General features: G+C 36.1%; 1 protein-coding gene across 1 annotated transcript; it reads left to right on the forward strand.

Annotated features, from left to right (window-relative positions):
- Positions 1 to 18528: 18528 nt before the first annotated feature.
- On the forward strand, positions 18529 to 106642 carry ANO5 (anoctamin 5). Its single transcript, XM_030828715.1, has 22 exons — positions 18529 to 19063; positions 19183 to 19401; positions 29665 to 29708; positions 37132 to 37182; positions 46953 to 47066; positions 51830 to 51898; positions 53164 to 53448; positions 58983 to 59096; positions 62228 to 62343; positions 74017 to 74151; positions 74521 to 74626; positions 74731 to 74791; positions 79056 to 79207; positions 81332 to 81406; positions 83155 to 83377; positions 85770 to 85939; positions 86587 to 86684; positions 93649 to 93779; positions 96112 to 96317; positions 97915 to 98093; positions 99410 to 99515; positions 102836 to 106642. Exons 1-22 carry the CDS (start codon positions 18529 to 18531, stop codon positions 103055 to 103057), a joined length of 3411 nt encoding a protein of 1136 aa, XP_030684575.1. The 3' UTR covers positions 103058 to 106642.
- The last annotated feature ends 37537 nt before the right edge of the window (positions 106643 to 144179 follow it).

Raw genomic sequence — 144179 nt, forward strand, 5'->3', positions numbered from 1 at the left:
TTAAAATGTCAATAATAGGGGAAATTCTCAGGAGGTTGAGGGGGGAGAATCCCTAGAGTTTAAGGGTTCAAGTCTAGGCTAAGCAAAATAGTGAGACACTAAAATAAATAAATAGTAATAGGAGAAATTAGTTGTTGGTTATAAAGGAACTCTAATATTTTTGCAATTTTTCTGTAACTCTACAACTATTCTAAAATAAAAATTTTATTTTAAAAATCAATGTGAAATATTCAAAAGATGGAAAATGAATGGAGGGAAAAGAAATAATCTTTTCCACCATTCCTACATTAATACTTATTTTATAAAGTTTTAATAACATTTTTGGCATATTTCTCTCTCTTCAAACCTATTGACACAAAGAAGTAATCATAGGACCATTAATGAGATTAAAATGTGTATCCTGCATCTGAGAAATGCCGAGGACCACTAACTGATTTTTGCCTGAGAATGCCAATGTAGTGTATGGCAACAAAGTAAAAGGGGGTGCATTGGGATAGACCTGAACTCTCAGACTTCACTGGAGCAAGAGGATGACACAGATTTTTCATTAAACGGACATAAAACATGCAGGAGCAAAAGGCAGTATTGAGTCATCCGTGGTCCTGGCCAATAAAGCTCTCTAGAAGGGCAGACGGTTCTGACCTGCAAGGAGATGGATAAGGGCTAGGGAAATAAGCCATAAGTAACTAATCAGAATAAGGGTACATCCACTCAGGTTAAGGATATTGCTGGAGAGAAGTATTCATCAATGGTGATCACTAGGGTTCCATGTGCATTTGCTGAAGACGGAGAACAAAAAGATATCCGGCCTAGTTATAACATATGTTGCCTTTCCTCACCTCTACTTTCATTCTTCTTTCCTTTGCCTCTAGAAACCAGAAACATTAGGTAGTATGTGGGTTAGGAGTAGGACAGAGATGAAGAGTTCAACATTCCCTTCCCTGAAGGCAGGCAGCTGCCATCTACAAGAAGGTGGAGAAAAATCTTAACTTTCAATAAATATTGAATTACTTGATTAATATCTAAAAATGGGTGCATCCTAATTACTGAATTGAAACAATGTTTTGTAAATTTAAATGATCTTTTAACGCTCTGAAAGTTCGAAAATTTTTGGACTCTTTCCAAATATTATTCAGGATCAGGAAATTTTTACCTCCACTAAATAGATGTTTAAGAGATAGTGGAAGACTAACATGAATTAGTGTTTATATTGTGCTAAAAACCATGTTTGTTCATTTTACTGAATATGTAACTGCTATGGGCCAACTTGTGCTCCCCTTTCCCCAGATTCGTATGTTGAAGACTTCACTCCCAAGTGCCTCAGGATGTTTGGAGATAGGGCTTTTATGCAGGTAATTAAGTTTAAATAAGGTCATAAGGATTAGATTCTAATCACATAGGCCCGGTGTCCTTATAAGAAGAGGAAATTTGGACACACAAGGAGACACCAGGGATGCATGCACACAGAGGAAAGAACATGTGAAAACAGCAAAGAGGTGGTCATCTGCTAGCAAAGGAGAGAGGCCTTAGGAAAAACAAATGTGCTAAGCTTTTGATCTTGGACTTCTATCTCCAGAACTATGAGACATTGTGAGACAATAAATTGCTGTTGTTCGAGCCACACAGTCAGCGGCACTTTGTTATAGTAGCCCTAGCAAATTAATAAATAGCACCTATGTATATTTTATGTATGTCTTAGGCCATTTGTACCGCTATAACAAAATACATGAGACTGAGTAATTTATAAAGAACAAAAATTTATTTTTCACAATTCTGGAGGCTAGGAAAGTCAACATTAAATTGGTGGTAAATTCAGCGTCTAGTGAGGGCCCATTTCTCATAGATGGCACTGTCTAGATGTCCTTACATGGAAGAAATGCAAAACAGACCAAACTCCCTTCCCCAAGCCTTTTGATAAAGACACTAATCCATTCATGAGGGCAGAACCCTCCTAAAGACCTCATCTCTTAAAACTGTTGCACAGAGGGTTAAGTTTCAACATGAGCTTTGGGAGGGACACATTTAAACCACAGCAACATATCACACTTAATTCCACAACATGCTCCTGTTCTCTGTTTCTGACCTTGAATTCATTCCTTAAACTTAATTCACTGTACTTTTTCCTCTGCCATTGTTCTTGGTTTCTTTCCTTAGCTACAGTTGGCATCCCTTCTCTTTCAGCAGGCCTGCTTTTATCCTCTACAGGTACAAAAGACTAAATCCAAGAGGGTGTTAGGAACTCTCCTGATACCTGTTTCATGGGGATAATGCAATCACCAGATTCCATTCTTTTCCTTCTCAACCCAAATCCTGTGGCTAAAGCCCAGCAGCTACACCTTATAAACTTCTAATCAACTAATATCCCTCCCAAGACAAAGAAATGGACTTCCCCTAGGCATAAGAAATAGTAACAAGTCACATGAAAGCTGGAGTACAAGTTCAAAGACCATTGAGCACAATAGGACTAGGCTTGGGGAGGAGGCATTTATCTCTGACAATTTTATATTTGCTCTATGCCCACAATCCTGTCTTCATAATTGAGCGGTGCTATAACAAATTACCTGAGGCTAGGTAATTTATTTTTTTTAAGAAATTTATTTGGCTCACAATTCTGGTGGCTAGAAAGTCCAAGAGCATGGCACAGGCATCTGCTCAGTTTCTGGTGAGGGTCTCGTGCTGCTTCAACTCATGGCAGAAAAGCAGAAAGGAAAGTGGATGTGTACAAAGAGGGACCAAACAGTGGAGAAATTGTGCTTTACAATGCACTCTGGTGAGAATTAATCTATTCTCAAGAAAGCAAGAACTCACTCACTCCTGAGAGACAGAGACATCATTAATCTATTCATGAGGGATCTACTACCACCAACCAAAAGCCTCGCACTAGGCCCTACCTTCCAACACTGCTACACTGGCAATTCGACTTCAACGTGAATTTTGGCAGGGACAAAACACATCCATACCACAGCAAATTATTTTCTTCTTTTTTTTTTTCAGTTTTTCCTTATGCGGTGAATACATTTCCTGGAGGGGAGCTATTTGTGGGTAGATAATATTTCTCCCGCTTTCCACGAGTTCGCTTTATATAAATTACTGTACATAGGGCTTTTGCTTTGGCTGGAGAAACAATGATTTTATTTTATTTTTTTTGTAAGAGGTGCCAAGGCAGGCGATGGAAGAGATGAAGAGAGTACAGGCAATGGGACCATGTTTGCTGCCACAAAGCCCATTAGATTATGTGAGAGATACTAAGGGAGAGAGGAGTTAGGACCAGAGCATGACAGACCCTCTCACATGAGGGACTTTGTGAAAGTCTAAGAACTGGCACTGCTGCTTTGAGCCACAGTTGCCAGAAAGCTGAGGGGAGAATCATTCTTCTCCCTTCCTTTCAATACCCTGCTTTGGCCTCCAGGGACATCAGCAGCTTCAGCTTGACTGGATGTGTACATCATCACAAGTATACGGAGGTTCATTCCCTTCCAGCTGTTGGGTCATGACAAGGGAGAGATGAGCAAGTTGCAGCAGGCCCTAGATGCTGGCTGAAGCTGAAATAACAGAATACATTTTGATCATGTTTTACAGACAATCTTTGAGGCATCAAATGATAAGAGGAGACACTTTCCTGGAAGAAGGGATGTGGGGGTACATAGGAAAGACTGAGTGAAAACAGTGTTAAGGGGGAACTTATTTTTTGGCCATGTACAGGGACCTCCAACTCCAGGATGAGGTCATCCCAAGATCCTTAACTTAGTTATATATGATAAAGATCCTATTTTCAAATTAGGTCACATTCACAGGTCCTAGGGACTAGGACTTGGACATATGTTTTTGAGGAGACACTGTTCAATCCACTAAATCCCCCTGTGGAAATGTTACTTCCATTGAGAATCACTATATTTTTCTGTAGCGTGTACTATCTAAACTTTAGTATTATTCTAGAAAAAAATATATTTACTTGAATTTCATTTTTCAAAATGCATTCTCTCTTTACCCACTCTCCATTCCTATGGGGTGGGAAGCCTCAAAATGCCTGCCTACTGCTCTGTGTTCCACTGCCTACCTACCAAGTTAGGCAGCTCCATGCAATTCATTATCCAGGCCACGACTGAGTGAACCATTTATCTTTCTTCCTGGATATTATCTAGACATTTTCCGGTTTCCTGGGCAGTTTGGTGTGGCCATGAGACTGAACTACCCAAAGGGATGTGAGAAGTGGTGCTTATCACCTCCAGTTAGCCCATCAAACCCTTCCTTAAGATCATACACTCTCCTCTCTCCCCACAGTCCCCAACCCACCTGATATAGTTTGGCTGTATCCCCACTCCCAAACCTCATTTTGAATTGTAGTTCTACAACCCTCACCTGTCCTGGGAGACCCAGTGGGAGGTAATTGAATCACGGAGGTGATTACCTCCAGGCTGTTCTCCTGATAGTGAGTGAGTTCCCATGAGACCTGGTGGTTTTATAAAAGACTTTCCTCCACCTTCACTCTGTACTTCTTGCTGCTGCCATGTTAAGAAGGATGTCTTTGCTTCCCCTTCTGCCTTGATTGTAAGTTTCCTGAGGCCTCCCAAGCCATGCTGAACTGTGAGTCAATTAAACCTCTTTCCTTTATAAATTACCCTGTCTCGCGTATGTCTTTATTAGCAGTGTGAGAACAGACTTAATACACCACCCTGGCCTAAATTTCTACCTTCAAGGCAAACATGAAAGCCTTGTGTTGATGATGGTAAATTTTTCATCAGTCTGGGTCCCCAAAAGATTGAGTAAAATAGAGCTCCCCAACACTGATCAGGAATACCATTTGGGAATTTAGTGGAGTAAGAAATACACTTTTCTTCCACTCAGTATTAAATGACCAAGATTTTGAGGATTATCTGTCAAGGAAGTCAGCATTCTCTTAATTAACACAAGCAACTAAGGTGGTACACAATCTACTCAGTTAGATCTTTACCAATTAGGAAAGTTGAAATCCAGAGATACAGAATGGGAGTAGAGTGTTCTATGAAAAATTAGAGTAAAATTTAACTTTTCAAAGGAACCCATTAGACTCTGTGTAAAAGGGCCCTTTCCCCTCTTCCTCTCCTGCCATTTACACCTTACTATGTTCTTCACACTGGTCCCTTTCCTGGACTTAAACATATCATGCTCATTCCTACCTCAGGACTTTTGCATGCACTACATTCTCTACCCAGATTACTCTTCTTTAATTCTTTGTAAGATTGGTTTTTTATCATCCAAGCTTCAGCTTAAACATAATCCTCCCAGAGAAGTCTTCCTAAATCCCTGTGTAAGCTCTAGGTAAAGTAATCACACTCATGTACCCAACCCAATAATTTTCCATATTACTCTGATATATTGTTTCTATAAATTTTTGAAATGATAATTTTTTTTTTACTGTTTATTTTCTCTCCCTAGGCACTAAAAAAGAAGTTACATTAGAATAAAGACTTTGTTTGCCTTGTTCATTGTTATATCCCCAGAGCCAAGAACAATGCCAAGCAACAATGAATACGCTCAGTGATATTTAGTGAATGAATTAGTGAGGAGAAAAAAAAGGGAAAGAAAGAGAAAAGTGGCAGACACCCAAGAAGATCACTTGTTAAATACTTACAATAAATTTTCATCAGTTAAGTGCAGAGTATATCTTTTCCTTGTACTATAAAAAGATTTTTTACTATACTATACCGTACTAAACTCTTAGAGAATAATATTCTTTCAAATCGTTTATCTGCATTTTAATGTACTTTCCATAGTAACTAGCACATTTCGCAAAGAAAAGTAGTCAATTCTGAATGAGGATACCAGAAGATGCTTGAGAAAAAGAAGGTTTCACAGTCTGAAAACAGAGAATAGACAATTAGCTATTTTTGGTTGCAGCAACACACGGGGACTGAGGAAAAGACAATCGGGGCTCAAAGATTCAATGTTTAATAAGAGGGCCAGGCCTGAGAGAGAGACGGGAATCAAAGCAGTGACAATGGGCCCAGAAACAGGAAGCAGAATAACTATCTCTTGGCAGAAATAGTCTAGCCAGGACCCCCTACTATCCTCAATATTTCTGCTGGCATTGTGACATGATTGAGCATGGCTCCTGTTCGATCCCATCTACCACCATGATGAATTAATTCTGATCTTTTATTTCTGTATCATTTGCTCAATTTCAAAGAGCTAAATGAGAACATTTAATTTGCAAACTCTAGGTCATATGACTGATTCCCCTCAGCTGCTGGCCCATTAGCTTCTGTGTTAGATGGTAGGGGAGCACCCTCAACTGAAAAAAAAAAAAAAAATCCGAAAAACTCTGCTTACTGAAACACCAAGGCATAAGTAGGCAGCGGGATGTTCCCAGACAATTGTCAGATGAGGTCAAGGTGAGGAGGAGAGAGTTTTGAGGGTAACAAGAAGGCTGTGATTCAATTTGGAATAGCCTTGCATGCCAGGTTCAAAAATTTAGTCTGTGTCCAGGAAAACATGTACAGATTATTTCTCTAACCAGATCGTAATTTCCTTGAACGATTAGAAGGATAAAGTGTTTATACCTCTGCCCCTACCCATCTTAAACTGAAACTGCAGACATAAACAGCAAAAAGTACAATGCTTTATGCATCACAGCCAATCAATAAAATATGTTCAAGTAAAGCAGAATACAGAGGACTACAACTTGTCATCAATTTATAATAAAATAATATAAATAAAAAGTCAAAAGCAAGGCAACCTAAGAAAATTAGAAATAATTTTTTTCTCTATACTCTCCTATTTTCCTTTTTAAGATTCTAGATATACCTCTTCACTAACTTCTCCCCTTCCCTAGAAGATAATCAGAGTAATGGAGGAAATGGCACTTACCTATGGAGTCTGACACCCATATTTCCAATCCATACTCTGCTGCTTAGCAGCTATGTGACCATGGGAAAATCGTTAACCTTCCTGATCTTCGGCTTCAGCATTCAAAACTAGAACTCATACAAACTATCTCATTGTTGTGACTATCTAACCTGACAGGAAAGTCTGTATTTTCCCCCTCTATCTTCCCCTTAAGAAGTCATTAAATCCAGTCTTAACTGCCCAGCAATTAGCCAATGTTCCAGGATTTATTTTCCTCCTCTCCAATCCTAGCATTCTTACCTAGCCTTATATTCTCACACACCATATGCATCTTAAAGAAGGTAACTTGTGTTTCAAAAGAAAAAAAATTTAATCGTGCAATTAGTGGCAGTTAGGGAAGTATCTTTGTTGGGGCACCCTCAGGGGTATTTCTATAACATTAACTGTAATCATTTATTCATAAGAACGCATCTGCCAGGTAGTAAGAGTTTTCAGCTAATAATATACAAAATTAATAAATCATTAGAAGGCAGAATAGCACAGAGAGAAATGGCATGATCTCTGGAGCCTATCTACCTCTGTGAAAACCTTAGCTCTAGAACATACCAACTATGTGACCTTCAGCAACTTACTAAAACCCTTGTGCCTCAGTTTCCTTATCTGAAAAGGCAAGGGAATAGTATCTATTGTAAGAGGTTGTTATAAGAATTAAATGAGGGCCGGGCGCGGTGGCTCACGCCTGTAATCCCAGCACTTTGGGAGGCCGAGGCGGGTGGATCACGAGGTCAGGAGATTGAGACCATCCTGGCTAGCACGGTGAAACCCTGTCGCTACTAACAATACAAAAAATTAGCCGGGCGTGGTGGCGGGCGCCTGTATTCCCATCTACTCGGCAGGCTGAGGCAGGAGAATGGCGTGAACCCGGGAGGCGGAGCTTGCAGTCAGCCGAGATGGCGCCACTGCACTCCAGCCTGGGCGACAGTGTGAGACTCCGTCTCAAGAAAAAAAAAAAAGAATTAAATGAGCTAATACATTAAAGCTCTTAGGACGGTATCAGAGTCAGAACTGATATCAGTTTGTTAAAATGATTAAGCAGAATTTCCTTAAATGGAAAAAAAAGATACAAACTCTTGTACTATTACCCTTCTTTTATTCAAAATGGTCAAACTTACAGTGTGAATAGATCTGCAAACTGATTGAGAGATAAACACCTCATGCTCCTACCAAATGAAGGTCAGTTATGCAAAGATTTGTGAAGTATGACACATACTAGTTTTTTGTTCCTGCATTGAAAAGAAAAATGGATGACGCAAGTCAGACACATTTAGACCCTCCCTCAGTCTCTCTCTCTCCCTCTGCCACACGCGCGCACACACACACACACACACACCATGCTTTTTTCTATCTCCTATACTAGCTCCATATCTTGTCGTCTGAATCAGTATAAATTTTTATACAAATTGAATTTTTAACCACTATAAAAACTATAGTATAATACAGTATAGTGGAATATAATAGCTATGAGCATTAGCTATGAGCCACACTTATGTTTCCTTGTTGGTAAAACGGGAACAATAACTACCTCATAGCATTATTGAGGGGATCAAATAATATAGCAAAATGCTTTCAATTGTATTTTTTATAACAACCTATTGTATTTATTTTGCCAATTTTGTTGAGCAGATTGAGACAAGGAAATGTTAAGATACTTGAACAAGATAATTGGGAAGTGAAACATCTGTAATGGGTTAGAGAATTTCAGAGCTCTCAGCTCATCCAATCTACACAACCACCCTCCAAAATGGTCTTATGCCTATTTCTAAACTGAAGCCCAGTAAGTACTGGAAGCTTATACAGGATTCTAAAGCTAGCAAGTGGCAGAGCTATGATGTAAACTCCAGTTTGCCCACCCTAATTGCCATGTGTTTTTGTTTTATTTGGTTTGGTTTCTCCCGTAGTTAGATGGAATCAAATGAAATTGAGATGAAATATGCCAAAAATAGTCACATTTGGCAATTCCATATGGTTCAATGTATATTTAGAAATATACTGTGGAAAAATCATCACAACTCTTCACTAACACTCTTCTTTCTCTATCTTTTCCTTTACTTTTTTTTTTCCAAATTCATAACCTAACATCCTACATATATCAACACTGATTTGAACAGAAGACCACTAGAAAGGATTTTAGAGGAATATAAGATATGATTTCTGCTCTCACATAACTACTATCGAGTTGGGTAGATATGCTAACCATGCAAGAAACTATCAAAGGGCAAAACAATGAAGGAGAAATTCAACTGGCCATCAATCATTGAATATATATGTGTCATGCCCTATGCTTGTCTCTGGTGGATGCAGTGATAAGTAGAAGATACATGGTTCTTGTCCTCACAGAACAATAGCAGAGATAGTAGAAAACAAATAATTACATAATTACAGATGTAATATGTTTTCAGAGTACCCATCACTTCTTTTCTCTGCCGACTAAACACCCCATCTACATACATCCTATCATTCTGAACTTGCCTTAATATCCATCTGCAGATCTTCCTTGACTTCAGTGAAATGGGAGGTGGCTAGTTAATTTTAGAAGCAGCCTGTATTTATGTTACAGACTCCCTCTTTTTTATCTGTAGATGACTTTTCTGGCAATCCCAGATTAGAACCATCCCTTCAATGGAAAGCAAATATATAATTAAGTAGGGTGGGCTCATTCTCTCTGGGAGAGACTACTTGCTTAAAAAAAAAAATCTAACCTGGGGAAGCTAAATAAAAAATGTAATTAACAACTTTCTCCTTAAAACATAAAATTACAAACCACAGAAGACTCTGTTACAAGCATGCTCATCATTTGGGGGATGTCAAATATGGTCTTGATGCTTCTGATGCTTCCGGTGAAAATCATGTAGCCACTGGGTGGAGAACACAAAAGATGATTTAATTCACAGGATAAAACCCCAGATGTAACCACTCAGTCAATGAAACTCTTTAATTTCACTCTCTTTGTACTTATGGTTGAAACTGCATATGAATTAGATACTTTGAAAATAGACTTTGCTTTCTTAAACATATTTTATAAAAGGTCTGGCCAATTTTAGTGCGCATGAATAGTATACTTTCCCTAACTTGAAGTTCCTGTATTTCAATCAAGTTTGGTTTGGTTTTCTATTTAACCTGTTTTAAGGACCCTTTTAGAATTTTAGTGGTGAATGTATTTCAGGGAATGTGAATTGGCCAACAGCATATTGAATCCAAGTATTAAATCATCTTTTAATGGGAACATCCTATTTCTCAGAAGCTTTTATTTCATTGCCACAGCAGTAATAATCATCTGAATACTGCTTAATGGAGTACTTTAATCAATATGTGAGTCCATTGGCTCTTAAGAGTTCCTTTCACTGTTTCAAGCAATATTTGTACTGGCATTCTTATGCATCATGTACTTCATTTTAAAATTCAGAAATCTTTGGGTTTGTGCTATAGGTTACTATAAATATTATAGACTAATAAAAACAAATATTTTCATGAAAATTAGAGGAATAAATCTGAATTTAACAACAAAAGTCTCCATCTTCTCCAAATCTCTACTGCTTAAAGTGAACCTAACAACAAAAATAACAACAAATACAACAAAATTAAAGTGGGATCCCGGGGGTTCCTATTTGAACAAACAAAGACAATAATTATTACATTTAATCCACCAAAAAGTATAAATTATTTTCTCCAGTGTACAGATAAGAAAACTAGGGCTCAGGGAGGCTAAAAACCCAATATTATCCAAGTTAAAAAACTGAGAGAGTTAGGATTTGAAATCAATTCCATCAAGCCAACACACTTTCCACTAAACAATATTGTCTGGTTGGAAGAAATAAAAATCAACTGATGGCTATTGTAGGAATCAAAGAGGGTGGAGGTAAAGTGATAGCAGTAGGAAAGCAGAAGCAGCAATGGATTTTGGATGTTTCCCCAAAATTACCCACTGTGGCTTTCAGCTAGATGAAGTCATTTCCAATAACTGGTAAGGGAGACAATTTAAAAGAAGAAATGACAATAAAAACTGGTAGTACAATTTATTAAAATATTGGACAAAAATCAAAGCTCACTTTTTTTTGCCTTGAAAAGCAATATGGTAGTTAAGTACATGAACTTTGTTCCTGAAACTAAGCTGTTACTCTTTTAACAGTGATGCAATTCTAGACAGTTATTTAACCTCTTTTAGCCTCAGTTTCCTTAATGAATTATTTAAGGGATAATATAATAATGCTGTTTTAGTATGGATTCCCCCTAATAGCAGAGCCTGATATAAGACTTATATACATGCAGATTATTTTTGGAAATGATCCCTAGTAAGAGAAATGGGGGGCTTGGAAGACTCAAATATGAAAAGAGAGCCAATCAGAGGACATGCTATTGAGCTGGCTACCATTATGGGCAAATAAGTGTTGGTCTCTGCAGAACACCTAAAGAGCTATGAAAAATGCATCTCAGAATTGCCCCTTGAAAGAATGGAAAAAGAAAATATTTACCCATCATCACCTATTGTTCAGAGTTGCCCTGTGTTGCCCTAACTTCCTCCTACTTACAGTTTTGCACATATGTCAGGGTGGAATTGTGGACATGAATAGGCAACCCACATTATGGTGGTAGAGAGGCCCTGGGACAGAATGCACAAGGTATACAATAGAGCTAAGGCAAGGTCCTGTTAAGTTATGTGTTCACAGATATTTACTATAGTAAAGATTAGAGTAAAAAGGCAAGCCAAAAAGGTACAATTAGAGCAAGCATATCAGTGGATGCCAGGGGCCAGTGGATAGAATGAGGTGATTGACTACAAAGGTGAATGGGGTGGTTTTTGAAAATGTTCTATATAATGAATGTGTGATATTTACATAAGCGTGTACTGTAAATGTCAGAAATTTCTCTAATTGTACCCTTATAATTGGCAATTTAATTATTAATACAAATATAATTACCAATATTGCTATGGTTTGGATGTGGTTTTTCCCCACCAAATCTCATGTTGAAATCTGATCCTCAATTTAACAATGTTGGGACTGGAACCTAGTGGGAAGAGTTTGGGTTATATAGGCAGATCTCTCATGAATAGATTAATGCCCTCCTAAGGGAGGTAAGTTCTTTCTCTCACAGGAATGGATTAGTCCTCATAAAAGCAAATTGTTAAAGACAGTCTGGCTTCCTCAACTTTTCTCTCTGTTGATTCCTCTCTTGCCATGCGATCTCTTTGCACACGTCTGTTCTTCCACTTTCTTCCATGAGTTAAAGCAGCCTGAGGCCCTCACCAGATACAGCTGCTCAATCTTGAACCTTCCAGCTGCCAGAATCATGAGCCAAATAAACCTCTTTTCTTTGTCTTTGTAAGTTACCCAGCCTTGGGTATTCTGTAATGGCAACACAAAGTGGACTAAGACAAATATAAATTATACTTCAATAAAGTTGGTTGTTTTAAAAAAGGATGAGCCAAGACATGCAGTAAATACAAGAAATGTCTGAGAAGCACGTATTTCATATAATCTTGAGATTTAATGCAGTAGCATATGCAAAGCATATTAATTGACACATAGAAAGTATTTAAATACTAGTAGTTATTATAATTATTAAATACTAACTGGAGATAATCCTGGTGATTTTGAAAGAAGTAGAAGAGTTGGGAAGTTGAACTAATTTAAGGAAAAATTAATTTAGCCATATATTTTTCCAAATTAGGGTAATGTAAGAACATATCAGTGACTTACAAATTTTGTAAGTAATTAAGAAATTTTCAATGAGAAGTAAGTGTAGAGCTGAATATTTACATGAGTCCTTCAAAAAGTGATGGTTAATGGAATAAATGAAAATAACACGAAAGACTTTGCTGAAATAAGACAAATAGTCAAGGAAGTGATAGAGGATACAAAAGATGAAAACTTACATTCATTTAATGTCTACCATGTGCCAAAGACATTATTATTATTTAGTTTTCATAACAACAACATTTGATGGATATGATTACTTCCATTATATAGGTTAGGAAAGTAAAGCTTAGAGGTTTGTGAACCTGCTAGTTCAAAGTTGTGTAGCCAATAGGTGGTTGAGTGAGAATTCAAAACTAGAACAGATTTGCTTGATCCAGAATGGTATGACTTTATTGTCCACTCATTTCCTTCTACATTGTACTGCCTGTAAAGTGGGAGTCAGTTATGGGAGGAGACTCAGAATGTCACAGGTCTTGCAAGCTGTTGTGGAAAATTTGGAAAGAGGCATTGGATTTAATGACTGATACAGGTCAGTGAAGAATGATCTTGGAGAGAACAGTTTTCTTCAGTGGCGTGGTAGTGTTCAAAACAGGATTTGATGGTAAAGAAAATGTAGAACCAGTGGGTGTAGACTCCTTGATGGAAAAGTTTGTTGGTAAAAGATCAGAGGAAAATTGCAATATAGATTTGTCCATTCAAACCCCAAAGTCCAGATTCTTACTGCAATATTTGATGTAGCCAATATACAGCAGTTGAGTTCAATTTTGGCCCCTGTTTATGTGTATTCTAAAGAAAAATAACAATCCTAAGCATATGCCACTTAAATAAGAGGATGTGATTATACTGTGAAACACTTGTGACCATAGGAATATAGCAGTGCTAAGTCAAGATAGGTCTTAACTCGCCTCTTCCTGTCATTTGCTGCCATTGTTTGCCAGAGGTCTAGCACCTGTCTTCAGAGGAAAGTGAAAATGTTAGTGCTCAGATGGTGGGATGAATTCCTGAATTACTGTTGGCTCTAGTAGTTTCTTCTGATCAATTTTATAGTTTCTTTAGAACTAGAAAATTAGTTCTCAGAATGGCACTTGGCCACCCAATGTGTATAATACAATTACTCAACCAGCTGCCTGAAAGCAAGGGACAACAGAGAAGTCAGCTACTGGCTGACTCAGGCAACAGGAAATTTGATGATACTCCTTGGTCAAATCCCTCATTTAACATACATTTATATAGAACCTTTCTGTGTCAGGCACCATTCCAGGTACCACAGATACAACAATAAAGAGAATTGACAAAACCTCAGCCTTCATGGAGTTTATATGCTAACACATATGCATAAACAAACACATATAAAAATCCAGAAAGTCATTACTGCTGTGAAGACAACACAGAGTAAGCAGATACTGATGTTGGGTTGTTGCCTTAGGGTGGTCGGCAAAGTTGTTTCCAGGGAAGTGACATTTGGATGAAAAACTGAATAATGTAAGACAGTTAACCATCAAACATCTGTGTGAAGATCTTTAGGAGGAGTGGGGGAACAGCAAGTGCAAAAGCCCTGTGATGGGAAAGTGCTTGTTATGTCTGAAGGACAGCGGTATGACACCATGGCTGGAGTGTAGTGTGGGAGGGAGAGAGAGGTGAGAAATAATAATGGAGACTTAGTTAGGGCCACATCATGTAAATAGAGCTTTTGCAATCCTATAGACAAGAACTATGTTTTGATTTTTCCCAAGTCCACAAGATAGTTTGTGATAGAAAGCCATCGAAAGACTGAAAACGGGAGTATTATTTGTAACCTCAGTTGCTGTTCCATGCAGGCGTAGGAGAGAATAATGCTTCCTTGCTCCATATCTATTGCTGGAACAGTTCTCCATGATCTCTTTAGTCTGAGGACAAATGACAGTTTTCTGGTTACAAGACAGAGAGGATATGCCATCCTAGGCAATGAGATTGAGAAATATCAAGCATGCATGTGACTGCCAAGTATTAAACCCCATTTTCTGATGACCACTAGGGTTCCAGGTATCAGCCCATAAAGTGAGCTTTTTCTGAGAAGAATGAAAGATGGCAGGCAGAAATGAACAAGCTAGTAAAGAGTACTGAGGCTTATTGTTAAGGTCTGGGGCCTAAAGATGTCAGGATTCAAAGTGATCAATTTGGAAAATAAAGAGATTTGGACCCTCCTCTGAAACCAGGGAGTAGTGAATATGTGGAGTCAGAAAGTAACTGCAAATTCCAGAGAAACTGTGGAAGCAGCATTTTGTAGGAGTGTGGGGAAAACAACACCCTCCACTACTATTCCTACCTTCTGTTAAATCTATTACTTTAACTTTACCTCTGCCAGCCAATAAAACTTTTTCATGTTTTGGTACATTTTAATTGTTTCCAAAGTCCTTTCACGCATAGGATTTATTTGACTTTTACAACAACCTGAGAAATGGCTGGAACAAGTCAAGAAACTTCACATCCAGAGAAGGGAGCTGGGGATCAAAGAAGCCAAGTCATCTGTCCATAATCATTGTGCTGCCCACCTTATTAAGGGGTAAAGACAGGGATTTAATGCATGTCTTTTCACTCCTGCACAATGCTCCATGTATTAGAGTATGGCATTTTATGTGAACTGCAGAGATATTCAAAATACATGGAATAAATGAAATTTTTAGGTGTTAAGAAAACTATTGCATGATAAGAAGTCCAAAAGGAGGGAACTTCCAGGAGTCAAAGCTTTGACATGTGAAGAAATAAAAAAAAAGCAAACCAATCCAGGCCACAGATGGGAGGTACCACATCCTTGCTTTAAATACTAGAAGGAAAATATATTCATTAGGTGGCTTCCTAAGGCCTTTACTAGTCTTCGGAGTTTAGCTTGTAAACTTATGCTCTTTAATCTGATTAAGTTCAGTGATTCAATCACCCTGCTAGAATAATAAAAACTTCACACACAGGGGTTACTCAAGAGTGTACATTTAGCTTTCATACAGCTTAGGCTCTTTTTTCCACACGCTATACACTTACATTCCTGAGATGCCTTTCCTACAGGGAATTCACACTTTTACTGATCAGCAGGCATACAAATACTGTCAGGTGCTAGTTGATAGTTTAGTTTCCAAAATATCACCATTTATATCTTTATAACTATGCTTACATGATCGTTTAAAAACTTTGGCATACTACTCAGTATAAGATATAAAAGGCAAATAAGAAAAAGTGTTACAAGCATCTACTTGTAATAATTTAAACAAAGGCTGAGATCATTTGGACGGTTAAAAAAAGACAACTTTTGGGCTATATTCAATACTTAACTGAATGTTCAATTACATTAAAGGAACATGTATAAATTACTCAGAACATAATTCTGGAAATGTATGGTTAAAGATTGTATCTAACGAGGCAGAGTATAGTGATGAAGGAGAAAATGGGCATATCCTAAAAGAATAATTGGATAAGCAATATAAAATATGTCAATGATATGAATACAGAGAATATTTCTCTCAAGATCTAAAGAGTTATGGTCACAACCCAGACCTTTATTAGAAGAACATAGCTGGTTTTCAACTCTTGCTAACAAAGTTTAAAGCATGTTGATAAAAATCTAAGCAAATTCAGCCTCAAAATGTTTCATTTAATTTGGAGCAAAATCATCAACATATAATGTCTTCTCATACACATCATTTCAAATACAGAACAGAATAAAAAAACATGAAACAAGGAACTATATAAAATAATAGAAAAATAATTTTATTTTCTTTATTTTAACTTAATCTATATAAAGCAAAGACTCTCCCCAGCTCTTAACTCACAATGTCCACAGCATCTAGAAAAATACCTGATTTCAGGAAAAATATTAGAAAACATTCATATTGTGGAAATTTTCTTAGAAGCCCAAACAAGGATTAATAATCAAGAGATTATAACCAAACACTTCTATCACAATTCGTCATTATAATTTAATGTGTAAATCTATGCTTATGTATAGTCACCTTTCAAACACAATTTCAAATTACCTCAGGTAAGGAATTGCCTACATATAGTCTCAAATCACTTGACTAGAGCTCATGCATTCCTAGACATATAGGCAGAAAAGTAAGGTATGGGGCAAAACTGATTTCCTGTTCGGTGGTTAATCATAACCTTTACCAAAACACTTCTCTCTAGGCCTGTTTCCTCATCTGCAAAAGGTGATTCTCAGTTCTGAAATATCAATAGAATGGTGGGTGGGGAGGGGAATGCAGTAGCAGAAAAATGAAGAAAGGTCAAGACTTCTTTGGTCACCTCATCCTAACTTTCAAATCACCCCATCCTTGTCCTAAACTCAGAGTCACTGATATGGTTCGCTGCGTGGCATGCCCAGCGAATTGTAATAATTCTCACCCTGAATTGTAATAATCCCCACGTGTCAAGAGCAGGGCCAGGTGGAGATAATAATGGGGATGGTTTCCCCCATGCTATTCTAGTGGTAGTGAATAAGTCTCAGGAGATCTGATGGTTTTATAACTGGGAGTTCCCCTGCACAAGCTCTTGCCTTCCCCCCATGTAAGACGCGCCTTTGCTTTTCCTTTGCCTTCTGCCATGATTGTGAGGCCTCCCCAGCCATGTGGAACTGTGAGTCCATTAAACCTCTTTCATTTATAAATTACCCAGTCTCAGGTATGTCTTTATTAGCAGCATGAGAACAGACTAATACAGTCACTCCCTCCTCAGCACTCAAGGCTCTCAGCTGAGACCTCTACCTCGCTGTTAGTTCATCATAAGTTTTATTTCCCCCCCCATTAGACAGTGAATCTAGTATTTCAATTATTGTGTAGTTGGCAGTTGATCGGGTCTCAAAAACACAGAACCAATGCAGAGGAGCCTGTGAGGAGTGGAAGGACCCATTCTGCTTGAGGTTAAAGTTCTGGTTGGGGTGGGCAGTAAGTGGAGGGGGGGAAACAAAGTAACCCTTTGAAATGGAGTAGGGATCAATGTAATATGAGTTAATTTTCTTTTCTTTTTTTTCTCTCCTTCCTTCCTCCCTCTTCTTTTCTTTTTTCTTTTTTTTACTTTCTTTTGAGGCAGAGTCTTGCTCTCCATCACTTAGGCTGGAGTGCAGTGGGATGACTGTGGCTCCATGTACTCTCAATCTTCTGGGCTCAAGCAATCTTCCCACCTCAGCCTCCCAAGTAGCTGGGACCACAGGTGCCTGCCACTATGCTCGGCTAATTTTCCGATTTTTTGTAGAGACAGGGGTATCCCTGTGTTGCCCAGGCTAGTCTTGAACTCCTGAGCTTTCAAGCGATATCGTCCAGCTGAGATGATGACAGGCGTCATCCCAGCTGGACTATAATATGGCTTAATCTTAATAGCAGCTAAATGTTTAACACATTCTGTGCCAAGGACTGTGCACCGTGCTTCTCACAACACCCTAGGAGGTGGGTACTATTACCATTCTCCTTTAAATATGTGGAAACTGAAACTTAGAGAAACTTGCCCCACACTATCCAACTCTTAAGGGGCAGAGGCTGACTTGGAACTCAGGCCACAAGGGATGACCTTCTCCCCCCTGTAGAGGGCAGAGATCCTGCTGGGAGCCCAGGAAGCAGGCAGGGCCGGAAGAAAAGTTAATACTCCCGCTCCAGACACTATGAGGAAGGGGTTGCTGGCACCTTGGAGTCTCCAGCCATGCGCCGGCCTTAAATAGGGAGGGGTTCCTTTAAGTGAGAGGGACTTTTCCCCATGCGACAAAAAGTAACTCCCAACTGGGAGGGGGTTCTCTCCGAGTGGCATGCAGGGTGAGCTTAGAGCCAAGCGGATCGATGAGGACCCGGCCAACCGGCTGAGGGAGCATCAGGACCCCCTGTGGGGATCGAAGGAGGAGGATTCCGACAGGAGGGAGGCGGAAGCCCTGCGGAAGCAGGATTCCTGGTCGTGGGTGGACCCAGTGGAAAAGGACGTGCGAAGCCTGTAGAGAATGGAGCAGGCCGGCCAACCGGGCCGGGGGGCAGCGGGTCCTGAGGAGAGACTGGAGGTCGCGGGTCCCAAGGAGAGACCGGAGGCAACGGATCCCGAGGAGGGATGGGAGGCTGCGGGTCCGGAGGAGGTGCGGGAGGCGGCAGAGCAGGGACCTGGGGACGGCTTGAGCGGAGAGGAGGGGGCCCGCGTGGAGCCAGCCGGGCCAGGGGGCGGGGAGATGGCGGTCTCCGAGGGTGGGGCGCCGGCCGGTCTTGCGGTCTGGAGGCGGGGAAAGAGGCGTGGAAACAGGGACGGAGCGAAGGGGAAAGGAAAGCTGCCGGAGGGCAGGAGTGAAAAGGACCCTGGCGAGCACCGGGAGGAGTGGCGGCTGCGGGATCAGCTGCCGAGCAGGCACAGGGACAGGTGCCTGGAGAAGTGCTGGGAGAGCGCCCAGGAGCGCTACCGGGTGAGGGTGGGGAAGCGCAGGGCCAAGCGCGCGAAGCAGGTTGTCGGGGACCGGGTGGAGTGGAAGTACCCGCTGGAGAGGAAGGCCGGCTGGCTGAGGCTCCCAGAGACGGTGGAGTCCGAGGAGGAGGAGGAGGAGGAGGAGAAAGAGGAGGAGGAGGGGAAAGAGGAGGAGGAGGAGGAAGAGGAGGAGGAGGAGGAGGAGGAGGAGGAGGAGGAGGGGAGGAGGCGGCCTGCAGAAGGAAGAGCAGCCCCTTAGAAGTCCAGCAGCAGCAACTCCGGCGGCCCAGAGTCAGATTCAGCACCTGCCTCAGATCTCCACGCCTGTCTCAGCTGCGCCTCTCCTGCTGCCTCTCGGGCACTAGTGTCATTAACGAGCTGGTGAAGATGGGCGACGCGGATCTCCTCGAAGTGTTGGCGGAGGAAGGTAGGACCGCGCCAAGAGGCGTCAAGGGAGAGCCGGGCTGGCTGCCTGCACCCCGCCACCCGCGGCGCAGGGGCCCCGGGGGACGTTGGCGGTCCTGCGGCCTGAGTCCTAGGGAGGTTCGCTGCGTGGCGTGCCCAGCGCGAAACCGGGACTGCGGGGCAGAGTCCCCCGCCTAGGGTGAATGGGGTTGGTTTCGGCACCCCACAGATTTCTCTACTGCTCCTGCGCGCCAGGGACCTGCGACCTGTGACCCCTATGGTTCCGGAACACCCTCCTTGATCCCCTGCAGGGCTGGGAACCGCCGAGTAATTCAGGGCTGCTAGGCCAGCGCTGCTGTGCTTGGGCCTCCGAACCCAGCCAATGGAAATGAAGGCTTTCAAAGAAAGCAGCAGTATAGAGTGCAAGACAGCTATCCCACGTGTAAAGAGCTGGTCCTTGAGTCTTATTACCTGACTCTCTCTGCCCGTTACTTATGCTTTGAGATGCTTGTTAATTGTAGGAGTAGCAGATCCTAAAATCTATCAGTTTGAGATACTGACAGCCATATGCACTTGGAAAAGCTGCTGCTGCTGCTGCTGTTGCTTTTAAACAGCTTACATTAAGCCCTTTAGTTGAGAAATATTTATCCATTGTTTGCCAAAGCCTTTACACCACCTGTATTCCGTGGACCTATTTTAATACACGTATTTTCGTTAAAATGCACATACTATTTTGCTGCTATCTCCAGGACCCCAGTTCCTTCAATGATACTTTATTTTCATGTCTTGTTTAGTGTTGGATTTAAACATGGAAACAGTTTTCCAAAGTGACAAAAGATCTGATCATTACTATTCAGTCTTCAAAGGCACCGGGAAATACCGTGTGTTACTGCATCCTCCTCGTTCCCTTTTTTAAGCAGCTTTATTGAGATATAATCTATATACTGTAAAATTCACCTATTTGACGTGTAAAGTTGGATTTTTTAGTGTATTTACAGAGTTTTGTAACTATCATCATAATCTAATTTTAGAACACTTTCATCACCCCAAATAGAAACCTCTTAGGCAGTCACTTCCCATCCTCCCCACTTCCTACCAGTAATCTCTTTATTGTCTCTATAGATTTGCCTATTCAAGACCATTCATATAAATAGAATCATACAACATGTGGTCTGTTGGCTTCTTTCTCTTAGATTAATGTTTTTGAAGTTAATCCATACTGCAGCTTTTATCAGTGCATCATTGTTATTAATTGCCAAATACTATTCCGTTGTAGAGATATAGCATACCTATCCATTCATCAATTGGTAGGATTTGTGTTATTTCCACTTTTTTTTGCTTCTATGAATAATGCTGCTATGAACATTGATGTATCAGTTTTCTTATGAACATATGTTTTTATTTTCCTTGGGTATATATCTAGGAGTGGAATTGCTGGATTATGTGGTAGCTTTATATTGAACATTTTAAGAAACTGCCAAACTGTTTTCCAGGCATCTGCATGTTACCTTCCCATCAATAATGGATGAGGGTTCCAATTTCTGTATATCCTCACTAACACTTGTTATTGTCTTCTTTTATTATAGCCATCCTAGTGGTTGTAAAGTGGTATCTCAATGTGATTTTGATTGTATTTCCCTAGTGACTAATGTAGCAAGTATTTTCTTATACTTATTAGTTGTTCATGTTTTTGGAGAAGTGTCTATTCAGATCATTTGCCTGTTTACAAAAATTGAGTTGTCTTTTTCATTATTGAGTTGCAAGAATTCTTTATATATTCTGAATACAAGTCCCTTATTAGATATATGATTTACAAATATTTCCTCCCATTCTGAGTGTTATCATTCTATGTTCTTGATGGTGTCAGTTGAAGCATATCCCCCTTATTTTTTATTTTATTTTATTTTTTGAGACAGGGTCTGGCTCTGTTGCCCAGGCTGTAATGCAGGGGCATCATCTCTGCTTACTGAAACCTCTGACTCCCAGGCTCAAGCGATCCTGCCATCTCAGCCTCTGGAGTATCTTGGACTATATAGATGCTGCACCACGACCTCCCCAGCTAATTATTATTTTTTTTTTTTATGAAGATGGGGTTTCACCCTGTTGCCCAAGTTGGTCTTGAACTCCGCAGCTCAGCTGATCCACCTGACTTGGCCCCTCAAATTGTTGGGATGACAGATGTAAGCCACAATGCCCAGTCACAGTCCCCCATTTTAAAAAAAAAGGCCTTTGTAATCTATTTATGCTTGCATGTGATCCAAATTGTGCCTCTGATTGGGGTGGAGGTGAGAGAAAAAGATATTTATGAGGAATACCCTATATTTGATGGCTGGGACTAATTATTGCATTCTGCCCAAATTCCTGTATCTAGGTATATTCAAAGATCCAGAACCCAAGCAGCGGGGAAGTGTGGCATTGATGAGAGCAGGGCCTAAGGAGCAGCATAGTTCAGGCCACTCATATGACTCATATATTTTTAGATGTTTCTTAACATGTCAGTTCTTTTGCTGGTTTAGTTTTACTGCCCATTATTGAGACCTGTGTTCTTATTAGGTATCTTAGCCCACTTTTTTTTATTGCTACAACAGAATACCACAGCCTGGGTAATATATAAAGCAAATATTTCGCTTTTGGTTCTGGAGTCTGAAAAGTCCAAGAGCATGGTATTGGCATCTGACAAGGACCTTTGTGCTGCCTCTTAACATGTTGGAAGGTCAAGGGAGCACATTCAACCAGGAGATAAATGTGTCCAAACTTATCCTTTAATTAGGAACCCAATTCTAGTATAACTACCCCACTCCCAAGAGAATGGCATGAATTCATTCATGAGGATGGAGCCCTCATGACATAATCACCTCTTCAAAGCTCTACCTCCTAATACCATTACAATGACAGTTAAATTCCACCATGAGTTTTGGAGGGATATTTAAACCATAGCATTAGGGTGTATGAAAAGTTCATTGTTATGAGTTTTTTTTTTTTAAATGAACATTCCAGTGGATTTTTAGAACTCTACTTCCAGATATATTTTCTCTTGGAGTTAAATGACACTGTTGGCTGGGTGTGTTGGCTCACGCCTGTAATCCCAGCACTTTGGGAGGCCGAGGCGGGTGGATCACGAGGTCAAGAGATCGAGAACATCCTGGCCAACATGGTGAAACCCTGTCTCTACTAAAAATACAAAAATTAGCTGGGCGTGGTGACATGCACTTGTAGTCCTAGCTACTCGGGAGGCTGAAGTGGGAGAATTCCTTGAACCTGGGAGGTGTAAGTTGCAGTCAGCCAAGATTGCGCCACTGCACTCTAGCCTGGTGACAGAGCGAGACTCCATCTCAAATAAATAAATAAATAAAATAAATAAAAAATAAAATAAATGACACTGTTATGAAAACAAAAGTGTTGGCTGAAGAAGGCTGAAAAATTCAAGTTCCAGAGCATCAATTTTTAGTAGCTACTTTCATTTCTATGTTGTAAAATATAAGCAGACTTTTTAGACTAAATTTACCCATATAGGTAAGCCTTGATTTTGTATGTGCTTTCTAAATCACCTTTAAATACTGAATATGAGAGTCAATTTATAAAATTGATTGTAAGAGAGACAATGTAACATTTTGCCTTTTAGACGTAATAGATCTAAGATTTATTACATCTCTACTTTTTTCACAATTAAACACATACGGAATCAGTGATCTCCAGTTGACTAATTTCCTACTATCTTCTAATTTTAAGAATGAAATTCTAATGGCAGAAGTTAATAGAGCACTTAATTAGTGACATAAACAAACATTGCCAGTAAAATGTCATTGCTGGAATTTAACTGTTTTTTTTTTTTTCTTTTGAGGTCTTACTCTGTTGCCTGGGCTGGAGTGCAGTGGTGTGATCATAGCTCACCATAGCCTCAAGAAATGTTCATTCTTTAGCTGATTTATGGTGCAGTTAGTATTGTAAAAAACAGTTTGAGAGTTTAGCATTGGAAAAGGCAGATTAAAAGTTGAATGTTAGGTTGTTTGCATCTTTACAGCTACGTTAAGCATTGTGTTCAACTAAGCCGCCTGTCTTTAGTAATGTTAATATTTGATTAGAAATATTTTATTTTATACTGCTATTAAGAGTGTAAACTGAGAAGACCAGTTGGTAAATACAAGTGCTATTTTTGGGCTGTGGATTTGCTGGAGTGTGTATTCTTAGTAATGTGCTTTCAGTGAAAACTCAAGACTCAGTCTTTAGGCTGGCTTTACTTTTGACACGTATTTGATGATTCTCCACAGTGATTGGTACCAAATGTTTCATATCCCTGGAATCTAGCCCTCAGGGAGAGTATAGTGCTGTGCATTCATTTTAGAGGAAGTTGGAGGAATAGAAAGAAGCTGACAGAGTTGTTGGCTTCAAATCCCGCGTCTTCAGTCAGGCCTCGGTTTTGACAGAGGTTTGGTGATTATGCATAGTTACGGCATCTTTATGCTCCATGAGGGAGTGTGAAAGTGTCTGAGTCAATGGTCTGTGTGAACATCTAATTGTGAGGGTGCAGCATGTGAGAGAGCTAGTGAGCAGTAAGTGTGCAGGGGTGAGAGAGGGAGAATGGTGTGTGTGGAAATAAATCTATCCTCTTGAATGTCCCGGTGTTTCACAAAGGATGCAGTTGACAAAATGTGTCCCTGTTGGTTCTCCAGAGCTGACAGTCTTGTGGAGGGATGTGTAATTGAGCTAGGTGTCCAGAGAGGGCTGCATTCGAGGTGGTATGGGAGCAGGTGGGAGGCCAACCCAGGGGACAGTTGAGGTTTCAGGCAAGGCCTGAAAGGAGGAAGTCTAGGCTGATATAATGTGAAAAATAAGCAGGAGTTAGAAAGGGAAGAAAACAGGTGTTAGTTCTAGAGAAAGAAAGCTATAATTTTAAAGGTTAAAGTGTGAAAGGAGAGCTAGTAATAATGGGAGGTAATCTGGAGGATTCCTATTGTCCCTTTTCTACATTCTCAAATAAATGCATTGCATCAAATTTTAATAGCAGCTTGAAAATATTTTTTCACCTGCTTGTTTTATGTTAAATGGAACAAAAATAATTAGCAAAAAGAGGGGCTAGTGTTTGCAGTTTTTCAACTTTCTTTTTGTAAAAATAGAATTGTAAAACTCTTTAAACCTAGGTTAAGGTTTGCAGTTGCTTTATTGTTCTGTGATTGGAACTATATTTTGTTTGATGCATTGTTCTTTGCCATAATAGTGACTGTCTTTGTCCTTTTAAAAAAAAAAAAGCCTCTCTAAGTCAATGTTAACTATGATATCTTGAGAGACAAGGCTTGTATTTCTTAGAATCCTATTCTTTATCTATTCATTATAAAGCCATGCTAAATTGGTCTCCTTTTCATTCACAGATCTAATGAGAGATGATCAGGATCAGGATCAACTGAGTTTTGAGCTATATGTTTAGGCAGTAATAATGGGTAAAACCCATTGATGATAATACTGTATGATGTTTAGTATTTTTCAAAGCATTTCTCGTTAGATTTGTATCTTTTACATGAGAAAGGCTTCACTCAGAAAGTTAAGTGGTATAGCTATAGTTGGTTAGTTTTCATGTTTTGCTTAGAGTAAAACATTTTAAGAGCAGATCCTGCAACACAAAGATCTGAATACAAAAGGAGTTATTTCAATTTTATTCTGACATTCTGAAACTTAGCCCAAGGAATTTACAGCAGTTTTGAAGCTTAATAGTAGAATAGAATAATAACAACAATATCAACAAGAATAACATCCATTTACCTCCTATATGCCAAGTACATGCATTATCTATTTAGTGCTTACACAAACATTATGAGATAGACATACCGCTTATGACAGTTGAGAGCTTTGAATTTATGTCATACTCTTGCAGTGGAGGCTAGGAAATGTTTTGTTTGCTTGAGTACATTACTACACCATATAATTAGGGTTCTATTAGCAAAGAAGGAGGAGGAGGAAAGATATTTGTCAGTAGCCTGTAGCCTCTGCTATATTAGTCACCCACCATTAACAGTCTTTCCTATTATTAAATGACATCTTCTCAAATTTCTCATGCCTAGGAGTCTTCTATTTCATCTTAACATAACATATTTTTATAAAAATAGGTATATTTTCTCAAACAAAGTAAATTTAGTGATAAGAGCGCATTGTTCTACTTAAAAAAATCTCTTTAATCTCTGGCCTGATAAAATACAGGTATTCTCATATCTGCATTTAATTCACTCTGTTGTGATGTGTTGTGTTTTGGTTGAAGTGTCTGAAGAAAATCTGGCCTCTTAGAGATCTGTAGTTGAAAAGGGAGGATAATTTTAAAGAGTTTTTGAATAATTATGGATATTCTTCTCTGATTTGCCTCAAAATTCGATGAATAATATGTTCTTTAAAGTTAGATATAATGTAGAATTTGAAACCATTGAAATGAACTTTTATTTCACTGCTGCATTAAAATCTATTGGTCTGTCCTTCACTTTAAATGTATCTTTTTCTCATGCATCGTTTTGTGACATCATGTATTGCTTATTTGGAAAACAGTTATCTACTGAGTTATACAGATCTTCTAAATGTTGACATATTTCATTTTAAAATACCAAAACGTAATGCTAACATCATCACTGATCTCATCAGGAAAGCATTGGGAATCTGTTCAGCTCACAATGATGGTCACAAGTTTACAAAAATTATTTCATTTGCAGCTCAAATTTTATCATTGGCAATAAATACTGTCAGGTGTTTTCCGTGAAGTGATAGATTCATGTCATTAATGTTTGAGGTGATATCTGACAAATAGTCAGGTCTCTATGACCCTATATGTTTTCCCATCATACTTTCAACTAAAATGGTGTTTTATGAAAAATTTGGCTACTTTACCTTGCAATGTAAAGTACTTTTTCATGAGGCAACCATGGTACTTTGGAATGCAGCATCAGCGCTTCATGCATTCTTCCTGTTTCTTTATAGATTATTAAAAATTTGTGTGTTCAGGGTCAAGATTTTATAAGCTTCATAGCTATACTGTTTATCAAGGACATTTTTAAGTTAAACCACATTTTTGTTTCTTTTTGTACTGAGAGTGCATGATGGTGGAGAATATAATGACTACTAGTATAGTCTGGTGCCATAGCCTTGATTCATATGATGACACCAGCAGTTTTATCCCATTGTTTTTGCATCATCGATGCAAATGTCAACAGAATGAAAAAGACAAACGTAGTTTTAATATTATTATAAAACTTTAAATAAAAAATAAAATATATAAATTTGACACATACAAAAAGTAAAATAAATTGTATCTTGATGGGGGTTGGCAGACAGTACTTTAAAATTGCTGATATAGGATTTGAATTATCACCTAGAAGGAGAAGTTGTGTGGGTGTGTTATGTATGTGTGTGAGTACTGTTGTCTCTCAGTATCCACAGGCATTGGTTTCAGGATACCCCACTGGTACCAAAACCCAAGGATGCTCAAGTGCCTTATATAAAATGGCATAGTATTTGCATATAACCTATGCACATCCTTGTGCATGCTTTAAATCATTGCTAGATTACTTATAATATGTAACACAAAGGAAATGCCATGTAAATATTTGTTATACCTCTTTGCACAGTTCCTGGTGCATGGCAAGTTATCATTATATTTTGGCTTTTCATTTGCAGCCACAGTGAAAAACTTGGCTCCCTTGTCAACTTGCTCATTCAATTTTTCAATAAACGTTTATCAGCCATCTTTCATTTGCCAGTCAGTATGCTAAAAGAACAAAACCACAAATTGTGCTCCCTTTTCAGAAACTTATCTTCTTTTGGGGATAAAAAGATATTAATCAAAAAGCACATATATTCATGTAAAATTGAAACCCTGACAAGTGCCATCGAGTAGAGATATATCAGATGCTTTGAACTAGCCAGATATGTGAAAGAAGGCTTCCCTGGGGAGAAAGTGACTTTCAAGCTGATATCTGAAGGATGTGAAGAATTACGCAGGGCAAGGTAGGGAGTGAGAGAATGTGTTATTCCCTTCTGTGCTGTTATAACAGAATACTACAGACTGGGTAATTTATAAACAATAGAAGTTTATTTGGTCCATGTTCTGGAAGCTGGGAAGTCCAAGATTGGGGACCACATCTGGTGAGCCCCTTCTTGCTGTGTCATAACATGGTGGAAGGCATCACTTGGTGAGAGAGCATGCACACATGAGATGGCCTAACTTTCTTTCATAACAAATCCATTCTTGCAATTACAAATCTATTCCTGTGATAACAGCACTAATTCATTTATGAGGCCAGAGCACTGATGACCTAATCACCTCTTAAAGGTCCTACCTCTCAACATTATTGCACTGCAGATTGTTTCCAACACATAAACTTTGGGAGACACATTCAATCCATAGCAGAGAGCATTCCTTACAGAGGAATAATTGTGTGTTAAGGCCCCTCAAAGAGGGAGAATGGAACAGAAAGAAGGTGTAAGGATCTGAAAGGAGACTAGTGGGCCAGACTTAAGAGTGCAAAAGGGTGAGGTTGGAGAGGTTGGTTGGTTTTAGTTAATTTTAAAGAGTTTTACTGTTTGCCAAAAGCAAAAAACTTATATCAAGAATGACCCCATCTTATACTAGCAAAGCTATGAACCATAAATCTGCTTTTTAAAATAAAATAAAATTATAAATAAAATAAAGCTTTCTTACAAATCAGTGTTTATTTTCACATACAGCCTTGTTTTAACCAATGTACAGATCAAAACTCAAAATATTTCTCTGCAGAAAACTTTGGACCTTATTCCTTAGCCGAGCTATAATGGTTGAATTTCAGTCAAGTATAAATTTATGTATATAATGGGTTTAATTATTTAAGAGAAAAACTGAGTGATTTGTGTGATCTGTGAAAAGGAATTGGACTATCATACTTGGGTTGTGAAAAAGCTATACAAATGGTAGATTTATGTTTTTTAATATTTTTTGGATTTATACAATTGCTTTATTTTGTTATTTTTTACTTATAAGAACAAACATTTATTTCTCACAGTTCTGGGTGCTGTGAAGTCTAAGATCATGGTACTGAACTCAGTGTCTGGTAAGGGCTTGTTTCCTGGCTCATTAACAACATCTTACTGTGTCTTCACATGATAGAAGAGGGAAGGCAGCTCTCTGGAATCTCTTTAATAAGGGCTCTAATCCCATTCATAAGAGCTCTGTACCATGAGCACATTCAGACTATAGCACCTGAAATACTTGGTGTTTTTTGTCTTTGTAGACACATCATTCTGATTTCTGCTTTTATCTTCACACTGCCTTCTTCTGTGCCTCTGTTCCCTCTTCTTTTCTTAGGAGGACATCCATCATTGGATTTAGGGCCCACCTTAAATCCAGTATAACTACATCTCTCTAGATCTTTAACTAATTACATCTGTAAAGACTTCATTTCCAAATTAGGTTTCAGTCTGAGGTTTGAGATGGACATGAATTTGGGTGTAGGAGAGACATTAGTCAACCCCTGCAATGGTTCAGTATCAAGTTTCCATATAATAAAGTGTCTTGTTTTGGGCTCTCTGTTCAGTTTCATTTGCCAGTTTTTCTATCCTATTTCTAAAATTATAGTCACTAACTTGAACTTAAAGTGCTAACATTTTATGTGGTTCCCATTGTGATATTTTCTCCAAAAAAAAAAAAAAATACATAGGAAGTTTTTGACTTAAATGTATCTTAGGGCTTTTTCAAGTTGGAACCACTAGAAAATAAGAATTTCAGTTCTGTATTTAACTTTTTTAGTGTCATAAACTTATTTGAACATGTATTTTAGTGCAAACGACTAAATGCATAACCATTACGGAGCTATCTGTATGTCGGGAAAGTACTTCGGCCTATGTAGAAACTGGTAGTGTTCTATATACAAGCTGTCTGGTTTGATTTCAGGAAAACAAGCTGAGAGAATATTAAATCTCACATGTTGAGAACTAGGAGATATCAATGGACACCCTATTGGGTATTTTACTCTTAGCGGTTTTGTGGTTATAGATTGATAACTGCATTGATCAGAGTTAAGTTTATTTCTCAGTAATTGAGATTGTATTTTACACATCAGTATTTTATCCTTTTCCTATTATAGGCAGTTTTAGGTAAGACTTCTTTTGGAGTCTGTTTCAAACAATTTAGCTCCTGAATAGTCTTGTATCTTTTCTTCTAGTATTTTTTCTTTGAATTTTTTAATTCATTCAATTCCTGTTTTTTCCTTACACAGACTTTTGAACATATTCTGATCAGTTGGCTAATTTAACATGTTTTTCTCTTTCTTATTTAATTTAGGGGAAAAAGTCAATAAACTAGACTACTCTTTCCAAATGAGTGAGGTAAGTTAAATATATATGTATTAGCTTCCTTGTAAGTCAGAATAAAAAATCAAGATAAGGTTAACTAAGTATTTGTACTTATTTACTTATAATACATTCTATTTTGTCCTCTAATTTATTCATTTTTTAAGTAGCTAAATCAAGTTCTATGTTCCATGCAGATTTAATATTGGATCTTTTCCAGATGTTATACGGGAACAAATAGATGTTTGATTTGTTTTGAGGCTCCCTGTGAAATAAACTCAGATATGCTGATCATTGATATGCAAGATACTAGTATTTCACTTAACATTTTGCTATTATGTAATGTTAGTGTAGTCTGTGATAGGTTATTATTTTACAGTTATTAGTATGATTAGTGCTTATCTATGACTATACTGGAGTTCAACCTGAATTGTATAAACACATTAAATAGAACAATAAATAAATTAAATACTACTTGTAAAAATACAGAATTCTTTTACCCAAAGGCCTTCTTATATAAATTTTAAGAAAGATACAAACAATTTATATTGCTTATATGCTGAATATAAGCATGTTAAAGGCATTTCAATGAAATAATTTTTCTGATAGACTCTAGTTGATACAGAATCCCATGCGTAGCTCTCACAGAGGTAGACGTCCTTGAGTGGTTTCAGGATGTCCAGCCAGATATAAACAGGATTTAAAAAGAATTTTCAGGAATGACTGAAATTTCTGCTTGGAAAACATCCTTCTAGAATAGGTTGGCTATTTGCTAGTTGGCTGGATAAGCTCATTAAGATTCCTAGAAGTTACAGGGTTCCTTTAAAAAAGTTCAGTGACCCACTAGTCAGAATGGCTATTGTTAAAAAATCAAGAAATAACAGATGCTGGTGAGGCTGTGGAGAAGAAGGAATGCTTACACCCTGTTGGTGGGAGGGTACATTAGTTCAGGCATTGTGGAAGATGGTGTGGCAATTCCTCAAAGACCTAAAAATAGAAATACCATTCGACCCAGCAATCCCATTACTGGGTATATGCCCAAAGGAATACAAATCATTCTTTTATAAAGACACATGCATGTATATGTTCATTGCAGCACTATTCACAATGGCAAAGACATGGAATCAACCTAAATGCCCATCAATGATAGACTGGATAAAGAACATGTGATATGTATATATCATAAAATACTATGGAGCCATAAAAAATGACAAGATCATGTCCTTGGCAGAAACATGGATGGAGTTGGAGGCCCATTATCTTTAGCAAACTAATACAGGAACAGAAAACCAAATACACCATGTTCTCACTTATAAGTTGGAGATAAATTATCAGAACACACAGATACATAGAGGGAAACATCACACACTGGGGCCTTTTGGGGGATGAAGGGTGGGAGGTGGGAGAGGATCAGGAAAAACAACTAGTGGGTATTAGGCGTAATGCCTGGATGAGGAAATAATCTGTACAACAAGCCCACATGACATAAGTTTATGTATGCAACAAACCTGCACTTGTATCTCTGAACTTAAAATAAAAGTTAACAAAGAAAAGTTCAGTGACATAAATGGTGAGATAAACAGAATATGAGAACCAGAGGGGACTACGAAGATCATATAGGACAGTGATTTTATAGTGTAGTTTGCAGATCAATATACAAATAAGAATAAGAATTATAGGAATAATTTCTTAAAACTCTAGACTCTTGGGCCCAAGCTGTCTCAAAATAAAAAAATAAATAAATAAAGGAAAGTAGAGCAAAACAAGCCCAAAGCAAGTAGAAGAAGGAAATAATAATAAAAGCAATTGAAAACCAGAAAGTATTAGAAAAAATCATTGAAACCAAAAGTTGTTTCTTTGGAAAGATACATAAAATTGACAAACCTCTAGCCAGACTGGCAGAAAGGGGGTTGGGCTGGGACATATATAACCAATATCGGGAATAAAACAGGACATATCAATATGGATTCTGTAGATACCAAAAAGATAATAAAGGAATACTACTAACAACTCTACACACATAAATTTGACAACTAAGATGAAATGGACTAATTCTTCAAGAAGCACAAACTACTATAATCCACTCAACGTTAAAACAATAATTTGAATAGCTCTGTAGCTGCTAAGTAAACTGAATGTGTAATTTTTAAATTCCCCTAAAAGACATCTCCAGGTTTAAATGGTCTCATTGGAGAATTCTACCCAATGTTTAAAGAAGAATTAACATTAATTTTATACAGTCTCTTCCAGAAAATAGAATAAAAACAGACACTTCTCAGTTCATGTCACAGCCCTACATTACTTTGATACCAAAAGAGACAGTTTAAAAAAAAAAAAAAAACAAAAAGCCTACAAGTTGCATCCCTCATGTACATAGATACAAAAATCCTTAGTAAAATATTAGCAAATAAAATTCAGTAATATAAAAATAATTATGCAACATGGCCAGGTAGGGTTTACTCTATTGATGGAAGGCTCCATTCATTTTCCTGTGTGTGGGGGAAGGGACAGAGTCTTGCTCTGTCACCCAGGCTGGAGTGCAGTGGCACGATCTTGGCTCACTGCAACCTCCGCCTCCCAGGTTTAAGCGATTCCCCTTCCTCTCCCGAGTAGCTGGAACTACAGGTGTATGCCACCACACCCGGCTAATATTTATAATTTTAGTAGAGACAGGGTTTCACCACGTTGGTCAGGCTGGTCTCGAACTCCTGACCTCCCTGACCTCAAGTGATCCGCCTGCCTTGGCCTCCCTAAGTGCTGAGATTACAGGCGTGAGCTACTGCACCTGGTCTCCATTCATTTTTTGAAAAACAATTGGTATACTTCACCAAAGGCTAAATAATAAAAATCATGTGATTTTTATCAGAAAAAAATATTGTCAAAATTTAACTTCCATTTCTTAAAAACAAACACAAACTCTCAGAAAACCAAGAATAGAGAGGAACTACTTTAACCTGATAAGGAGCATCCTCACAACACTTACGCTAACGGTATACTTAACGGTAAAAGACTGAACACTTTCTTCGTAAGATCGGAATGTCCTCACTTACCCTTCTCATTAAATATAGTACTGACAATTCTTGCAATAAGACAAAAAAAAAAAATAAAATAAAAGGTATGCAGATCAGAAAGGGACAAATAAAACTCTCCCCATTTCCAGGTGACCTGATGATGTACATAGAAAATCCCAAGAAATCTACAAAATTAAAGACAAAAACAAAATTTCCTAGAACTGAGTTTAAGAAGGTTGTAAAAAATAAGAAAATTATATAGAAATTAGTAACATTTCTATATACTAGTAATGACAATGTGGAAACCCAAATTGGTATATAAGTTAAAATATCTGCATGACATTTCATAGACATAGGCAAGATTATTCAGAAAATTTTATGGAAATACAAAGGAAGTAGAAGAGATAAAATGATTGTGAAAAAAAGAAGAAAGTGGGAGAAAACCCTCTATCTTATTTTAAGACTTGTTTTTTAGCTGCAGTCTAATGAAGACTGTGTGATATTTGGAGAAGGATAGGCATGTAGATTAATGAAACAAAATAGAGATCCCAGAAATAGCCTCACACAAGTACAGCCAAATGATTTTGGACAAATGTGCAAAAGCAGTTCAATGGAACAAACAGGCTGGAGCATTTGTATATTCATAGGCAAACTTATGAACTTAACCTAATTTTATAACTTACACAAAAATTAATTCAACATTGTTCATGGACTAAATGTACAACATAAAACTATACAATTTTTTGAAGAAAAAAACGGATCAAACTGTTTGGAAATTAGGTCTTGGTAAAGAGTTTGTAGTCATGTCATATCTGCAAATGAAAACATTATTAATGAAAAGCATTGATAAATTGGAGTTTATCAAATGTAAGAATTATTGTTCTGTGAAAGATCCCGTTATGATGATGAACAGACAGGCTACAGACTGGGATAAATATTTGCATATCCTGTATCAGACAAAGGACTTGTATCTATGATTTATAAAGAACCCATAAAATTTAAATATTTTACAAAAAAAAAAACTGCCCAATTAGAAAGTGGGCAAAATACATATTGAGATCTTTCAAAAAAGAGGAAATATTATGGCAAATAAGCATATGAAAAGATCTTCAATATCACTAGCCACTAAGAAATGCAAAATAAGATCAAACTGAGATGTCAGTATATGCCTATTAGAAGAGCTAAAATATAAAATAGCGACAATACAACTTACTGGTGAGGATGCAGAGAAACTAGATCTCTCACACATTGCTGGTGGAAATATAAATGATACAGTCACTCTGGAAAACTGTTGGGCAGTTTCTTAAAAAAACTAAATTGTAATTTTCATGTAAGTTGGGTAATCATACTCTTGGGCATTTATCTGGCAGATATGTAAACATATATTCACACACAAAACCTAAACACAGATATTCATAGCAGCTTTATTTGTAGTAGCCAAAAAGTGGAAACAACCTAAGTGTCCTACAGCAGGTGAATGGTTAAACAAAGTGTGGCACGGCCTTATCATGTAAAACTACCCATCAGTAAAAAGGAACAAACTATTAATAAACACAACTTGGATAGATCTCCAGGACATTATGCTAAGTGGAAAAAAAATCTTAAAGGAACACATATGTTGTGATTCCATTTTTATGACTCTCCTGAAATGACAGTATACAGATGGAGAACAAATTAGTGATTTCTAGGGGACATGGATGTTGAGGGGAAGAAAAATGGACATAAATTTAAAAGGGTAGCATGAGGAAGATCTTTGTGGATGGAATAACTCTATACCTTGACAGGGCTGGCTCTTACCCAAATGTACACATGTGACAAAATGACTTTCAACTACACAGAGTCATTTTACTCATGTCAGCTTCCTAATTATGATATTTTACTGTGGTTATGTAAGATGTAAATAACCATTGGAGGAGACTGGGTAGGGCTTACATGGGATCTCTGTGTATTATTTTGGCAAATTCCTGTGAAGCTATAGTTATTGCAAAATAAAAAGTTAAAAAAAGTGAGTACAACTAACTTCACTTTCCTCAATGCTAAATTATATTTTTTCTGATACTCAAATGCAATAAAAACAGGCTCTACACATTGCAGCCAATTTTTTTCACCCCATCTATGGACAGGAGGCAGGCAATTTTCAAAAAAAATAAGTATTATAGCGTGTTCATTGAACTATTGGATTGAGGCAGAATTGACTAGAATCAATGGATTTTGTCCATTAACAAATTTGTAGATATGATGAATATTTAGGCTTTTACAAGACAGAAGAATATATAGGAATCTAGGTTCATTATTCCAAAATTATTTTATACTTTGAAAGGGTCTTCTGTGCTTTCATGATTGCTTAAATATTTAAAAAGCTATTCTAGTTTTACCTCTGATTTACAATTAGTATGAGTCCATCATTGGACATTGTTACAATCTTTTTGGAAATCAGAAAATGCATGTGAATTAAACATGTGTGACATGATTAACATATTTATTATATGATCACTAGAAAGTAACAAACATTAATTTCAAAAAGCCAACATTTATCGAGAACTTCCCATGTATTATTTAATCTCACTCTATGGAAGTTATGGTTTGGAGAGGTTAACTTGCTCAAGTTTACAAATGTAATCAGTTTTACATATGTATTTAATGGGTTTTATATAATTGAAGAAAGAGGTTATGAGGCAAACTGAAAGTATATAAATTGTTTTATTGTCATATCTCCTATGTTTTGGAGCTGGGATTCTGAACACAGGTAATCTGATTCTAAAGCTCCTTATTCAGTGTATCATATTTCTTTAAGAATGCTGTTTTAAGAATTGTGTCTAGAAGTACATCAAGGATTCTCATTTTGCCTAAGACTAAGCTTAGTAAGAAATGAGACAATGACATACTCAGCAAAATGAAGTAGTAATCTAAGTTATTTTATTTTACATTCTGCAAAGTGAAGATATAACCCCATCTTTTGATTGGAAATCAGAGCAAAGATTTTTCCTAAAGGGAGAGATTGTAAAATGACTAGCCCGGTTGCTTTTGAATATATGGTTTTCTTCTATCCTGTAAGCAAAACAACTAGCATTTCTCTAGGATAATTGGAAAAACTTATCAGGAGTCAATATAAATGAAGCTATAATAAATTTGTTTATTGTCTTAGTAGAAATGTAGCTGCACAGTATATTTTTAGAGGCTACTATTTCAGAATTGAGTGATCAAGATACTCGTTCACTTCATTTGCTATCTGTTGTATTTAGATGAGCTAGTGGAATTCATTCAAGTTCCACAAGTAGATATAATCACGTATAAGTGGATTCTAATTATAACTGTATTTTAGGCCTGTATACTCACAGATTCTCAGTCTTCCCACAACTTTTCCCACCTGTTTCAGTATTACTTTAGTACAGTAGATTACATTATCTTGTAATTTATATTAAATATAGTAGTATGAAAATTGTATGTTTTCAAAATTATCTTTCATTCTCTTTTAAAGAACACAGAGAAATTACTGCTTTTGTGGCACATTCTGTTACTTTACTTTTGTAGCATTGGGTATATTTCCAAGGTGCTCTTTGAGTATGTTTTAAATATGTCTATCACACATTTTATCTGCTATTTTGAAAACTGATTTGCCCAGCATTATTTGGGTGTAATGAGACACTGATTGTGATTTTTCCAAGAACAAGGTAAGTGAATTACAATCTGGACATGAATTTCCAATCATTTCTGTTGGTTGCTGTCTCTCCATAGTATTCTATTGTACCTGTCACTAGAGACTGCTGAGAAGTGATTGGGCGTTATCTCAGGTCTGTGTCCTGTGGCGTGTGGACCATCATGTAACCTGAGGAATTGGGAATCCACCATATACAAAGGGAGGCATCCCTATTGCGTTAATTAGAAGTGGTTTGTGTGTATTTTTATACATGTATGGCTTTTTTTGGAGGGGTTATAAATTCAAATTCTTAAGAATCCTGATGGTGTATTTTCCAAGGTATTCCCTTTAATGATTTCAAATAAATGTTGAAGGGCGTAAAATAGCCAATTAATTCTGCCCTTTTGTTGGTTTTGTTTAGGATGCAGCATCATAAAAAGATTAGACCTCCTTGTTATTTCTCAGTAGTGTAGTAGTTCTTAACCATTTCTTGTATCTGATTATTTTTATGATTTGATAAAGCTACCTCCCAAATACTAATTTTCTCTGAAGCTCACTCTCTCTCCTCACTGCACAGACAAACACACCCTGCCCCACAGGCACATTTACAGATACATAGCACACATACATGAACACACATGCACATGTATACACATATATATGCCCACAGTTTTACATAGGATTTAATGTGGTTCCAGATTAAGTGTTTCTGCATAGAGATTACAGAGTTTTTGTTACTGAAACTTAAAAGCTCCCTTTGCTCCACGTGCACTATTAATAATAGCATTATATCTTCCCCCGGTACTGTTAGCAGAGCCTGAGCAGCAGAGAGACCAGCTTTCTCATCAATGAAGAAACAATGGTAAGCAGTGACCAGTACTATCCTTTCTTGCATGGACGCAAATGGGGCATCTTTTTGTAGTCTGCAATGGTGATGCTCTTTTCCAGTTCAGTTATTTGACATGCTCTCATACATGGTATTTGAGAATGTATTACTTTAGAAAAAAAAATCAGTTTTTTAGGTGGGGGAAAAACACGTCAGACATATCAGTGAGAATGACACACTGAGTATAACACTTTGCTTGGATTTTAGTTTTTCTATGAGAAAATGAAGGGTCTAAGAGGTGTCATGACTTGACCAAAGTTATCAATATGTTTAAGAGGTTGATGCTTGACTAGCACTCAAGTTTCTGAGGCTTAGTTCAGTATTCTTTCTCCGTTGCATCACTCTTCTTGTCTCTAAGTACATGCCTGAGGATAATAATAAAAAAGTACAATTCATTTAAAAATCAAATTTAAATATCAATTAAAAGATTGGTAAAGGGACCTGACAGTTTTCATTAGTTGCCTAGTAAGTAAATAATGCCATTTGGGAAGATGGGGAAATATAGTTATATTCTTATACTGATAATTTTAGCAAGGATAATAGTTTGCTTTTCACTAGGGTACTAATCTTTAGTCTTCTGGAATGAGGATTGTGATAGTGATCAAATTAAAACAATTGAAATGTTGTTGGTTTGTTTTCTTTTTTTAATTTATTTTTACTTTTTTTTTTTAACTTCATAAAGCATTTTTACATGATTCCAAAGTTGAAATCCACAGATCAAATAACATTTAGATGAGCCTAAAGCTTATACAATTTTGGTATCACTCTTTAAGAAACATATGGAAAAATATTTTACTTTAAAACATTTATGAAAATATTTTACCACGAGAACACATTGCTAGAATCCTTCCTAAACCCTTGGAAGGGGCAGATGCAAGTAAGACGCCCTGAAGATTAGACTTTATTAGATTGAAGGTAAATCTATCTTAGGTTGAAAATATGAAACAAAGTGTTTTCAGAGAAATCTTTCTTCTTTGTCCTCTCAGTCTTTTTGTATAATAGTTACCATTTGTGTTTGGTTTATTTTTCCAATACTATTACAAATGTTGCTAAAATGAATATTCTTGGGAATTAGTCTTATAATATTTTGGTCATTTTATTTTTCTACATGGATCTTCATTTAACAGAGAATAAAGGTATATGTAATTTGTAATTTTCCCATATGTTGCCAAATTCCCCCACCTTTTGTGTTTGTAGCAAACCTATGAGAGTGCCTGTTTCCCACAACTCTATCAGCAGTGTGTTGTTATGCTTTTAGATTCTTGCCTGTCTCATGATAGTGAGATAGACAATGGCTATTGGGAGCTATTTCACTTAGCACAGTATCTTAGTATCATTTAAAATTGCATTTCTCACAACATGTGTGAGATATTCATCTTTTTTTTACATTGACTGGTCATTTAAATTTATTTTGCTAGGTCACTCTGTTCATATATATTCCTGTCAGTTAGGTTTTTCTTTTTACTCTTGATTTTTTTGGAGCTCTTTATATATTTATTGTTATCTCCTTGCCTGTGACGGAAGTTGCAGATACTTTCCCCAAATATGTTAAATACATATAATTTAATTTTTAAATTCTAAATGACTTTAAAATGATGTATGATATTTGATTCACTGTGTTGACATTGTCTTTGATTAAACAGTAAGTTGTTAAACAGTAGTCTTCTTTTTAAAAATATACTTTATTTTAATATAGTTTTAGATTTATTATAAATCTATTTATTATAAATAAAATCTAAACGGAGTTTCTTATACCCCACACTCGTTTTCTCCTATTATTAGAATCTTACATTAGTATGGTACATTTGTAACAATTAATGAACCTATATTGGTGCATTATTATCAAATAAAGTTCATGCTTTATCTAGATTGCCTTAGTTTTCCACTAAGATCCTTTTCCTATTCCAATATCTTACTGAGGATGCAGCATTGCATTTAGTAGTCATGTCTCCTCAGGCTCCTCTTGGTTGTGACAGTTTCATGTACTTCTTTTGATTTTTATATGCTTCACAACTTTGAGGAGTACTGGTCAGGTATTTTGTAGAATGTCCTTCAGTTGGGACTTTCCTGATTTTTTTTTTTATAATTAGACTTGGATTATGTGTTTTTGGAGGAAGATAGTAGAAGTGTCATTCTCTTCATGTCATATCAAGGGTGTATTCTATCAACATGACTTAATCACCGTTAATGTTTTAACCTTGATTACCTGGCTTGAAGTAATGTTTAGCAGATTTATTCACTGTAAAGTTACCCTTTTGTTTTTTTTCTCCCTTTCCATACTGCATTCTTCAGATGAAAGTCACTATTTGCAGCCTACACAAAAGGATTGGGATTATGCTCTCCCTCCTTATAGGTGAATCCATTATTTGGAATTGTTTTTGTGTGTAGGGGAGATCTTTCTTCCTTTCTTTTTGTCAGTGTGTACTTATGGATATTTATTTTATATTTTATGTTATAAACCAAATACTACCTTATTTTCTTGCTCAAATTGTTCTAGCTTTGGCTATTGTAAGTGTTTTTGTTGTTGTTGTTGTTGTTTTTATTTTTGTGACAGCATCTTGTTCTGTTGCCAAGGCTGGAGTCCAGTGGCATGATCATAGCTCACTGCAGCCTTAGATTCCTCAGCCCAAGTAATCCTCTCACCTTGGTCTCCCTGAGATTACAGGAGCACACCACCACATCCAGCTAATTATTATTATTATTATTATTATTATTATTATTTTGGAAATTGGTTCTCACTGTGTTGGTCAGGCTGCTCTCAAATTTCTGGGATCAAGCAGTCCTCCCATCTCAGCTTTCTTAGTGGTTGGAATTACAAGACATAAGCCATATCACATGGCTGGGAGCTTTTCAGTTGACTCCTGTATTCCCTTGGTATACCCCTATTATTGTGTTTAGTTTTGTTTTAAGTATTTTCCTACTTTCTGACAAGATGCTCCAAATTCATCTTGTACATTTCCTGCCTCAGTCCTAGAAATCAACTGTGTACCCAGGGAAGTTTTTTTTTTTAAATATATCATAGAAATATCACAAAAGAAAAATCTGTATAAATTAGGGTTCTGTTAGGCCTGCTCAGTGTATGATAATTTGAGAAGGACTTCATAAAAAGACTTTTACGAAGATGGGGTGTAAGGGAATGTCAGCATATATAGGTCTAGGAATCTTGAATTTATTAAAATCCATAGAACTGAAGGGAATAGGGTAAGGAGAACTTATTGGAACCCAGGAGGAAGAAGGCATATACTAAAGACATTATCCAGAGGCTCAGTGATCTTTGGTGAGGGGACACAGCCTTCCTGAATTCAACCTTAGGAAGGAAAACACTTATCTATTCTTTCCAGTCATTTGTGAGAAGCAAGAGGTCAAGGGAGCTCTTTGGTTACCTGCACAGGACAAAAAGCAGGGTGGAGAGGAGTGGAGAGTGAATGTGCTGGGATAAACCAACGGAATATCACTGGATATGTTTTTGGGTAAAAAAGTGGAGTCTTGCGGTTTCTACTGTGATTATTATGACAGAAAATCAGTATCAATTATTTTATAAATAGAGAATAATTAATGTAATTTAAAATTCTATTTGAAACAAAATAGTGAAAAGTGGATAAGCACCTAAATGGTTACACAGATTGTCAGTATAGAAAGGTCACTAAAGCCACTAAATGAAATGTAGAAAGATGGAAACTATTATGCTTAAGAGAACCTATCTTAGAGTGACTATTGTAGGGGATTGGACAGAATTTTTTGGTAAGTATTTGGAGTTCAGTAAGCAAAAAATGGGAATTGAAAAGACACGCTAAAGGTTGCTTAAATAATGACAGGTAGGCAATTAACAGATTTTGAAGGAGTATGGGCCTTGTTAACCTCAAGGATGATATTCCAAATATTTAATAACTGATATGGCATAGGCACAAACCAATCAGAAGGAGCCTTTGAGTAAAATGACAAGAAGCAATTAGTATGAATATTAGCACAGTATTTATAATTGATCTGTGCATATATTTAGATATTATCACCTTATGATTCAGTCATTAATTCAGTCTCCTAGTGATTTCATCCAGTTTCATGGCTTTAAATACAATTGATATGCCATCTCAATTCTCAAGTTTCAAGTGTAGTCGTTTCTCCTCAACTTCACTTTTAAATATCCAAATGCTTTCTCGGCATATGCATATGGATGTCTAAAAGCTATCTCAAGATGAATATGTCCAAAATATAATTATTTATCTTCCCCTACAAAAAAACTGCTTGTCTGAAGTCTTTTGCATCTCAACAACAACACACAATGTATTCTTTTCATTGCCCAAGTCAGAAATTTTAAAAAAATGTTTTCATCTTCATTGGTTCTACATTAGATACAATAAAATGCACCTAAAATGTGTGTAGTTTGATGAGTTTTAAAAAACTATAATTTATGTAAAAGATTTCCATTACCTCAAAAAGTTCCCTTTAGTGGTTTTCCTCCTACCCTATTCTAGGCAACCACTGATTTGTTTTTCTTTCTAATGTAATATATAAATGGGATTTTACAGTATACACTATTTTGTAGCTGGCTTCTGGCTGCTTTTGCTCATCACAATGTTTCTAGCACTCATCCAAAACTCCAAATATTACTAATAAATTGATTCTTTTTGAATATATCTGTACTAGAGATATTATTGTTTATTTTATTTTATTGCTTAGTAATATTTCATTGTATGGATATACTGAAATTTACTTGTCCACTCATCCATTGATGGATATTTGGATAGTTTTCAGTTTCAAGACCATTATGAATAAGGCTGTTATGAACATTCATTTAAGAAGTGTTTTTAGAGATGTATGTTTTCATTAATCTTGGGTAATTTCCTAGGAGTAGAATTTCTGGGCCAAGTGGAAAATATAGGTGTAACTTTATGTAAAACTGTCACACTATTTTTAAAAGTGGTTGTACCATTTTTTATTCCTACCAGCAATGTACAAGAGTTCTATTTGCTGTACGTCTTCACCAACATTTGATATTGATATTGATAGCTTGTTAATTTCAGTAATTCTATTGGGTAAGTAGTAGTATCTTGTGATTTCAATTCTCATTTCTTTTTTAAATAATGATGTTGTCCATCTTTTCATGGGCATATTGGACATTCATAGATATTCTTTTATGAACTGTTCAAATCTTCTCTGCATTTAAAAAAATTGAGTTGATTATCTTTGTATTGACTTGCAAGAGTTGTTTATGTATTCTGGATGCAAGACCATTGTCAACCTTACTTATTGTGAACATTTTCTTCCAGTTTGTTGCTTGCCTTTTCGTTTACATACAGTGTTTTTAGAAAAGCACATTTAGAAGTATAGAAATTCAATTTCTCATATTTTATCTTTTATCATCCATGCTTTTTATGTTCTATTTAAGAAATATTTGCCTATGCCAAAGTAGGGGAGATTTTCTAAGATTTTCTTCAGTTTTATAGTTTTAGTTTTTATGTTTGGGTCTATGATCCATGGAAGTCATAATGTGGCCCTGCATGGTCCTTTAATGTGGGACTCTTTCATTTCTCTTAACAATTCTTTAATGAATTTAGGGAAAACATCTGAGAAAAACAGTAACCTGTGAATCTCATGAAAGACATCAAGAAAATAAAAATACTGAGATGAAAAATTTCAGGCCATCAGAATAATATAGGTTAAAATATATTTTATGCAATGACCAACATTTGTCTTGTATCTTTTGTATTTTTAAATAACAGCAATATTAACTCCTCTGTGTACATATAGAAGACGTTAGTTTACAGGGCAGGAATTTTCCCTCCAATGGTCACCAGTTGCTTAGACTTCTTCAGCCTATTCCAGGAAGAGACTAGGTTAAGTAATTGTATTGGATTATCTATCCATGCATTACACTATAAAATACACTCAATTATTGCTCATTTATGCTATAGGTTTGGTTTTCTTTCAAATATAGTTGAGTATCCCAGATATTTTTAGGTAATTGACCCTGTATTTTAAATAATGACCATGTAATTGAAGATTGGACACAACTCAGCATTTGAATAACTGAATGACTTTATGTATTCTATTATACTGCAAGCTCATTAAATAAAAAAAAAAAAACCTGGGTAAACTTTCCATACTATACATCATCTCAGTATAAATGTAGTAATTTTACTTTCTTTTCCTGGTGTATGCAGGCATACTTAACAAAGTATCTATTTTACTTTATATTTTTATTATTTTCATGTTTTCCTTTATTATTATTATTTTTCTCTTCTCTTCCTTAACTACATCCTTTGCAGGGACATGGATGGAGCTGGAGGCCATTATCCTTAGCAAACTAACACAAAAACAGAAAACCAAATACTACATGTTCTCACTGATAAGTGGGAGCTAAATGATGAGAACACATGGACTCATAGAAGGAAACAACAAATGGGATCTTTTAGAGGGTGGAGGATGGGAGGAGGGAGAGAAGCAGGAAAAATAACGACTGGGTACTATGCTTAATAAATGGGTGATGAAATAATCTGTACAACCAATCCCCATGACAGATATTTCCTTATGTAACAAATCTGCACATCCTGCACATGTACTCCTGAACTTAAAAAAAAGTTGAAATAAATAAAATAAAATATAAATCCACAAATATTATTTTTAGTCACTATTTAAATAATTTAGGAAAATCTACTTGAGCCTCCTTATTTTCTTTACATCTTTATTGCTTTCTTCCCATTTTTTCTTCTTTTTCCTTGCCAATTTCTATCCTCCAGTTTGAAATATCACACACACACACACACACGCGCACACACACACACACACACACACTTATAAAATGATCATACTGAGGGTTAGTTTGTCTGTGTCTGTTTTTTGGAATCTTCACTGTAATTCTGGGCAGGAAGTGCTAATTCTTTATTGGTTGCTTCACAGCCTGCAAAGCGATTCAATTTGTTCCTGAGGCGGCGGCTTATGGTAAAACCAGTGCTGAATGATGCTGCTTACGCTGTGAATGGCTGCAGTGGAAGCCTTAGTTGTTTTTCTTCTAATGAATACTTTCATTTGGGGGAACATTGTCACTAATTCCTAGTCCCCAGGCAACTGAAGTTTAAGAATAGTGATTCTTAATTTGTTCTGGATTTGGATTAAATCTATAGATCCTCTTCCTAAAATGTATACACATTCTCACACACACACACAATTCGTACAGTTTCAGAGGTTTATGAACTCTCATCAGGAATGCAGGGTTTTATTTTGTTTTGTTTTCACATAGAGTCTTACTCTGTCACCCAGGCTGGAGTACAGTGGTGCAATTACAGCTCACTGCAGCCTTGACTTCCCGGGTTCAGGTAATCCTCCCACCTCAGCCTTCTGAGTAACTGGGACCACAGGGGCACACCACCATGCTCAGCTAATTTTTGTATTTTTAGGAGAGATGAGTGGTTTCACCATGTTGTCCAGGCTGGTCTTGAACTCCTGAGCTCAAGCAATCATCTGGCCTCAGACTCTCAAAGTGCTGGGATTACAGGCATGAACCACCACACCCAGCTGGTAATTCGGGTGTTTGAGCCACAGAATAAGTACATCCTTTATAGAGAAGCCACTCAGATGTTTACATTAATTACAAATAGATATTCTAAGGACAAATCAAATATAAACATAAATGCACACACATACTACCAAATATATTTATATTATGTTTTGAGCAAAACAAAAGCATGATGTGCGTTAGGAACATTCAGTTATATGTGACAGAATTATCAGATTTTTCTGCCTCAGCCTTAACTGATTTTTATTAGTAGTCCTGAGACACGTCCCTCACGTTGACTTACAAGGCTCCCAGTGATTTTTTCCCATATTTAAAACAGATTTACAGTGTATCGTCAGGGTGTGATATAATGATAGAAATTTGTGTTTTCCTAGCTAGCCTTTGGATTTCAGAAGGACAGTATGTATACCTATTTTTGACTGAGCGCTCTGGAAAATCACTGGAGTTACTATTCTCTTAGCTACTTTGTCTATTTTCTAGTTGTCAAATTCTCTGAATATGAGTTTTGTTAATTCCTATGTGCACATGTTCTGTCACCAGAACTGCTCTTTGTGTACCCAGATTTAGCTTATGTAAACAATACAAGTACCTGTAAATATATTAGTTTTTGAAAACAAAACAAAAAACAACAAAAAACCCCTCTATCATACAAAATATGACTGTCACATACTTAGAGCAAGAGGACTATTTTTTTCTTCTAATGTTTGAGCTTTGATTTTATTTAGTCTACGTAGTATATTATTTCTGCCTCAGTTGCCTTCCAAGAATTTTGGTGAATTTCATAAGATGCTAACACTGTGATGATTTATAAGAGTGCCAATGATTTGTTTGGGTTTGTTTTTTCTTTCTTTTCAAGTTTTAGTGATTTATAATCAAAGTATAGTGTGATAGCAGTTTGATTTTTCTCAGCTTCTTTTACTTTCTTTTGGGAAATAGGAGATGATTATGCATCCTTTGGCTGAGGTGAAGAGAATTCAGACGTAACATTTGAGTTACTATATTTTGGCACTTAATCTCTAGGTTCCCTAGATGTTTTTTTTTTTTTTAAATTCTTTGTTCCCTTTTCCACACATTTCTTCCTGTGCATTGGGAGCTAGTTTTTTTCTGAGACACATCAGCTTTGCATCAGCTATGTAAATGCACTTACTTTGTTCATAGACCACAGATCAAACATGAGACTTACGGCTTATTCGCATATAACTGACCCTCATCCATTCCCCTTTCTGGGAGGCCTGTCTCACCTGACTTGGGGAAAAAAAATCCCATAGGGTACAATAAAAGAAACTCATGAATTAATAGAAACACTAGTTGTGAAAATTAAAACCATATAGTTACTCATTCACAGGTGAGCTAAAGCAATTGGAAAATTATCTCATCGACAGCCACTGTATTATCTATTTGCACAATTCTAAGTGTAATAATACATGTAGGCTAGTAGGAATATTAAGTATTAGACATAAACTTTAAAGAAAACCAAATCAGTCAAACATGAAATCTCTTTCTTCTGAAGCTCTCTCATGTTTTTGCTGTTTTTAAAGTGAAGGAACTAATGAACTAACTATACAACATGTGAAAGTTGAACTTGTAAGTGTAATTATTATACTGAGATAATTCATGCAAATTTAAACAAAGGATTGATTTTTGCTCACCTGGGAAATTGATGTTGAAGGGCGAGTTGCATGAAACCTAACTTGTGATGCCAGCTAATAAGCTACCTGCTTTCTAATATTTAATTGCACCTTGATTTTATTTTAATCCTTACAAAGTTGAATTAGGAAGTGACAATTTTATAAAAAAGTAGAATAAACATTAATCATAAGTTTATTTTCTTATGGTGAGACTCCATTAATTGGTCTAATTAATTATACCCCCAAAGTTGTGTGTAGCCATGAATTATTTAGTGGACTAAGTGATACGTTGTTTAATGAAGAGAACAAGTCAGTCTCTGAATGTGCATTTTTGGATCAATTTATGCATATATTCATTTCATATTTTGGTATGTTTGCAGCATTTTTGTTGTATGTGCATGTAGTTAACATGCTTATTTTCCTCCTGAGTCATTATTGCTTAATCTTTTATATGGAATTTCACTTTATAAAACAAAGCATAATCTGTTGCTGAAAACTCTGGTTATTTGTCTCGACTTGACTAAATTATGAATAATTCCTTTTGTGCTTTTGCCATTTCAGAATAAAACTATAATTTACAATTGTGTCATTTATGTCTCCTGCAGTTTCAAAAAAATCAGCAAAGCAAAGATTCTATCTTCTTCCGAGACGGCATTAGGCAAATTGATTTTGTGCTTTCCTATGTTGATGACATAAAGAAAGATGCAGAGTTAAAGGCGGTAAGTGCATTATAAGAGAACTGGGAATAATAAAAAGAAGCACATTTTATAATTTCACATGGATATCTGGATTGAATTATGTTGTAAAAGTGAGAGGCCCTGAAGTGTTACTGAAAACTGAAACTGAATGATATAACTGTAAAGTAGGCAGCCTAAGAATAGACATGTAAAATCAATGTTATTTTTTGGATATTTTGCATTCTAACTTATTTTTCTTCTTCCAAGTAACTGATTCTTTTTATAGCTCACTTTAGATAATAAATGTAACATCCGAAATTTGAGGTATGTGTCTGAATATAATAATTACCTTTTGTATGATATTTTCATTTTGGAAATGTATGACTAATCCATTCCTCCAGGTATGGCTTTTATATTGTACTGTATTCCTGATTCTGTTTTATTTGTATTACACATCACTTTATGAGCTTATTTATTCATGTTTTTACTTGTTTGCTGTCTCCAACACTATAAATTAAGTTTATGAGGCCAAGCACTTTGTCTTGTTCATCACTATGTACCCAAATCCTAGAACAATGGTTGGAGTATAATGGATGCTCAATAAATACTCAATATTTGAAATCATAAATTAATCCATTTCTATACACATATATGTATGTGTGCATACACACACATTTACTGATGTACTTACAAAATAAATGTCATATAAAATAAAAATAAAAAATAAAGATATTATTCCCACAAGACTCTGTACATATACAGGTCTGCCCCTTTTTTCCACCCACTGCCTGGAAAGCCGCCTACCAGGCCTCTGAAACTCATGACCCATCATCATTTTCATCTCTTCTCTGAACATTCCTTTCAAACCTCTTTGAGGTTTTTTGCTTCCCATAGCAGTCCTCTCAAGTGATGGTTACTTTTCTTTACACAACATTTCCCTAGAGATGGGGTAAATGCTGCTTGCCCTCCTTGTATCTTGTTGATTATACTGTGTTCTCCTTCACTTGTCCCTGAAATTCCTGAGATTTAAATCTCATCAGATTTATTATTATCCTGCATTGTTTTTGTCATTTATCTGTCTCTGCATCTTCTATTCCTCAAAAATTTTAGCTCCTGGATCACTGTCAGTCTTTCCAGCAATCTTTTGAAATCATTGATAATATCAATTCATACTTAGATGATTATTTTGACACTCTGGCTTCTCTGTTCCTTGAACTCCCTTTTCCAATGATCTTGACTTCTACTCAGCCATTCACTCACCTAGAACTTGTCATTACTAATAACTGCAACTCTTTATAATTTTGTTTTACATGTACAACTGTCTGATTATACCTCAAATCTTTCTGATACATATTCTTCCTCTTTCAACCTCACCAGGACCAGATAAGATGCAATCATCTTACTGCTTTTTTGCTGCTCTTATTCCCCTCTCAATCTTTATTCAGCTTATGTCTCATGGTCAACAATTGTAATTACTCTGCTACATATCCCATCAAGTCCCTTGCCCCTCTCCCAGTTGTACTTGACAAAACAACAACTTTAGTTAAACCCAACCCCACCTACTACATGCCAGCACACATGCAGAAAGGAAAACTTACAATTTACTGACTGACTTTACCTTATATTTGTGCCCATGGACCTTAACTGGGTCCTTATGCTGTGTGGCAATCATACTTTCCTTCCATATTCTATTGTCTCCCACTTTCTTAGATGACTATTTTATAAAGTTTTTTTTTCTCTCCTCACACCTCCAACACCTCCTTCCCATCTTCAAGCTTAGCTGATCACATTTTTCTGCTTCATTGAGAAAACTGAAGCAAGAAGAGAAAACCTATAAATTTCTACCACCACATCTGTCCATCCACCAGGACTTTTGCCTGTGTAAGCTATCTTACTTTCTGTTACCACAGACAAACTAATTATCCTTCTACCTAAAGCCAACTCCTCCACTTGTGCCCTGCATTCTCTTTCTTCTTGCCTACTATTCAGGAGTGCCAAAGACAACCCTCAGGTTTAGGGGTTCATTAGAAAGGATCACAGGACTCAGTATATAGTCATGCTTATGGAGATGTTTTATTACAGTGAAATGATAAAAAGCAAAACCAACAAGGGAAAAAGCTCATGGGACAAAGTCTGGAGGAAACCAGGAGCAAGCTTGTGAGAATTCCCTCTCAGTAGGATCACAGAATATACACTTACATTTTCCAGCAACAATGTATGAAAACACATGTGAAATATCTATTGGGCAAGCCCATTAAAGTGCCCTAGGTTTTTATTAGGGGCTAGTTACCTTGTCACCTTCTGCCTAGCACATACCAAAATTTCATACTCCAGAAGGAAAGCAGATATTCGGCATAAATAACGCTGTTTGTAAAAACAGTATAGGCAAAATGAGCCACTCTTATCAGTTCTGGGAGTGGAGGGAACTCTTCAGGAAAGCAAGTCCAAGACACTAGGACCAACCTTTCTAAAGTTGTAGGCAGGCCTTTCTAAGGATAGCAGTTTAATGCCTGCTTTATTAACTCTTTTCTGTATACCTATTTTGGGATATTGCTCTGAAAATTAGTTCCTCTTTCTCCTAAATTATATTTGATATTCTTTACTGGGCCATTTTCTTCAATGAATAACTAGGCTGTTAATTTTTCTATATTAAAAAGGTATGAATAAAAACCCTCTTTTTGTTCCAGTTTTCCTATTAGCTACTATTTCTCTATTTTTTTCTACTCAATTATATATTAAACCTATTCCTTTCAAGCCTTCATCCCAACCACTCTGCCTATCTCCTTGTGTAAAATCCAGTGGTCAAGCCTCAGCCCTCATCTTACTTGACCTATTAGCAATATTTAACACAGTTGATCCTTCCCTTTTCTATTGTGTATGTTCTTCATGTGGCTTCCAGGACTCCACATTACCTTAGTTTTTTTCTTATTTCACTAGTTGCTCCTTCTCAGTCTTTACTTCTCCTAAATCTCTTATTATTAAAGTGCCTCAGGGCACAGTCCTTAATCCTCACCTTTCCTTATCTTACACTGATGTATTTGATGATTCTTACAGTTTTAAAATCATATATCTTATGATTTTATATATATTAATCATACAATCCCAGAATTCACTTTTCCGTCCACATTTCTCTTCCAACTGTGCATAACTAAATGACTATCCTACATCTCATACCTTCAATAAGGTACTGGCATAACAACAGACACACAGACCAATGAAATAGAATAGAGAATCCAGATTTAAATCTATGAATTTAAAACAAGCTCATCTTTGACAAAGGGGCCAAGTGCATAATACAATGTAGAAAAGATAGGCTTTTCAATAAATGATGCTGATGAAACTAGATAACTATATGTGGAAGAATGATACCAGATCCATAGTTCTTAACATACAAAAGATCAAATCAAAATGGATTAAAGCTTTGTCTCTAAGACCTGAAACTATGAAACTACCAGAAGAAAACACTAGGGAAATACTCCAGGACATTGGTGCAGACAGACTTCTTGTGTAAGACCAGGCAATTAAAGGAAAAATAGACCACTGGGATTAAATCAAGCCAAAAAGCTTCTGCACAGCAAAGGAAAAGTGCCCATTGCTGGATGAATAGATAAAGAAAACGTGGCAAATACAAATAATGGAATTTTTTCAGCCATTGACAAAATGAAATACTATCATTTGCAGCCATCAATGAAACTGGAAACCATTATGTTAAGTGAAATAAACCAAGCACAGAAAGACAAATGTCATATGTTCTCACTCACATGCAGGAGGTAAAAATGTGGATCTCATGAAGATAGAGTAGATTGGTGGCTACCAGAAGCCAGGAAAGGGAGGGAGAAGGAGGGAGATAAAGGGGGGAAAACAATATAATGTATTTATTACTACTGAACTGTACACTTAAAAATAGTAAAGATGGTAAGTTATATATGTATATTTTTACTCAATAAAAATGTTTTAAAAAGAAAAAATACTTTTTTTGTCATCAATACATTGCTTTAATAAAGGCTGGGTGGGTAGTTCACACCTATAATCCCAGTGCTTTGGCAGGCTAAGGTGGGAGGATCAGCTGAGGCCAGGAGTTCAAGGCCAGCCTGGGCAGATAATGAGATGCAGTCTCTATGAAAAATTTTTTTAAAAATTATCCGAGTGTGGAGACACCTTCTTGTAGTCCCAGCTACTCAGGAGGCTAGGAAGGATCACTTGAGCCCAGGAGTGTGATGCTATAATGTGCTGTGATCACAACACTGTACTCCAGCCTGGGTGACAGAGCGAGACCCTGTCACTACAAAACGAACAAACAAACATGAAAAACTAAGCACCCAAGTGGTTATTTTCAGTAATGACCTATAGTTAAATTTAAGTTTACTTTTTGCTAAGTGAAGCCATTTTGTCCTTCAGGATTAAAAAGTCTTGATGACATATTGGCTTAAAATTCATTAAATGTATAGTTTATTTGAAGAGTATTGATCTTTGTAATAGTGAGTCTTTTCAACTTGCAGCATATGTCTCTCTGTTTATAAAGTTTTTTTTATAATTTATGTTATTCAGTAAAGTTTTGTACATTTCTTCAGATAGAGGCTCTGCGTATTTCCTGGTGATTATTCCTGGATATACTGCATTTTTGTAGTTGTTGTGAATTATAGTACAAGAGAAAAGCAGTACCTGACATTCAGATGGAGCATTTTTATATACAACTATGGGAGGGGCAGAGAGCCATCCAGAATCACATCCATTGTATATTGAATCAATACTGAGAAAATAAAACAAAAGTGTTCTGCATAATTCTGTTGATTTTTTTGTCATAGGAAAGAAGAAAAGAGTTTGAAAAAAATCTCAGAAAAACAGGTCTTGAGTTGGAAATAGAAGACAAAAGGGTAAATGTAGTTGATAATTTATACCAGCCTCTTTAATTTAAGCGTTGTTTTCTCCTATTCTGGCCTTTGACTGGATAGACTCTGTGTTTGGGGGCAATACAATAGCTCTTTTGGCTAGAGATATGTGCACCGGGATGATAGAGCCTGTAGTCTTACAGGTAAGTAGATGAGTACTGTGAATATGCAGTAATAAATGGAACACTTTATAAATTGACACAGTTTGCATTCAGGATACAAAGAAAAAGAAGATGTGGACTTTTTCTCATAACAGTTTCATTTCGAAGTCTGCCTATAATCTGGTACCCTAAATAATTAACCAGGCTGTCTTGCAGCATAACCTGCTGTTTAAGCCAAGACATTCTTTCTGTTCATGAATATACCAAGTTTTCTTTTTAAAGTCATTTATTTACTGTTTTTCTAGAATTTCCTTCAAAATTGTTTTTAAAGACCTATTTAATATCTCACCCTATCTATGAAATTTCTAATAGTTCCAGCCTGGGCAACATAGCAAGATCCTGTCTCTACAAAAAAATAAAAAATAAAAAATTAGTTGGGCATGGTGCCTGTAGTCCAGCTACTTGAGAGGCCAAAGCAGGAGGATTGCTGGAGCCCAGGAGTTTCATGGTTGTGCTGCTGCACTCCAGCCTTGTCAACAGAATGAGGCTCTGTCTTAAAGAAAAAGAAAAGAAAAATAAAAGCATTACTCTCTAGCTCTCCCATTTTCAGTGAACTAATAAATTATTATACCACACAATCCATAATTTCTCCTTTGCCATGAACCTTTGTTATCTAAAGTTCTTCCTCTTTGTGTAGGCTAAACAAAGAAGCTGGGTAAGAAGAGTGAGTGCGTTTTACAGTTTATATGTATCGCTTATATAACCTAAGTAAAATTTTGAGCTTATAGCTAGTTACTAAAAACTTAAGAAATTGCCCAGAACCACATAGGTAATTGTGGATTTAGAGATGAGTATACATTGACCATGAAATATATGTTTAAAAAATTCTTTCTCTGCATGTGTCTTTGTATGTCTCTCTTTCTGTCTTTCACATATATCCACGTTATATGTATATATATACATGTTTTTGTAACTGTAACTATATGTTTTGTGAATTTCGTTTTCTCAAAGTTTTGCCTGAAAACTTCAAAAAATTGAAAATGCTTTGATGTGTTTGAGATTTTATAAAATATTATTTATTTTATTTAATCAGCTCAATAACAAACTGATCAGTAAGCTTTCTGCTGTTTTGCCTTTTTTTTAATGCAGGACTCTGAAGATGGAAGAACTTATTTTGTCAAGATCCATGCCCCTTGGGAGGTATTAGTTACCTATGCTGAAGTCTTGGGAATCAAAATGCCTATTAAGGAGAGTGATATTCCCCGCCCTAAGCACACTCCTATAAGCTATGTGCTTGGACCTGTAAGACTCCCGCTGAGTGTGAAGTATCCCCGTCCTGAATATTTTACTGCACAATTCAGCAGACATCGGCAGGAGCTCTTCCTTATCGAAGATCAGGCAACCTTCTTTCCATCCTCATCAAGAAACAGAATTGTAGGTAGAGAAGACCTTTGGGCACATCCCTTCAAATATGAGATGTATGCTTGTGTGTGCTTTTATACATGTGCAGATGTCATACCATTTCTGCAAGGTGTTTCTGTATAGGATATAAGCATTTGGTGATATTGGGCAGTTTGAAAGTGTAATTAGACCACATAAACGTATTACCCTCCCTAACTCTCAAACTGTTGTTTAAAAATGAGTGGTTGATGGTATGGATGTAGTAAAGAAAGAGATGCTATACAATATTGGAAAAAGCAATTAATTGAGAGCTAGAAGACTTTGATTTTGTAAGATCTTTGTAAAATGGTTTTACAAACTTGGAGTTTGGTTTTATACAGTCAGTGCATAGTAAAGGAACTATTTATCATTCCAAATGGAAATGAAATGTTTTAATTCCTTTATATATGGATAAAATTTGAGAAACCTCAAAACTTTTTTTTCCTTCATTTAAAACTATTTTCTGCCTTCTAAATAGTATTGTTTTCTCTGCATTTGAAGTCCTAGGATCTTTAAGTTTCCCATTAAAAACCTCTCTCAGAAAGAATCATGGTTTTGTGCCACTGTTTCTTTGTGCTTAGACTGGAATAATATCCACTTCATAGGTTACCCAGATAATTAAATTAGTTCAGACATAAAGAGCTTTGAGCAGTGCCTGGCTTATACCAAGTGTTCAACAAGTGTTAGATATTATTATCATTGTTTATCTGGCTTTCAGAGGGAAAAAAAGGTTGTATGTTACCTTTTATAGCTTGCTTATTTTAAAAAATTTTTGATTGACACATAATTATACATATTTATGTGATAAAATGTGATGTTTCAATATGGACAAATTGGGATAATTAGCATCTCCATCATCTTAAAATTTTTCTTTTTTTTGTGATGAGACCATTCAAAAACCTCTCTTCTAGCTATTTTGATACTTTATTGTTAATGTTAGTCATCCTACTATGCAATAGGACACCAGAACTTATTCATCTTATCTAACTATAACTTTGTACCCATTGACCAATCTCTCCCCATTCTTTCCTCCCCCTACCTTTTCCCATTCTCTGCTAATCACTATTCTACCCTCTACTTCTATGAAAACAACTTTTTAGATTGCACATATGGCTGAGATCATATGGTGTTGATCTTTCTCTTCCTACCTTAATGTCCTCTAGGTTCATATTGTCAGAAATGACAGCATTTCATTCTTTTTATGGCTATATCTAGCCATAAAATTTATTTAATTCCGTGTGTACACCTTTTCTTTCTTCATTCATTCATTGATGGACATTTAGATTGATTCCACATCTTGGGTATCGTGAATAGTGCTACAGTAAACATAGGATAGCAGATATCTCTTAAACATACTGATTTCATTCCCTTTGAGCATATATCCAGTAATGGGATTGCTGGATTATGTGGTAGCTCTATATTTAATTTTTTGAGGAACATCCATATTGTCTTTCATAATGGCTATACCAATTTGTATTCTCATCTGTAGTGTGTAAGACTACACACTCTCCACCTCTTCTCCACCTCCTCTCCAACGTCCTCTCCAACACTTTCTCTAGGTACTCTCCAACACTTGTTATCTTTTGATTTTGTTTATTAATTTAATCATCAGGGTTCTAACAATCACAAGATTCTTTTCCTTGAGATTACTTACTTTATTTTCCTGAGGAATTAGAGGTCTGATTCCATGTTTTTTCTAGTTCCTAATAAATATTTTAAAAATTCACTGACAGGAATAGTCAACAAAATGTAATTCCTAGAATTGAGGATATGAATCCACAAACTAAAAATGTTCTTCCTTTTTTTTTTTAACCGGGATTAAACAACAACAAAACCTAAGTCAGGATTTATGGGAATAAAGAGCAAATGACATGGAAACAGAAGACCTTATTTCAAGTCGTAACTCTGCTACTTTCTAAATATGATCATTTCTCTTAAAACAAATAATGATAATACTGACATGATTGTGAAAATCAAATGAAATAATGTATGTAATGCACTTTGAAAATGGAAAAGTATTTTAGAGATATTTGTTACATTGAAAAATTGTTCATAAAAAGCCAGTGAACTCGTAGGAACAAATTAGGAACTTGATCAGGAATAGAAATGTCAGTATTCATTTACCTCTACTTGTTCTTTGTGAACAGTGTCAATACCTTAGTCTAATTCAACTTTAAAGCACACTTTATCTTCCTTCATAGTGTAGCAGTCTTGTTCTTGCTTTATTGAGGAAGATATTTGGGAGGTTAATGTAGACAAAGTCCCTTCCGTTTTATCCTCCTCCACAACACTTGTTTCAATGGATAATCAAACTGAATAATATTACAAAAACATCTTACATTAATATAGAATTTCATACTTTTCAAAGCATTTCACAACCGTCATGGCATCTGAGCTTCACAATATATAGTAAATAGTATATAACCCATATATGTGATATGTTTGTTTATATATACACCAATATGTAGATTTGTGAATGTGTATATGGTGAATATATATGATTATGTGTTTACACCTTTTATTGTGGAAAAAGGTTAGACTTTTTAACATTAACAAAGCTCTAGATTTATCCAGCTGTGTCAGTGAAAAAGCTTACACTATCAATATGAGATATAAATTGAACATATGGCCAAGGAATTTCTATGTGTATAGAAAGAGAAACAAATAAGATACATCTAATCATTTTAATTACAATGTCCTCCTTAAAGATAGAGAATTAATTTTTATAGGACACCAATTTTCTGGAAAAACAGAATTTAAAAAAAATATATAAACTTTATTTATCACAATAAGCTTTCTCAGGGTCCAGCCATTTTTTGTGAGTGATCATAGCAGCCATTTAGTCTTTCCCTGAGGAACTGAGGGTCCTGGGAATCTAACCATGGCAATGCAGTCTTACTTGCATTATTAACTGAAGAAAAATGGATGCCCCTTCCACGCATTTTAAGATTAAGAAACAAAAAGAAGTCAGACAGAGCCAAATCAGGACTGAAAGGTGGATGCCTAATGATGTCTCATTGAAACTCTGGTAAAAATTGCCCTTGTTTTATGAGAGGAGGAGCAGAAACATTGTACCTGTGAAGAAGGGCTCTCTGCTGAAGCATTCCAAGGAGTTTTTCTGCTAAAACTTTGGCTAATTTTCTCAAAACACTGTGATAATGAGCAGAAGTCATTATTGTTCAGCCCACCAGAATGTCAACAAGCGAAATTCCTTGAGCATCCTCCAAAAAACTGTTGCCATGGCCTTTGCTCTTGATTTGTCTGCTTTTGCATTCCCTGAACCACTTCCACCACTTGGTAGCTATTGCTTTGATTGTGCTTTATCTTCAGGATAACACTGGCAAAGCTGTGTTTCATCTCCTGTCATAATTCTTCAAAGAAATTCTTAAGGGTCTTGATCTTACTTATTTAAAATTTCCATTGAAAACTGCTTTTGTCTGCAGGTGAACTGAGTACAACAATTTTCACACCCATTGATTGGAAAATTTGCTCAACTATAATTTTTCAGTCAGAATGGTGAAAGCTTAACCAGTTGAGATATCTGTGATGTTGGCTATTATTTGTGCTGTTCATCATTGGTCGTCTTCAATTAGGGCATGAACAAGGTGAATTTTTTCCTTGCAAATTGATGTGCATGGTCTGCTGCTGTGGGTTTCATCTTTGACATTATCTCATCCCTTCTTAAAATGAGTTATTCATTTATAAACTGTTGATCTCTTTAGGGGGATTGTCTTCATAAGCTTTTGGTAAAGCATCAGTGAGTTCACCATTCTTCCCCACAAGCTTCATCATAAATTTGATATTTGTTCTTGCTTCAATTTTAGCAGAATTTATGTTGCTCTGACAGTGGCCCTTTTCAAACTGATGTGTCCTTCTTAGTCCCTCAAACTAAATCCTGTTCGGACATGTTATAACAAGTTAGTATGAGTTTAATTTTGTGCCAAAAAATTTGAAAACCACACATATCTATTTTTCATTAGTGTTTTGAAGACCCCCTTGTACTCCAAGAAAAAGGAGGTGGGGGAAGTCACTTTCCCTTTTGGCACCAGGGAAAATCTAGTTCTTTTACGTCTATCCTTACCCCTGCAGTTTCTTCCTTTTGTTGTTATTAACAGTTTATGGTAACAAAGGCCAGACACACTTCACTTCCTCCAAATTCTCATTCTTCGTTTTATAAGTGGTTAGCTGAACTGTTTATCCCCATGGATCCATCAGAACAAGCAGTTGACCTGACTTGACCAAACTTTAATTAAGCTTCTCTTCTCCCTGTAGGAACCTGAACATTGACCTACCCTCAACTTGAGCCAATATTGTCATGTATAGCAGCTCCACCTTAACACAAAGAATGATAATCCCTGACACTTGCTTACTTCTCCCTGTGAATGAAATCACTTTTCTGTCTGACCTTTCAGACGTTTGCAGATCTCCTGAAACTTTCTTTCTATTGCAGTAGTCCCTCTCCATCTTTTGCAACAATTTTTTCAAATAATGTATTTTCAGGCCTAAATTCAGGTTTTTTTTTTTTATTTTAGAATACTATGCTTTACTTATTATCATAGCTTTATAATACATCTTAATACCTGGTAGTGCAAATATTTCCACTTTGTTAACATCCCAAGATAGAGTTCTTATTTTGGTGAATCTTTCCTAAGGAGATAATCTAAAATATGTAAAACAGGTCATATTTATGACATTATTTATAAAAATTAAAACTACCTTGCATAAATTATTATCTATTTACTGAGATGGAATATTGAGCTGCTCTTAACATGAATGATGAATTTAGATGATGATGATTCAAGAACTACAACCATTTCCAATCAAAAAGTCCTTGAATGGTGAAATGTAAAAGAAACGAAAGGTAGGGGACTATGTATAAAACAGTGCTGAAAAAAACAAATTTAGCAATTAGAAAGAAATTTTGAAAAGTTGCTGGAAGATAAAAAGCAGATGAGATTGAATTCACAGAAATACAAGAGCAGAGGATACCAAAGCCCAAATTATATTCAGGATAAAACTCATAGAAATATGCAAGTTGTTGCAAAGTCACTGTAGAGACAGGATCACTTTGGCTAATAAATTCAGATATCAGGTAAAAGGCCTTGTAAAAATAATTAGTTGAAGAAGTATTCAAGACAGCTTGGATAAATATCAATTCTACTCCATATTCCCCCAATTGAACTGTTAGTAGTGACATTAGTATCCTACTTGAAGCCCTAATTATAGTAGAAATTCTGGCACAAAGAACTAAAGAGGCGGTTTGGACAGGAGAAGCAAAATAAATTATGGTCTGTTCACCCCTGCACCCCATCAAATGAATGGGGAGCTCTCAGACTCAGAAGCTAAAATATCTGCAAACTCCGTATAATCCCACACTCTACATCTTCCTGACAACCAAGAGAAGCTTCCTTCTATAATTAGAGCATGCATCTACATTCAAAGTAGACATTGTTAAATTGTGATTGAAAGAAATGTGGAAAGCATAAAGTTCTGAGATGTGATAGTGTCTCTTTGCACTTACCTTGTAGGTGTACTATATTCTTTCAAGATGTCCTTTCGGCATAGAAGATGGGAAGAAAAGGTTTGGGATTGAAAGACTGCTAAACTCTAATACTTATTCATCTGCCTATCCACTCCATGATGTATGTATAGGTTTGATTGTGAAAATCTGAGCTTATTTTCCTCCTGCCATGTTCATTACTGGGAGAGAGAGTCTTCCTTTACTTCAGTTGCTTAGTTTTCTCTCATGGTGGGAAAATCCCCAAAGACTTCTTGGTTCTGAGCTGAGAGCTTTACCAGCTATGCTGAAATATATAATAAATGTATCTTTGAGGTTTCAAATGGACATTTATTTTAAAAACTTTTACATTTGCACATGACTTTTTATTAGAACCCATTTTGAAAATAGCAGTCACATTAAAAGGACATTTTAGAACATAATATTTGGAAATTTCTATCTGAGCCCACTAGTTCTTTTCTCATTTATAAAGTTTTGAAGCTGTAAAGAATTTAAATTACATGCATTCACATATTCATTCATCAAATACATGGTTGGCTTCAATTATATGTAAAGCATTCTGTTAGGCATTATTGGAACACAACCATGAATCCAAGCTCATAGACTAGGATTCTCCTAGAAATAAAGCATGTGTACAACTGCAATATAAACTAAAGGCTTCAGTGCATAAGAATGCTTCAGATGTTATGACAACTGATATTCAGAGGAATGTTTTTGGGGGACTGGCAAATCATTGTACAAAAACACTGAGTTTATAAGTTTAATAGGGAAGTGACATTTTACATGATTCACCTGTTGAACCAAACCTGAAAACTTGGCCTTGGAACCAATACTCAGCCTAATTTCTGGGTGTTTTTGATGGAAACTTTCTCATTTGAATAGCCGGTGTTTAAATTTCACCACTTATTGGCAGTGGAAATCCTGGGGCTGAATGTGTACGTATTCTACTTTGAGATCATCCCTTGGAACGTCTATTTTTGTTGTCTCTTTTGTTACAGTTTTACTCTTCCATACTTAAAAAGACTTTTTGGTGATGTATTCTCTTTGTAAGAAATATAGTTCTCAGTAATAGAAGAAACAAATATTTCAATTGAAACAAGTGGCAGCTAAATAATTCTCCATTTTTTTGAAATACAGTGTTGCTGTAATACTTCCCAAAAGCCCAAAGCCAAGCTCTTCCTTTTATAGGACTTAGTCTGTTGTGCTAGTTTTCCTCTATTAATATTTAATTTTTGTTTTGTTTACTTTTGTTTTTTGAGATGGTGTCTTTCTCTGTCCCCCAGACTGGAGTGCAGTGGTGCAATCTTGGCTCACTGCAGCCTCCATCTCCCAGGTTCAAGCAATTCTCCTGCCACAGCCTCCGGAGTAGCTGGGATTACAGGCACACACCATCATGCCTGGCTAATTTTTGTATTTTTAGTAGAGACGGGGTTTTGCTATGTTGGCCAGGCTGTAATTGAACTCCTGGCCAATATTCAATATTTATTCAGTAGTATGAGAATTTACTCTAGGTCGGTTCCACACTGATTAGTTTTTCTGTAAGAGTAGAGGAAATTTTCCAAAATGAGTCGCCATTTTCAACAAGAGTATCAATTTAGTAACTTAAGTATTAGAAAAAACAAACAGCTTCTTCTTTTTTTCAACAGCCCTTGAACACATATATAGTACATATCCACTGAGGATTGGTTCCAGAACCAATCCACAGACCCTTGGATACCAAAATCCCAGCATGATCAAGTTCATTACATAAAATGTAGTAGTATTTGCATGTAGCCTACACACATTTTTCAGCATACTTTAATTCATCTCTAGATTATTTATAATACCCAATACAATATAAATGTAAATAGTTGTTACACTGTATTATTTTTAAATTTGTGTATGTGTATGTGTGTTTTTACTGCTGCTTAAAAATATTTACAATCTGCTGTTGGTTAGATTTGTGGGTGCAGAACCTGCAGATACAGAGGGCCCACTGTCACAATTTTTTTTTTCCTGGGGCAAAGAAACTCTTAGGAGATTATAGATTCTAAATAATAACATGGACATTTGGTAAAGCAGAGAGATCTAAAGTAGGTTAATAAACACTTTGCACTGCATTCTGTCAGTCTTTCTTCACAAAAGGGCTCATTCTTTTTTTTTTTTTTGGAAGATTTTGAGTTTTTTTTAATTAATTTTTAGGGTATTAATTCTATTCTTACAATGCCATATCATAAAGCCAAACTAATGTCTTCAGTCATCAGCAATTTTAAACTATACATGTAGCCTTTCAGTAGAGTCATATAGGCTCATTGGAAATTCAATGTCACTGAGCTATCACTAGAGATAGCTATAACTTACTGTTGATTTTACTTTTTAATCTTTCTTTTCCTCTGAATGCAGTGTTAGGCACTGGATTTTCCCTTATGTGCTTTACAGAATCATTTTTCAAAATACCCACAGAGGCTGCTTTTTTGATTGTTTAATTTCTTAAGATTCAGTTGGATTACCTACAGAAGAAGAAAAAAGTTGGAAACTGGGTGATATAAAATTTAACACCTTATCATATAAAGATTTTCACACGTGCCAAATTTTAAACTGGATATTTATTCAGTGCTGCCTTCAGCAGTTCATTTGTCTGCAGTAAAAACAGAATATCTTAAACAGCCACAGTGTACACAATACTTTGCTAGGCCGTGAAAATATATTAATAATATTAGTCAGTATCTAACAATGGGAAAAGAACTTATGCATGAAGTGATACCGAGCCCCTTAAATGCTAAAGTTTGTTGTAGTATTTTAAGTTCTTTGGGAAGTGGCTATCAGTGAGGACAGAACGGGAGTCTCTTCCTGTAATAGCAGTATGACTTTGGATTAGTTGCTTAATGTTCCTTGAAGTTTAATTTTTTCATCTATAAAAAAAGCATTAGCCCATTTCTAAAGTCCTATCCAGTTATGTAGTGATATGGCTCTCTGGGTTGTGAATATTATATTAGGATTTGAGTAGAGAAGAAAGGGCATTCCAGGTGAAAGAATAGCTTGAGTAAAGCCAAAGTCTTACATTTTTACTTGTATTTTGAGATAGCTTTGCGTGATAATTTAATAAATAAATATTATTATAGTTTGTGAAATAATTTCACATCAATTGAATATGAAATCTAAAAGTAAAAGAAAACATACCCTTGTTTACTAACCTTCTTAGAAGAGCAGTGTTTATTTACTTCGCCTTTGTCTTTTGCTTCGTCTTTTATGTACCCTCCTCTTGAATATCTGCAGGGCCAATATTGGAAGCCATCAGAACCTCCCAATCCTACCAATGAAAGATACACACTTCACCAGAATTGGGCTCGATTTTCCTATTTCTACAAGGAGCAGCCTTTAGACTTGATTAAGTAAGTTTCATACACAGGATCAGACCAATTAAAACTTGATAATGTGATTTTTATTCACAATGACATAATATTCTAGGTTTTTTTTACTGCTATTTTTGCCCACTACATTTCACAACTTCTTGATTTCATATCTACAATATCAATTAGCAATTCATTTAGGAGAATGTTGTTGCTAAATTGATGAAAGACAACAGAGATAGTGTGGTGGTGAAGAGGTTAGACCTTAGCATTTAGCTAGGCTGAATTCCAATCCAAGTTCTGTCTCTTGAAAGTTATATAAATTTGGTCAAGTTACTTAACCATTATGAAAATAGGAATAACAGTATTACTACTTTTTAGCATAGTAGTTATAATATCTATACTATCTGTAAAATAGGAATAGCAATATTACTACTTTTTAGCATAGGGGCTAACACTTAGTGTTTAATACATATTAGTTTTTGTTTCTCCTGGAGTCCAGAAATTTGGAACATAAGACAGAGGTTGTATATGGATGTTGTGTGTGTGGGCTCTCAGTGAGCTGTGAAGACGTTTGTTCTATGACCTCAATCCTTTAGACAGTTTCATTAGCTAAGCAAGAAGACTATGGTTGAAGGTTATCGCTTTAAAGCATAGCAATACTACAAGCATACAAGATATTAGGAGACTTACATGATTTTATTCAATGAGCTATTAGATTAGAGATCTCTTGCTACCATAGGCAGTGTTTTTTCCTCGATGATTTATACTTGCATTGCTATGTTTACACAGCATCACAGTATCTGTTTCATGAGACTGATTTGAATGGATCCATCCAAATCAGTTGAAATGTTATCTCAACAGTATGTTTAAGTCAAACTAGAGGACACATTTTGAAAAATAAATGTCAGTCAGTTTATAAACTGGGGCTTTTGATAAATCATGCAAACTCTTTCTTGAATGGCTGTTTTAACTGTTTTGAATAATAATCATTTAATACTTTAAGTTATAAAACTAGAATATTTATCAAAAACGTTTCAAATAATTAAGAGATGAACAAAGTTTTAAGTGAAATTCTACCTTCATCAAACCCCACAAAAATAACTAGGCTTGATTTGGATAATATTGATTTAGTCCTGTTTTTGTGTTCATGAATAAAAAAGCAGAAACATTTTTTTTTCTGAGAGCAATGGCATCTTTCTCTTCTCTTTCATGCTAAGATTTTTCTTTATTCACTAAATAGTATATTACTGATATCCTTCTATGAATACACAAAGATCTGTCTGATACTATTTAGTGGAACATAGAATGACTTATTATAAATTTCTCATAATTCATTTATTGGTTTTTCTATCGAAAAACATTAGGCTGTCCCAATTTTTTTATATAATTTCAACTTTTAAATTTTAGATTCAGGGGTATACCTGCATGTTTTTTATGTGGGTATGTTGCATGATGCTGAGGTTTGGGGTACAGATCCTGCCACCCAAGTAGTGAGCATAGTAACAAATAGGGAGTTTTTTAACCCACACCCCTCTCCCACACTACCTCCTCTAGTAGTCACCAGTGTATATTGTAGTCATCCTTATGTCTATGTGTATTCAATATTTAGCTCCCACTTACAAGTGGGAATATGCAACATTTGGTTTTCTGTTCTTGTATTAATTTGCTTAGGATAATGGCCTCCAGCTGCATCAGTGTTGTTGCAAAGGACATAATTTTAATCTTTTTGATGGTCATGTAGTATTCCTTGGTTTATATATACCACGTTTTATTTATCTGCTCCACCATTAATGGGCACCTAGGTTGATACCATGTCTTTGCTATTGTAAATAGTGCTGCAATGGACATATGGGTGCATGCGTCTTTTTGGTAGAACAATTTATATTGCTTAGAGCATATATGAGTAATGAGATTGTTGGGTCAAATGGTAGCTCTGTTTTAAGTTCTTTGCAGAAGCTCCAAACTGTTTTCCACAGTGGCTGAATTAATTTTCATTCCCATCAACAGTGTATAAATGTTCTCTTTTCTCCACAATCTCACCAGCATCTGATATTTCTTGACTTTTTAATCACAGCCATTCTGACTGGTATGAGATGGTATCTAATTGTGGTTTTGATTTGCATTTCTCTGGATTAGTGATCGATGAGCATTTTTTCATATGTTTGTTGGTTGCTTGTATGTATTTTGAGAAGTGTCTGTTCATGTCCTTTGCCAATTTTTTAATGGGGTTATTTGGATATTGCTTGTTGACTTGTTTGAGTTCCTCACAGATTCTGGATATTAGACCTTTGTTGGATGTGTAGTTTGTGAATGTTTTCCCCTATACTGTAGATTGTTTACTCTATTGATAGCTTCTTTTGTTGTGCAGAAGCTCTTTAGTTTAATTAGGTCCCACTTGTCAATTTTTTTTGTCGTTGCAATTACTTTTGGTGAGTTAGCCAAAAATTATTTACTGAGGCCGATGTAGAGAAAGATACTTCTTAGGTTTTCTTCTAGGATTTTTACAGTTTGAGGTCTTACTTTTAAAACTTTATTCCATCTTGAGTTATTTTTCTATATGGTGAAAGATAAGGGTCCAAGTTTTATTCTTCTGTGTATTGCTAATTAGTTATCCCAGCACCATTTATTGAATACGGAATCCGTTCCCCATTGCTTGTTTTCATCAGCTTTGTTGAAGACCAGATAGTGGGAGGTGTGCAGCTTCATTTCTGGTTTCTCTGTTTAGTTCCATTGGTCTATGTGTCTGTTTCTCTACCAGTACCATGCTGTTTTGCTTACCATAGCCTTATAGCATAGTTTGAAGCCAGGTAGTGTGATGCTTCCAGTTGTGTTCTTTTTGGTTAGGATTGCTTTGGCTATTTGGCCATTTTTATGGTTCTATGTTAGTGTTAGAATAGCTTTTTCTAATTCTGTGAAAAATGTCGTTGGTAGTTTGATAGGAATAACATTGAATTTGTAAATTGCTTTGGGCAGTATGGCCATTTTAATGATAGTGATTCTTCCAATCCATGAGCAAGGAATGTTGTTCCATTTATTTGTGTCATCTCTGATTTCTTTCATCAGTGTTTTGTAGTTTTCCTTGTAGAGATCTTTCACCTCCTGGATTACCTGTATTCCTAGATACTTCATTTTTTGTGGCTATTGAAAATGGGATTGTGTTATTGATTTGACTCTCAGCCTGAACATTATTGCCATATAGAAAGCTACTCACTTTTGTCCATTGCTTTTGGGTCCTGAAACTTTACTGAACTCTTTTATCTGTCATTTATGCAGTCTGGGAGACTTTTGGTGGAGTCTTTAGGGTTTTCTAGGTATAGAATCATTTGTCAACAAAGAGAGATAGTTTTACTTCTTCTTTTCCTATTTGGATGCCTTTTATTTTTTTTCTCTTGCCTGATTCCTCTGGCTAGGACTTAAGTACTATGCTGAATAGGAGTGGTAAGAGTGGGCATCTTTGTTTTATTTCATTTCTCAAGGGGAATGATTCCAGCTTTTGCCCATTCACTATGATGTTGGTCGTGGGTTTATCATAGATGGCTCTTATTATTTTGAGGTATGTTCATTCAATACCAAGACTATTGACGGTTTTTTAATCATGAATGGAAAGGGATGCTGAATTTTATCAAAAGCTTTTTCTGCATTTATTGAGATGATCATATGTTAATAGTTTTTTCCCTTAATCCTATTTATGTGGTGAATCACATTGACTTATTTGCACTTGTTGAATCAGCCTTGCATCTCAGGAATAATGCCAGCTTGATCAGATGTATTAACTTTTTGATGTGCTCTTGGATTTGGTTTACTAGTATTTTATTGACAACTTTTGTGTCTGTATTCATCAGGGATATTGGCCTGACATTGTCTTTTTGTTGTTGTTGTGTCTCTGTCAGATTTTGGTATCAGCCTGGTGCTGGTTTCATAGAATGAGTTAAGGAGAAGCCTTTCCTTTTTGAGATTTTGGAATAGTTTCAGCAGGGTTGTTACCAGTTCTTCTTTGTATGTCTAACTGCTAGTATTTGGGTGTGAATTCATCTGGTCTAGGGCATTTTTTGATTGGTAGATTTTTAAATTAATGATTAAATTTCAAAACTTATAATGGTCTCTTTGGGTTTTTACTTTCTTTCTGGTTTAATCTTGGGAGCTTTTGTGTTTCCAGGAATTTATTCATTTCCTCAAGATTTTCCAATTTATGTGCATAGAATTTTTCATAATAGTATTGGAGGATTTTTGATTTCTGTAGGATTAGTTATATTATCATCATTGTCATTTCTCATTGGACTTCTTTGGATCTCCTTTTTTTCTTTGTTAATATAGCTAGTGGTCTGTCTTATTTATTCTTTTGAAGAACCAATTCTTGGTTTCATTGATCTTGTGTCTAGATTTTTGCATCTCAACTTAATTCAATTCTTCTACAATTTTAGTGGTTTTTTCTGCTAGCTTTGGAGTTGGTTTGTTCTTATTCTCTAGTTCCTCTAGGTGGAATTTTAGATTGTTATTTTGAGGTCTTTCTTACTACTTAATTGAGGCATATCAGTGCTACAAATTTTCCTCTTAGCACTGTGTTAACAGCATCCCAAAGGTTTTGGTAAGTTGTTTCCTATTTTTATTAATTTCAAAGAATTGTTTGATTTGTGCCTTAATTTGCTTATATACTCAGGAGTTATTCAGGAGCAAGTTTTTTAATTTCCATGTATTGGTGCAGATTTGAGTATCTTGGTATTGTTGATTTCCATTTTTAAAGCACTGTGGTCTGAGTATGTGCTTGATATGATTTTGTCTTTTTTAATTTATTGAGACTTGCTTTATGACTAAACATGTGATCTCTGAGAAGATGAGAATATATATTATGTGATTGGTTAGTGCTCTGTAGATGTCTATTAGGTCCAATTGGTCCAGTGTTGAGTTTAAGTCCAGAATTCTTTTGCTAGTTTTCTGCATCAATAATCTGTCTAATGCTGTCAGTGGGATGCTGAAGTCTCCCACTACTATTATGTGGCTCTCTGAGTATTTTTATAGGTCAAGAAGGGCTTGTTTTATAAACATGGGTGCTCCATTGTTGGGTACATATATATTTAGGATAGTTAAGTCTTCTTGTTGAATTGAGCCCTTTTTAATTATGTAATGGCCTGATTTGCCCTTCTTAATTCTTGTTGGTTTAAAGTCTGTTTCATCTGATAGAAGAGAGACTCCTGTTGTTTTTGTTTTCCATTTGCATGGTAGATCTTTCTCCATCCCTTTACTTTGAACCTGTGAGTGTCATTAGAGGTGAGACGGGTCTCTTAAAGACAGCAGACAGTTGGATCTTGTGTTTTTATCCAGCTTGCCACTCTATGTCTTTTACATGCAGTGTTTAGACCATTTATATCCAGTGTTAGTATTGATATGTGAGATTTTGATCTTGTCATCATGTTGTTAGCTTGTTGTTTTGTAGACTTGATTGTATAGTCTCTTTATAGTGCCTTTGGGCTATGTGTTTAACTGTGTTTTGTGATAGCAGGTGTTGTTCTTTCATTCCATGTTTAGTACTCCCTTAAGGAGCTCTTGTAAGCCATGTCTGGTGGTAAAAAATTATCTCAGAATTTGCTTGTCTGAGAAGAATTGTATTTCTCCTTCACTTATGAAGCTTAGTCTGATGAGATATGAAATTCTTGGTTAGAATTTCTTTTCTTTAAGGATGCTACAAATAGGCTTCCGATCTCTTCTGGCTTGTAAGATTTCTGCTGACAGGTCTGCTGCTAGCCTGATGGGCTTCCATTTGGATGTAATCTGACCCTTCTCTCTAGCTGCCTTTAAATTTTTTTGTTCGTGTTGAACTTGGTGAATCTGATGACTATGTGCCTTGGGGATATAGTGTCTCATCAGCGTTCTCTATCTTTCTTAAATTTGTCTATCAATTTCTGGTGAGATTGGGGACATTTTTATAGACTCTATCCTCAAATATTTTTTCCAGGTTGTTTACTTTCCTGTCTCAGGAATGCCAATAAGTCATACATTTGGTCTCTATATAATCCTAAATTTCTTGAAGGTTTTGTTCTTTTTTTTTTTTTTTTAACTTTTGTCTGGCTCAGTTGATTTGAAGAACTGGTTTTTGAGCTCTGAGGTGCTTTCCTCAGCTTGGTCTATTCTGCTGTTAATGCTTCCTATTGTATTATAAAATCCTTGTAGTGATTGCTTCCATTCCAGAAGTTCAGTTTTGTTTTTTCCTAAAATGGCTATTTTATCTTTCAGCTCTTAGATTGTTTTACTGGATTCCTGGATTACTGGATTGGGTTTTAACTTTCTCTTCAATCTCGATGAGTGTCCTTTCCATCTAGATTCTGAATTCTATGTCTGTCATTTCTGTTGTTACCATCTAGTTAAGAATTATTGCTGAGGAGCTCATTTGGAGGTAAGGGGACACTGACTTTTTGAATTTCCAGAGTTCTTGCGCTGAATCTTTCTTGCCTGAGAGGGCTGGTGTTCCACTAATTGTAGCATAAGTTGAGTATAGTCAATTGGCTTCATTACTGGGTGCTTTCAGAGAGCCAAGGCTCTGTACAGGGTCTTTATTTGTGGCTGGATTCTTGCCTTGGGTTTCACAGTTTTGTATATTGGCAGAAATGTTTTCAGTGTTGTAATTTGGGCTACTATCCAGTAGATGGCACTTAGGAGTAAGAGCCAACAGATAGGCTCAGCCTCGCAGCGCTTCAGTATTTCTGCCTATTCACAGCAGTGCTCTGTGGTGGGGTGAAGAGAGAGATGACCCTCTCTCCTTGCTCGTATGCTTCGGCATCCTGGGGGAGACCCCTCTGATCACTGGCACTATGTCTGTGTTTCCTTTGTTACTTGCTAATTTCAGTATTACTTCTGATGTGATCTGATATGATTTATAATTTGCTCTACTTATCTCTGGAGTTCAATCAATTTTTGTTTTATATCTTTCCACTCTTCTCTATTCCTTTTTTTAGTTTTTATATTTCTGGGGTTTTCTTGTATCAGCAAATATTTATTTGAGAAGAGTTCACTCTGTTTTTAGGTTTTTATTACAGTATTATTCGATTCCATGTTATTTGGGGAGAATTATCAGACTAAATTATTTACTTAGCATTTTCTGATTTTGTTTTTGTTTTGCATGTTTTTTTATGGATGTGGCCTACTTATTTCAATTTGTTTTTAATTTATGAACAGAATTTCTAGCACTAGAGTGCCCTTCTCTGTTAGTCCATCACACATTCTCAACATGTTGTCTGTAGACACCTTTTCTGCAGTGTTAAAAATGTCATTTTCATCATTGTGTGCCTGTGTTTTGACTGTGGCTCATCACATGAGGTCAGGGGTAGCATTTTCTACTTGTGGCATCATGTCAGCACTGAAAAAGTTTCAGATTTTGGAGAATTTTGTGTTTCAAATTTTCAGATGAGGGATGCTCAACCTGGTGAATGGGAGTGAGGGAGAATCTGTTTCTGCGTGTGCTGGACCTGAAGCTTCCTGTGAGTGTCAGAGCTGTGGGCACCCATCTTCCCTTACCCTGCGAAGCCTATTTCTTTCATTTCTACAAGATTCCAACTCTCCTCTCTTATTTTCTTTTTTCTGTTTACTGACACTCCTCCAAGGAGTACCAGTCTTCTCTTTGTATCTGATTCTTCTCAAGAAATATTGCTTATCTCAGGCTGCCACTTCCAGTCTCACTCTTTTCAGATCCTTTCTTATAGATTATAAATGACCAAATCCCAACATATATTCTGCATTAGGGCATTTAGTTAAACTTTTCTCTAGGGTTATTTTAGCTGTGTTTCTTTATATTTTCCACCCTACTTTACATTTTTCCCCTATAATTTCTTAAACATCTTCACCTCTCCTCTGTGTCTTAGATTTGTAGCAGCAGGTGTTGAAGTTGTTTTTATTTCCTTACTTACAGATAATTTGAGGATCGTGGTGTTCTCTGTCATGATACTGAAGGCCTGTATTGGGTTTGGGTGTTTTTCCTCTCCTTGTTGATTTCATGGGTTTTAGTAAAGGTTTTGTGGGTAGACTTGATAAAAGTTAAAATATTCTTAAAACAGAAAGAAATGTGCCTGTAATCTCAGCACTTTGGAAGGCCAAGGCAGGCAGATCACTTTAGGTCAGGAGTTTGAGATGACCCTGGTCAACATGGTGAAACCCCGTCTCTACTTAAAAAAAAATAATAATAATAATACAAAATTTACCCCAGCGTGGTGGCACACACAACTGTAATCTCAGCTACTTTGGAGGCTGAGGCAGGAGAATTGCTTGAACCTGGGAAACGGATGTTGCAATGAGCCGAGATCGCACCACTACCCTCCAGCCTAGCACAACAGAGTGAGACCCTGTTTCAAAAAAAAAAAAAAAAAAAAAAGCAAAAAAGAAAAGAAAGAATTTATTCATAGATGGATAAGTACAATTTACACATTTCTTTTAATGAGACTTTATTAAGCATCACTACATGTCAAGCAAGGTACTGTGCCTACAAAGATAATCAGATGGTGGTTTCCTAACATGAATTTGTTTGCAGGAACACACACGAATGCACATTAGTTACAGCACAGTAATACTCCAAACAAAATACAGAGGGAAAAGCACCTATCTTCATGACAACCTCTAGGAAAGCTTCACAGTGCTTTTGAACTATGTCTTGAAAGATAAGTAGCAGTATGGTAGGGAAAGAAGTTAGGTAAGAATATCACAGGCAAAGAGAACACACAAGAGCATTGTGTGTTTAGTTCATGTAGGAGTGTCGGCAAAGGAGATTTGAATGTTTACCAGGAACAAAATCCTGAAGAACAATGCTGAAGTAAAAAGATGAAGCTTTGAAGGAAGAAAAGGATATTGCTCAATTTTTACTTTAGAAACATCATTTTATTGGAAACAAAAGATAATTTAGATGGGTATAAGATTGAACTCAGGGAAGTAAGGAGGCTGTTAAAATTGTCCAGCAATAAATTTTGGAGGTCTTTTCAAGGCATTGACAACAGGAAAGAGAGGAGACTATGAATTAGAAAAAATATTTTTATGACAGAATTCATTGGACCTAATGGATTATTGGATATGGAGGACAAAAATAAGGAAGACAGAATGATAGGGTGTCTAGAAAGAGATACAGTTTATAGGAATCTGAGTTCCTAGATTTCACATATTTTATGTTACCTCTATACCAAACATCACTTTAATGTCCAGATATCTGGAAGTGGTTTTTCTGCCTTTTGAGCATAGATAATTTTGTCACATTAGATAATATTTTTAGGGAAAATGGCAATGCTAAGATTGAAAAAAATGGGCTGATAGAGCATATAAAATTGAAGACTGATCACTGGCACATCAGCTCTATCAGCTCATTTTTTTTCCTTCCAGCTTACACTTCAGGTAATTTTGTTTTTTGATATCCATATGTTGTATGTTAATGCTTAGAAACAAAATTGAAATACTGCCACATGCTAAATAGCATAGACTAAATATATGTGTGGTACAGATAATGTTATTACAATGTGAGGATAATACTGAAGCTAAGTTTCTCAGATGTTTATGGATTCATTATAAAAATAAATCATTTTAGAAAAAAATGTTTGCATTGATTGATTTATCAAGATTGTATTCAATTTAATTCTGTCATCATTCTTTTGATTATTTACTATGTCTTCAACTAAGTATTACATCTTGGAAATACAAAATGAGAGCAGTCCCCTCACACAGTATCTAACACACATCTACCTATCAGATGCTATGTTAAATGATGCAATGCCACAGATCAGTTGAAAGTCTAATAAGTAAAATGGACAGGTTAAAAACGATCATAGATTTAAATATATGGCTATTTTTCTAAAAAATAATACGCAAAAGAAGGCTCTCCCTATATTTGAGCTTTTATAGAGTGTCTCACATTATTAAATTTCTCTTATATTCTTAGTTATGACGAATGAGATAGTTTAAATTAAATATTAAATGTGATTTCAATAATGTATACATTTTTACCATATTGCAAATCTAAGAAATATCTCTTGCTGTCTAAGATCCTGAAAGATTATTTAGTTGTTAATCTGTTACTGTTAGATACCCAAGTCCAAAGTTTAGTAAAATAATTTGTATATTTCCACATGTAATAAATACTTACCTGATTTCATTTAGTAAATTCTCAGCAATTGCTTTTTTTGACAGGTTTAGAGTTCTTGAGGGATTTTATTTTTTATGCTCAAGGAATAAGAATTGTGACAATTGAAAAGGAGAAAAAAGTAGTACTTTAAAACTAAGGTTGTTGAAATATCCAGTTTCCTTATGAATTCTTAAATAATTTTTAAATTAAGTCTATAGCAATAATGTTGATATTATATTTCTAATAAGATTGATTCTGCAATTTTTAAAACATTAAAAATAGACATGGTAAACAGTAAATTTCATAAAATATATTTTTGCACTTTTCTGATTTTGATGTTATGTACTATTACAATAATTTCTACATTTTTCAGCAAAAAACTGGGAGAAACAAAGTTCATTCACTCTGAGTAAGCTAAGGAAGCTGCGAATGGCAGATTAACAAGGGAATATTATGGCATTATAATTTAATTTCAAGTTTATAGTGATCTGGAAAACCAAATTAGGGAAATTAACAATGCAAACTGTTCATCATCACTGAAAAGAATGAAAAAGACAGGATAAGCAGAAAGATGCCTACTAATGTTAAGAGTGCTGAAATATGAAGAATGGGAGGTTCAATAAAGTTAATATTGAATATGATAAATCTATTTTAAAATCTCATTGAGAAAAAATGTTTATAACCTTTATGTTCAGATATGTGTTCTTGTTGAGCATATATAGAAATTACAATTTAATATTAAGTACTTTCACAGAATCATGGCATACTACTAGAACACAAAAGGTATCACATCTTTCTGCCTAGGAAACTGTGGAAAGACTCACAGATTTGGTGAGCTGGGATCTATATGAATAAGGAGGAAGATTAATCAGGTTAAACAACAACAACAAGAAAACCTGACTTTCTGAGGAGCAGAGAACTACTTTCTCTCATTCCTAAATGGGTACTCAGTTAAAAACAAAACACTTGGTTGTGAGAATTAAAAGTTTGTGCCAATAAATGCTGTCACTTTTCAATTCTTTGAAAACCAAGAGCTGAGCTGCATATTACATAGAATTTTTGTTGAAGTAGTCATGTTTAATTCCTTAGCCTGCTACATATGTCACAATCCTGTAAACATCCAAGATTCAAAGTTGGAGAAAGATGGAAATGTATACCTACAATGTGGTCAGAGAAATGTTTTCAGTTTTAGAGAAATAAAGCAAAAGTCCATGCAGATTTTGGATATGGTTTTGATTTGTTAAGTTCATTCCTAGAAATTACATTGCAGAATATTCTGTAGTTTATTTAAAAACCATTTAAATTCTCTTTATAATATGGAGGCTTTCCAAATTATCTTATTCAAATTTTAAATTTAAATTCCATTTAATTGGCTTTCTACTTATATCTGTTATCCCTTTAAATCCTAATATCAGTCCTTGCACTATGGAATAAGCACTATCTTGTGTTAAAACATGATAATGATATGGAAACTGAAGTTTAGAGAGTTGAGTAACTGCACCAAAATTACATGTCTAGAAAGCAATGGAGCCAAAATTAGAATATATGCCTGTCTGAATACAAAATCAAGGCTCTCTGGACTGTAACATTCTTCCATATTCTGATTCTGTTTTTACTCTTTTTCACAGGAATTATTATGGAGAAAAAATTGGTATCTATTTTGTCTTTCTTGGATTTTACACAGAAATGCTATTCTTTGCAGCTGTAGTTGGCTTAGCTTGTTTTATTTATGGTTTATTATCAATGGAACATAACACAAGCAGGTAAGTGCACCTGAGTTGCCCAGATAGAGAAAACGTCTTTATCTTGTGCCAAATGAAGCTGTTGTTATTATTTCCCTGGCGTTTCCTTCAGAATATTTCCTTATAGCAGCAGTTAATTGATATTTTCCAAAAACTACTCAAACATAACAGTCGCCTCTCACCTGGTGCTTTATGGAAAATCTGTTTTTAAAGATGGGCTCTGAAAAGTCTGCTCCTCAAAGCATGACTTGACCCACTATAGAAATTGCTGCTTGATTGCCCCTTCTGTTATATGTGAGAAGTTATATAAGTAGTTGTTCTAATAAGAACAGCTTGTACTTTTACCTAAACAACTATCACTTTTCAATAACTTGGCTGCTCCTCTTGCAGCACTGAAATCTGTGACCCTGAGATTGGTGGTCAGATGATCATGTGCCCACTCTGCGATCAAGTGTGTGATTATTGGAGACTAAATAGTACGTGTTTGGCTTCAAAGGTATGTATGCATTGTAATATGTTGAAAAGACTTGGAATTTCCCTCCTTTTTATTACTTTTAGTACTAAATTATCTTTGTGATATTGTTATTGTTATTTTTACAGTTCTCCCATTTGTTTGATAATGAGTCAACAGTGTTCTTTGCAATATTCATGGGAATTTGGGGTAAGTAAATAGTCCCATAAAGAAACAGCTTTCTTCCGATTAATGTGTTGTTTTGCCTCCATATAACATATGACAGATGAAATATCTTACATACCAAATGTGGTTTTAGATCATTGTGTCTTTGTTGGCATTAATACACTGATGGAGTGCATATTAGCGGCCATTAGTTCTTGGTCCACAAAGTTATCTATTAAACATCAGCTCATTTCTCTAAGAGACAACATACTTTTTGAAACATCAAATGTATTAATTTCCCACTGTCTTTCAGTGCCATGTTAAAAACAGGCTCAAAAAGTACTTAATTCAGGAGAGACTAAACAAATATTTTGTGGCTGGAGGATATTGAGTCGTATACAAACTGGAACAAAGATTAAAAACTTGAGGACTAAGGAACATTTGTGAGTCTAAATTGTCTAGTTATAGTTTCCACTTCCACATTCATTCATTAAAAATCCTTCATATAAAATAGAATTTCCCTTAACTTTGAAAATACCTTACCCAGGACTTCATATTTTAACTATTTCAGTTGGAAAGTTAAAGTGTTATGAAATTTTTCCTGTCATCAGCAAGGAAAATATTTTCTGTAAGAATAACTTTGTTAGAAGAGACCTAAAGACTGGTCTAAAATATATCACAAAACTTGGAGTTACTAGGTGTAAATTAGACATTTTTCCCAATTAAAAAACACCTCTAACAAACACAAATATGTGCCATTCAAAACTGGGCAAGGGCAGCCAGGCGCGGTGGCTTCCGCCTGTAATCCCAGCACTTTGGGAGGCTGAGGCGAGCAGATCACGAGGTCAGGAGATCAAGACTACCCTGGCTAACACAGTGAAACCCCATCTCTACTAAAAAATACTAAAAAAAATTAGCCAGGTGTGGTGGCGGGCACCTGTAGTCCCAGCTACTTGGGAGGCTGAGACAGGAGAATGGCATGAACCCAGGAGGCTGAGCTTGCACTGAGCCGAGATCATGCCACTGCACTCCAGCCTGGGTGACAGTGAGAGACTCCGTCTCAAGAAAAAAAAAAAGTGGGCAAGGGCTGCATTATCCAGGCAAATAAAATCAAAATTTGTAGGTATGTGTGCAAAGCAGAGGGATTTATGGCTTTCTCTCATTTCTGCTTGGCTGCTGTGGTCTGAAGAGAGCAGCCTAGATTCAAAGAGAGAACAAAGAATCGAGCAATCTTATTAATGGTTTAATAGCAACCCCAGTTTTTGTAAGTTGTAGTATATACATCCATTTTTCATGAGGCTGCCAAATCCTACCTCTCATTACTTGGAATCGAAAATGAATGATAGGTGCATGATTAAAACAAATACATTGTGAGAATTTTCCATTGTTTCCATTGAGAGAGATTGTGCACCAACACCTGCCTTATATTACATCATAAATAGAGAAGTGGGTGTGTGTGGAGCACCCTACAGCACTATTTGCAGTTACTTGATCACAAGTGAGACTGATCACGTTTTTAATATTTACTGACCATTGGCTCTCCTTGATGTTTGAAGTATTTAAATTTTTTTATAATTCACATGTGCTTTTGTATAATAAGCACAGTAATCCTTTGTCTGCCACATAAATTGCAAATATTTTTTTCAGTTTGTAATTTACATTTGATCTCATTCGTAGTCAATGGAAATTTTAATATATATTACTGGTCATAAAACTTTCCTTATGGTTTTTCTTGTTTTTGTGTTTCTTAGGAAATGTTCCCCACTGAGAGAGAATGTAAGATGTTCACCTAGGTTTTATTTCAGAAATTTAGTGACTTCATTTTATTTATACTTTAATATAATTCAGCAACTAGTTTTTAAAGTTTCTACCCTGGAACAGGTACTCTTCTAGGCAATAGGAATTTAAATACGCACATACATGGTCCTTGATTGTAAGACACATTTTGAGTGTACATGCCTCCATGATTGTAATTGTGTATAAGCCAGGCTCATCACTAGATTACTTGCTCTTTTAGGACAAACACCATGGCTTTCATCTCCATAGTTCCAGGGCTAGGCGTATGGTATGTATTCAAATATATGTTGAATAAGTGAATAATTTAAATGCTAATTGTATTGCTTCTTAAAAATGAAAAAGGTCAAGTCCTATTTAGACACAATCTATAAGGCCCAAACCAAGAGTCCCTTTAATTTCCTGAAATCCTTTTCAGGGAATATGTGAATCCTGTGATTCCTATATACTTATAATCACAAAAGTCTGTAGAAATCATGGGAACAATTTTGTTTTTAGTCCACATCATTTCTCTTTCCTTACAGTACTCTTTTTGCTAACTATTTTGTACCATCATTAATTTATCTCACAATCCCATGTATGTTGGCCAACTTTCTTATTTCTACTTCAGCATTAACAAACTTTGAGACAAAAAATTTTAAATGCTTAGTGTATTTAAAAGTTTTAGCAGTATGTATATGACATACAATCTCTTGCATAGCCACAGTAACCAAATACTGCTTCTAAAATTAATGGTAGTTGTTCTATTGTAGTGTAAACAAACAAGCAAATATTAAAGTGTTTAATAGTACCAAGTTCATGAACCTGGTCTCCCTGCTAACAATGTATCTACTGAATACAGCAGTAATGAAATGAATAGAGTAAAAGTTTCTGCCTCATGAAATTCACAACCAATATTAAATGATAGAATGAATAAGTGAATGAAATATAACCTGCTGTTAAGAAAGTTACAATCTAATTGGGATAGAATCTGAAGTCTACTTTCGTAGAAGTACATTGTAAATGCTAAGGGAGTACAGAGGAGGGCTGAATTACTTTTTGACTGGAGGAGTTATATGAGGTATCTAAAATAGCCAAACTCATGGGATCAAAGAGTGGAATTGTGGTTACCAGGGGCTGTACAATTAGGAAATGAGCAGTTACTAATCAATAAGCATACTTTAAAGTTTCAATTAAGCAAGATGAATAAGGTCTGTACAACATTGTACTATGGTCCACAATAATTAATTGTACATTTTACAATTGTTGAGTGGTTAGTCTACTGTGTTCTTCCCACTTAATAAATGTTTAAATATTTCTTTAAAGTTTAAATAATGAGCAAAGGAAAACATAAGCCAATGTATACATGAGCAAATAAACAAACAAAAAACCAACAGTCAGATGATAGGTATATTTGCACTGGAAAAATATATTTTGGAAGCTGAGAGAGCAATTAGATGACTGTAATGATAAAAATATAATTAGGATTTTTAAAAATGTGTGGATATCATCCATAGCTCCTTACATTATTTAAAAGGTAGAGAGTGAGCCAGAAAGTTGAATCTTTTACACATGGTAAAATTATGAGTTTATATTGGAGGCGTTAGTATTCTCTTCCTAAGTGTACTCCAATAGAAAGGTATGTATATGCCCATCAATAGATATGTACAAGAATGTTCACAGCAGCACTGTGTGTAATAGCAGGTATCTGGAAACAACTCAAATGTCTGTCAGCCCAAGAATATATAACCAGAATTGCAATTTAACCATAGAGTCGAACACTATGCAGCAATGAAGATAAATGAATTTTCACTGCACACAGCAACAAAGTTGAACCAAAAAAAAAAAAGCTTGACACAAAAAAGTATCAGTTGTGTATCATTTATGTAAATCCATTTGTAATGGAATAGTTTTTATACTGGTGCTGATTATATTGGTATATTTATTTTGTGATTTTTTTAATTGTACATTTATATTTTATGTATTATTCTGTAAATATATATTCTTCAATTGAAAGTTGATAATTCCAGCTTAAAGACATAAAAAGAAAGCTGAAGTTTTGTGTGTATATATAGTATGTGTACTTTAAAAAAGAGAGTAATTGTGCTGGGGATTGGCTCTTATGCTTCCTAGGTATATTTCCGTAAGCCTGAGAAAGCAGTACAATGACTTGAATGATTTCAATAAAAGATACATGCAAAAAATTACTTCAGTGTTAATAAAAAGCTAAGTTCAAATATTACTTCAAATTATCTGAACGAAGAAAGATATTAATATGTCTGAAAAAAATTCTTGCTTGGACCACTGACCAAGAAATTAATTTAAATTTTTGTATGAGTTGTTTTTCGGTGTATTATTGGATACACAATATTATGCCAACATTAATAATTGATGAAGTTTTAATCAAACACAACAGTGAAAGAATAGCCACCTGAAACATGTGAACCATCCTGCAACCAAAGTAATTAAAGGGAAAAGTTGAAAAAGTTTTTAACTTTTTTTATATCTTTTTTTAAATATATTTATTTACCTGTAGTCACCTTATTTTTGGAGTTTTGGAAACAACGTCAAGCCAGACTGGAATATGAGTGGGACCTGGTGGACTTTGAAGAGGAACAGCAGCAGCTTCAGCTGAGACCAGAATTTGAAGCTATGTGTAAACACAGGAAATTGAATGCAGTGACTAAGGTAGACTAGAAAACTGTGAAACGGACAGCATATCTCAATAGACACACTGCTACAGGTTTCTTCTCATATAATCATAGTTTAATTTGCCTTTGAAATATTCTGCAACATATAAATCACATAAACTTCTTTACTTGTTTCTAATATACATACATGTATATAAATGTATATATATGAAAATTTTCAAACACTTTCAAATGTAGACAGAAAAGTGTAATGAACTACATGGATGAACCCATCACTCAGAATCAATCGTTTTTAATTCATGGACAATCTTGTTTCATTCATACTCATACTCTTTTGTGTCACTAAATTATTTGGAAACAAATCCAAGGCATAATAACATCAAACTAAGTGTGAAAAGGAAAATAGTGTGTATGCTGTGGGCTTTGTATATAAATGTACAGACATTGAAATGATGCTAAGTGATATATAAAAATTAAGATAATATTTATATTAAGATTGAAGTCTTATATTTTATTAGACTAACTTTTCTTCACATGGCCCCTTTTAATTGATTATATTGAGAATCATTGTATTGGTGTGTGGGGGAAGAAGTCTACATATTAGAATGCTTAGCTGACAAACCAGCTATACGTTCTTGACTGAGTTGTTTAACTTTTTGGTACCTCACTTTTTTCATGTGAAAATGGAAGTGCTTTGCCTTTAAAGACCAGAATCTTGGTTACATATTTTTTGAGCCCCTATCTTTCCATAATCTACAATCACTGTGTTTCCTGCTGCTATTTAAATGAGAATAATATGTGTCCCAAATACACTCTCTTCAGTAGAATTCCCTGTTCTCTTCGGAAAATTATTCTCGCAGTATAACATTTAAAATTATTTTCACCATTTAGGCATTCACTAAACAATTACTAAATTTCATTGAAAGATCATGAAAACATCTCAAAAGATCATGAAAACATCTCAGAAAATACATTAACAATGTGGGTGGCAGTTTGAAATTAAGAAAATATATTAAAAGATATTGACAGAACAATGACATGATGTTCATTCCTATTTCATGAAATAAAAGAGAAAACAAAAGCAGTCCTATTAGCTTTGCCAAAAATTAACAGAAAAAAAATGTATTGAATGCCTACATTTGAATCCAGTTGAAAAGCCATATGTATTGATTCACTGTGAATTGTTGGCTTCACTTAGCTTTCATGGTTTAGAAATCATGAAACAGAGTTTTTTTTGTTTTTTTTTTGTTTTTTTTGGTTTTTTTTACTTATTGCAGTGCTTCTTCAGCGTTTAAGGAAAACCAGAACTGTCACATTTGCGTCCACATTGGGAACACACATGTGCACCCACACAAATTTGCATACACATGCATGAGCACACATACATTGGGTGCACATATGAACATACATGTACACAGTGACATATATGCATACATGCACACACATTCTGAGGTCTGTAAGACTCTTGGATAGCCTACTCTGCATGTTAAGAGTTCTATTTTTATTCAGACCACCCTAAAAATTCTTAAAATGTGAACTATTATGGAATTACGTGATTTTGATTTCTGCCGACAGTTTTTGTTTTTTTTTTTTTTACTATTTTTTGCTTCTTTTGGGTAAAATCTACTTACTTCTTGATGCACTTAAGAATATCAGCTGTATAATCAATATCTTTCATTGATAACTCTTAAAGACTAAAGGTGGAAGTCTTGGCTCCTGAGCTATGTGGAAGAACACAGTTTATCTGAAAAATATAAAGAAAGCATCTAATTTAATATCATGCAGAGCAATGCAATTCAATTAGAATAAAATTATAACACCATTAAACATCATAAAGCATGTCTACCTAAGCAGCAACCTTCATTATTCATTATTTGACTTTATTTACTCAGTGCCAGGCCCTGAACATTGTAATTCAGCATTTAGGAAATTGTGTATATCCATTATGTCTCATATCATGTGTAAGATAACTCATCTAGGAGGCCTGGAGATTTCTCCTTCAAGAGAAGGAACCATTCCTATAATGTAGCTTTCCATGACCTATAGTAGGCCCTTTTGGGAGGTTCCTACTTTATCTGGGCTCTGTGATATTGACTAGTGCTTGGAGTCTTGACTTAGAGGAGAGATTTTGAATTTCTTTGTGATTTCTTCAACATTACAGGAGATGGAACCTTACATGCCTCTATACACACGTATTCCATGGTACTGTCTTTCAGGAGCCACGGTGACATTATGGGTGAGCATTTGTTTAAAAATTGCTATAATTTCTTCAACAGGTGATTAAATGAGCTATCTCAACAGTGTTATCTGCAATGTCTCTTGAGTCCTTCCTTTCCCTCTCCCTCCCTGGTCTTTTTATCTTGGTTATAGCTCTTATACAAAATAAACTGTAATTTATGTGGATTTTCCATACTTAAACTTTGGGAAAAGATCTCGGGGAAAAGGAGGTACTTTATCTTAAAGCCTGTCCCTCCCTGCCTCACGACACTTCATTTAAGTGATCACTTGAAATCAGGACAGAATAACAAACTTACTCTGATTCCAGGCTCTTTGGTTAGTTTTAGAAAAATCATGAATGTATCTTTATTTCCACCTTATTTCCTGCTCTTCCTTTTTCCAAATGTGTTCCCTCTTAACAGTTAGCGTTTAATTTTAGAAGGTAACAGGCAGTGTTACCTTCTAAGATGTTAGTTAGCATGTTGAAATATAAATAATTGACAGTTGTAGACTATAGTTTAGACTCACCAGTCCATAAACCCCATATGGTTTATCTTTAACATTTCCTGTTAAATCTATTTTCATATTTTAAAACAGTAAAAATATGTTTTCTTAGATTATATAATAATCATTGAGGAGATGTGATAAAATAAAAGGGGGAGAATCATTAATTCAGGACTCTCTTTTGAGAAATCTTCTGGAGTATATTCCCAGAAAATTATTGTTTTTGATTTCTAGTTTTCATTTAATTTGACTTGCTTCCTCAACTTTTAGAATAAAATTCTCTAATGATTGATAGAAAGCCATCTTTGTGCTTTTGCAATATGGGAAATATACAAAATTTATACAGAATGTATATAAATTTCTCAACTGCCAGGCATATTAGAGCACTAATGGCAATATTCTGAGGGGAAATGAAATACAATATTGACGTGTATTTTTCTTAGGAAAATAAGTGATCTTGATTCTACATCTTTAACTTCAATGTAGAGCATGTGTCAGCAAACATTTTCTGTAAAGGGGCCAGATATATTTTTGGCTTTGTGGCCACATATAGTCTCTGGAACATAATTGCCTCTATTTTTCTCTATAACCTTTAGAAATGCAAAAGAAGGCTGGGCGCAGTGGCTCACGCCTGTAGTCCCAGCACCTTGGGAGGCCGAGACGGGCAGATCATGAGGTCAGGAGATCAAGACTATCCTGGCTAACACGGTGAAACCCCGTCTCTACTAAAAATACAAAAAATTAGCCGGGTGTGGTGGCGGGCACGTGTAGTCCCAGCTACTAAGGAGGCTGAGGCAGGAGAGTCCCTTGAACCTGGAAGGCGGAGCTTGCAGTGAGCCAAGATCACGCCACTGCACTCCAGCCTGGGCGACAGAGCAAGCATCTGTCTCAAAAAAGAAAGAAATGCAAAAGAACATTCCTAATTTAAGGACCATATAAGATCAGGCAAGGCCACAGGCAGGATTTGGCTTTCTACTATAGTTTGCCACTCCCTACTAGAGGATGAGCCTAGAGGATGAGCAATGAATACGTTTCTCTTTTAGACTTAATCAGCAGCTACTATATGCCTTATCTCTAACCCTTTTACCTTGCCAGTGTTCATGTCTTGCCATCTAGGGAAAGAGAGACTGCCTTAGTTTGCTTTGCTCATGAGAACTGCTAAACTTCATATAATGAGATGAACAGAATAATCAATATGTTAGATATGTATTCATAACAGAGATACAGAGACCCAAATAGCAGTTCTTTGTTTTCCTTTCCCAGATGTCTCTTGTCGTCACCAGTATGGTAGCTGTAATTGTGTACCGCCTGTCAGTCTTTGCTACATTTGCTAGTTTCATGGAAAGTGATGCATCCTTAAAGCAGGTCAAAAGCTTCCTTACTCCTCAGATAACCACATCACTCACAGGATCATGCTTGAACTTTATTGTCATCTTGATCTTGAATTTCTTTTATGAAAAGATATCTGCCTGGATCACAAAAATGGGTAAGCTGGCCAAATCATTAGTGTGATTCCGAAGAATGATTCTTATTGATGCTATATGTCTATTTTGGATCAGGTCTCCAGGGGTTCATTTTCAAAGGGCACATTTTAAGGCAGTTTTTCTCTGTAGATAGACCCATATCTGCTATTTCAAAATTGTTCAAGAGCCACCATTCAAGGTCCATTATAAAGGAAGCAGCAAAAGAACTGAAAAAAAAAAAAAAAATTCGGACTCTATATATCTTTCTGAGTATCCTTGTCTTAATTCTCCCTTGATGGGTCTAGTTGAATCCTAAGAAAAATAATCACTTTACTGAAGACACAGATAATTTTTATTTCATGTGTATGGTTCTTATAAAGTATTGATTTTGGAAGTTATTGTGAGAAAAACAGAAACATCAGCTTCTCCTAAATAAATCTAAATTTTAGTGCTTTTCTTTTCTACTGCCATCTCTTAGAACTTGGATTATTTTCTTGTTAAAATATTAAAATTTCTACTTAAAGCCACAGGGGAAAGTGAAAGGGGTCACAGGTTAAGCGAGAGATTGAGTTAAGTAGAGTAGCACAGAGCACAGTCGCTTCTGCTCTTTTTCCTGGCAAGTTAGCAGTAAGATCGGAGACTCAAATCAAGGCATCAGCCTCTTCTCTGAGTGTTCTCTCCAGGGTTCAAGCTCCTTTGAATCTGTTGTACATAAACATCATGGCTGACGTCAAGCAAAAGACCACATTATTCAGTCGGCGCTGGAATGATCACTGAGATGAGACTTTCATTATACACTATCTTCAAATTTGGAGTTCTCTCTCATTTTTACTTTTCTCTGCTATCAACAGTGAGAAAATCACAGCAGATAAATTGCTTTTAAAAGCACCTAAAAACTCACCATTTTCCTCAATGGGAAAAAAAAATCAAGTTCACATTATAGGTTTTGTAGGAATACAGCTACATTTCACTAAAATGGGGGAGTTATCTGTGTCTTTAAAATAATTTGTGATACTCTTCCAGTATTGCTGAAAATGTCATGATTTGGCTGGATCAGCTCATGCTACTGGGAGATCATCAGCTCAGGAAAACATTCTTTTCTACGTTTTTGTGCTTCATGATCCTCTATTGCAGGGTGAAGATAATTTAATATTTTGTTATCTTTAGAATTCATTAAATGACAGATCATGATCATGCATTTTAAATAAAGGAGAGGGAAAATGCGTACTGTTTCTGCCACTATTTGCTAATTACATTATTTTCAAAATTAATATAGCCGTTGAATTAATGAGAGGGCAACACAATTCTGTTGGAAATCATCCCTGCCCTTGACATGAGCTTACTTTCTTTAAACCTGATTGTAAAACAGATGAGTTCTAATGGCTTATAGCATGGCAGATACTGTTTGGAGATGAGCATAAGTTTCTTCAGTCTTATTTGGTATATTAGTTTGTTTTCACACTGCTATAAATATACTACCTGAGACTGGGTAGTTTGTAAAGGAAAGAGATTTAATTGACTTATGGTTCACATGACTGGGGAGGCCTCAGGAAACTTAACAGTCATGGTGGAAGGTAAAGGGGAAACAAACACGTTTTTCATAAGGCAGCAGGAGAGAGAGAGAGTGCATGGGGAAGTGCCACACTTTAAAACCATTAGCTCTCAATTGGCCAGGCACGGTGGCTCATGCCTGTAATCCCAGCACTTTGGGAGACCGAGGCAGGCAGATCACGAGGTCAGGAGTTTGAGACCAGCCTGGCCAACATGGTGAAACCCTGTCTCTACTAGAAATACAAAAAAATTAGCCAGGTGTGGTGGCGCACATCTGTAGTCCCAGCTACTCGAGAGGATGAGGCAGGAGAATTGCTTGAACCTGGGAGGCGGAGGTTCCAGTGTGCCGAGATCGTGCCACTGCACTCCACCTGGGTGACAGAGTGAGATTCCGTCTCAAAAATAAATACATAAAACCATTAGCTCTCTTGAGAATTCACTCAACACCAAGAGAACAGCATGGGGAAAACCACCCCCATGATTCAATGGCCTCCCACCAGGTCCCTCCCTTGACACGTGGGAATTACAATTTGACATGAGATTTTGGTTGGGACAGAGTGCCAAACCATATCATGTGGGTTTGAATTTCAAATTCTGTGTAACCCCAAGACAAGAATGCTGTCTCTCTGACTGTAGTAACAACAGCTTCCTAGGCTTTTCCAGTGGTTAGTTTAATACAAAGTGTGTAACAGAAAGTCTAGCACAAATCCATAGTTACTTAATACTGGCCTACTATTGCCAGAATGGGGAGCATTCTATAGGCTCCCAGAATGATGCGACTAGATGTTCACTTGTCCCAGGGAGTATGAAGTTCAAGGAAAAAAATAATAAGATGCACTAAACATTTTTTTTTTAACTTAACAGAAATTCCTCGAACATACCAGGAGTATGAGAGCAGTCTTACCTTGAAAATGTTCCTGTTTCAGTTTGTAAATTTTTACTCATCCTGCTTCTACGTAGCTTTCTTTAAAGGGAAGTTCGTAGGCTATCCCGGAAAATACACGTATTTATTTAATGAGTGGAGAAGTGAAGAGGTAAGAATTTCCTTGAGAGGTGAGGTGTGTAGCTTCAATACCTCAGTATTAACCACTTTCTCTGTGCCAAGCACTGATTCGCATGCTAAAAAATTACAAAATATATCTAGGCACTGACTCTATCCACAGAGAGTATTATTCACAGATGAATCCTGTCATTTGATAAACTTACCAGTTTATTTTTGAGCAAGAAGTTACATTATGCCTATGGTTTAGCAGTAAAATATGAGATATAAAATGACATAAGTTCTTTATTCCTGAAAATTTCCTGCAAAAGAAGACTGATTACTTTCTGTAGAAATGGTTCCACTATGGGTAGTAGAGTTAGAACAGATTCATGGCTTCCAAATTGTGGAGAATGGAAGATATAACAACTCCCAACCCTAACCCAGATATAAAGAACTCAGAATTTTCTAAGAATGAGACCCAGAAATCTGTGTTTTTTAACACAGTTCATAGATCAATCTAATGCAGCTAGCCCGGCACTGGTCTGTGATCAAGTTTGAAACTATTGGGCTAAATATATCTTAACCCTTCTAACCAAAACCTTCAGATTCTAATCTTACGGTTTAGGGTTTCCTTTAGGTGTTGCAAAATTCCATCTTTGATCATTCAATTCTGTTTTCTCCCCTCTTGCTTCTGACTAGTGTGATCCTGGAGGCTGTCTTATAGAATTGACAACTCAATTGACCATTATAATGACCGGGAAACAGATTTTTGGAAACATTAAAGAAGCCATTTATCCGTATGTATGACTTACAAGTTTTTATTTGATTTAAGTAACCATGAGATATTTCCTCTAGAAGAAGATGGAATTTTTTGATTACCATGGTGCCTTTGTTAGAAAATGTTTAAGCCAAAAGAAAGCTTTATTTTTAACAACAGTGAAGGTTGCATTAAAGTAATATCAACTCTTATTTTTATTATTTATTTTGGTTCCATGGCTAGCAAGGTTTTTAAAAAATTTTAATTGGCAAATAATTATCTATGTTTATGAGGTACAATATAATGTTTTGAACACAATCTTTTAAATATGCATTTTTGTTACTTTTCTTTCCTGTGAAGATTTCACTGGGACATCTAAATGCTATATCCTCTGTAGTTTATTCTACATGCTGTGTATTATTTCTGAATATTACTAAAAGGTGAACTTTGTAAAAATATCGATGTGTCATGTAATCTAGGCATAAAAATAGATTGTAAATGAAATGATGGAGACTTTCAGGTCAATACATGAAAGATTGCTCTCTGATCAAAACACAGCAATAATGAATACATTATAAAAAGAGAAAACTAAAGTGACAGTTTATCTCAAATAGTAGATGAAAATTGTCACAGATAAAAAGAGAAAGAATTATAAAATCATAAGTCTATGATCCTGCAGGGCTCCTAGTTAGGAAATGACTGTGTCAGGGTTTGGCATGCAATATAAAGTGGAGTAAAAGTGCTCCACTTAAGACAGAGGCCCATCCACTTTAACTGCACTTGAAGCCAGAGACTGGGTTTACTCTCACTCATGAAAGAAGACTGAAAACAGTATCCCTGCACCTTCCCACCTCCAATATATACACGATTTCATAGTGCCACTTAGGGCTCTATTTCAAGTACTAACAAAAGAAGAACATGGACTTATCCCTACAAATGGTAATAAATGTAAGCCTAGCCTTCTAGTTTCATGCTTAGATATACCACATCCATAAGAGAAACAGCCAAACTTTTTTTTTTTTTTTTTTTTTTTTTTGAGACAGAGTTACATTCTGTCGCCCAGGCTGGAGTGCAATGGCGCAATCTCGGCTCACTGCAACCTCCACCTCCCGGGTTCAAGCAACTTTCCTGCTTCAGCCTGCTGAGCAGCTGGTATTACAGGCACGTGCCATCACACCTGGCTAAGTTTTTGTATTTTTAGTATAGATGGGGTTTCACCATGTTGACCAGGCTGGTCTGGAACTCCTGGACTCAGGTGATCCACCCGCCTTGGCCTCCCAAAGTGCTGGGATTACAGGCGTAAGACACCATGCCTGGCCCCCAAACTTTTATTTTAAGTTCTAGCTCTAGATTGAGAACCGAGAGGACTGAATGGAGGCAATACCTAAACCAAACAGAAGATGGGGGATACATATGCACAGAGAGGGAGAGAGACAAAAGACAGAGGTAAAAGAATAAAAAAAAAAAAAAAAAAAACAAGCAAATTAACAACAACAACAACAACAACAAAACCCTGAGCCTTCCTAATAACCAAAATTTCAAAATGTGATAATATTTAATGCTACAAAGGCTGTGAATAAAATCAATTATTAGAAAGTGAACTTACTCCAGCTGATATTTCTAACTAGAATATTCTGGCAAAGCCCTTAAAAAATGATGTTGACAATACTAACAACATAAGGAAAGGTGATACTGTCGTTAAAACAGATCAGGAAATAAATAAAAACTGACAGAAATGAAATAAGAATAAGTAAATATGAAATGGAAGCAATTACACGTAAGTCAAAAATTATACTTTAAATAATGAGTACAACAGATGGGAAAATTCCAGAGTACAATTCCAGCCTGGACATGGTTGAAGAATGTATTAGTGAATCGGAAAATAATAGTGAGAAATTCCTACCTTGTACAGTGTAACAAATATATGACATTTAATAAAAATAAAATAAGGGTATGTTAGATTAAGAGGCTTCCACATTAATCTACTAGTAGTTCCAGAAAAAGGTAATTGAGTAAATGCTGAAGGAAAAAAATATTCGAATAGGTAATTGCTGAACATTTTTCAAAAATGAGGAAAAACACAAGTTTCAGAAATGGAAACAAATTCTGAGTATGAATCAAGATACTAGAATTCAATTCAAGATAATAGAATTCAATTCATACCCAGATTCATTATGGTGAAACTACAGAACACCAAAGAAAAATAGACAATCTTTAAAAATCTTAGATGAAAAAGATTAACTTTATTCAAATGAATGTCATCTACACTATCATCAGTTTCTTATCAATAGCATTAGATACCAAAAGATGTTTTCAAGGTTCTCAGTGAAAATAATGTTCCCCTTTCATTTCTAGAACCAGGTAAACTATTATTTAAAGTGCTGGTAAAATAGACATTTTTAGACATGAAAAGACTAGGAGAGTTTGCATGTAAAATTGTCATGGAAAGAACTACTGAAAGATTTTCTTGAGCAAAAAGAGATCACAAAGTGAAAGTACAGGATGCAAGAAACATTGGTTAGCACAGAATTTGTTAGCTCCAAACAAATGAAATCATTTGGTGGAATCTAAAATCATATGGAATTTGTGTGGGGAGAACTACAAAATCCTGATTAAAGAAATTTTAAAACTATATAAATGGAGAGAAATATCATGTTTGTGGTCAATTATCCCCAAATTGATATATAGATTTATTGTTATTATAATCAAAATATCAGCAGGATTTTTATAGGTTTAAACAAGTGGATTCTAAAATTTATATGGAAGCCCAAGGAACTAAAATAACCCAAACAAGTATGATAAAAGAAGAATAAAGCTGTAGGAAATACTCTACTCAATTTTAAGGCTTACTACAAACTATATTAATCAAGACAATGTAGGACTGGTGAAGGTATAGTTATATAAACCAATGGAATGGAGTAGAGATTGTAGAAACAGATATTGCAGAAATTTGTGCTCTAGCCAAATATGACCATTTAATTTAAGACAGGTGCAAAAACAATTCATTGATGAAAGAGTAGTCTTTTTCGTAAATGGTGTTGGAAAAATTGGACATCCCATATGCAAAATAATAAAACTCTGTGTGAAACTTGCACCTCATTCATAAATGAACTCAAAATGGATCATAGACAAAACTATTTTTAAAAAGCAAGGAAGTGATTATTATAAAATTTAAGATAATGGTTATGGATGTGGGGATTGAAGAATTTATAAATGGAATGAAGCACATGAAAGAGCTTCCGAAATTTCTAGCCATGTTCTGTTTCTTGAACTGGGTGATCTCTTTTCCACTGTGACTCCAGTAAGAGTATGCTCGTCTGTTTGATAGTGTCTCAGAAATCACAGGTGCTTTTTCCTCTTTACACTATTCATTTTTCCTCTTTGTGTTTTGGTTTGAGTATAAGCAATATACAAATGTTCCTCTTAATCCACATTTGCTACAGTACTTCATATTGTCTTATTATTTTTGCCAACCGGGGGTTATAAATGATATCTCATTTTGGTCTAATTTTGCATTTTTCTGATTGACAACACGAATAAGCATTTTTGGCCATATTTGTTTCCTTTTCAATTAAATGCTTGTTCATGTTGTTTAACCATTTTCCTACTGTCAATCTTTTTTCAATTTATTTCTATGACTACTTTTAAACTTCTGGTTACTGGTTTTTGTTTATTTGCTTCTTTTTTGGTTATATATGTTGAAAATATTTTATTCTAACATAACTGTTATCTTTTTATTTTTTAATAGTATGTTTAGGTCACAGTTTCACAACCACAGAATTATTGATATAATTCTTAGTTGTGGGGTGCGGGTTATCCTTTGGATTGTAAGATGTTTGACAGCATCCTTGGACTCCATCCACTAGATGCCAATAACTTATCCCTCTCCAGTTGGGACAACCAAAATATCCCTAGAGAGTGCAATTGTGTAATTGTGGGCAAAATTACTCCCAGTTGGAAACCACTGCTTTAGATGAACAAAATTACATAACTTTAATATGGTAGAATTTATCAATCTTTTATTTTATGTGTTAGCATTTTTAAAGAATTGTTTAAGAAATATTTTCCTACCAGGATTATAAGACATTTTCATTATTATTTACCAGATCAGTTAAAGTTATGCCAAAAGTAAGGTCCTAGGCAAAATACTGGATATGCAGATGTACTGATAAAAAGTTATATGGAAACACACACACATGCACAAAGATATTCTCATATACTTATTTCTAAATTTTTTATACATTTTAACATTATTGTTTTTCACTTTCAAATTCTAAATATATGTGGACAGGATTTTTATGTTTGATATGAGATACAAGTCTATTTTTTACATATATGTATATATATATGTATAAACTATATATTTGTATAAATCCTCATATTACCATTTAACGAAAAGTTCCTTTTTTGTATGCTCCATCATCTACAATACTCTTCATCTACATACAATATTATCTACAAAACTTTTTATGCCATATAAACACTATCTACATGCCATATAAATATCTACGATTATATATATATAAAATCTACTATTTTATGTGTGTATATATATATATATATATAATCTATCTACGATTATACCAAGTGCAAGGCTATTTCAAGTTTTCCATTCTATCCCAAGATTTGTTTATCCCTGCACCAGTACAACAATCTCTCTCTCTTTTTTAACTGTTAAGTTCAGAGGTACATGTGCAGATTTGTGACACAAGTAACTTAGGTCATGGGGGTTTGTTGCATAGATTATTTTATCATCCAGGTATTAAATCTAATACCCAGTACTTTTTCTTCCTGATCCTCTCCCTGTTATGATACTCTACCTTCTGATAGGCCCCAGTGTCTGCTGTTCCCCTCTATGTGTCTGTGTGTTTTCATCATTTGGCTCCCACTTATAAGTGAGAGCATGTGGTATTTGGTTTTCTGTTCTTGCATTAGTTTGCTAAGGATAATGGCCTCCAGCTCCATCCAAGTTCCTGCAAAGAACATGATCTTGTTCTTTTCTATGGATGCCTAGCATTCCATGGTGTATGTGTACCACATTTTCTTTATCCACTCTACCACCAATGGACATTTAGGTTGATTCCATGTCTTTGCTATTGTGAATACAGTACTACAGTCTCTTAATTAATACAGCTTTCTAAGTCTTGATATCTGGTGGGGCAACATTTATCAACTTATTTTTTATCTGTAGAACTGTCTTGGCTATTCTTGGTCTTTTATCAATCTATATAAATTTTATAAACATCTTGTCAGATTTTACATGGAAAAATAATTTGGCTTTTTCATTGAAATTATATTTTAATTGTTTCAGTATAAAGAGTTGACTTTTTTTTTTTAATAACACCAAGCCTTCTTACTCGTGAACATTTAAATTGGACTTTAATGAATTCTAATAAATATTTTAAACTTCTACATATAGGTCTTATAAATCTTTTGTCACATCAATTTCTAGGTACTTTTTAATTGCTATTGTAAATGATATCTTTTTAAAAATATATATCTTTTCTACTTGTGTGTTGTGGGTGTATAGGAATGAAATATATTAATAAACCCTAATATTATTTCTAATCATTTTTGTCTAACTTCACTTGGGTTTTCTATTCAATCACATCACTGTTAATAATCACAGATTTCTCCTTTATTTCCAATTATTTTGCCTTTCTTATTTTATTTTACTGGCTAAGATCTCCAGTAATCTTGAATGTGATCATGCAAATTCTTATTTTGTTCTTGATTCTAAAGGAAATGCTTCAGACTTTTCCCAATTAAGAATGCTGTTTGCAGCCTGGTGCAATGGCTCATGCCTGTAATCCCAACATTTTGGGAGGATGAGGAGGGAGGATTGCTTGAGCTCAGGAGTTCAAGACCAGTCTGGGAAACAAAATGGGACCCTGTCATACAGAATAAAATTTAAAAATTAGCCAGGCATGGAGGCACATGCCTTTAGTCCCAGCTACTTGAGAGGTGGAGGCAGGAGAAAAGGTCAAGGCTGCAGTGAGCTGTGATTGCACCACTGCACTCCAGCCTGAGTGGCAGAGTGAGACCCTGTCTCAAAAAAGAAAGAAAGAAGACAGACACAGAGAAAGAAAAAAGGAGAGGGAGAGAAAAGGAGGGAAGGAAGGAGAAAAGGGAGAAACGAAAAGAAAGAAAAGGAAAGGAAGGGAGAAAAGGAAGGAAAGGAAGGAAGAAAGGGAAGGAAAGGAAAGAAAGGAAGGAAAAAGAAAAAAAGAAAGAGAGAAAGAAAGAGAAAAGAAAGGAAAGAAAAGAAAGAAAAGTAAGAAAGAAAGAAAGAGAAAGAAAGAGTTTGCCATGGATTTTAGTAGATATTTCTGGTAAGATTGAAATAATTTTTTTCTATTTCTACTTTTCTTTCCTAAGTAGGTTTTAATAGTTCCTTAAAATATATCAAATGCATTTTTCTGCATCAATTGAGATTTTATATTTTTCAGCTCAAACCAGTCAATGTGATATATTTATTGATTTGCTAATTTAAGTTTTTTAAAAAGCCTTTTTTAAAAAAAGTAATACATTATCATATGTCATCTTTTTATATAGCATGGAATTCAGTTGGTTAAAATTTTGTTTAATGTTATTCAACTTATTATGTGAGTCATTTCCTATTATAATCAATTTCATATTTGTTTGAATTTTCTTCTGAGCATCATGACAGCATCAGGATTAGTAAGTGCTCTTAGTGGTAACCCTCTCCTCCACTTATTCCTTAGCCAAAGTGTCTCTGAGTAAATATATTTCTCTGAGCTGAGCGGAGTAAAGATTGTCTTATTTTCTCAATCACCCTAATAAAGAACTCTTGACTTCTACATGTGTCATGAAAAGAACACCAGATTTTGATTTGCGCTTTGGCTGCTGTCATTTCTCTTTGCTCTGTGATCTCAAGTTATTTAATCTCTAATTTCTGCCAGTTTCCGGATCTAACACTCTGATTCTCTGATCGCTTTCTTTTTAGTCCTATTTCATATATTAACTTTTATCACTTCCAACAGCTTGGCTTTGAATTGGTGGAGACGCCGAAAAGCTCGGACGAATTCTGAGAAGCTGTATAGTCGATGGGAGCAGGATCATGACCTTGAAAGTTTTGGACCCCTTGGGCTTTTCTATGAGTACTTAGAAACAGGTAATTTTTAACCACTGTTCTGAAACACAGAGTCAGCATGAATGGGTGATTTTTTAGCTCCTGATATTTCTTTCTGCCTTGCACATGGTAGGTGTTCAATGAATCATTGGCTGGTTGGCAAAAAAGATGAGTGGAGGGATATAAAGAAAATTTGTTCCCTGTTTCCCTGTTCCATCAAATAGACTGCAGAATAAATTTTAGTTTCAAAACACCAATCTCAGTTCCTGTTAACTGAATGTTAATATTGTTGAACCAAATCAAGTAAGAGTCATTTTTTAACACCCATCTCAAATTCACTTTGATGGCTATTTCTCCATTTGTTTGCCTCAGTGACTGACAGCTCAAAGATAGAATAAGTTGCCTGAAAAACATTTCCAGAGTTTGACTTTAAATTAGTATATGTCCTTTCTGTGAGGTTAAAAATAAGGCTAAAAGCGACTGTGTAAGGGAAATACAAGATGAACACAAGAAACATTCAAAACATTGCAAGGTTTGAACAGAGAAGAGACCCTTGAGGAGCAACTTTCAGAGAGATTTTTCTGGGAACTGCCTATATGGTCTGCTCGGAGTGTTTTCCCTCAAGCAACTTTCCCTGTTTCTCTCACAGAATTAAGGAAACTGTTTGTTTGTTTGAGACAGTCTCGCTCTGTCGCCCAGGCTGGAGTGCAGCGGCCCGATCTCGGCTCACTGCAGCCTCTGCCTCCTGGGTTCAAGCGATTCTCCTGCTTCAGGAGAATCGCCTGTAGCTGGGACTACAGGCACGTGCCATCACGCCTGGCTAATTTTTGTATTTTTAGTAGAGACGGGGTTTCACCATGTTGATGGTCTCGATCTCCTGACCTCGTGATTCTCCCGCCTCGGCCTCCCAAAGTGCTGGGATTACAGGCGTGAGCCACAGCGCCCAGCCAGGAAAATAATTTTCTTACCTTTCAAGGCCCATAAAACCGTGGTAGAATACATGAGATGAGCCAAAATTCTTCATGCTTCTCCAGTGTAATACATTATGTGATACATGGATTGAAATATAAATTTAGGACAAATAGAAGCCATTTTATAGAACTAGTTGGAAAATCAGATAATCTTTGCCTTATAAGGTGATAAGGCTATAATTTTTAATTGTGTAAGTTTCAAATGAGTTTGCACATATGTACATCAGAGATTTACTGAAATTAAAAAGTTGAAACAAAGGTTTCATAAGATTGTTTACCACTTATTAAGACATAATTAATTTATTCTGAAAACTTTATATATTATATCTAATTTTGAAACAATTCTGCAGAGTATTCATTATTCTACACATTTTATTGTTGTGAATTCTGAAACTTGCATAGGTTAATAAATTTTTTATGGGCAACAAAGATTTTAGGTAAAGATATTAGATGTGAACCTAGAAAGTTCATGCTGCTTCTACATAATACTTCCTCTTCATTTTCTACCTCGTAGGTTAGGTAGAGAAAGCAGGAAAAAAAGGAGGTGAATACGTATTTTTTCACTTGATAACAAGACAGATTCAATTAGATGAGAGAAGCTAAATTCCAGAAACATTTGAGATTTATTTAAAAATGGAGGAATAACGGAATTTTTTTTTCCTTTAATGGAAAGCCATTTCCATTAAATGGCTTATTATTTTTTTCTTCAATCATGTGGGAAGCTTGGGCTGTTAGTTGCATGGGTTCTTTTACCCCATTGTTGGAAACAAAAGAATAAAAGTGTGGATATAAGCCAGCTTACACAGGTGTGGTCCTCTGTTGAGTCTTAATGAGGAGAGATAAAAAATTTATTTAGAAAGATGTCATGATAGTAAGGAGAATCAAGACCTTAACAAATTTCTTATTCTAGAAAATGTATATTTCCTTTTCTAGCACACACACACACACACACACACACACACACACAGCTGGCTGCTGGGATTATACAAATGAATCAGTCATCATGCCTGATCTCAAAAAGTAGATGGGCTAGCAAGATAGAAAAACTTGGTTACCTCACTAAATTGCTAATACAAATGTAAAGACTACACAAGCATAAACCTAAGCTTAGCCCATAAGAAAAGGCAAAGAGGAATAGATTCTTCCTTCTAACAAGCATATCGCTAAAGGGAGAGCAAAGAAGGGACTCAGCCATGCATGCCCAGTTTCTCCTTCCAGTTCTAGCAAGCAGGTAAGTCACTGTGCCTCCTGTGGACAGGAGGAACTGGACAGACGGGCTGACGCCTGGATTGTCGTATTCGTGTGGATCACTCCAAAATGAAGGAAGTAGCAGGATTTGGACAGGGTGTTCCTGTCTTTCTCCTTCACAATAATGAGTTCATGCCTTTTTCTTTTCTCTACAGTTACTCAATTTGGATTTGTTACACTGTTTGTGGCCTCTTTTCCTTTGGCTCCTCTTCTTGCTCTCATAAATAATATTGTAGAGATTCGAGTGGATGCCTGGAAACTTACCACTCAATACAGGAGAACTGTAGCTTCTAAAGCTCATAGCATAGGTGTTTGGCAAGACATTCTTTATGGAATGGCTGTCCTTTCTGTTGCAACTAATGTAAGTGGACCTATTTCGGTGGGGCGACTTTGCATTTCATTTTGGGGGGCATGGGGAGATGTAAATGATGCTTAATCTTTACATTGATTTCATCATGGTGATACTTTATAAAGCTAAAACATTCCAAAATTGTTATGCACTAACCAATACAGAAAAACCTATGTCAGGCAAACTCTTAGAAATACAAGGACAATTTTAAAATTATAAGTGTCATTAAATAAAAATATAACTGTCATTAAAGTATGACACAGTTTCACAGCATGTGACAAAGTAGACAGAAAATAAGTGACAGTATAACATATTTGAATAAAACAATTAAAAATTGATTATATTTGCATTTGTGTACTACAGAGAATATACATTTACCTGTTGTGTTTATGAAACACTTATTAAAATGTAAGAACAATAAATTTCCAGAAGTATAACTTTTACAATGCATTTTCACCTACAATATACTTTATAAATTGAAGTTGATAATAAGATAATCAAAAAAGAAAATCTAACATTTTTAAGTAGGCCTCCTATAAGAGAAAACAGAACTGAAATCATAGAGCTTAATTTAAATGAAAGCCTATAGGAATGAGCCAAAACCACTATTACAGATAACTCCATTGCCATACATTTTTAATTATTAAAAAAAGACTGGAAAATGAGCTGAGTATATAACTTAAGATGCTATCAAAAATTGTAAATCAAATTGATAGAAAGCAGTAAAGAATAAAGATGTAATCAGAAATAATCAAATTAGAAAACAAAAAGCAATATAATTGCTGAGTAAATCAAGAGCTAGTTTACTGGAAAGACAAAGTAAGTAAAACTGAAAAAAAGTATGAGAGACTCTTGTGTACCAATTTACTCCAATAAACTTTGAAATATATTTGAAATGACTTTTTTAGAAAGCAAAAGTTGCCAGATCTATTCAGTAAGTAATAGAAAGCCTGAATGTACCATTAGCCATACAAGTTACATTAGATTTTTTTAAAGTGTAGCACTAAAATTACAGGTGCCAGAGCCAGATGGTTTTTAGTTGACTTATCTAACCTAAAAGAAATATGCTATTTATACTATTCCAGAACTTAGGAAAGGATATGAAAATATCATTCCCATGGAATCAAATACTGAAATTAATTGCACTGAACTGTGAGAAATTTACAAACACATGATATTCTGCTTCCTCATTCCTTTCCTGTTAATCTCTTACACACACACACACACACACACACACACACACAGTCCTACCTCATTGAGTTAGTCTAAGAAAGTTAATTTGGTTAAAGATAGTAGAACTGTGCTGTGAAACAATTAGAAATGTAAGAAATAGCAAGGCTTGATGGAAAGAACATGGTTCTTAGAGACAGATACATTTCGGTCTGACTCTACTTAGCCACTTTGTAGCTATGAAATCTTGGAATACTGATCACACACTGTAAATGAGCTGTTTTGTGTTTTAAGACAAAGACTTGCATATTACTATGATTTATAATAGTATTTAATCATTTTGCATCTGTATAATTTATGGTACTGAGAGATGTACAAATCAGACATTATTAAAACTAAATTGGCAGCTGATGATCTTCCTCTTTTTTTTATTCTTCAGGCCTTTATTGTTGCATTTACGTCGGACATCATTCCCCGTCTAGTTTACTACTATGCTTACTCAACAAATGCCACACAGCCTATGACAGGATATGTGAATAATAGCCTGTCAGTATTCCTGATAGCTGATTTTCCAAACCACACTGCACCTTCGGAAAAACGAGACTTCATCACTTGCAGGTGATTTGTTTGTTTGTTTAGGTTTTAGTTTTATCCTTTAAGTGTATTTCTTAAGTTATCTATTACCTTTCTGTCTTACAATATAAAGGATTTTCTTAGGGCAACAAAAATCCTGTATAAATAAAGTGTATCCATTCTAGAATTCACACATTGCATGATTCAGATTTGGAAAGGTAAAATGGCAAAAACTAAGATTATGGGTAAAGATAACATTAGTTCAAAATTTTTTCTTACTTTCTAATTTATCAAAAGGATTTGTCACCAACAAGTGCCCCTTAGTCCAAAGCTGCAATAATCTATAGATCATACAACCTCGTCATATTGTATATACATTTAACTTACTTGAATTTATCTGTGTCCTCAGAAAAGAGAGTGAGAGGGAGAAATAACAGTATAATAATATGATCAGTTCACCACCTATCCTACTAAAAGGTTTTATTCTGTATAGGGAATATAAAATTGCATATGTGAACCTACTGTTTTTACACACAGTGTATCATGTACTATGGGATCTTTTCACCATACAATTTAAAGACACACACACACACACACACACACACACACACACGCTTATCAAGGCCCCTTAATTTAAACCAGCTGTTTCATTTGAGACTCCAAACAAAAAGGAGCAAAATATTGCAAGACAAGCAGACATTATTATAGTTATATTACATATTTGAGTATAGTGAAATCATAGCCTAATGTGTTTAAGAGCATGGCCACTGGTGTCAGATTTCTGGATGTGATTACCCCTTAGCTGGACAAAATATTTGAGGAGGACCAGTATCCCGTGACTTTATAGAAGAGAATGAACTCACAAAGTTGAACATTAAGAAAACTTCAGAATTGTGTTAAGAAAAACAAAGCAATACAGCATCAGAACAGCCATGAGAAAATAGAGTTTCAAGAAGATAGAAGTGGCCTATAATATTCTTATTTTTGAAAGTCAAATCAAAGGATTAAAATATACCTGCAGTTTAAGGATAGGAGAGAAGGAAAGGACTGGGAGTGTTAAGGAGTGGGAAAAGAGGAAGTGGAAGCAGCAAATTTTGAATAACTCATTTGAGAAGCTTGTCTTTGAAGGGCAAGAGAGAAGTTCCACTTGTGTATTTCTTCTTAGATCTATTTTGCACATAAGTAGCATATACCCTGACTTTATGTGAACAGGAAAGATAAATGTTTCATAATATCAATTAACTTTGACCTGATTTTTCTGATCAACTAGAAAGATCTGTTAAGAGAAATAATAAGAAATTATGTTAGGTCTCTCTAGTTGAAGCTATAACTATTTTTTTCCATTTACTTCCACTTTTCAGGTACAGAGATTACAGATATCCTCCTGATGATGAGAATAAATATTTTCATAATATGCAATTCTGGCATGTCCTTGCTGCCAAGATGACCTTCATCATTGTTATGGAAGTAAGCTGTTCTTAACTTTCATTCCAATTACTCTCTTCTCTCTTCAGGCAGATATTTCTAAAGGTAACCTCTCATCAGAAAGTTAGCAATATCTCAATACATTGTCTTGAAGGAAGTATTGTATTTGTTGTCATAAAAAGCACCTTAGGGATATTCTCAGTACAATGGATTGCCTATTATTCACTTACTATTGTTGAATATGTCATGGTGACAGAAAAGGAAAGGAAAACAAATATGGTTTTTTTCCCTTCAAGTCAGGAAAAGGGGAAATAACCCACTGATTTTACAGAATACCTATTATTTACTAGTTCCAGAGGCTGTATTAAATCATAACAACATTGTAAATTAGACCTATCACTCACCTTTGAAAAAGGAATCTGAGATTCAGCAAAAATAAGTAGTAGCTGGCTTAACGCTAACTAACATTAGTTCTGGGTCTCAATGCCAAATGTGCCTCACTCCCAAGCTCATGTCCTACTATATTATGCTTCCTCTCTTGTGGAATATCTAGTGTAGTTATAGAGATAAGGCATGCAAGAAAAGGTAAACAATACAGAGGCAGTGTTGGACAAAGTTTCAAATTGAGTGATACAAATCATAGGGCAAGAAGGCCTATCAGGGAGGGAAAATGAAAGAAAGGTACTTTTTCACCCTGGAATAAAGCCCAATAAAAGACAATCCTAACCCAAGAATATGCCATTCCAACCAGTTTCTGCTTAATTTATTTTTATTGTTATCAAGGTTTCACATGTAATTTTAAAAATCAAATAGTTCTGCATGGCAAAAAAGCAAAAGAGCAATTGTACATAATATACCTGCCTACCCTAAAATCCTAATATCCAAAGTAAACATCTCAATTTTTTAAACTCATTCTTCTGGTAGTTTCCCTTGTATAGCAAAAGAACATCATTTTGCAGTTATGTATTTTTATTTTTTAGGTTTGGCTATCAATTACTGACATTCTACTTTGGCAGATCTCACACACACACACACCCACACAGAGAAAGAGAGGGGGAAAAAAAAAACTCTCTTTCTCCTACTGCTCAATAATTAAAGCATTTTTTTGTCTTATTCTGAAATTCAAAACCTCAGAAAACAGGAAGCATTTTGATAATTTATTTGGCAGCAATATATGATCTAATTTAAGGCTATTGATAGCCTTTATTATTTTTAGAGTGACTATTCATTTACTTTGCTGCAGAAATAGTTAAGTGTTTGATACAGAGTGCCACCTGAGACCCTGCTGGTTTATACACTAAATTACATATTTTTAATATTTAATCTCAATTCTGAAATATTTCTGTCCATCAGAGTTTTGAATAAGAGATTTTATATAAATACAATAGTCAGGGTTTATAAATTATGACTTTATAAATGTTAGTCACATCTGTTTCCTCTCTTACATTCTGAACATATTTCTTTTATTATAATTGTACTTTTCTTTTCTCCCTCTGTCTCTTAGTTCCTTATGAATTTATCAGTCTTCCAACATTTTGCATCAGAAGTTTAGATCACCTTTCAGCCAGTAAATTACTTAAGGAATTCTTTTGTTTTAATTTATTGTTTGTATTAATTTTTCATAATCATTGCAGGCTCCAACCAAGCATCATCCTGGGACATCTCTTCATCTTGTCTTCTATTGGAGACTATATTTTCTGCGATCTATGTTTCTCCCATTTTTGGTTTACTAGCTTATTTTGGTGAAGCACATCTTCCAGTAATTTTCTGAGGAAAAACTATGGGCAGTCCATTTTTGAGAAATTGAATATTGAAAATTTCTTTTCTTTCCTTACATGTGATTATTTGGAATAGGATTTATAATTAAAAGTTGTTTTTCTTAAAAAATTTTTAATCAACTTTATTTTGGTATTCCTGAAATTTTGAAGACATTGCTTCATTTTCATTCAGCTTCCAGTATTGCTACAAAATGCAATACTATTCTGACTCCCCAGTCTTTGTGTATTATCTATTTTTAAAATCAATATGGTTTTAGGATTCTGTCATTAGCCCCATTTTTATGAAGCTTCACAAGATGGTTCTTTGCTATTTGTCAATATTCATTGTTTTAAACACTCATTGAGCCCCTTAGATCTAAAAATGTACTTACCCTTCAAGTTGAGAAAATTTGCTGGCATAATTTCTTTGATAAATTTTTTCTTTCTTTGTGCTGTCTCTCTGGAACTGCCGTTATTCAGATTTACACTTCCTAGTTTGAAATTCTAATTATTTGTTTTCTATGAAAACATGGATTAATATCTTTTTTAAACTTCTTTTTTCTTTTACTCCTTTCCTTATATCTGGTTCTTTTCTTTTTTTCTTTTCTTTTTCCCCATGTCAGAGACTTTCCTACATATTTGGTGGTTCTGCTCACATTTAAGAGTGTGGCAGTGAAAAGCTGATTTTAAGTATTTTGTGCATACATGAGTGATGTCACTTGGTGGGTTTCACTGTAGGTTGATAAGGTAGTGAGCTGACATTTTCATTGGATCCTTACAAAATTTTGACATCCACAGTTCTGCTTTTACAGAATAGTTATTTTTCCCAGAGAAAGCCCTTTAAGTCTGTCTATTGAGATATTTTGTAGCTGCCTATGTTCTAAGACCTGAGCAAAGCAGAGGGGAGTAAGTATCTCGCAGTTCATTGTGCTGAATTTCACTGTTTTCACAATTTTTTTTCCAATATGTTTTCATACCTCCACTGTGTCTGGTGCCCCTGGATTCACAGCTTTCTGGTATAATTTCTGCAGAAAACAAACTCTTCAGCTGCTTCCAGGGTATAGTATGGAGTGAAAGAATACCTGGATAGAGATGGGAGAAAGGCTCCGAAAATTCAAGTGCTCCTTATGCAGATTTTTATCTAATCCTCTGGTTTTCAACTCCAACTCATCCTAATACCTTCAAAAGTCCTTATTACCTTCTTTCCTGAACTTTTCTGACAATCTGAAACAAAATTGGCTTTTGTCTTTTTGGTTTCCACTATCAGTTACCACATCACCATTTGCAAGTTTGCTATCCTTTTTCACTCTTTTGAGTCTAATTCCTTTATAAATATTTTATCAGGTTTTCAGGAAGGAGCAGTGATAAAGAGTATATTCAATAATCATGTTCAACTGGAATATTGCTAGTTACATATTTAAGTATATATTTGTTTGATGTTGATCTTTGTATGAAAGTTCTAGGACAGGAACCATATCTTCTTCCTTGCCTTTCTACCTCATATGTTGAGCAGTTTCTTAAATAAGTGAAATGATTTGTAAAGACTTTCTGCTGAACATGTGACAATTCTAACAGCGTCTAATCTTTCCTTTATATTTCCTCTAGCATGTTGTGTTTTTAGTTAAATTTTTGCTGGCCTGGATGATACCTGATGTTCCAAAAGATGTTGTGGAGAGAATCAAGCGAGAAAAGTTAATGACAATCAAGATTCTCCATGATTTTGAGCTCAACAAATTAAAAGAGAACTTGGGAATTAATTCTAATGAATTTGCCAAGCATGTCATGATTGAGGAAAACAAAGCACAGCTGGCTAAATCAACAATCTAATCAGCATAATGAGGAAGCAGCAGGTGGCCTGCCTTACTTCACCTTATCTTCTGGGTTTAGGGCCAGATGCCAGAAACCATGTGTCAATTTTACCCTTTCTTTTTTTTTTTTCCTTTTTTTTTTAACTCAAAGTTTTTATACACTTTTATAGAGGCCAACTTTGTGATGTTGGAAATGTACGACTTCTCTGCTTCATTGACTGGGCCCTCTCTAGATGTTGTTTTCTGAGGTGCTGTAAATGACTGTTGAAAGTGCAGGTAAAATCAGAATACTGGGAAATTATGGAGTCTTGCAGTTTAGTAAGAAACACTGGCCTTGGGCTGTCCCATCACTTTCCAGTGCATCTATTTATTTTTATGGTCTTCTCTTGGGTTATTTGATACCTCCTTCCCCATTAAGAAAAATGTTGGGGCAAAAAGAAAGGAATCAGAGAGACTGACTGAGCTCTATATATCCTATCATTTTAAAATATGCAAATACATTGCCAAGATCAGATGACATAAGAAAACTCACACATTAAGGTGTTAATGTATCATAGCAGAGGTTTATTCCTGACACATTCAACTACCATCAGAATCCCAGATAGTTCTTCCTGGTAAATGCAGAATTCCTTTTCTGGAGACTGAAATTTTGGGTTTCAACATAAAACAACTTGGTTCTTAGAGATAATAATTTGGTTATAATAGTTTCAAGACTGATCTTATCTGGAAAACAACATTATGAAGCTGTTAGATTGCTTCAGGTTCTCAAGCAAAGATACAATAGAGAAGTAAATGTGTTTTCTTAGTATTTAATGGATGCAAGACAATGTATATTGATTAATTTGTTGATTTTAATTTAGAAAATTGTTAAATTATTTCTTAAAAATCACTTTTCTTCTGGAATGCCAATTTCGCATCATGAAGCCTTTTTGTATAAGTTAGGTACAAGTTGTTTATGATAAACATTTCTTTGCTTTAAAATAATTGCAAATCTTTTAATACGTTTACAATCTTTTCTATTGATGTCATCTTACACAATGCTCAGTGCCTTGTTCCAATACCTCTGACACACAAGAAGTCATGTTGTTAGCTAGTGATTTGATGTGATGTAACATCTTAAATGTAAGCTTGTCTTAAAGAAATTGTCAGTGTAATAACCACAGTCTTGAACACCAAAAGTGAATCAACCAACTAAGAATGAGTTCATGGACTTAATAATCTAAAGGGGAAAAAAATGTTTGTTGAATTATTCCTCTCAAACTTAGGCTTGTGTTACATGCACAAAAATCCTTGTTCTTTTTTCACTTAAAAAAAAAACTAAATATGTATAAATTTGTGTATCTATATACACACACATATCTATATAATTATTAGCACTAGAGTGATATAGTCCAGTTATGTAGTATTTGAATCTCTAGTTTCAAATTATAATTCACCTCCAAAAGAACATTGTTTTTTAATCACACATGTAAGAAATTTTATCACAATATTTAAAACTAATATTTCATTATCTAATGCTAATAAAGTATTGTGGTACTGCCAGTATTAAATATATGGCAGAAGGTATTAACTACTGATCAATAGTAAGCATATAGAACTGGGGATTATGGATTTTATAAACTATGTGACAGTCACCCCAGTTTGGACTGGGACTAATCCCCAGTACTGATTTGTCATCCACTGAGTAGACCTTATGAATACTTTTGGGTAATTTGAAATGATCTCATTATTGAAAGATGAGTTCATATGTAGAGGAGATAATATTTCTTTCTTGAAAAAACAAGTCAGGGTTACCATGATGTGTGCCACCAGTGCAGGATCTTTGGCTTGTCAAATCAGATTCTCCATTGCTGCAGGGTACAGTGCACACCGCTCATATTGCTTCCTTCCTGGGTGCTGATAAAAATAAGAAAGAGCATGGAAATTGGTTTCTTGAATATAAGCTTTAATTTTTAAGGCTTAAAAGTATTCATAGAGGTAGACTGTATGGTAAATAAAGACAAATTTAATTCACAAAGTTATCTGTACACTGCAATTTTAAAATATACCAACTAAATTATTGGGTTTCTGGAAGTGAATGGAGAAAACAGCAAGGGAATAAATCGTTTTTAAGATAAGTAAATAATTCCCATGATTGATAGATATTTTCCTTTTAAAATGTTATGGACTGATATTTTTTATTCACCTTTAAATTTCTTACCAAGAAGTTTATCTTTGTTTTTCAGATTTAAAAATGAAATACAGGTATTCCTCACTTTCCTGAAAACATGCTAACCAAAATCAGGAGCCAAACCAATTTAGATAGATGTGTCTCATCTAATTAAACCCATTGGTTTTTATGGGAGGGCTGCATTAAGAGTGCCCAACCACCACATATAAGTTGATAATTACCAGCATGGCAGGTGATTTTATCCACTGACCAAGCACATAGTTTTATTTTCAGAATGATCTAGGGAACATTTGAGATTTTATGTGAAATAAAATTTTAAGTGCCAAAGCCAAAAAAATACTTAACTCTTTTCAAATGCCCTCTTTCATCCTTGCCTTCATCAACTTTCCTTTGCACACAGGAAGCAAAATCTACTTCAAAACATTTATTTTAGAGGAATCCATTAAGAAGGGATTGTTTTACTTAAATGAAATGCTGTCTTATTTTTGCTGTGTCTTTTGACACCTCTTAGCTTTGACATTCTTCTTTTAACCAAGCCATTATGCAAGTTATCCAAGAAGAGGAAAAGGAAAGAAGGACAGATGAAAGTGATGGGAGATGAGAAAGAGGAGGAGTGAGGAAAGAGTCATTTCCTTATGAATCCTGTGTGTGTGTCTTTGGAAGAAAGAGCTGTTCCGAGGAAGCTTGGTCCAGCTGTGGTTAAGAGGTATATCTCTTTAAAAAGACACCTAATGAAAGTGAGAGAAAAGCTAAAGAAAATTTCAATGTGACAACTATTATGTGTCAAAATAAAACAGATTCCAAAGTGATTTTGTAGTGTTGGGCGCTATGAGTAGGTATGGATCTCTGTTGATTGACTCCAGTTGAAGGTGAGAAATCTGTACCAATCATTCAAAAAGGGAATCTACTGTTTTGAAAGAAACTCTCTCATATTTCCTTTAAATTGTTAATAGTTGTTATGTAACTAAAGAATGTTATGAAGAAAAATAGCATTGCAAAAAGTACCATTGGCCAGGCTTACAAGTCAGCCACAATGAATCGGTATAACTACTGTGTTATTCTTTTTCTAGACAAATTTTGACTCTTCTACTTTTATGTGTAATAATTCCAGTATTCTATTTATTTCAGCATTATGTGAAAAATGATGAGAATGTTAAAAAGAAAATAATAGTGTGGTTTAATTGGTGTGAGATACCTGCTTCCATCCTCCTCAAAGGTTTGACTGGGTTTATCTCTCCTATGTGTGAGATTATGTACCCTGGTGTTAACACAGGAAGTGAGTGCTCCTTTTTAAAATTTCTTTCTTCCAAGTTTTTTTTCCAGGAAGACTAATATGCAGTTATGCAGGAAAAGCTGTCTTAAATAATGTGTACATAAATCTCAAGAGAATCAAATTCACACAGTGAATAAAGTAATACTTAATATTAAACTACATTTTGACATGAACTCAATTTATTCTTACAGTAAAATGTTGATATTTTGGAGTTTAAGTACTGCTTTTTTAGCCATATTTGTTGCTTAGAAACATTAAAGTGTGTATATATATATATATATATATAAAACGTGTTTAGCTCATGAAATTACATATTTTTGCACATTGAGATGTTTGCATATTAACGATGCAAATTCCTTTAAGAAGCTGGATAATGCAGAAAAAGTTGAGAAGGTGGTAGTTTTTGTTGTTTTGTCTCTTTATTTTTACTACTTTGGAAGATAAAGGTGAACAGAAAGTCCCCCAAAAAGAAAAATTGCATGTTGAAATGTTACAGGTAGTTAGATAGGCAATGAGCGGGGCAGGAGAGGGCTCCCGACATACTCACTAGGAATGTAGGTGATGGTTCCACGATTATCACACTGCTTCTCTAAAAATGATAATTCTGCAGCCAGAGAGAGGCAACCTCCTGATGATCCACACCTGTTAACATTAAAAGTGTTACTTGAATGCAGGCCCCAGGGAGAAGCAACCTCCTGGGCATGCATGTTAAGAGACAAAAATGGTGAAGTATGATCTTCCAGGCACACTTCAGCTGAAAAAGGAAGAAAGCCTCAGGTGGGCGTGTGTATAATTCCCTAAACACACTGCACATGTTTAATTCCAAAGGGTAAGGAGAGCACTGCAGATGCAGAAAGCCCACACTAAGGGAAGAACCATGGGAAAGAGGCAAGCCGATAAAGTCCCAGGACCATGGTTAAATGCTTCTTTTTTCTCCCTTGGAGCTTCAGGTGCCCACTTAGGTCTCCTCCCAGTGAATTTTCCTTTTTTTTTTTTTTTTTTTTTTTCTATTCTAAAGCCTTTTAAAATAAATTCCCACTACTGCTCCAAAATGCCTTGGTCTCTTTTTCTGCTTTATGCCCCTCAATTGAATTCTTTCTTCTGAGGAGGCAAGGACTGAAGTTACTGTGGACCCATACGGATTCGCCTCTGGTAACTCAGGGTAACTTGGATGTCTGCCACTGCTAACAGAAATAGCTCCCACTACTCTGGGACAAATAGTCTCATGTTTTTCAAAAAGAAGTCCACAACCTTGTTCATCAGAATTATCTGGACTGCTCGTTAGAAATGCATATCCCTAGGTCTTATCCCAGATCTCTAGAAGCAGAGTTTTTGGAAGAGACGCTTTAAAAAAATCTCTCCAGGTGTGTTTTGGGGGATGGGGGTGGGGGAGCAATAACACTGATGAGAATTTCATAAGATGCCAAATTCCCTAGCCCAAAGTATTTCTATAATGACTCTCAGACATTAATTTATTGTTCCAGCCCATTAAAGAAGTATGTTAAGACATGTAGTCAGGGTTTCCAAATTTGTAAAACTGTTGCAATTCTGTTGTATATGGAAGTAGTTAAAATCCTACAGCCTAAGAGCTCCAGCCCTTTAGTTTCTACTTATTTAAAAAAAAAAAGGAAGTAGTAAATTAAATTTATTTGCTTTTACCAATATATTCAAGAAAATAAAAGTGTAGACTGGACAGAAATTATGGTGGATATATCACATTCTAAGAACAAATAGAACAAATAGTTTAACATACAAGATTTAATCAAGAAAGCAAAGCTGTTAGGAATATTATGGAATAAAGGGTTGTTTATAGAAAACAGACCTTTTGAAATTGTGAAAGAAACTGGAAAGCAACGGTCTGGAAGAAAGATTTGGAGGGTAATATGGTTTGGCTGTGTCCCCACCCAAATTTCATCTTGAAATATAGCTCCCATAATCCCCATGTTTCCTGAGAGGGACCCAGTAGGAGGTAATTGAATCATGGGGATGGGTTTTTCCCATGCTGTTCTCATGGTAATGAATAAGTCTCACAAGATCTGACGGTTTTTTGAAGGGCAGTTCCCCTGCATATGCTCTCTTGGCTACCGCCATATCAGACATGCCTTTGCTCCTCCTTCACCTTCCACCATGATTTTGAGGCCTCCCCAGCGATGTGGAAATGTGAGTCCATTAAAACTCTTTATTTTTTAATAAATTGCCCAGTCTTGGGTATTTCTTCGTAGTGGTATAAAAATGGACTAATACAGTGAGTCAGAGAAGAAGAACCATTCAGCTCTCCTGAAACACTGCCATGGGTAGAGAAGTTGAAGCTTGTAGAGATATCCATGTGATATGCTAAAGTGAGACTGGGAAGGAAAACTAATGAAGAAGTCTATGGGGAGGTGTTACATTTGTCTAGCTATTGTTTCTGTGAATCTGCAGCCAAGAATCATACACAAACTTGGAGCACACTGCTGGTCAGGAATAGTTGGACATGGAGTGAAAAAGAGTGAGGAGAGCATAGAGCCCACTAGACTCCAATTTGCATGTCCTTTATCACATCTGTCCTCAAAGACCAGAAAGCAGTCTTTCTGTTGCTTCACCTGTTTGCCTCTTGTGCAAATCTAACCTGATACCAGATAAAGAAAAGACTTCTGGGTAGTGCAGTTGCAGCTTCACTTAGTAAGGCTACTGGCCATTTGAACAAAATGATTAATAAAACAGATACAATGTGCTTTCATTAAATGTTGTGCTCAATAAGGAAAAGGAATTTCTTTACAAGTACATTCTAAACACTAACAAAATCTGGTCGAATACCAAGCCACACCCAAAAAACAAACAACAACAACAAATAAAACAGCAAATTTCAAATGACCAATATAAATCAGATAATTTTCTCTGTCCACAATAAAATGAAATTACAAAAAATAAAAAGATGGCTAGGAAAATTATGTAACAAATCTTGAAGTAACACAAGAAAAGGTAATCAAAGCAAAGTTTAGAAGATAATTTTTAACTACATTGTACCAAAAATACTGCACAGCTCAAATTTTGTGGGATACACTAAATATATTTTGTGGTGGTTTTAGAAGAACTGTATAGCATTTAATTAGGCTATTAAAAAAAGACAAGAAAAACAAGTTAAGCATCTAAAAAAGTTAGAGAACAGCAATATAAACAAAAAAAGTAAAAGGAAGGGAAAAATCATCTTAAGAGGAGAAGTTAATGAAAAGTATACAGAAAACAATATCCTTAATGGGAACATATTAGACTTATTCTCTTTATAATTAGCAATAAGAAAGCACACTTCCAGCAATAATAGCCTAGTTTTTCAGACTATTGCAACTCCAAGAACCACTAGAAAAACTGGGTAACATGTTTTTTAAAATGATTAAAAGCATCAGAAAAATTTAAGACAAAGGGTTTTTATAGAAACAACTAGGAGAGAAAAGCAGAGAAGTAAGCCTGTTTTTGTGACAAGATTTTCCCTTGAGGAAACTGTAGATTCAAGAGGGAAAAAAAAGGCTGAAAGAGAGGTTCTGCTGAGCTTTCAACAGATTTACATCTTGGGAGAAATATTTAGGGTCTAGCAAAGATAAAAAGCCCTGGTAAAATTTCAGTACTTTCTGTGGAGACATTAAATATAAAGACACAGAAGGGTTGAAATGAACATAATGGGGAAAAATCATATTCCTTGGAAACACTAAAATAAAATACAATTGATCTATACTAACATCAGGCAAAGTAGAATGTGAGGCAAGGTGTAATAGTAGAGATTGAGATATTGTATAATGATAAAGTGATGAATTTAAGAAGAATGCATAACTAATCTAAACATGTATTTATCTAATAACATACAGGAAAACTTATCAAGAAATGTTGACAGAACTGAGAGATGGTAAACCCACCATTTTTTATTTATTTATTTATTTATTTTTGAATTGGAGTCTGGCTCTGTTGCCCCAGCTGGAGTGTAGTGGCACAATCTCGGCTCACTGCAAGCTCTGTCTCCCAGGTTTACGCCATTCTCCTGCCTCAGCCTCCCAAGCAGCTGGTACTACAGGTGCCCACCACCACGCCCGGCTAATTTTTTTGTATTTTTAGTAGAGACGGGGTTTCACCATGTTAGCCAGGATGGTCTTGATCTCCTGACCTCGTGATCCACCCACCTCAGCCTCCCAAAGTGCTGGGATTACAGGTGTGAGCTACCACGCCTGGCCAAACCCACCATTTTATCTGGAGATGTTAACATGCTCTTAATGACTGATAGACCAATGGAAACAAATGCAATAGGATATGGAATATTTAAACTGTACAATCAATCAATTTGACAACTGACAAATACATATATGTGTATATATATAATGTATATACACACACATATATATACATACAAACATGACAAATAATATGCAACAATGGCAACACACATTTTTAAGTGTACATGGAAGATTTCCAAAATGAAACATATCCTGGACCTTAAGGCAGATGAAATTAATTTCAAAGGACTGAAGTCATTTAGAGTATTTCTCTGACTATAGTGAATTAAACTGGAACTCAATAGCAGAAAGATAACTAGAAAATCACCAAAATGTTTGGAAACTAAGCAAGCAAAACAGTTCTCAATATATATGGATCAGAGAAGAAATCTCAATGCATATTAGATAACATTTGAAAATAAAAATGAATATTTACATTTTCAAATTTGTTGGAATCAGCTAAATCACTGTTTTCAGAGAATCCAAGTGTGTGAAAAAAAATTCATGCAGAGGGGTGACTCAGCGTGAGGTTTCAAAGGCCAAGCAGATCAAAGAGACTTTGTCAAAAATGGGGCACCCCAGAGTAGGGGTCACAAAGCCCAAACAGACTTTGCCAAAAAGGGGGCACCCAGAGTAGGGGTCTCAAAGCCCAAATAGAGTGAGGTTGGTGAATTTATGGGAGAACAGCTTGATTCGGGGAGTTAGTCCAAGAATGGTAGGAATGGCATAAGTGCATTCACACAGGATGAAGGTGGTCCTGGCTGTAGGTATTGGATCCTAAAAAGGTGAGGAGGGCATCTACGCAATGCCAACCCAGCACAGAGAGTCAGAGCCCAAACAAGATGATGACCACATCCCCAAAAGGGTGTAGCCTGGAGGAAGAAATGAGAGTCAGAGTGTGGCAAGGAGTGTGGACATACATGCTGGTAAGATGACATGGAGTTTTGGGGCCCAACTGATGTGAAGAGAATACCTACATAGTCCTAACACTGGGCTGAGGGAAGGGAACTTGTCATGACCTGACATAGTGTGATGGAGCTGGACGGGGTGAGCTGGGACTCACGCAGGTAGCCAAATTATCTGGAAGTGTCAGAAACTGAATGTGAAGCATTACAAGGATGGGACGCCATTGTTGCAGGCTGTGATGGTGGTGGCTGATTTGAGGTTTGGGGCTCAGAGAGGAATGAGGAGGTCATGCACATTGAGGAAGGGGTGGTAGTAGGGGTGGTAGGGGTGGTAGGAGTGATGGGAGAGATAGGTTGTATACAAAGGCTTAATCAACTCTGTGAAAACACTAAGGATATAGTCCGTTGGAGATGGGAGTTGCAGATCTCTAAAGGAGAACCCTAGAACGACTCCTCTCGTGTTTGATTGAAATTGGAGGTAATGGATAGAACTAAGGATTTTTCATATGTAGATATAGAAATAAATATAAATGTGAGTACACACACTCACATACAAAATGGCAAGATGGGGGCAGGCAATGTCCAAGGTGACCCTGAAACATTTCGTTATGCTAGAAAGCAAGAAAATTCTCAAAGGATGATTCAATGTGTTGTAAAAAGAATATAGGAGAAAGCTTTAAAATGTATAACCTGAATTTAATCATGAACAAACATTGAATAAACCCAATCCGAAGGGCATTCTACTAAATAACTCTAACTCTCAAAGTAGCAAAGACATAAAACTCATGAAAAGACTAAAGAACTATCCCAGATCAAAGTATGCTAAAGAAATTTGACAAATTTGGCAAACACAATGTGTGATTATGACCCAGATGTTTTTGCTACAAAAACCAAGGTTGGTATAATTCGTAATACTTGAACATTATCTGAGGATTAAATTGGAGAAATGTGTCAATGTTAATATCCTAATTTTGAAGGTTGTATTGAGTTTCTACAGAAACTGTGTATTTATAGGAAATACACACTAAAGAATTGTGAAGGAAAAAATAAATACTGGAATTATAAACAAAAAACTAATATGATAAAATGGGAGAATATATTTGCAAATCATGCATATGATAAGAGGTTGACATCTAAAAATACATAAGGAATGCAAACAAATCAATAGTAAGGAAACAGATAACTAGATTTTTAAAATAGGTGAAGGATCTGAATAGACATTCTCAAAAGAATAATACAAATGGAAAGCAGATATATGAAAAATGCTCAAAATCACCGATCATAAGAGAAATGCAAATTAAAATCACAATGATATATTACCTCAAACCTGTCAAATGGTTATTATCAAAAAGAAAAGAGATAACAAGTGTTAGCAAGAATATGGAGAAAACGGAACACTTGCACACTGTGGGGGGTGGAGCGTAAATTAGGACAGCCAATATGGAAAACAGTATGGAGGCTCCTCAAAACATTAAAAATAGAACTATCATATGATCCAGCAATCCCACTACTGGATATGTATCCAAAGAAAATGACATCAGTATGTCAATGAGATATCTGCACTCCTATGTTCATTGCAGACCATTCACAATACCTGAGATATGGAATAAATCTAAGTGACTATCATTGGAATAATGGATAAAGAAAATGTAGTATATAAACACAATGTGATACTATTCATCCTTAAAATAGAAAGAAATCCTGCCACTTGCTACAACATGAATGAACCTGGATGACGTTACATCAAGAAAAATAAGGCAGGAATAAATAGACAAATACTACATGATCTCACTTATATGTGTAGTATAAAATAGTTGAACTCATAGGAACACAAAGTAAAATGGTAGTTACCAGATGCTGGGGCAGGTGGGGTACTGGGGAGATGTTGATCAAGGAACACGAAGTTAGACAGGAGACGTAAATTTAAGAGATCTGTTGTATGTCATGGCAATGAGCTAATAAATATATTGTATAGCTGAAAATTGCTAACAGAGTAGATTTTAAGTGTTTTCACCACAAAAAGGGTATATGAGATAATGTCTATGTTGAATACCTTGGTATAGTCATTCAACAATGCATACCTATATTAAAACGTTATATTGGACACCATAAATACATGCACGTTTTACTTGTCAACTACAAAGAAAGAAAGAAACCTCTAATATAAATTGTTACCTAAGGGTGGTAGATGGAGCCTTAAAAAGAAAAATGGAAATATGTCTTCTTTAATAGTAATGTTTTGATTTTTGACCCCTGTAAATATTTTAAACATAAAAAAGATCAAAAATTAAAAGAAAGTCACACTAAATGTTGTAAATTAAACAAACTGAACAAAAGAAAAATAATTATTTCAAGTAATTTGGTGCATAGCATTCTGTGTATCCTTAGTGCAGTATGTTCTAAACATAAAAAGAACTGCAAAGATACCTCAGACTTCACTCTGTAGTTTTATTGTTAGTAGAAATGTTGGTATTTTGAGTTTGAAACTATTTCATTTATACAAACACATAAATATGTTTATATTAGGAATGAAAATTATCAATTAAAAAATAAAAATATAAAATAAATTTTTTAAGTTGTAATATTAAATTTGAAAGAGAACTGTCCACATGAACTCATGATTATTTAATGTCTTGCATGTATCTACTGAAAGTGTCAAGAAGAAATTAGAACCTATTATAAATAGGGACATATAGCACCCAGATCTTGGCTTCTAAATAGGTCTCCCCATTAAAAAAAAAAAAAAAAAAAGATTGACTCCAAGTTTATGGAAGAAAATAAGATAAACCTTAAATTCATTTTTAAGGAGAAAGGAAAATTAAAGCACTGATGGATCATGTCAAAAGAGTCTGAGACAAGCCTGTGCAATGTGGCAAAACCCTGTCTCTACAAAATACAAAAATTACCCAGGCGTGGTGGCGCTGGCTTATAGTCCCAGGTATTTGGGAGGCTGAGGTGGGAGGACCTCTTGAGCCAGGGTGGGGCTTGTGGGGACGGGGCGGGGAGGGGAGTTGCAGTTAGCCAAGATCATGCCACTGCACTCTAGCCTGGGTGACAGAGCGAGACTCTGGCTCAACACACACACACACACACACACACACACACACACACACACACACCACACACACACACACACACACACACACACAGAGTCAGCCTGTAGGAGCGCCTTATGGCCAAATTTGAGAAAGTTTGAGCATCAAAAAACATACTAACTATATATGATTACAGCACATTTAATAAATATATATATATTGGGTCTAGAAAACACTTAAAAAGAGAAAACTTAGAGAATGTCGGCCAATAAACTTGGAAGAAGTGATTTTAAAAATCACTATTTTGGGCTGGGCGCGGTGGCTCACGCCTGTAATCCCAGCACTTTGGGAGGCCGAGGCAGGTGGATCACCCGAGGTTGGGAGTTCGAGACCACCCTGACCAACATGGAGAAACCCCATCTCTGCTAAAAATGCAAAATTAGCCGGGTGTGGTGGCACTTGCCTGTAATCCCAGCTACTCGGGAGGCTGAGGCAGCAGAATGGCTTGAACCCGGGAGGCGGAGCTTGCAGTGAGCCGGAGATCACGCCACTGCACTCCAGCCTAGGCAACACGAGCGAAACTCCGTCTCAAAAAAAAAAAGAAAAAAAATCATTATTTTGCAGTCCTCTCATGTATTATCTGTGAAAGTATTGTCATTAATTGGTAAATATACTATATAGTAAAAGGGTTTGTGAGCAGAGAATATTTACATGGTGCCAAAGTATCACTTCACATACTGCTTGCTAATTGCAAAGAAAACTATGTATTTTTACAATGGAAAAACCTTACGGTTATCCACCTTTTCCTGATCATCAAACTTAGCACTAAGCATGGAACAACTTAATATCATATTATACAATAAGATATAAAAATATAGTACAGAGCATAACATCTGAGGTATGTTTAGACTTCTAGTTTAGAGGAACTCTAGGACATAGCAGCACAAACACGGTGAGGAACAATGAAACTAATGCAGAATATAATATACTCCTATAAGACCTATAGCCATAAAAAATTAAATGTAATGAAAAATGGAGGAGGAATGCTGTTGTAGATTAAGAGAACATGAGCCTTGATATAATGTTGATATTTAAAAGTAACACAAACTATAGACTTCAGGGTAGCTGAAGATAATAGTAGTGCCGCCAGTCTGCCAATATTTTCTTCCAAAACAATACAAAACCGCAAAAATAGAAAAGTAAATGTATACAAAATGCACGCTTTAGCATATCTTGAAGAAAGAGAATGGTTGAAATTTCACATTAACTGTGAGTAAAGGTGGAGAAGTCACCAAATCCCAGCTAATGATCTTTCATATTCCTGCTCTACACCCATCCTACAGCAAGGCTTTACTATGAACGAAGTTAGACCAAAAACAAACAAATGGAAAAACCACAGGGAAGACAAAAGGAAAGCTATCAAAGGGGCCTAGGGTTGATGTAAAAGTGCTGCACCCAAAATTGAGTACAGCAAAGTCTTAAAATACTCGAAAAGTGTCTGGGCAGATCAGAACACAGAATGCAAGGAAGGGAGTTCAAAGAATGTGCTACTTCAAAAGAGTCTCATAACCATGACTCAAAATCCAAAGACACTGGATTGGCAAAAGATTGGTAAAGTTGACTTCATAAAGATTTTTTAAAATGCATTACAAAGGTACCATAAGGGAAATGACCAACTGGGAGAAAATATTTGCAACTTAGACAAAGGACAAATCTCTCTATTTTATAAAGAACCCTAAAAATTAAAGTACAGAGGACTGAGGGCCTATAGAAAAAATGGGACAAAGATATGAACAGATAATTAATGAAAAATATATAAAAATGGTCCTCAAATATATGAAAAGTGTTGAACTTATAATTAGAGGAATGCAAATTGAAACAACACTGAGGCAGAATTTTTCACCTATCAGATTGGTAAACATTTAAGTTTGATGACGAATTTTTTATGAGGCTGTGAGGAAAAAGGCACTCTTTTACGTTCCTTGTGAGATATAAACTGTACAACCCACTGAGAAGATAATTTATCGTTTAGCTTTTTTTTTTTGAGACGGAGTCTCGCTCTGTCGCCCAAGCTGGAGCACAGTCGTGCGATCTCGGCTCACTGCAAGCTCCGCCTCCCGGGTTCAGGCCATTCTCCTGCCTCAGCCTCCAGAGTAGCTGGGACTACAGGCGCCCGCCACCACGCCCGGCTAATTTTTTGTTGTATTTTTAGTAGAGACGGGGTTTCGCCGTGTTATCCAGGATGGTCTGTATCTCCTGACCTCGTGATCCGCCCACCTCGGCCTCCCAAAGTGCTGGGATTATAGGCGTGAGTCACCGCGCCCGGCCTACCGTTTAGCTTTTATTCCATTTGGGGGTTCTATTCTACATCCTGATCGATTTTAATTATTTTTTTATTTCAAGGTTTGTGAAATATTATCATGGTTATAACACCCAACAAAACTACATATGCGTTTATTTTTTTCACCTAGCATTTCTTCTTCTAGAAATCTATTCTAAAGACGTATCTTGAACAATACAAAAATACATATGCAATAGGTTATTCTTTCCAACACTGTTTATGACAAAATATTAAAAACAATATAAATGTTCATACATAGAACAGTGAGTGCTTAAGTAAACTGTAACACATCCATGCAATGGAATATTATTCAGCTGTGTAAAAAAGAATAAAGAGATCTGTCTGAATGGATACGGAATGATTTGCAAGATACACAGTAAGAAAAGCAAAATCCAGAAGAGGGCCTATGGTATACTACACTTGGTGTAAAACTGAATGTGATAAAAAACAAATATATATGTATCTGTATATCTGCTAATTTTTGCAAAAGAAATAGAAGAATAAATCAGAAACTAATGACATTACTTGCCTAACAGGAGATGGATGAGAATAGAATAAATATTGGGTAGAAGGGATGATGAGGAACAATGTTTCTCTAGGCATACCTTTTCAATACCTCTGACTGTTGTAAGTATGGCAATATTTCACAAACCTTGAAATTAAAAAAAAAGAAGTCCATCAGGATGTAGGGTAGAAACCCCAGATGGAATACAAATTTAAAAATAAATAACTATATTAAAAGTGAATAATAAATCCACTCTACAGGGCATGGGGAAGAAAAAAAATAACCTAAGTACCTGGAAAACAATATAATTTGACTATATACTGTAAGGCTAAATACAGAAAGAAGTATACTTACATACTCTAGTTAGTAAATGTCTTTCTCACAGGAATATGACCTGGCAATTCTGAAATTATTTATGTATATACTAGAATTGAAAAATAAGTAAATATAATGTGGATAATGAGAATAGGGTTTATCACTGTCAGAGAAAGAAGTTATAAATAACAGAAAGAGACAAGCAGAAATGAACTCTATGGTTTTAAGTTGGAACTAAAGGTAACAAAATACTCATGATAGGTTAAAGATAGACAAATATAAAAATGCAGATGTGCACATTTCAATGTACATGCATATATTTTCTAGTTACGTTCTCTGAGAGAGCACAGGAGACAATGACACTACAGTAGTGCTGATTACAATCTAGCCTCAGTGGACTCGGGTGAAAAATATTTGATTCTAAAGGCTGGAGCAGAGAGAATACAAAAGGAGTCTCAAACTCACCTTTTTGTGACAGAAAGTAAGAGAGTGCTCAAGGATGGGACGTGTCAAAGGACACAGAAGTCGACCTGAAGGAACTCCTAATAGCTAAACTTGGAAAAATTAGAGCAGCAAAATTAATAATAATAATAATACCCAGTAGTTAACACTGATACAAACAAATAATTGAATAAATGAACAAATGAGGGAAAATATATTGAAGAATTCCAACTAATAAATTGGAAGGAATCAGAGAGGAAAATCATATTAAACATAAACCATAGAAATTATTGTTAAAGGCTAAAATTAATAGGAGAAAGCATGATAAAAATAGGACATTTGAAAAGACTTAAAGAATCACTACCCACAATGTATTTATTTAATTCAAAGAGAAAAAAATAACTTTGCAATAGATAAACCTGTCATACGCTACTTTAACCAAGTAATCAAGATTAACATCACCAGTAATAACACATATTAATATCATGTACCCAGTATAATGCACTGAGGACACATCAGTACTTTGGTATTCTTGCCAAAAAGGCATTACCTCAATCTAATTATGAAAAAAAAATCAGACAAAGTCAAATTGATATACATTCTACTAAAGGATTAAATCATCAAAACAAAGAATGAACAGCTAACTGACAGATTAGAGGAGAGTAAAGAGACTTGACAACTACTAAATGAAATATGGGATCTGGGGCTGGATCTTAGACTTGAAAAAGGACATCAATGAGAAAACTAGTGAGATGAAAATAGGCGTATAGTGTAGCTAATCCTATTGTATCAATGTTAATTCCCTGCTTTTGAAAATTGTACTGCAATTGTGTAAGGCACTAATACTAGAAAAAGCTGGGTAAAGGGTAGCACTATAGATGCAATTCTTCTGTAAGTCTGAAATTATTTCAAAACATAAAGTTTAAAAAAACTAATAACATTTTGTGGACAATTGGAGAAATGTGAACATGGATTATGAGATACTACTCACTGTTAATTCTGATAAAGGTATTTTGGTTAAATAGGAATAATACCATTATTCTTAAAAGATGCACATTGAAGCAGGTGAGGCAAAGTGACATGATGTCTAAAACTTAATGTCAAATGACTCATCAAATACATACTAAAGAGATAAAAGAAAATCACTCAAATTATTAACAACTATTTAATCTAAGTAGTGAGTACACTGACATTTAGTTATACTATTTTCAAGCTTTTATACTTTTGACAATTTTTAAAATAAACATTTGGTTTAAAAAAACACACAATTACCCTTTTTATTCCACATGGATATTGTAGCCAGAAAAAATATAGGTTAAAAAAAGAAAATATGTATAACTCATAAAGCAATCAACAAAACTCTTATTTGTGTCTAGATCTATCAATTTACATGGAATACAGGGGTTGGAGGAACTTATTAAACATGATGGAGCCACAAAAATCTAAACTAAAAAACCTCCATAGGACCAATAATTGACTTTCCTTTGCAAATAAATTACCAGCAAAAAGAAAAGAGGTGGAGGGAAACCTATGAAAAGCAATAACAACAACAAAAACTTAAGAAACCTATCACTCATGTATGCATCTTCTTTAGATCCTGATTTGAGTAAACTTCAAGAAAGGAAGGAAGAGGAAAAGGAGGAAGAATAGGAGGTTCGGAAGCAGGAGGAGAAGGATAAGAGAAAAGAGAGGAAGACAAAGGGGGAAGAGAAAGCTGAACAGCAGCAGAAAAATTAGGAGGAAAACATATTTGAGCCATGACTATCTAGTGTTTACTTCAAAATGAATGGAGAATTATTTTTAATGTTAGGTATAATAATGGTATTATGACCATGAGTTTGAGAGCACATATCTTTTAAATATACATCCTAAACATTTGCAGGTGAAATGACATGATGCCTGGGATTTCCTTCAAAATTATCCTGGATGGGGGTGGGGAGGTGAAATCAGAGGGGATAAATAAAACAAGATTACAAGCTGTTCATATTTGTTGAAGCTCAGTAAGGAGTGGCATATAGATTTTAAATGCTATTCTTTCTACTTTTGTATATGTTTGATTTTTTTTTTTTTACAATAAAGGGCTTTTAAAAAGAGCACAAAAACTGCATACATCTGACCAGCAATTTCATTCTACAAATCTACATTACACAAATACTCAAATTTGTAAATTGTAAATATAAAGGTGTGGGTAGAAGGTTGATAGTGCAAGTATATTTTATTCATTGCAGTGTTGTTTGTAATAGGCAAATACAGGAAATAACCTAACAATAATTCGTTTTAAAAATAATATTATGGGATATAACACAATCCATTCATTAAAATTAACATAAGTATACTACTATATCTGTCGAGTTAAAAACTAGTTACAAAACTATAGATACAGTGTAATCTCATTTGTGTACAGTTGAGTTCCCAATCTAACTCACACTAGAAACTCACATAAGCGGCAAAAATGTTTTCTTATCTTGATTGCCACCTGCTGGTCAGCAGGGGGAAATACAATTTTAAAAGTTTATGAGGTTTCCAACTTGGTTGGATCCAAAGAAATGAATAGTCCCTTTAGGTGGTTTTCAGTAACTCCTAGATGAAAGTGCTCAGTTTCTTGAAGAACCTGCATCCCCTCTCATGCTTCTGTGGCAAATATGGTGTCCCAGTCTATTAATAGGAGGAAAATAGCATGGGAAAAGATGGGCCTCTGGTTTATGAAAATGGACTGTGTACAAGCTGCAGGTGCAGGCCACCACTGTTATTTGGGCAAAACAGCCCTTGTAGGTCTGGTCACTGAGAACCTTACTGGCATCCTATGGCAAATAAATCTGTAGTATATTCTTTTTACTTGGATAATACTTATCGAGAAAAGCAACTATATTCCTCTTGCCAAATCTACCCTCCTTAGGTTTTGCTAGCTAAAATCTCCCGGGTTTATGTTATGTGCCTCATATATATATCCTGGTCCGGTGTTCTGCTGTCAGCTTCTCTAGACAGTGCCTTCATTCTTCCACAGTGCATTCAATGGCAGTTTCACAGGTTCTCAGCTTAGGGTCCACTGATCACAAAAAATTGAGGGAGGCTTGAGGAGGACAAGTATATATTTTTATCTGATTGTACCCACCCGCTCCTCCTTGCTGTTATGCTGAGCTGACCCATATTTATGTGGAGTCCTCTGTACAACTTCTGGTTGCCTACTGGATACTCCAACTGGAAAGCTGGGCAACTACCTCCCTGCTTTCAGTGTTCCCCTGCTTGTTGCAGAAAGTGCAATAAGGGTGTGGGTGAAGTGCTGTATTTAGGATATGGTTCTACGGAGTGAGCAAGTGAGAAAAGGAATAAAGCAAGTGTTTGTCAGTGGGTTATCACTGTGGGAAACCAGAGGTATGTCCCACTGAGAAGCCATCTGAAAGACTGTTTGAAATAAAGCTCAGAAGTATCACATAGAAGAGATGAGCAAGATGGGGATTTTATCCACTGCTTCAATCCCTCATTGATTGAGGGTTGATTCTAGGAATGATAAGTCCTCAGCAGTCCAAGATGCCCCAACCAGCCAAGTACATTCCCCTGGCTAGAAAAAAATCATTAAGGTAAAAAGATGTAAGTACATACCTGGGGTAAAATGCCATCAGTCATTATGGAAATTGTCCCCTGAAGCTACAGAAAAACTTTAAGTTTGCAGCTTTGGGTGGGACACCAGTGGCATCTGCTGACATCCTCATACTTTATTAGGGAACATATTCTGCTCTGGACTGAAGCCTAGAAAGAGGAAAGGGAAAAAAATTTCTCTTTCTCCTACTGCTCAATAATTAAAGCATTTATTTTTGTCTTATTCTGAACTTCAAAACCTCAGAAAACAGGAAGTATTTTTGACAACGTATTTAGCAGCAATATATGACCTAATTTAATTTATAATCTAATTTTAGAGATCTATGTCTTATCAATATGCTATTCTGCTTCTGACTTCATCTTTATTATCACTATCCTCTATCAGTACAAGCAGTGAGACTTCTTTCTACTGTGTTATGCCTTGTTTCTTCCCAGTTCTACATCCAGTCTTGCTTAGGATTTAAATACCAAACCAAGATTGACTTCAACTATATGCTGGAAGAACTCTATGGGTGATTTCCCTAGGCTTAGCTCTTGATTTGTTAAATGGAAGCTGAATGAATTTATTTTTTAAAAGACAGCCTGTGGAGATGTAAATACATTCCATAGAGTTAACCCAATTAAAGCCTTTTGGCTTTGAAGAATAATGCTGATTTAAACATTCATGAACAAGTTTTTTTGTGGACATAGTTTTCATTTCTCTTGGCTACATACTAAGGAGTGGAATTTCTGGGTCAAATGGTAAATCTATGTTTAATCATTTAAGAAACCAAATAAATTTATTAGATACCTATCCTTTTACTATATGTAATGCGTTTATTTTATGATCATTAAAGTACTATAAACTGCATCTTGTGTCCTTGAAACTGAGTATTACCTTATACTTTGTCTTTAAATTCTTTTCTGAATAAATTTTAACTACCCTGACTGGACAAACATCTTATTCTAAGTTGAATATTGTATACTTAGAAATATGGAAAAGTACACAAATAATTTTCAAAATATTCTCTATATGTATGTAAAAAAATATATATATATCAGTGTCTGTATGAACTTAAAAGAATTTAATAAGAATACATACTGATACTTCAACAGTGGCTTCTACAGAGTAGGATGGAGGTACCTCCATTATTCATTTTCTGCAATTAGTAGTTGTTTTAATTTTGTTATGAGAAGTATATAATAGATTCATTTTTAAAGGCTAGGTGATACAAATATATATTGAAAATTAGCCAAAATGTTATAAAATTCAAATATTCCTCTAGAATGAACTCACATATTTAGATCATATTAGGTGAATGCCTTGAAGTGATACCTTAACTGAGTTACAATTTTAAATTTCAAAACTAGAAATATCCCAGTTAAATTTGCACTGCCTTGCTCTAAAACTATTGTTGAAATCGTAGACTATTAAGCTATTAAGCTTTTTAATAATTTCTGTGTATGGTCCCCTCTGAAGTATTTTAAACTAAAAATTAATGTCACAGCCTTTGTGGGGCTGCTATGGAATCTTGGAAACATGATTTTCTCCTGGCTTTAGGATCTAGAAAGCTCAAGAACCAATTCGATGGTATAACTTACCAACTCATTTCATCATCATCATTGTTGTCATCATCATCATCGTCATCTTCATAGCAATCATTCCTTGAATGTTTATTGTGTTGCATACACTGGTCCAGAACCTTAAGGAAGGTGATCTATTTCATCTTCTCAAGAAATCTGTAAGATAGGTTTAATTATTATTATTTCATGCTCAAAATCACTAAGGCACAAGATATTTAGTATTTCGCTCAAAGTTAGTAATTCATGTCAGAGCAAGAATTTAATCCAAGTTAGTCTTACTCCAACATTCATCTTATTCATTAAAGAGGACTTTTTAAGTTACAAACAACAGAACACCTCAACCAAGTTGGCTTTTTAAAATGTACAATAAATATACATTTTATTATATATAATCTAGAAAGTAACAAGAGTATATCTTTTACCTCAACTTACAGCTCTATAAGTTGTTGAATTCTCTGCCACAATCTAGTCTGAAGGATGTTGATCATCTTATAAAACACAGAGCATCATGTTGGTCCACTATATTGGTAACATCATGTTTATTAAATTGTTAAGCAAAAAATAGCATATATTTTTTATGCTGACATAGATAAGTTTGTTTTAAAATTTATATGGAAATGCTCAGGAGCTAGAAGAGATAAAACCATTAAACTTTTCTTGAAGTTAAGGCTAAAAGACAGCTGCAGTAATCAAGACAGCATGATATTGGTGGAAGAATAAAAACATATATTAAAGAAATATAATCAATAATCCAGAACTAGACCCACATAAATATGCCCAAATGATTTTTGAAAATGGTGCCAAGCAATTAGATAGAGGAAGAATAGCTTTTTCAATAAATGGTGCTGGAACATTTTGACATCCATAGGCAAAGGGAAAAAAAAAAGCCTTGCCTGAGTAAAAGCATAAAACTTTTAAATAAAAAGTAGGAGAAAATTTCCAGAACTTAAGATTAGAAAAATTAGTGTTAAACCTTACAACAAAACCATGATCTGCAAAAGAAAGGTTGAATAAATTAGGCTGCATCAAAATTAAAAGATTTTGTTCTATAAAAGACCTTGTAAAGAAGATGAAAAGACAAGCTACATGTTGGGCAAAAATATTTGTAAACCAGATATTCTACAAAGTACTTACATATAGAACATAAAAATCTCTCAAAGCTACAGTCAAAAAAGAAAAGAACAATTCCATTAGTGAGTGAGCAAAAGATATTTTGCTTAAGGGAATGTACAGATGACAAGCAAGTACATGAAAAGATGTTCAGCATCATTCATCATTAGATAAATATGAATTAAAATCACAATGACACATCACAACACACCCATCAGAATAGCTAAAATAAAAAATAAAAATAGTAATAACACCAAACACTGGTGAAGATGCAAAGAAACTGGATTGTTACTGAGTATCTAAAGTGGTAGATATATTCAGGAAAACAGTTTTTCAGTTTCTTATAAATCACATATTTATCATAAAACTCAGCAATTGCATACTTGAACATTAAGAAAAAAACACTTAAACTTTTGCACAAAACTAGTACATGAATGTTCATACCAGCTTTATTCATATTAGCCCCATAGTGGAAACAACTCAAATATCATTCATGTGTAAATGGGTAGACAAACGTGGTACATCCACACAGTGGAATACTACTCAGCAATAAAAAAGGAACTACTATTGATACACCAGCAACAGCTTGAATGGACCTCAAGTAAATTGTGTTGAGTAAAATAATCCAGCCTTCAAAAGTTAGATACTGTTTGATTCTATTTATATCATAGTATTGAAATTATAAAATTATAAGGACAGAGAAAAGATTGGTGGCTGTCAAGGATATGGAGAACAGGTTGTACCTATAAAAGGAGGACATGAGGAATCCTTATTAGGCAACTGTTTTGTATTTTAACTGTGGTGGTGTTCACATGAATATAGATCCCTAGCAAAAAATCAAGAATCCATAACTAGAAGTCCTGATCAAGAAGTCTTAAATGCATATGTACCTAATAACAGAGTTTCAAAGTTTTTAAAGCAAAAATACATAGAACTAAAACAAAAATTAGAGATTTATAGTTGAAGTTGTTAACACTTGTATCTCAGTAATTTATAGAACAAGTATATAAAAATCAGTTAAGACACAGAAAACTTGAAAAATACTATCAGCTGATTTGATTTAATTTCTATTATTTTATCACTGCAATTAAAAAGGGCAGAAACCTACTTTCTTTGAAGAGTATGTGGATTGTTTACTAAGATACTCTGTATTCTGGGCCATTAAAAAGTCTTAATAAATTTAAGATAATTAAAATTATACAAAACAGTCTGGTTATAATATAATTGAATAATGTATATTACAAAAAAAACTAGAAAATTCCAACAAATTTGAAAATTAACCCACTTTTAAATAACCTATGACTCAAAACAAAATTTAAAATATTTTGAACTGAAAGCCAATGAAAACACAACATAATTAAATTTGTGGGGTATGGTTAGAGAAATGGCTGAAGTAAAATTTATAGCTTTAATTACTTACATTGGAAGAGAAGACACAAATCAGTGGCTTAAGGTTTCTCCTTGAGGTGTAGAAGAAATGGAATTAATCCCAAGATAAGTGGAATTAAATAATAAAGAGGAGTCAATAAAATATACAATGGGCAAACAATTGGGAAAATCATTCAGATTAAAAAGTAGTTCTATGAAATGATCAATAAAATTGATACTCTTCCCACCAGAAAGATTAATGGAAAAAAAGGAGAGAAGGCATACATTGCTTGTATCAGAAACAAGGGAATATCATTACAGTTTCAAAAAGATGTACTGATTTTTACAAAAGTGTCAACAATATTTAAAAGATATTAACAAAATATGAAAAATTTTTAATGATAGATTTATGAATTTAGATGAAATTATTATTATTATTTTTTTGAGATGGAGTCTCGCTCTGTCACCCAGGCTGGAGTGCAGTGGCACTATCTCAGCTCACTGCAAGCTCCACCTCCCGGGTTCATGCTATTCTCCTACCTCAGCCTCCCAAGTAGCTGGGACTACAGGCACCCGCCACCATGCCCGGCTAACTTTTTGTATTTTTAGTAGAGATGGGGTTTCACCATATTAGCCAGGATGGTCTTGACCTCCTGACCTTGTGATCTGCCCTCCTCAGCCTCCCAAAATGCTGGGATTACAGGTGTGAGCCACCGCTCCCGGCCCTAGATGAAATTATTAAAGCACTTAAAAACACAAATTCCAAAACTTGCACAAAGAAAAATATAGAAAGTTTTAATAGTTTATAATCTATTAAAAACATTGATTTTGTAATTTAAATTCTCCCCACAAAGAAAATTAGAAGTCCAGATGGTTTCATTGGTGACATCCATGAATCATAAAGCAAGATAAAGTAGTCTTATATACACTCTCTCAGAAAATAAATGAGGGAATACTTTCCAACTTATTTTGTAAGTCCATAAAATATGGTGTTACTGTCATACCAAAACAAAAATAAAATATTACAAAAACATAAAAGTACAGGTTTATATCCTTCATTAACTTAGAAACAAAAATTCTTATCAGCAACATACACATATTATAATATATCATCACTGAAAGAGGTTTATCCCAAAGTGTGAGGTTGAATTTATATTCAATATTTAATCAATGTAATTAGCCATACTTAAAGGATAAGAGAGAAAAACTTAGGTGATTATGTTAATTAAGATCTGGGAGAAAAAATATCTACGACAAAATTCAATACCCACTCCTGATAAAAATGCTCAGCAAACTAGAAATAAAAGAGAACTTCTACAATATAAAAATATGCAATGAATACTTTAAAAATAAACTTTTGTCAGCAGACCTGCACTATGAGAAAAGTTAAAGTGACACGTACTGAAAAAAATAAAAACAAAACAAAAACTTATACCAGATGGAAGCTTAGATCTACTCAAATGGTAAGAAACATTGGCATACAGAAATCAATTTCATTTAAAATAGCAGTATAACATGAAATACTTAGAGATACACATAATAAAATATGGGCAAGACCTGTAAACTGAAAACTACCAAACATTGCTGGTAAAATTAAGAATAACATACATAAATGAGTAAGATATACTATGTTTACAGGTTGGGAGAGTCAAAATTGATAGACTGTTAATTCTTCCCAAATTGATTAATAGATTTTGTAACCAATGAAAAGCCTGGAAGGCTGTTTTAGTGTGTCTTGCTTTGTTTTTAGAAACCAACAAACTCATTCTTAAGTTTATATTTAAGGGCCTAGGAAAACTAAAATAATTATGATGAAGTTTGCACTACCTGATTTCAGGACTAAAATATAACGTCAGTAAGAAACACAGTGTGATGTTGGCATAAAGACAGACATATAAATATATTTATATTACATATAAATAAGTAACAGGATGGGGAGTCAAAACATAGACCCATACTTAAATGGTGTATCTATTTCTATAAAAGTATCAAAACAATTCAGTAGGGAAATGATACATTATTAAACAAACTGCTACAATAATGGGATATTCACATGGAAACAAATGAGTCTCAATCCTTACACTTTATACAAAAAGTAAGTTGAAAACAGGTGAGGTTTGAAGTATGGGTTATTTCCAGATTGGAGACAAGAGGTCCTACTGAAACGGAAGTGGTATTTATTTCTGTGCTGAAGGTCAGGTACAGGGATTGAAATGTATGGCCTGAAGTGCAGGTGGAGGCACATCCAACAGTTAGTAGGGTTTTAGGCCGAGACCTCATGGAGCCCAGTGAGGGTGGTATTAAATAGACTTACCAGGTGAGTATGGGTACAGAGGGTTTCATGTAGTTTTGAGAGATCTAGTCCTTTGTAGGGGATAGGGGTGCTATGTACCAGGGTCAGTTGGGAGATTACTTCCTTTATGTGTTTTTCTCTTGCCTGATCTTGAACTCCACCCCCACCAGACATACCAGTATGGGTGAAGTTAAGTCCAACAGACAGTGGCTCCAAGTCCTCAAGGACAACTAGGATTAATCATTTTCCCTGTCCAATAATGAGCATTTGCATGCATGCAAAGAGTGGCAGAGGTATAGCAGTTGTGGGGCATATAAGTGTGGGCAGTGAAGGTGGGGTTTCCCTTAGATAAACTCCTATATGATGGGGCATCAATATTCCCAGGAAGCCGCATTCTCCATGGAAACTCTTGGTAAGGGGAGATACTGGTCGTACAGCGGCATGGTGGGGGTGCAGTGAGAGTGAAAGGGGGTAAGAGAACAGTAAAGAGAAAAATATGATAAGAGAGGGCCATGGGGATTTACGATTTTGGTTACTTTCCTCACAGTTGTCTGACAGCCACAAGTCTCCTTTAGCAGTGAGTATGCTGTTCACATCATGAGACGTCCACACAGTAAGATCTCTTCCCTGTATTATTTTAACTGCTTCAGATACTAAGACTGCTACTGCCACCACTACCCATAGACAATGAGGCCAACCCTTTGCCACTACATCAATTTCCTTACTTAGGTATGCCACGGGTTGCAAGCTCATCCCTCAGACCTGTGTAAGGACTCCTAGAGCTATTCCTGTTTTTTCTGTGACATATAAAAAAAAGTCTTGTCCTGTTGGCAAGCTTAACACTGGGGCTTGGGTTAAGGCCTTCTTTAGGGCCTGGAAAGCCACTTCTACTTCAGGTGTCCATTTTACTAAATGAGTATTGGCTGAGTTTCCCTAATTAGTGTATATAATGGTCTGGCTATTTCACCGTACCTGGGAATCCATATTCAGCAGAAACCTGTTATGCCAAGGAGCGCTCTTAGTTCCTTTAGGGTTTTGGGATGAGGATAAGCCAGTATAGGCTGGATACGTTCCTCACCGAGGGCCCTGGTGCCTTTGGATAATTTTAGCCCTAAGTATTTAACCTGCTGTCAGCAGAGCTGAGCCTTTGGTTTGGAAACCTTGTAGCCACAGGTAGCGAGGAAATTTAAGAGTGCCTGGGTGGCTTGATGGCACAAGGTTTCTGAATGGGCAGCTAAAAGTAAATCATCCACCTACCAAAGGACAAAAGTGTCCAGGTATGAGAATTGACTCAAATCTTGGGCTAATGCCTGGCCAAATAGATGGGGGCTATCCCTGAACCCTTGGGGTAAACAGTCCAGGTGAGTTCAGACATTGAGTTCAAAGGATCTTCAAAGGCAAACAAGAATTGAGAGTCAGGGTGTACAGGGATACAGAAAAAGGCATCCTTAAGGTCCAGGACTGTAAACCACTCTCCTTCCTCTGGTATTTGGGAAAGCAGAGTATAAGGGTTAGGTACCGCTGAGTATAGAGGGACAACGGCCTCATTGATAATCCTGAGATCTTGCACTAACCTCCACTGTCCGTTGGGTTTCTGTACTCCTAAAATTGGAGTATTGCAGGGGCTACTGCATGGTTTTACTTGGCCTTGGATTTTAGGTCCTTAACAATCTTTTGGAGTCCTTGCTGGGCCTCGAGTCTAAGGGGTACTGCCTTTGGTAGGGAAAGGAGGTGAAATCCTTTAGTTTAACTTGAACAGGACGGGCATTCTTTGCTCATCCATGTTGTCATTGTGTTGCCCAGACCTCAGGATTAATTCCTTCCTCAAGCAGGGGACAACAAACTGGCGTTCCTTCTCCTATGTTCAGGTGTATAGTGGCCCCCTGCTTTTGCTAGAATGTCTCTCCCTAACAAGGGAATGGGGCTTTCAGGCATAATTAGAAAAGCATGTGAGAAGAATAAAGCTCCCCAGTCACAACTTAGTGGCTGGGAGAAGTATCTAGTGACTGGCTGTCCTAGGACCCCTCGGATAGTGACAGATCTGGAGGACAGTCATCCGGGACAGGAGAGTAAGACTGAGAAGGCCACACCAGTGTCCAGGAGACAGTTAACCTCCTGGCCCTCAATGGTCAAGCATACCCGGGGCTCTGTGAGGGTGATGGCATGAGCTGGCACTTCCCCCCGGCATCCTCAGTCCTGCTGCTGGATCATCTGGTTAGTGGTTTCTGACTCAGAGGACCTTCATCCCCTGGGGCAGTTGGCCTTCCAGTGATTCCCTTGACATAAGGGGCATGGATGAGGGGGCAGCTTTTCTACTTGGACAATCTTTTTTAAAGTGTCCTTGTAGACCTCACTGGAAGCAAGCCCTATTAGGCATTTGATTTGCTCAGCTTTTCCCTTTTCCAGAGCCTCCAAAGTCCACTTGCCTGAGGGCCATGACTAAAGCGGTGGCCTTTTTTTTTTTTTTATCCCATTTGTCCCGTTCCACCTGCTCCTCCTGATCTCTACTATAAAAAAACCAAGGCTGCCAAGTTCAATAAGGTTTCTAAGTTTTGCTCCGGGCCTAAGGTGGACTTTTGAAGTTTTTTTCTAATGTCTGCAGCTGACTGAGTGATAAACTTGTCCTTTAAGATTAGTTGGCCTTCAATAGAGTCAGGTGACAGGGAGGTTTGCTTCCTCAATGCCTCCCTTAGTCTCTCCAGAAAGGCGGCAGGATTTTCTTCCTTTCCCTGTGTTATAGTGGACATCATTGAATAATTCATAGGCTTCTTCCTAGTTTTCCTTAGTCCTTCTAGCACGCAAGTTAGCAAATGTCTGCGGCACCAGTCTCCATGTTCTGATTCTGTGTCCCAGTGAGGGTCTACACTGGGAACTGCCTGCTGGCCTGTGGGGAATTGTTCTCTTTCCTCTGTTGTCATCCTATCATTGAGCTGACTGAGATACCAGAGATCACCAAACTCTCGGGCTGCAGTTATGGTGGCACTTCTCTCATTTGGGCTTAGTGTCTGATTTAGCAGTAACATTAAATCTTTCCATGTCAGATCAGAGGATTGTCTTAACCCTTGTAAAACATCAATATAGCCATCAGGGATATCTGAGAATTTACCTAGGTCTATTTTAATTTGCTTTAAGTCTGAGAGAGAAAAAGGTACATGCACTTTGGCTGTGCCAAATTCTCCTCCTCCCACTGCTTGGAGGGGGCATAACCAGGGAATATTGACACTCCTTGGTTCATTGTTTACCCCTTTGTCTATCTCCTTTTGGACTGTTTGGGTTGCAGGGGGGTCCTTATTAGTTGGGGAAGGAGTCGGGGGGACGCTGGGGTAGGGAGGTAGACTCTGAAGGTTTCCTGTAGGGCATAAACCACACTTTTTACATAATTGCGAGTTGTCTCTTAATGAAAAGAAAGTTTGTACATATGGCACTTCACTCCATTTGCCTTCTATTCTACAAAAGAGGTCTAGCTGTAAGATGGTGTTATAATTTATACTTCCCTCAGGAGGCCAGGTTTCTCCCCCTTGTAAGAGGATATTGTGGCCAGGCAGTACTGCAGAAGAATATAAGTCGTTTTTCTTAGCGTCTGAAGATCAAATTGGTCCCAATTCTCCAGAATACATCTTAGGGGTGTTTTTGTCTTGAGGGGAATGTTTCCCATCTGAAAAAGGAACATAGGGATGCCAGCACCCCTAGTCATTTTCCAGTGACCATTAGTCCTAGGGCATCCTCTATGGTCCTAATGCTTATTCCTTTCCAGGGTGCATAAGCACCCATGGACCTCTGCTTATCAGATTAGATACGCTCACCTACGTAGCAGTCCTGTGCCCCTTTTCCCGCCTTTCTTGACCACAAAGAAATGGGTCCAGGCTGCTGGATTCTAGTGGTCCTTTACCAGCGTGCCCAACATTGCCTCTGTGCTCAGGGGTGAATCCTAGACCTGCGCTGGGTTCCTGAGTATTTCATAACAACCCAGCTGCCCCATCAAGATGCATTCCCATAAATAGTTCTTATGAAAATTTGTTTCAGAGAGGGTGTAGGTAACCTTTTGAGTCAGGATTGAGATAGTCTTTTTTGATTCTGTACGTACTTTAAGGCTTGGCTGAGTGCAAATAGCTCGCACATTTGAGGAGACCAGTTATTAGGCAATTTTTCTAACTCTGCTTCCACAAGAATCTCCCTATCAATTACTGAATACCCATTGTGGTTTTTTCCTCAATCACCTGGGAGGAACCATCTAGCCTCCTGTCTTGAAGGGAGTTCCCCCTAGGTCTGGTTGGACCTTTGTATGGTAACTAAGATTGAAATCACCTGTTAGGAAATCTGCTGGGTTGAGGGAATTTTCAGTGGTTGGTGTTAAATCACCTTTTTCTAAAAGAATAGCCCCATACTTTAAGATTTTTGAGTTAGTAAGCTACCTTTTTGCTTTTTTGACTTAGGATAATTCTGAACTCGTGAGGTGTGCTCACAATGTGGTTTCCTCACAATGAGGTTTCCTCTAAAAGTTTCTTTTCTACTTTCTTCTATTAGCAAAGCAGTTGCTGCTACAGATTAAATGCATCTGTGGGTTACTGCGTTAAGGATTTTTGATAGAAAAGCTATGGGTTGTCAGTGGTCTCAGTGTTTTCAGGCTACGCCCTTGTTTACACTGACATCAAGGTAGTATTGGAGTGTTACGGGGTCACGGAGAAGACCTTCAATTATCAATTATAGGTTTTAAATTTACCCTGGCTTTTAAAGGAATAGGGCTTACTGTTTTTTACTATCTTTTTCTCCTTGACTCCCTCTTTCTCTGTCTCCCCTCACCTCTCTCTCTCTCTCCCCCACCTCTCTGTCTCCCCCATCTCTCTCTCTCTCCCCGTCTCTCTCTCTCCCCCGTCTCTCTCTCTCTCCCCCGTCTCTCTCTCTCCCCCGTCTCTCTCTCTCTCCCCCGTCTCTCCCCGTCTCTCTCCCCCGTCTCTCCCCGTCTCTCCCCGTCTCTCTCTCCCCCGTCTCTCCCTCTCTCCCGTCTCTCTCTCTCCCCGTCTCTCTCTCTCCCCCGTCTCTCTCTCTCTCCCCCTCTCTCTCTCTCCCCCGTCTCTCTCTCTCCCTCCCCCTCTCTCTCTCTCCTCCCCCGTCTCTCTCTCCCTCCCCCATCTCTCTCTCTCCCCCGTCTTCTCTCTCTCTCCTCCCCCGTCTCTCTCTCTCTCCCCCCGTCTCTCTCTCTCCTCCCCCGTCTCTCTCTCTCCCTCCCCCGTCTCTCTCTCTCCCTCCCCCGTCTCTCTCTCTCCCTCCCCCGTCTCTCTCTCCTCCCCCGTCTCTCTCTCTCTCCTCCCCCGTCTCTCTCTCTCTCTCCCTCCCCCGTCTCTCTCTCTCCCTCCCCCGTCTCTCTCTCTCCCTCCCCCGTCTCTCTCTCTCCTCCCCCGTCTCTCTCTCTCTCCCCCGTCTCTCTCTCTCTCCCCCGTCTCTCTCTCTCTCCCCCGTCTCTCTCTCTCTCTCCCCCGTCTCTCTCTCTCTCTCCCCCGTCTCTCTCTCTCTCTCCCCCGTCTCTCTCTCTCTCTCCCCCGTCTCTCTCTCTCTCTCCCCCGTCTCTCTCTCTCTCTCCCCGTCTCTCTCTCTCTCTCCCCCCCTCTCTCTCTCCCCCCATCTCTCTCTGTCTCCCCCCATCTCTCTCTCTCTTCCATCTCTCTCTCCTCTGTCTCTCAGCCATTTACAAACTTGGGGCCCTGGCAAGGGTGGTGGGAAACAGGTCCCACATAACTGCCCATGTCGAGAGCTGTATACCTAAATTGGGAGGGACACCAGGGATGAGACTCCCCGGGTTTATCATCCAGATGCCTAAGGATGCAGCATAGAGCTTCCTTAGATCCCTTTGGAGATACAACTTGCTAGAGGAAATGAAAGTCTGAACCATTAGTACCTAGGAGGCAGGGATCAGAGGAAGTAGATTCAGAGGTAAGGAGAATTTGGGGGCTACACTTTCAAGAAGTGTCAGGACCTAGGAGTTATGGGTCAGAAGGAAAGGTAGGGCGCACGCATGGGCGACTGTTGAGTAGAGACTTCTGGCTGTGCCATGATCTCAACCGGCTACTGCCAGGAGTTGGGGACAACAGCTTTCTGCCTCTAGTCAGCCCATGGCTTCCCCAAGAAAATTGAAAGTGGAAGCTGCCTCCAGGCAGACCAACATCTCCAACTCAGAAGGGTTGGGGGTTGTTAGAAAGCCTTTCCCCAGATAGCCTCACACCTGAGTCTTAAGTCCAGTGGCCATGCTAATCATTTTTAACCGGCCAACAGGTGCCCGGTATTTTCCTCCAATTCTAAGGAAGGACAGAATAGCAAATGAAAGTGGTCCAATATTACTCACCGCTTTGGAGGTCCCTTCGTGGTCACCAAAATGTTACCAGGGGTCTTTGCTCCCAGAGCTCCCAAGATGGTGGCAGGCCATTTCCAAGATGGTGGCAAGCCTCTTATTCTCTGACCTGGGGTTCTTGGCCTGATTCCAAGGAATGGAATCTTGGGCCATGCAGTGAGTGTTATAGCTCTATCAGAAGCTGTGAGTCATGGAAGAGAAGCGTGGAACCCAGTGACTTGTGTTCAGCTCAATTAGGTCGAACCCAGGCACTTCGCCACACAGGAACAATGGCCAGCCTTTAGCCCGATCGGGAGGGGCAATGGGCGCCTGACTGGATCAGAAGCACAGCGGACACCCTGCCGGATCCGGAGGGATGGAAGTCAGCGGCGGGTCTGCGACGGCAGCCAGCAGCAGTGGTGGACTGCGAGTGAAAGCTCAGCTCGAGCTGTAACAAACACGGACTAGGAGAATGCAGTTGCAAGATTTAGTAGAGTGAAAACAGAGATCCCATACAAAGGGAGGGAACCCAAAGTGGATTGCTATGGCTGGCTCCAATGCCTGGGTTTATATCCCGATCCTTGTCCCGCCCACTGTGCTCTCATGCAATAGATGATTGGCTATTTCTTTACCTCCTGTTTTTGCCTAATTAGCATTTGCCTAATTGGCATCAGATGTGAGCTAAGTTGCAAACCCTGTGTTTAAAGGTGGAAACGGTCACCTTCCCAGCTAGGCTTAGGGATTCTTGGTTGGCCTAGGAAGTCCAGCTAGTCCTGTCTCTCAAAAGCAGACATATATTATCTCAGATACAAGAAGTCTTATAGATAGGCAGTTCCAAGACTTGTTCATTGTTTGAATTATACCAGCAAGAACATAAGCTCATTCTTCCTTTCCACTTTGCCTTCCTTAACTGCTTTTTTTAATCCTCATTCTCATGATTTCATATTATAAGCTGGCTAGTCTAGCTCTAGATGCCATGGTGGTATTTAAAGCAAAAGTAAAGAGCATTATCAGGTACCTTAGTTGAAAACAACGAATTCATCCCTGCTAGTTTAAGCTTAAAAATGGTTTACAATCTATTCAGCACCCCATGAAACCACTGGGAGGATGGTGGAAAACAGGGCCTAGTCTCAGCTCCCAGGAGAAAAAAATCCCCAAGTCCCATCACAAAACAGTACGGAAACTACAGCTATTGCCATTGTTTAGCTCTAAATTTTAGGAACTTGTTTTCACTGGAAACTTGAGCTTACTTTTAAGTTGGTGCACACGTAATAGTGGGTTTTGCCATTACTTTTAAAAGACAAAAACCACAATTAGTTTTGCACCAAACTAATACCACACCTGTTTCAGGAATTTCATCCTAGCCACAGGGTGACCAACTGTGGCTTTCCTGTGACTAAGGGAGTTCCTGGGGACACAAGACTTCCAGTAGCAAAACTAAGGATTAAGATTAGTAGGTTCCCCTATCTTACTACCAGTATTAGTAGGTTACCCTATCTTACTATCACTAGGAAACTGCCATCATCGCCACTGATGATGCCTAAATCCGGATACCTCAACCATCAACCACCTATAACAGGGTGGAAACTCCACACAGAGGCTGTTTCCTAAACAGTGCTCCCTTCCAAATCATCCTCATGGAGGGTGTCTTATGGGGCTTAGATTGTATGCCTGATCAGTTACAAGATCCTAACTTCTATGCTAGGCAATCCAAAAGATGATGGATAGTTACAAATATAAACATCTACGTCAAAGTGTAAGGGGGCAGTGACAATCAGTTTGCTCCTGTACCTTTTTGTTTTATCCGAAAACAGATTAGATTTCCCACAAGCTCTTTCTGGGCAAAACTGGGTTACATGGCCAACTGTAGCTGCAGAGGAGATTAGAAAAATTAATACTGGGATTCCCAACTCCAGGGGGAAATAAGTTGAAAATCGCATCGGAGGAGTCAACCAATGATATCTACCACAAGAACATCTATGTGAATTTGTATACCTTTTCCTACATTGGCACAGGATATTGTCTGTAGCATGTTGTTTTCTTTTTTCTTCAAAATATGGTATGCAGATCATCACTATCAGAATTGCCTCAGATTTTAAAAAGTCTCCTGATATTTTAAATTCAGAATACTAGACTCACCCTGAATGAACTAAGGCACAACCCCTAGGAGTGAAGGCCTGAGGGACTCTACAGTGTTACAAAGCTTCTTAAGTAATTTTGAGGCATATTAAAATCTGGGAATTACCAATATGGAGAGAGAGTTTTCAAAATGCAAATGGGAGCTATATCTTGGTAGTAGGTTTTTAGGTGAATTTAGAATTTTATTCTTCCGTTCGAATTTTTGGAATGCACAGGAACAATTTTTAGAGTAGTTTTTAAATTTGCAAAGGCAGAATCAGACAAAACACTCATACTTTGATCAAAGTAAAATAAAAGAAAGAATGGATAAATATATGGATGACATGTATAAGGAAAGAGAATAAAACTCTGTAGGAATAATGACAAATTCCAAAAAGTGATGACACGCAGTGAAAAAGCGATGGCACAAGAGAAACAGTTTTTATATAAATAACTGTGCTCAGGCTGTGTGAAGACAGGCTGAATGATTTGGCCTAGAAAAGAGAAGATTAAAAAGTGAAAAAGTTATTTAATAATATTTATGAATATTAAACATGCTGCATATTCTTATGATACATTATCTTTTCCCAAATCACTCCTCACTTATTCTACTATTATAGCATAGAAGTTATCCTGTATTTATAGCATACAACTCCATGGGGGGGATAAGGCAGGTGTGTTTCATTTGATTGTGAATACAAAAAAAATACATGAAAAACAAACCCTCAGAATATTAGAGGTTTTAGCTGTTTCTCACATTGTGAGTTAGAAACAAAGTTTTATCTAGAAGACTGGTGACTTGTCTCTTTCCTTCCACTGCGATCACATAACTGCCTTACTCTAAATGCAATGGGACCCAGATGAAAATGGGCATTCAACACAGTGATAGATGCAACTCGGAAGCCATGCCTTCTTAGCAATTTGTATCACCTCGTTTCTCTGCTTTTTCTCCCACTGCCCCTTTTACAGCTCTCAGCCACAGTTCTTATAGCACATCATTACAATAATTTACTTGTACAGTTGTCTCCTCTACCAGCTGGCTGTTTCTTGATAGTAAAGACCATTCCTATTTATCTTTATGTTTCCACTATTTTCACAGCACCCAAGACCTTGTGATTGCTTCATAATAATGGTAAATGAAAAATATAAGTTCACTTATATGTAGTTTGATTCAGATGCCTCTGAGTTTAGGTTCTAGTTCAGACACTGAAGAGCAGTGGAAACTTGGATAATTTGCAGCTTTATCATCTGCGAAATATTATACTATTATATTATGTAATATAGTAGTATAACATATTATATCATTATACTTTATTATATACCTACTTAATAGGATTGCAATACGGATGAAATTATATATCATTCAGAAATACTTCAAATAGTACCTAAATCTTGATAAATGATCAAAGTTACACAATGCTTTTGGAAATTGGATGACATATTGATATATTTGTTTGTTTTTGTCTCTCCAACTAAAATAAAAGCTCCATCAGGATGGAAAATTGTCTGTCTTGCTCACCTCTTTATCTCCAGTATTTGGAATAAAGTCTGGCACATAGAAGAGGCTTAATAAATATTCTTTGTGTGAATGAATTAATTGAGTTTTGATGGAAATATATTGAAGAACCTAAAAAATGCATAAATTTTGTCCTACTAGTAATCATCCCCCTCCTCTGTAGGAATTTCATACATTAGTTTCCAAAAATAAACCAAACAACCCCTTTATTAAAAGTTTTATTATAGGTGTTAAACTTTAGGTGTCCCTATCCAGACCTTTGAGATGGGACATGCAGCTGGATGGAACTTGTGGGTGAAACTGGATGCCTTCTTCTCAATCTAATTCTTAAATTTATACCAAGCTTTTTACAGCCACATGAAAGAAGAAATACAAAACAAAGGAAACAAGAAGACCACATCTGCTTAACTTACTCCCTCAGTTGCATTAATGACGAGGGTATAAAAGGCAAAAGAAGTGCTTGATACTTTAGGTCAGTAATGTGCTCAAGTGGTACATGTGGCCTAACTGATGTTCTAAATTTTTTCTGGGTAATACATTCTCAATTGAGGGAGTAACAGGAAAAGAGGTGGAGCTAAGGAAGTCAGATGCCTCCTCCTAAATTAAAAAATATATATATAGTGTGTGTTTCTATACATAAAAATGCCTTGTATTTTATCCACATATCCTTTCCAGTTATTAAACACAGTTTGTTACTAAGAAAGAGAGCGAGTCTATAATATTTCCTGGGTCACTATACAAATAAAATCTAAAAATAGACTCTTGCATATTGGAGATAAAAGAACTGTGACCTTGAAACTCAGTAATCAGATGAAATAAATCCTCAAAGCTCTTCTAGTCCAGGAGTTGCATGATCTTGCATCTTAACTATAAATGGAACAGCTTTCCTTAGTAAGTGAGCCAAAGTAAGGAGAGAGTCTCTGGTAAGTGCACAATAGACCTAGTTTTCAACTCTGAATCTAAAATACCAGTGTGGGTATTGTGATGTGGCCCTGGATGCATCAAGTAACCTCTCTGCTCCTCAGTATTATCACTGGTGAACTGAGAGCTTTGGGCTTAAGTTCTAAAATTATGTGGCTCAGCAAAAATCATCGTTGTTTCAGCTCCTTCTATTTAAAGAAATATGTGATTTCAACCATCAAACTGTCAGCCTCCAAAAAGTAGATTTAAAATCTATGTGATTCATGACTCACTTTAAAAAGAAAGTGACATTTTTACCAGATTTTTAAACCAGGTCAGTCTGATGGCAAAGTTATGCCACTAAATTGTCTCTACCGCAAAGGCAATGCAGAAATAAATGTGTTCCTCAATGGGCATATTTATTCTAGAGCACCAATTTATTCTTAGATAAGAAACAATTTTCTTTTAAACTTTAAAGCTACTTTTTAATGTTTACTCAACAGTGTTGTTGTCCTAGACCATAGAGATGCACGTTAAAATCTGCAAAGTCCTGATGAGTTTCCATCTCTCCTCACACCAAAGTATTCTCTCTAGGCATGCTTCACCTGCTAAGGAACAAAACTTGCCTTAGCCTGATATTGTTTACTACCTTCCCAGAAGCCTTTCTCCATTTCTGAAAGACCACCTTAGGGCTAGAAACAAATTGGATTCTTTGAACCGATTCTCTTCTTTTTTCAATTCTGGTTCTAAATAGGATTGTAGGGGTTACAATACAGGAAATTATTTGGGGGCGGTGGTGTTAGTCAGTTCCTCCCCTGGGGTTTCAAGTCCCTTTGGTTAGAGAAAACCTCTAATGAGGACAAAGTAACTCAAACCTATTGAATTTTCACACAATTCTGTGGCACAGATTGTATTTCTAGATTAGGCCAATAACCTGGCTCATTCATTCAGTATTAATTCATTCATTTAACTGACTAGTGCCATGAGATGAAAAAATATTAATACTAATTAGCAAGTTGTAAGCACTTAGGAGGATGTGCCAGGTACAGTGAACTATGTGTTTTATAAACAGAATTTCATTTAATGCTCACAACACTTGATTGAAATAAGTGATGTTATTATCACCATTTACATATGAAGAAACTGAGATTTAAGCAGATTTAGGAATTTATCCAAGTAGAAAAAGTGAAGAAACCAGAACTCAACTCCAAGCAATCTGAGTTTATGTCACGCTAAATAGAATTCTTGTCACTATGAGATGTACATCATCATCAGGGAACCAGATATTAAATATTAACTCCCTTATATTTGTTTCGTTGTGATTTGATTGTAACAATCAATCGTTATATAATTGTGATAAGGGATGAAAAGAGGTATTGTGGGTTATTAGATTCTATTGAGGATGTCAGAAAATGCCTCCCTGAGGAAGTGATACCTAAGCAGAGACATGGATGTTTATAAGGATTTAGTCAGGTAAAAAGTGGGAGTGGTGGTGAGTTTCCCAGGCAGAGGGACCCACCTTATAAAAGGTAAAGGAAAGAAGCAATAAGCATTTATTGATGGATTTATGACAACCAGGCTATACAAAGCCCTTTACAAGGATTATATCTTTTGACTCTCACGGAGACCCTTCCAGGTAGATACGATTATCCTCATTTCGCTTACTCAGAAAGAGAAACTGGGCATAATTAAAGTAACGTAGCCTAAGCCTTATATCCAGTAAGGATGGGCAGGTGCCTGGACCTGGACAGTCTAGCTCTAAAATTATATTCTTAAATATATAAATGCAATTTTTTAAGTGGGGAGGAACTTTGTATATAACTCTCATGGCTTGAATAGTATCCCCCCAAAATTCATGTTCACCCAAAACCTTAAAATGTGACCTTATTTGGAAATAGGACCTTTACAGATGTAATTAGGGCCTTGAGAAGAAATCATTCTGGATTTAGTGTATGCCCTAAATCTAATGACTCATTATGCCCTTATAAGAAGAGAGGGCACAAAAGCACAGAGAAGAAAGCAGTGTAAAGTTAGAGGCAAAGGCTGGAATGGCAAATCTCTAAGCTAAAGAACTGCAAGGACTGACACCAACCACTGGAAGGTAGGAAAGACATAGAATGATTTTCCCTCACTAAAGGAACCAATCCTACTGATACCTTGAGTTTGGACTTTTAGCCTTCTAAATTATAAGAGAATAAATTCATGTTATTTTAAGCCACTTAATTTGTGGTAATTTTTATGGCAGCTCCAGGGAACTAATGCAACACCCTTTGCTACAGAAGAGCCTTGTAACAAAGTTTAGGAGGTTTTATTTATTCAACCATTTTTACTGTTTATACTGTGTGTCAGATATTTTGGCAAGAGTTATGGACAGTATAGACTATGCAAATATAGACCCTGTTTTCGAAGACTGCAAGGTAGAAACTGATGTGTGATTTAAAAATTTAGATAAAGAACAATAATTGCCACTCCCATATATTAAGTATACTTATGTGTCAGACACTGAGAGGTAGCTTACATGCATTATTTAATCTGAAAATGGTATATATAATTCTTTTCAGTTAGATAAATAAAATGAGTCTGAAATAATTTGAATTACCTTCTCCAAAGATGTGCATTTCTACCAATGACAGCATTAGATTCCAATTTCCAATGGGAGGATAGAGGAAACTTAATTCAAGAAAATGTATCTGATATGGGTTTTGAATGATCTGTAATGATGGACATTGGTAAGTGGAGGCAAAGACAATGTCATTATGGGTGAGAATAATAGTGAGCTTAAAGACAAAGGATCAGGGAATGGAGTTTCTGTATGTAATAGAGGCTCCAGTTTGTCGGAGTGCATAGAACAGTAACAGAGAAAAGTGAGAAATCAATTTAAAATTGTAGATTCAGACCAGTTGCTGACTAATAAGCAAATGTCAGGAGCTGCTAAATTTTTCCTTAAAGAGATTAAAGTCCTGTAAGATTTTGCTAAAACAAGTGAATGATCAGGGTTTTCTTCAGGAGATGAAATCCTCAAGAGTGTGATAATGGACTGGAGACTAGGAAAGATTAGTGACCAGGTATCCATTTAGGGAGACAAATGCCTCAAGAGAGGGGGACAAAATCCATTCACTCCTTGGAAAACAACTTTATCATCAAACCTCAATTATTCTTTTATTCAAAAAATACCTGTTGAGCCTTTTCCATGCTACCCTAAGAGGGGTCCATCTGACATTGTCCTGCATTCTCATAGTAACTTAAATGGACACTTTCACAATGTCTGGAGTCCTATAGATGAAGGATGAGGATATTCTCAAATTCTTTCCAAGAATTCACTTTGTTCAAGACGCCAAGAACCTGGACACCCTCCACTGCTAACAAGCCTACCGCTGAAGACGGGTCTGCAGCTCCCACTGTTCTGGCCACTGAATGAGTAGGAACAACCATTGAGAGGTGTTAAGCTGTTCTTCCATATGCTGTTAAACAGAAAAATATGAATAAGTTCAATAAAAATAAACATTCATTTCTTTAAAAAAAAACATTAAGCACTTCACAGGGAATATATTCCACGTGCTGGAAATAGAATTCTGCGTACGGTAGGCACAGTTCCTGCCATTTAGAAGTTTTCTCTAGTTGACTTAGGAAGGCAGAACAAAAAACAACCAACAGATACGGTGGTAACCAGAATAATAGCCTCCCAAAGATGTTCTCTTCAAGATCCCCAGAACTTGTGAATACTTTACCTGATGTGCCAAAGGGGACTTTGCAGGTGTGATTATGTTAAGGATCCTGAAGCATGGCAATTATTCTAGATTATCTGGCTGAGCCCAGTGAAATGATAAGGAGGGGACTTCTGGGTGAAAGAGAGAGGCGGTGGAGACAGAGGAGGAGATGTGATAATGAAAGCAGACGTCTTGCTTGTTAACTTGGGGGTTGGTTGTATCACAAGTCAAGAAATGCAGGCAGCCTCCAGAAGCTAAAAAGGCAAGGATATATTCCCTATAGAGTGTCCAGAGAATGAAGCCCTGCTGACAGCATGACATTAGCCCAGGAAGCCCTATGTCAGACTTCTAATCTACAGACTTCTGGCAAATTTGTGTTTTAGTAAGTTACTTAGTTTGTGGCCCTTCCTCACGACAGCAATAGGAAAACAAAACAGATAGTAATTAGAAAAATAAGTTACTTTAGATAGTGATAAGTTGTAGAATAAAGAAAAGTTAAAAAGGATAATATGATAGCAAGCCAGTAAAAAGGGACACACTTGGCCTGTGTTCATGGTATATAAGAGCAAGAAAGAGAAGAGTTAAGATGGTGATGGAGAGGTAGCCTTCCCTAGAAACAAAATGCTTCAAAATTCTGCATGTGGTCATCTAGTCTTAGTCAGAATAAGGAAATTTAACACTTGTATAAACTGAAATATTAGAATTTTTCTGTGTGTTATGTTTCTTTTACCCCTGAAAAAGAGATGTTTGCTTCTAAGTTTACACATAGAAGTAAAACAATTATCAATCAAGTGTGAAAAGGAAAAAAATCAATTTTCAGATACACGAGTTTTCAGAGTTTACATCTCTTTTTCAGGGGTAAATATGAATGGACACAGAGTTCCAATTAAATCTGGAAGACTGAGCATATGAGTTTGTGTCCACTTTCTCCTAGGACTCACTAAAATGATAGAAAAGCAGTTTTTGAAAAGCTATAAAAGAGAATGGCAGATGAAGCCATAGCATTTAGAAGATGTTAACAGGATTTTAGAAGATGGAAAGCTGACTGATAAGGGGAAAGTGACCTAGATAGTGAAGAAAGTTGAAACCTAAATGCCTTTTGGCAGAAAGCAATTCAAGTCATGCACAAACCATGGAAAAGCTTGGGAGTTGGAATTACCAGGATTGTGGGCCCAGGCTAAAAACAGGATGGTTTGCTGCAAGTCTACATGAAGAGGACTTACACCTAGGCCAGCCTATGCAGCAAGACAAACAGACCTCACCAATCATGGTAGAAATGGAAGCTCATCTCTTCAGAGTGAATCACGCAGACCCAGTCCTCAAGAACAGCAGGCATCGCTGAGGTGTGCGGTTAGATGCCTTATTGAAATCAGGAAGAAAAATCGAAGGTTGCATACTGAATGGTAAGACTCTATCCTCAACTT

Source organism: Nomascus leucogenys, chromosome 15, assembly GCF_006542625.1.
Source record: "Nomascus leucogenys isolate Asia chromosome 15, Asia_NLE_v1, whole genome shotgun sequence".
NCBI lineage: Eukaryota > Metazoa > Chordata > Mammalia > Primates > Hylobatidae > Nomascus > Nomascus leucogenys.

Bases quoted from the DNA above. Each gene is read 5' to 3' on its own strand.
- ANO5 (XM_030828715.1), top strand. From the start codon at position 18,529: ATGGAGCAGGCCGGCCAACCGGGCCGGGGGGCAGCGGGTCCTGAGGAG. The intron at 19,064-19,182 runs GCTGGCTGAGGC...GAGGAGGAGGAG, and splicing joins CCCGCTGGAGAGGAAGGCCG to GAGGAGGAGGAGGGGAGGAG. The intron at 62,344-74,016 runs GTAAGTTTCATA...TCTTTTTCACAG, and splicing joins CAGCCTTTAGACTTGATTAA to GAATTATTATGGAGAAAAAA.